Raw genomic sequence first — 136893 nt, 5'->3', positions numbered from 1 at the left:
CAGCGACCCATGAACTTGTCCATCTAGCTCCTCCATTTGGCCTTCTTGTTGACCCTCCCATTGATATCACTGACCTCCCCCCCCCCCACTGACGTCCTCATTATTCTCTTAACTCATTGAACCCTGGTTACTTCTCTGGCCAAACAATCACTCTACCACTGATGACTGCCTCCCCACATTGAATCCTCTGAGTGACCCTCCATTGAACCTCTGAGTGACCTGCCATTGAAAGCTCTCATGATCCCTATCCAATAGGGATCTACCCCTCTTAACCAAATGCCAACATTCGCCCTGATCTCTCACTGACCCTTCAGTAACATTTCCAGGAATTCTTGCTGATCCCCACTATACGGTAACCCCGCTGCTCTTTCCCCCACCTGCATTCCCTCCCTGCAGGTGGACAGCGTTCTGGAGTGGCTGCCCTTCTCCACCGGCCGCTGCCTCCGCGCCTACCGCCAGGGCCGCCAGCTCTGCGTGGACATGGGCTTTGACCTCTCATTGACCTACGACTGGGACAGTCTGGTACGTGTGACTCTGCCAGGGTCCTATGGACTCTACCTGTGCGGCCTCTGTGGCCCTAGCGGAGCGGGCGGCCCCGGTGCACCACTGCCCGACGCCTGGAAGGTGGCCGAGGTACCAGGTTGCGGTCCCACCTGCGGGTCCCTGTGCCCCGACCCGTGCCCGGTGGCTGCGCGCACCAGCTTCGCTGGGGACGCACACTGTGGGCTGGTGGCAGCAGCAGCAGGTCCCCTGGGGCTGTGCTTTGAAGCGCTGGACCCGCAGCCGTTCCTCCACGACTGCCTGGACGACGTGTGCCGCCACCGTGGCTTCCGCCGCGCCGTCTGCCGTGCCCTGGCCGCCTACGCCGTCGCCTGCCAGGCCCTGAACGTGAGCCTGCGGCCCTGGAGGACACCTGACTTCTGTCGTGAGTGTGCGCGGCTTGGCGAGGGTAGAGGGTGAAGCTCGGAAGACCTCCAACTTGGGCCATGAGTGGATGGGCCGGACGGGACCAAGTGGAGAAGGTCGGGCCTCAGTAGAAGGATTGAGGTGGGGAAGGGCTGGCCCTGGAGAAGGGTTAGGGCCAGGTTTGAAGCGGCCAGACACCAACCAGCGGGGAGAGCGAGGGGCAGCAGTTTGATTAACAAGGTCTTTCTGTTTTTTGTGCCTCTTTTCTCTCTCCCGTTCCTCTCTGTGCCTCACTTTCTCTACCCTGCGTTCCCCTTTCCCCTTCTCTCTTCCTCGCTCTATTCCCCCACTTGCCCCGCATGTTACTGTTCCTCGCTGTCTCTCCCCGCATCCTCCGCCTCTGCCGCCCCGTCAATCCTCCACCCCCACTGTCCGTCCGTCGCTCCCTCTCCCCTGTGTCTCCCCATCTCTTCCCGATCTCTGCGCCCCCGCGGCCCACCAGCGCTGCGCTGCCCGCGGCACTCTCACTACGAGCTGTGCGGCCAGTGCTGCCCAGCGACATGCGCAGGCGGCGAGAGATGCTCAGGTGGCGGCCGCTGCTGCGAGGGCTGCGCGTGCGACGCCGGCTTCGTGCTCAGCGGCGCCGCCTGCGTCCCCGCGGCCCAGTGCGGCTGCCCGCGCGCCGGCCGCTACCAACCGCTGGGCGCGGTCTGGTACCCCGGGCCCCGCTGCGCGCGCCGCTGTCGCTGCGATTCCGACGGCACCGTGACGTGCGCGCCTCGGCCGTGCGGGCGCGGGCGCGTGTGCGGCCTGCGTTGGGGCGTGCGCCTCTGCCTGCCCGACGGCCGCGCCAGCTGCGCACTCGCCGGGCCCGCGCACCTGCTGGCCTTCGGTGGTCGCGCGTTCCTGCTGCCCGCGCCCTCGGCCTCCTGGAGCTGCCTGGACGTGCTGGCCCACACCGTGCGCCCAGGTGCCTGGCCCTTTAGCTTGGACGTGGCCCGCGATGGAGCCGGACCGCCCAGTGTGCGGCTTAGTCTCGCGGGACTTCAGCTGCAGCTAGACCGTGCTGATGTCAGCATCATCACAGTCAGCATCCGCTGGACCCTCCCTCCCCGCCCATCCTCCCCGAAGTGCCTCAGTTTCCGCATATGTAAAATGGGCCTGCCCCCAGAGTTTCAAAGATGGTGCCTGTACGTGACAAGGTAGAAGCCTTGCCTGGAACACGGTAGTGGTTCAATAAAGAGTATCTGTTAGTATTTGAAGAGCCCTGGTGGCACAGTGGAGCCCTGTGGCGCAGTGGTTAAGCGTTCAGCTGCTAACCAAAAGGTCGGCAGTTCGAATCTACCAGCCGCTCTGTGAAAACCCTATGAGGCAGTTCTGCCCTGTCCTACAGGGTCACTATGAGTCGGAATCCACTCGATGGCAATGGGTTTGGTTTTTTGGTGGCGCAGTGCGAACCAAAAGGGCTCCTTCTAGCAAGATGTGGGAGTCAGCTTCCTTAAAGACTTACAGCCTTGGAAACTCTGTGGGGGCAGTTCTACTTTGTCCCATAGGGTCGCTACGAGTCAAAATCAACTCTAGGCCTGTGGGTTTATTAGTATTTGTAAGGGGCTGGAGGTGCAGTAGTTAAACACTAGGCTGCTAATGGAAAGGTTGGCAGTTGGAGCCCACCAGCAGCTCCAGGGGAGGATGTGGCAGTCTGTTCCTGTGAAGGTTTACAGCCTTGGAAACCCTATGGGGCAGTTCTAGTCTGTCCTTAGGATTGCTATGAGTCGGAATCGACTGGATAGTTGATAGATGTCTCTCTGTGGCCAGCAGCAGGGTGATCCCTGGAAGATTCCACAGTGAGCTCACATTTTTTCCCGGGGAAACAGATAATAAGTAAATAAATAAGTAAAAGGTGGTACCTGAGATGGTGGGTATAAGAACTCTGGGGAAAAATAAAACAGGGAAGAGACACAGGGTCTACAGGGGAGGAGGTTTATGATTTTAAATAAGGTAGGTGGGGAAGACGCTGCTGAGAAGTGACATTTGAGTCACGGCCTGAAGAAGGTAGGGGAGGGGCCCGTTCGGACCTCTGGGGAGGAGCAGACCAGACAGAGGGAACAGTAAATGCAGAGGCCCAGGCCCTGGGGCCCTGCCTCATGTGTTGGAGGAACAGCCCAGAAGCCAGTGTGGCTGGAGCTGAGTGAGCAGATGAGTGAGGGGTTGAGACGGAGGAGATGCCGAGGTCAGAGAGGTTATAGGGCCAGGTCACTGGTACTCCCGGGGATGGGAGCTGGTGAAGACTCAGGCATCTAGAGCAATATTAGGGAAGGCAGGAGTGTGGTGAGTTTCAGCAGGCCAGAGTAGAGAGAGTTTCAAGAAGGGACGAGGTCAGCACTCACAGGAAAAGAAGGCCAGGGAAGGGGCCCTGGAAGTAATCTATGTGGGAATCATCAGAGCTAATAATTGTTGTTGTTAGGTGCTATCCAGCCAATTCTGGCTTATAGCAACCCTATGGGACAGAGTAGAACTACCCCATAGGGCTTCCAAGGAGCGGCTGGTGGATTTGAACTGCTGACCTTTTGGTTAGCAGCTGTAGCTCTTAACCACTGTACCACCAGGGCTCTGAGCTAATAATAGCAAATGATTAGCAAAAGATTATTTCATGCTTAGGCTATGCTAGACACTGGTCTGAGCCCTTCACATGCATCGTCCCATTTAATCCTCACAGCAACTGTATCAGTCAGCTAATGCTGCATAACAACCTCAAAACCTTAACGGCTTACCCCCACCGGCTTTCTCACTCGTGCATCTGTGATTTGACTGGAGTTCGGCTGGTCTTGGCCGAGGCCGTGAAGTACTTACCATATGCCCAGCACTGTGCTCAGCACTTTTTAATTTTCTTATTCGTCTAATAGCCCAACAACCCTACGAAGTAGGTACTCGTATCCTCCCATTTTACAAGCAGAGAAACCGAAGCTCAGAGAGGCCAAGGCTCTCACCCAGGTCTACACATCGCATTTGTGGCACAGCTGGGAGGGTTGCCCAGGCGGATGGGAGGTGTGGGAGCAGACACGAGCTCCTCAGCCCCATTACCTGTCCCTTTGCTCCCCTGCGGGTGGATGGTGAGCGCTGTTGGCTGCCCTGGGTGCCACCTGGGGGCTCAGCGTGGGCCACACTGGAGGGCCGCCACACGGTGGTGCACACGACCTATGGGCTGCGTGTCATGTACGACTGGGGCAGCCAGGTGCACTTAACGGTGCCATCCGCCTTCCGCGGCTGGCTGGCCGGCCTCTGTGGGCCCTTTGGTGGCGACACTGGCCCTCTCGACCTGCCCCTGGATACCAGACCCTGGTCTCAGGGTCCATTCGTTCCCCGCTGCCCACTGCCCCCACCTGACCATGGCTTTCACGTCAGCTGTCCTCCACGACAGGCCCAGGTCTTCAGGGCCCCTGAGCTGTGTGGGCTCCTGCAGGCACCGGATGGCCCCTTTGGCCGCTGCCTGGGCCGCATCAGCCACAAGCCCTTCCTGAGGATATGCCTGCAGGACGTTTGCCATGCCCATGGCCGGCGCCTTGGCCTCTGTGGTGCCCTCACAGCCTATACTGCGGCCTGCCAGGAGGCTGGGATTCCTGTGACACCCTGGAGGGGCCCCAGGCTTTGCCGTGAGTGCCGGGACTGGGACTGGGACGCATCCAGGGTGGGTGGTGGGCCGGCAGGAGGAACTCCCTCCCCTGATGGAGATCAGGGAGGAATTCCTGGCACAGGTGGAATTTGCCTGAGTGTGTGGAAATGCCACCCAAGGGAACAGGAACTACCGTGGCAGAGGTGGAGATGGGAAATTATCCTTGGGAAGCTAGCCTACCTGCGGGTGGAAGGCAATGAGGCTGGAAAGGGAAGTCTGAGTCCTAAGCGCTCACCTCTGCCACCTGCCTGCAGCCCTTACCTGCCCACCCCGACACCACTACAGCATCTGTGCACGGACCTGTGATGGCGGCTGTGCCCTGCCCCTCAGCCCTGCCCACTGTTCCTCACGATGCCACGAGGGCTGTGAGTGTGACCCCGGCTTCACTTTTGACGGCACAGACTGTGTGTCCCAGGACCATTGCGGCTGCTTCCACAACAGACGCTACGTCCCTGTGAGATGGGCCCCCAGGCCTAGGGTGGGATGGCGTCTCCCATACCTTGTCTGAAGATGTTCCCTGAGCCACACTGTGGTCGTTAGGTGCTGTAAAGGCAGTTCCGACTCATAGCGACCCTGAGTACAACAGGACAAAACTCTGCCTGGTCCTGCGCTATCCTCACAATCGTTGTTACGCTTGAGCTCATTGTTGCAGCCACTGTGTGAGTCTATCTCATCAAAGGACTTCCTCTTTTTTGATGACCCTCTGCTTTACCAAGCATGATGGCCTTCTCTGGGGACTGGTCCCTTCTAATAACATGTCCAGAATATGTGAGATGAAGTCTTGCCATCCTTGCTTCCAAAGAGCATTCCGGCTATACTTCTTCCAAGATAGACTTGTTCGTTCTTCTGGCAGTCCATGGTATATTCAGTATTCTTCACCAATGCAGTAATTCAAAAATATCAATTCTTCTTCAGTCTTCCTTATTCATCGTCCAGCTTTTGCATGCATATCAGGCGATTGAAAATACCATGGCTTGGGTCAAGCACACCTTAGTTCTCAAGGTGACCTCTTTGCTTTTTCACCCTTTAAAGAGGTCTTTTACAGCAGATTTGCCCAATCAGCATTTTTGGTTATAGCTGACAGAAAATGATACCAACTATCTTAAATACAAAAGGGGATCTATCCACTTCTATTTCCTAAAAGTTGAGGCCTTCAGGCATGGCTGGATTCAGGGACTCAAATGGTGTCACCAGGTCTTAGTTTCTTGCCACCTTTCACCCCCGCCTTTTTCTTTGTTAGCTTCTGCATTAGGTAGGCTGTAGATCCAAATGCTAATGAGTCTCAAAATTACAGTGGCTTAAACTCGACAGAAGTTTATTTCTCTCCCATGAACAGTCCAGGTATAACTAGTTTGGTTCCTCCAGGTCAAGGACACAGACTTCTGGCCAGTGGCTCTGCTTTCCCTGTGATGTTGCCCTGATAGACGCCCTACCACATCTATATTCAAGCAAAATGAAAGGAAAAGAGAGAGTACAAGCGGTCAGACTCCCTCCCTTTCAGGGGACAACCCAAAAGCAGCACACTTCTGCTCACTTCCCATTAGCTAGAACTTTATGGAAGGACCTGACCTAGCTGTAAGGGAGGCTGGGACATGTATCCTTAGCAGGGGGGGCCGTGTGTGCAGCTAAAAAATTCTGATTCTAGGAAATAAATGGAGAATGGCTATTTAGAGACAACCATAGCCTCTCTCTCAAGCCACTTCTCTCGGGGGCAGAGATGGCTCCCTCCTGCTTCAAGTTTACGACCTAAAGCTAAGCAGTCCCCAAGCAAACACCTCCTTCTCGTTAGCTCCAGCGGAAGCCCCAGGATAAGTCGCTGGTTCAGCCTAGGTGATTTGCCTATCCCTAAACCGATCAGCCACCACCCACCTGTCGGTGTGTCGTACTGCGGTGACTTGCATGTTACCGTGATGCTGGAAGCTGTGCCACCAGTATTTCAAATATCAGCAAGGTCACCCATGGTGGACAGGTTTCAGCCACGCTTCCAGACTAAGACAGACAGGAAGAAGGGCCCAGTGATCTACTTCGGAAAATTAGCCAAAGGAAGCCTATGGCTCGCAGCAGAACGTTGTCTGACTGCTGGCTTTGGACGCATCGTCAGGTGGCAGGAGTGATCAATCACTAGAGGAGGACGTCACGTTTGCCCAGGTAGACAGCCAACGCGGGCACGGGAGACACACTGTGAGACGGCCTGGCACATTAGCCGCAACAACGGACGCAAACGTGCTGGCGATTGTGAGGACGATGCAGGACAGAGCAACGTTGTGTTCTGTTGTACATAAGGTCACCATGAGTTGGAATTAACTTGATGACAAACCAATCACACAGGCTGGGGAATGGAGTACTCTGGCTTGTCTCTGGCCAGGCCTGGGGCATATGCCCAGAGCTTGAGCTACAGGATACGCCTGTCACCTGGGAAACTCCACAGACTGGGAGTGGGGCTAACTCCCCAAAGACAAACTGGGGGGCCCTTACCAGAAACACACGATGAGCCATGGGCAGGCAGAAATAGTGATCTCTCCCAGGTTCTGTAGTGTCTTGGGTCCACGGGGAGATAGAGACCCCAAGCTGATTGCTGTAGTTGTCTTGGAGCTAGGGGCTGCTTGATAAGAAAAACATAGATATTTAAAGCCCAGAGTGAGCCTGGGGATGGAGAAATGCACACCAGGAGAGACAAGGCAGGTTAGCAGATACATCTGCCATTATGTGTCCGCTCCAGGTCAGGGCTGGCAATGCTGGGCACATCAGAATCCTCAGAGAGCTTTCCGAGGGTTTCAAACATACCAATGAAAACCAGAGGGGTTGTTCTAGATTAAAAGAGACTAAAGAAACACAGCAGTCAAAAACAGTGCACAAAGCTTGATTGGATCCTGGTTTGAAATGATAGAAGGCATTTGGGGGACAGTTAGAGAAACTTATCAAACTTTATTTTTGCCCATTCTTAGCTGAAAAAATGATATACCTCAGTGGATTTCTGATTATTACATGTGAGGTTGAACATCTTTTCAAATGCCTAAGAAACGTTTGTATTTCCTCTTCTAGTGCCTGTTGGAATAGCCTTTTCCCATGGTTTTTGTACTGAGTTGTTAGGCTTTTTTATTTCTATGAACCCTTTACATGAGGGAAATCAGTCCTTTGTGATGTGTTACACATACGCTTTGTCATTTGTCTGTGGACGTTGTTCCTAACAGTGTTTTCCACCTGACTTTGAATCCGTCTCTCTGCAGGTTGGTGAGACACTAGTCCTGCCAGGTTGCCAGGAGTACTGTATGTGCCTGCCTGGCCAGGACCTCCAGTGCCAGCCGCTCTCCTGCCCACAGGGCACAAGCTGCATCCTGGATGTGGGTCTATGGCGCTGTGAGGCCAGGGAGGGTGCCATGTGTCGCCTAGTGCCCGGGGGCCTCTTCACCACCTTCAATGGCTTAAGTGGCCTTGTACCCACGCCTTTTATACCCTTTGCCTATGAGCTAGCCACCCTGGTGGGTGCCGGGTCCCACGATCCTAACTGGTTCCATGTCATTGCTGACTTCCTGCCCTGTCTTGGCTGCCCTGCCCCCTGGCCGCGGATGATCATCAGCTTCAAGGATGGCTGTGTGGCCATGGGACCCAACCAGGAAATATGGGTGAAGGGCTTCCCCAATCTCAGCTGAGGCCCATGTGTAACCTGGCACTGATCTCTGCGGCCTATTGGCCCCTCACTGTCCTTCCAGGGCCTTCTAACACTGCACTCTTCCCCCATGCTCCTCTGATCTCACATTGACCTCCATTTGCTAAGTCTCCTTGCCCTGATCCCCCATGCTCCTCTGATCTCACATTGACCTCCATTGGCTAAGTCTCCTTGCCCTGATCCCCCATGCTTCTCTGATCTCACAGTGACCTCCACTGGCTAAGTCCAGCCCAGAGGAGGAGTCTCCAGGTCAGGAAATTAGGGTGGGCTTCCTGAAGGAGGTGACAAAAGAGCTGAGACCTGAAGTTAGAAAGAGGAAGGGACCAGGGAGAAACATTGCCAGAAGAGAGGAGACTGTTGGGAGACTGTGGTGATAAATAATCAAATAATGAGTGCAAAATAGCCCACTAAATGTCTGTGGACTTAGGGCCAAGGACTCTGTTAGTGACTTAAGAAATCACAGGGCCCAGGAAGCAGGGGGCAGGGCACAGCACCAGCATTGCAGGGGCGAGGAGTGAGACTTGAGCAAGTAGAGACAACAGGTGTAGACAGCTCTTTTGACAAGTCATCCATGCAGAAAGGGGAGAATAAAAATCATCCAGGAAGAAGCAGGAAACCCTGGTGGGGGAGATGGTTAAGTGCTTGCTACAGCTGCTAATGAAAAGGTGGCAGTTTGAATCTACCAGGCACTCCTTGGAAACTCTATGGGGCAATTCTACTCTGTCCTATAGGTTTGCTATGAGTTGGAATCGACTCGACGGCAATGGGCTTGGTTTTTTGGTTTAGGAAGGAGAGGGCAAGGCATAGCTTAGAATTAATTTATTATTATCATGTTTGAGATGGGAGAGACTCAGGGATTTTTAGTGATGACAGAAGAGGTTGGAAATCCAGGAGAGAGGCAGGATAGAGGACATACGGTCCCCGAGGAACATGGAGGCAGACTAGCAGCATGGGCAGGCAAAATGGATAGTGCTTAAAAGAGGGAAAAAAAGTCTGAAATCCTATGTTGAGAAACAGAATCTAGTTGTGCGGTGCAGGGCTTACTACAGAAGTGGGAGGATGGGCCGGGAGAGAGGAGCTGGGGGATCTAGAACAGCCCGGCAGAGAAGCCAAGCCAGAGCCTTTGGCTCAAACCTGGTGCCTCAGGCTTCTTGTGTAGGCAAGTGACTTAACCTCTCTCCGGGCCTAGGTTTGCTTATCCACAAAAAGTGGCGAAGATTATCCGCCACAAAGGGGGGCTGTGAAGATTATACATGTAAAGTGCTATACACTAAGCGCTCAATACCTACAAGCTGTGATTGCTCTAGGAGCTACGTTCATATTTACCGGAAGAGGTAGTATACAAAGCAGCGTAGTTAAAAACACAGGTTCTGGGGCCAGACCCTCTGGGCTCAAAACCTGGCTCTGACATTTACCAGGTGTGTGAACCTGGGCAAGGTACATTACTTCTCTGGGCCTCAGTTTCCTAATCTGTAAAAGGCAAACAGTGCCATAGACTGACCTTGTCAGAGTGTTGTGAGAATTAAATAACAACTACTGTTTAAAATATTAAAATAACTTCAATCAAGAATAAAGCAAAATATTCATGTAAATTATGTAAAAATTTTACCACAAAAATTCTACAAAAAAATTGTGTAAAATAAACATGCGTAACACAATTTTTAAACACAATTAGGTGACAATATATTAAAATATCAATTACAGTGCATTGCATTTTATTTTACGACATTAACATACTATATCATAAACCAAAAAACCTGTTGCTGTTGCGATTCCGACTCACAGCGACCCTATAGGACGGAGCAGAGCTGTCCCACACGGCTTCCAAGGAGCAGCTGTTGGATTCGAACTGCCAACCTTTTGGTTAGCAGCTGTAGCTCTTAACCACTGTGCCAGCAGGGCCCCATATACTGTACTACACATTATAAAATAGTAGTACAATATTAAAACAGAATAGTAAGTGCTCATTAGACAATTATTAGATTATGAAAATACAGGTAAGAGAGTTGTGATAGGTTCCAGGGGCCTTTTTCCCCTACAGCTCCCTTTTAGAAATGTGTTTATTAAGGAAGTTTGCAACCCTCACGAAAGAAAATAGTGTTATGAAGCCCCGTGAACCCATCACCCAGCTCCAGTTTTATCGTGCCATTCTTGATCTCATCTTTTCCTCGCACTCTTTTTGTTTTGCTCCTAGTAGAGGATGTCAAAGCAAACCCCACACTTCATTCCTCTGGAAAAGACCTGGGTTGTATTTCCGATAGGGACACAGCCGGCGGGATTCCCGGGTTTCCCAGCCCCCGCGGCTCCCGGGCCGCCCCCACGCCCACCCCTGACCCGCCTCCCCTCTCCCCAGGTGAACGCGCGCCGAACGCGGCTCCCGGCCCAGGTGTCCAGGGGCGTGGTGGCGCGCTGGGCTGGGGGCTCGGGGGCGGTCATCGAGCAGTCCCCAGTGCTCCGAGTGCCGGTGGAGCTCAAGGGGGCCGCGGCCCTGTGGGTCTCGCCGGCGCCGCGAGGACGCCCCCGGACAGCCTGCGGCAACCACAGCGGAGCTGCGGCCGACGACCTGACGCTCCCCGGCGGGCGTCGGGCCACCAGCCTGGGCGACCTGCTCCGGGCCTGCGGGACTCGGAGCTTCGACGACCGGTGGGGCTCCCAGCTCCCGCCGCCCACCGGCAGGGGGCGCCACCACCCAGCTCCCGCGCCGCAAGCCGCCTTCGCCGGCCCGGCGCCACGCCTCTGCGTGTCTCCCCGCAGCGCCGACAGGCAATCCCGCCGGCCACGACCCGAGATTCCGCCACGTGACCCTGCCCTCCCGACTCAGACCTGGCCTGGGGGAGGAACGCCGGGAGCTTCCGAGACGGTTGTAATAAACGACTAATGACAAACGCGCGCGGGCCTGCCTTCTCCCTGCCCTGGGGACCGAACCTCCGGCTCCCCGCTCCTCTGGCACCCAGGCGTTAGGCCAGGACGCGCTCGCCCCTCCGACCCAGGACCTGAACGTCCACGCGCCCAACCCTTCCCCTCCCCTCCGGGAAACCGCAGGCGGCTCAAGGGCACCGACTTCCTGTGGGGCGGAGATTCCAGCGAGCCAACCAGAGGCTCCGCCCCGCCAGTGTGACGTACAGCATCGCTAGCCAATGGGGCACGACATCACCGGAAAGAGCTCCGCGGGAGGCGGGACTGGGGGGGGGGCGCACGGAGCGGAAACGTCTGCTCACGTGACCGCCCGCTTAGCCGGACCCCTGCGGCCGAGCCGACCTCGGGGCTGGGTGCCCCTGACGCCTGCGGCGCAGCGGGTCTCGCGGCTGGGTGCCCCTGACGCCTGCGGCCGAGCGGGCCTCGGGGCTGGGTGCCCCTGACCCCTGCGGCCAGGCCGACCTCGGGGCTGGGTGCCGTGGGCCGCTGCCCGCCCGCCGCCATGAGCAGGCCCAGCCGGCTGCAGAGGCAGGTGCTGAGCCTGTACCGCGAGCTGCTGCGCGCCGGGCGCGGGAAGCCGGGCGCCGAGGCGAGGGTGCGGGCCGAGTTCCGCCGGCACGCCGGCCTGCCGCGCTCCGACGTGCTGCGCATCGAGTACTTGTACCGCCGCGGACGGCGCCAGCTCCAGCTGCTGCGCTCGGGCCACGCCACGGCTATGGGCGCCTTCGTACGCCTGCGGGAGCCTGGCGGTGTGGGAGGCCCGGGGGGCCTGCCCGACGACGGGGACGGCCCGCGGAGTCCACTCGAAGGCGCGAGGGTACCGAAGACACCGCCCGGTGGACGGTGACCGGCGGAAGAGCCCACTCGATGGGGCCAGGGGGCGCGCCTGCCTGCGTGGGGAAGCTGGGGAGCCCTCCTGATGGAAGGTTAGAGGTCTCCAGAGCCTGGCTCACCGGTTAGTGGAATCAGAGAGCTCTTCCGGCGGCGTGAGGGGCTCAGAGAGTCCCGTGATGGACACCAAGAGATGCTTGCTGCGTGGTGACCTGTCGGACTCCCTGCAGGACGGTTTGGGGTGGGACGCCCGCTGGCTGGACCTCATCAAGCTGAGAGCTCCTTACCCAAAGGCATGGGGGGCAGGGATGCCTCCCTGATGGGCAAAGAGAGACCGAGATACCTCTCTTGATCCCTGAGAACATAACCACCCCTTAGTTTCTCAAAATGACTCACCTTTCCCATACTTTGAGAAGAGCAGACTTTTTGCTGAAAAGGAGTTTGGGTAAAGATACCCTGATGGACGATAAGAAGTCTGGAACCCCTCTTTAGAAAACCCCGCCCCCGTTAATTGTGACAAACCAGGACTGGTCAGGAAGGAGTTAGGGATCCCTCACCCCAGCTCACCAACTCAAGCCCCCTCAAGACCTCTATTGATGGTTCTGAGGGGTATCTCCAACCCGTGCACACACACACACCCAGGGCTGTTGAACAAAGGGAATAAAATTAAGGATGTGCTTACTGCCCTGTTGGTGGTCTCAAGGGTTTTGTGTGCTTGGGGATTTTTTCAGAGGCACCAGCACGTACCCATAAGTGGCCTTCTGGGAGAGGATGAGTATGGAGAGCTGTCTCTTCCCCCTCTAAAATCCTCTAGACTGGCCCACTGGTTGAAGCAGCAGAGTTCTCTGGCTTGGGCAGATCCAAGGAAGGGTTAAGTAGGGCCACACTGTGAGTGCTCATGAGAATTAAAGGAGCTGGGATCTGTGCTAAGTGCACCCCCGGAGCCCAGCCCAGGGCTCCTGCCTCTGTTCTTGAGTCTGCTTCTGCTCCACTTCTTGTCCCAATACCTTTAGCTCTTGGGAGGGAGATAAGCTTCGACACCTGAGGCTGGAGACAGGACTCTAGGAGTAAACCCTGGCAGTTCAGCCTGGTGTTGTCAAGATCTGGGGAAGGGGATTTCACAGTCCTGACCAGTCATGGCCCAGCCCAGAAGCTCATCACGTAGAATGTCTGAACAGAGCACCTGTACAGACACACGCACATCTCCTGAGCCCTTCCTGTACATGCCGCTCACTTCCTGTACATGCCGCTCACTTCCTGTACATGCCGCTCACTTCCTGTAGCAAGCACCTGTGCCAAGCCTCAGGGTCTTCACAGGCAGGACAGGCCAGAGTGCTGGGGAGTTACGTCTCTGAGATCAGCCCCCAACCAATGAGGGATGGAAGCTGTGATATAAATGCTACAGCTTCCTCACCCTGTGGGTGGGACAGCATCCCTAGTGTTCCTCAAGTCTCCTAGAGGACCCCGGTGGGTGGTGGTCCCTGGGTGCCAGGAGCCACAACCAGCTCATTAACTCACCCAGCACTGGCGTCCTCCCTTCCCTCTTTACCTTCCCCATTCCCTACCAGTCTTCTTAGGATCACCTCACAGATAAAAAAAACTACGTGTGCTTGAATCTTTCTCTCAGGGTTTGGAGGAACCCAAACCAAGACAGGCTGATTCACAGGTTCTGTGCTCAAAGCCAAGGGGTTTGTGGAGACAGGCAGGGGTGTGTGCTCAGGGAGGGGGCCATCCAGACACATCAGGGCCTTATCCTAGGTTCTGGGTACTTAAGCACCCAATAAGGAGTTCTGGTGGCACAGTGGTTAAAGCACTCAGCTGCTGACTGAAAGGTCGGTGGTTCTAACCCACCAGTCGCTCCTCGGGAGAAAGATGTGGCAGTCTGCTTCCATAAAGATTACAGTCTTGGAGACCCTAAGGGGCAGTTCTACTCTGCCTATAGGGTCACTGAGTCAGAATCAGCTTGACAGCAATGGATTTTTTTTTTCAAAGCCCCCGATATCCTCACACATCATTTGACTGTCACCATCTATTTCACGTGTCTGGGCTGTGTACTCAGGTTGGGGGGGGACCATTGACATAGCTGAGCACCAGGTAGGGTGTCCTGGCCAGTCGGGCGTGAGAGCAGCAGAGGCCCCCTGATATGGGCAAGGGCAACATGGCACCCACCAGGAGGAAGAAGAGGAGGAGGAGGAGGAGGAGGAAGGTCAAAGGCTGCCTGGGTGCAGGAGCAGCGGCTCTGCAAAGGGAAATGAGGTGTCAGATATATGGGTGTGCTACCCCCAGAACCCTTCCCCCACACCCCAAACCCACCTCCCAGGCATCTCACCCAGGATCCATCCCCAGCATCACATCCTGGGGACTGGGGGATGCTTGCCTCTTCTTGTCCTGAAGGTAGACAGCAGCCAGCAGCAGGATGAAAAGAAGTAACACTTACTGTGGATTTTCCCTGACTACTGCAGACCTGCAGGGCTGGGCTTATTTTTTTTCCTTTCCTAGGATTCCTTCTGTCACCAAATTGTGTTCCCCAAAAATATCTGTCAGCTGGGCTAGGCCATGATTCCCAGTATTGTGTGATGGTCCACCATTTTGTCATCTGATGGGATTTTCCTATGTGTTGTAAATCCTACCTTTATGATTTTAATGAGACAGGATTAGAAGCAGTTATGTTAATGAGGAAGGACTCAATCTACAAGATTAGGTTGTATCTTGAGTCAATCTCCTTTGAGATACAAAAGAGAGATGGAACAGAGAGATGGGGGACCTTATACCACCAAGAAAGGAGTGCTCGGAGCACAGCTCATCCTTTGGACCTGGGGTCCCTGCACTGAGAGGCTTCTAGACCAGGAGAAAATTGATGACAAGGACCTTCCCCCACAGCAAACAGAGAGAGAAAGCTTTTCCCCCTGCAGCTGGTGCCTTGAATTCGGACCTCTAGTCTCCTAAGCTGTGAAAGAATAAATTTCTTTTTGTTAGAGCCATCCACTTGTAGTATTTCTGTTATGGCAGCACTAGATGACCGAAGCACCCAGAATATCTTCAAATGGAGTCAGTGTTTTATTCATGCCTGCACTACATTCAATCCCCTTTTTCCTAGTAACAGTAGTTCAGTTGGAGAAGGGGGCAGTCAGGTTCAGCAAGGGCAGCTGACTCCATATCCCCGCTTCCATGATTGGACAGGTGGCCCAGATCTGGCCAATCAGAGCACTCCACCAACCTGGCCACTGTGGTTCAGAGTACAGCCCATGACCCAAGCTGGGCAAGTGGGAGTCAGCCCTGGGACTTTGGCTGTTGTCAAGGTGAGAGGCACTCTTCTGCCCCCAAGGTGGGTAAACCAGTGGGAAGTGAGTGCATAGCTGCTGAGGCAGTCTTTTTTTCTGAGAAGGACGCCATCCTTGGGGAAGTGTTACCGAGAGAGGGTGAGACTGAGCCCTAACAGTATTTGAGGTGCTGAACTTGAGGTACCTGGATTTCTCAGTTACATGAAAAAAATAACATCCCCTTTTTTGTGTAATTCAGTTTGGGTTGGTTTTCTGTCACTTGCCATTAAGATTTCTGAGTGATCTATCTGGCTAAGGACCAGCTCACCTGAGGCTTCCGGGTCAGGGAGCGTCTTCGGTGACTTGATAAGTGTTTCTGGTGGCTGAGGTCGAACGTGAGCATGTCCTGCCAGGAGAAGGAGGTTTAGGATTCCTTGGAGAGCCAGCAACAAAGAGGCAAGAGGTTGGAGAGGGCCTAGGATTGGGGGTGTCATAGGGATGAGATTTTGGGAAAGAGATCTTGGGAGAGGCAAAGGGGGCAGAGCCAAAGAAACAGAAGAGACATTATTTATTCAACAAATATTTAATGAGGGTCTGTTACACACCAGGCACTGTTCTAGAGCTGGGGACACAGAGCAGGTAGAAATAGACAAAGTCTTAGCCTCCATGGAGCTTATATTCTACAGGAGAGAGACCATAAATTAATGAGCAAATGTATAACGTCAAGATGTGGTCAGTGCTGTGAGGAAGAACAGTGAGACAAAGGAGTGGTGGTGTCTGGTGGCCAGGACAGGCCTCTAAAGAGGTGGCCTTGGAGCAGAGCCTGGAATGAAGTGAGGGGGTGAGCTGGGGATGCGCCAGGGGGCTTTGAGGTGGGAGAGAATTTGGAATGTTTGAAGAAGGGTCAGGAGGGTAGTGTGGCTGCAGCAGGGTCAGTGATGGGTAGAGTGGGAGGGAATGAGGCTGAGGATGTAGATGGAGACAGACGAGAGAGAGGAAAACAGACAGAGTGAGCTAGAGGGAAACAGAGACAAAGACAGACACGTGGAAGGAGGGAGAAAAACACTGAGACACAAAACAGAAAGAGACACCAAGAGACAGAGATAGAGGGAGACACACAGACATCAAGACCTCCTGGAAAGGGGAGGACCCTGCTAGGGGGCACACGGAGGTGTCCTGTGGGTGCCTCGTGGGGGGTGCTCCCCTGTTCTTACCTCAAGGTCTTGTCCTCTGCCCTGGGGGCCCCTGTGGCCACACAGCTCACAAGGGGCCCCTGGTGTCCAGGCTGCCTTTTGGCCCAAGGGCCCAAGGCCCCCCACGTCCCCTGCTGGGTCCCACTCCAGCTCTGCAGGGGTAGGGAGGCCACCGGGTGCCCAGGGCCCCCAAACCCCACCAGGTCCTTGCCCATCTGAGTCCCCTTCAGCCTCCAAGTCCTGGTCCAGCCTGTCTGCCTCCTCAAACACCTGGATCAGAGGACAGAGGTTATGGGGGTTGGGATTGGGGCCCAGGCCAGGGACCACCAAGGTGGGGCATACCAGCCTGTAGCTGACCAGCTTGGCCTGCAACCTCCACAGCCACCGGAATATGCTGTCTCGCTGGGCTCTGAGGGCCCTCAGGACCTGCTCCTGCGATGCCTGGGCCAGAAGCTCACCCTGCCGTGCCAGCCCCTCACTGAACGCCAGCAGCGCATCCACACTCTCAGCTGCCCCTCGTAGGTCTGCCTGCAAGGCCCGGGACACACGGTTGGAAGTCACCCCATACATACATTAGGGGGCCCAGAAACTTGGGATCTGGAGTAACACCCCCCATTTCTTGTACAAAGGCTTGGAACATGGAATAAGCCTGTATATCCCCCCTGCCCAAGGAGCTCACTCCCATCCCTGGGGCCTGCCCACCTGCAGCTGGACCATCCCACTCTGGGCTGATGCCAGATCCAGGTGCTGCTGCTGGAGGCCCAGCCCAAGGAAGCAGAGGCCCAGGCTGTCCTGCTCAGCCTCCAATACCTCGTGGCCAGAGATGAGGTGCTAGGGAACACAGGGGCCCAATCAGGGCCAGTGGTGACCAGGACCACCACCCCACTTCACCTCTGCAGCCTTGTTCCTTCTGGGTGATTTCTCTGCATCAGAGTCCATCTCTGGGTCGGCACCAGGCCTGGGTGGTTCTTACTGGGAATCCTTTCCAGTGGAGCCAGACTGGGGGACCTCTAGTTCAAGGTCTCCAGGTTTTCAAGGCTCCTAGAAGCTCGGATATGCTGGGGTTGAGGGTTTAGACAGGAGGAGCATGATGGGGCTGTCTGTACCAGGGCCAGTGTTGAGATGCTTCTCTCCCATTTGGTAAAATACTGAAATACTTCTGTACTTCTCGGTAAAGAACAATTTCCCTGAGCCCTTCAGTGTTCCTTTCTCCTGCCTTTTACAGAATCGCCCCCTCCTCCCTGAAGTGGAGGCTAGACCCTGGGGGACAAAGAGGAAGCGGGGGCTGGCACAAGAGGCTTCAGCTTACCTCACAGTGTCTGCCCCCGGCTGGCTCCTCATGGGAAGAGGCCGTTGGCAATCTGGGGGTGCTGGTGGTAGGCTCAGTGCCTCCCAGCCCACCCTGGAAGTTCTCAAGAGGGTCCAAAGAGTCCTGCCCCAGTTTCTGGGCCTGCTGTAGCCTGGGAGGTAGGAGGCATTTGACGGGGCCTCAGTGCTCCCGCTGTCCAGCCCGCCCCACCCTGCCCCATCCCTACCTCTCACATCCCCAGGTGATTACAGCCACACTTTCTACCCTCATGGGGTGCTTGCCCCTGCCCCCATCGTCCTGGGACCCAAGTTTCAAGAGCCCCAGCCCCCACCTGATTCCCTCCTCTTCAGATGCAGAGCAGAGGGTGCACCCAGCAGTGTCCGGTTCCCTAGGGGCTCCAGGGGGGTGATCAAGGGGCTCTGATGGGGTCCCAGGGTCTGGAGGTAGGGGCAGGGCCATAGCTGGGGGCCTGGGGACAGACAGTCAAGTGAGGGCCCCCAGTAAGAGCCTTTCCCTAGCCACAGGTGTTCCCCCAGACCTCCTCGTCGGAGCTTACCTAGGCCTGCAGCAGTAAGAGAAGCCCAGGTGCTGGTCTGGCTCCGCCCCATCCAAGTGGAACCTGGACCCAGGTAATTTGATGCCCAGCTCAGGTGACAGCAGCACCACTTAACTCCTTCCTCCCTAGGGTCAGCAACTGAACCTCCCAACCCCATCCCACTCTGCCATGGATTGAATTGTGTCCCCCCGCAAATATCCGTCAGCTTGACTTGGCCATGATTCCCAGTACTGCGTGATTAGCCACCATTTTGTCATCAGGTGGGATTTTCCTATGTGTTGTAAATCCTACCTCTATGCTGTAGATGGAAACCCTGGTGGTGTAGTGGCTAAGTGCTACAGCTGCTAACCAGGAGGTCAGCAGTTCGAACCTGCCAGGCGCTCCTTGGAAACTCTACGGGGCAGTTCTGAATCGACTCGACGGCAGTGGGTTTGGTTTTATGCTATGGATAAAATGAGGTTAGCGGCAGTTATGTTAATGAGGCAGGACTCAGTTTACAAGACTGGATTGTGTCTTGAACCAATCTCTTTTGAGATATAAAAAAGAGAAGCAAGCAGAGAGACGGGGGACCTAATACCAGAGCCAGAATAGCGTGTCCTTTGGACTTGGGGTGCCTGCACTGAGAAGCTCTTCCAAAAAAAAAAAAAAAAAAACTGTTCCAGTGGAGTCAGTTCTGACTCATAGTGACCCTATAGGACAGAGTAGAACTGCCCTATAGTTTCTAAGGAATGCCTAGTGGATTCGAACTGCCAACCTTTTGGTTAGCAGCTGTAGCACTCAACCACCATGCTGCCAGGGTTTCCTTGAGACGCTCCTAGTTCAGGAAATATTGATGATAGAGAGATGATGAGAGAGAATGCCTTCCCCTGGAGCTGACACCCTGCATTTGGACTATTAGCCTACTACACTGTGAGAAAATAAACTTTGTCTGTTAAAGCCATCCACTTGCGGAATTTCTGTTATAGCAGCACTAGACAGCCAAGAAAGCAGCACTAGATGACTGAGACACACACTGCATGCTACAAGTATTCTGGATATAATCCTCCAACACTCCCCCCCAGGACCCACCCCATCCATTTAAGATCCCAGATGCAGCACCCCTCAGGAACCCAAACATCTGGCTCCCACCCCAAAACTCTAAAACCGAAGGAAGATATTTTTGGTTTATTTAGAATAGGGTCTTTTTCTGTGGTTCCACAATGTTACTGGAGAAATAACCCAGGGAACCCCCTCTGTCCTAAGGTTCCAAGGCCACAGGTCACAGCTCTCCCGAAGTGGGCAGGAGCCCGGGAATCCCATCAGGTCCAGGTCACTTGCTGAGGAGGAGACTGGCGCGCAGCACGCGGGGCACGCGGCGGATGGTCAGCGAGATGCGGGTGCCGCGGGCCAGGTGGGCTCCAGGCCGAGCCGACGGGCAGGCGGTCGCGTTGGGCGGCAAGGAGGCGGCGTCGAGGGCGTCTACGCGGGTGGCTGCGATGCCGTGGAGGAGGCGGGTGTAGGCGGTGCCACGGAGCACCAGCAGGCTGCGAGGTTCCAGCAGCAGCGAGGTGGTGGGCCTGGGCGGGGGCCGCGGCTGCAGAGCGAGTGAGGGTCAGCAGGCCCCCAGAGGTGGGGAGCGGGGAAAGTCAGCAGGCTTCTGAGCCAGGGGCAAGCTTGTTTCTCCGGACGGGGCTTTTGGGGCCGGGGAGTGAAAATCAGCGAGTACTGGGCAGGGGCTGGGGAAAGGGGGCCGAGGGGGTCAGCAGTTCCTCCAAGGGGGTGGGAGCCAGGCTGCACATAGGTCCAAGGGTCACCCCTCCCAGGGGCTGCAGCTGTGATCTCCAAAGGGCTGGGTCTGGGGTAGGACCCAGGGATCAGTGGCCCCCAGGAAATTAGGTATAGCTGGGGCTGGGAGGGTGTGGCCAAAGTCAGGACCTTGGGGAACAAAGTGAGCCCCAGGGAACAGAGAGGTTCCGTGTGTTGGGGTGAGTTTCTGTGAACGCTAGGGAGTCAGAAATGCGTGGCCCAGAGAAAGAGGACCAGAAGCTGCTGTCATGGGCAACCCTAACAGAGGGCTGTCAGGATATCTGGGGGTGTCCTGCACCACAGATTGCATTATTGGAATGGCAGGGGGGATGTCAGTGTTTGGGTGCCCTGTGCAGTGGGCAGTGAGTCAAGGTATCTGGGAAGCTGCTGGAATACTCCATGAGCGAATGGCATTGGGGTACCTGAGAAGACTGAAGTGTCTGTCAGGGAACGGGGGAATTCCATGTGGGGAATATGTAGGCCTTGGCCTGTTGGAGCACTCTGTGGGCCTGTGGGGTCAGAGGATGTGTGGGGTGTTAGGGATAGCCAGTCAGCAGGTGGGGGCATTGGGGTGTCTGTGAATATTATGGTATCCAGGACGCCCTGCCAGTAGATAGGCCGGGGTATCCGGGAGAATGTGGGTGTACTCCATGAGGGGGTGGGAGGTATCTGAGGGGGCGTCAGAGGTACCCCTCGAGTAGGCAAATGGGGGCATCTTGGAGGATGTGGGATGTTGGGTGCCCACCAGTGGCTGTGGCAGTGCTCAGGACCCACCTGCTCGGGAGCACCATCGTCGTTTGGCTGCCGCGGCTCATAGAGATCCAGCATGGTGTGGGAGCCCAGGCTGATGGTGGTGATGGTCGGGTAGTACAGCGGCCCATCCTCATGAGGCTGGGGAGTGGGCACCAGGGCTAGCAGGGCAGGAGCCCATACCCCCCACCCTCTAGGATTATGGGGGGCTCCCAAGCTGAGGACAGGGAGATGAATGCCTGGTTGGCATGTGTGGCTACTTGATGAATGCAGAGGGTGGCTAAACAGGATGCCTGCCCCATGGTACGTCAGAGGTCTGGGGGGATGCCATGACTATGGGGGTTGGGGTGAGGGTGTGTAGTTACCATGATGCCCTCCCCAGGCAGATACTGGTTCACGAGGACATGGTTGGCTGGGAGGCCCCCAAAAAGGCTGAGGTCAGACACCTTGTCCACATAGCGCTGGAGCCATAGGGGCAGTCGCTCAGGGACCATCCCCCGGGGATGGGGGAGCCCACCTGGAGGGGAACAATGCAGTCCTGAGGGCACCAACCAAGGAGTGGTTGGCAGCACCCTGACCCCCTCAGGGAACCCTCGCCCTTTGGAGATCACCACCCAACCCTTAAAGGTTTCTGGACTTCTCCAGACCCCTGGACCCTCTGAGGTACGCCCAACTCATTAGGAAGTCCTTGACCCTCAGAACTTCCACAGACCTCTTAGAATCTTCCTGACCCCTTAGGATCCCTTGAACTCTTAGGGATATACAACATCTTGAGACAACCTGACCCCAGCCCCATGCCCCAGCTCACATCCTCAAATCGCCCATGCCCCAGCCAGGGCCACTTACCCCAGTTCTGTAACTTCCTCCCAGAGAGCTGGGTCCACTTTGGTTTTGGGGCATTGGAGACCTGGGAAGTGGGGAGAGTGGTTACTCCCTGATTGTTCCACCCAGGCCAACAGGGATGTCTTTACCTGGGGTTGGAAATGGGGTATCTCAGTGTCTGTAGGATCGTTCTCTGGGATAGCGTGTTCCAAGGATTTTGCCATTTGCCTTCTCCCCTGGAGAGGCCTCTGGCCCCAAAGTCTACCTGTGTCTACCAGGATTGAGGAAGGGCAGCAGGGCGGCACAATCACGGTCCGAATGTACTCAGGGGTGGGGGCTGGGCTGGGTTCTTTCAGCCCAGCAAATAGTCTGCACTCTGTAATTTCCTGATTCCTGGGCTACGTTAGCACAGTCTGAATTCTGGAACCTCCTTGTTCCCATTGTCTGAGGGAGAGAGTGTGCTAACCTGGGCTATCTCAGCACAGTGACGAGAGTACTTTGAAAGTCCTTCACTGTCAAGATCCCAAGAGTCTAGAATAGGCTATCTCAGTACAAGAAATCTATAATCTCATTCATTTCATGGATATGGGGCTGGACTGGGCTGCTTCAGCCCAGGGATTCTGAGATATGTAACTTCTTCAGTCCCAAGAACCCAAAGGTCTGGAATGGGCTATCTCAGTACAACAATCTGTGTTGTGTAGTCAACTTGTTCCTGGGGCTCAAGCTAGAATGGGATATCCCAGCATAGAGAAAATGTGTGTTCTGTAACCTCATTCCTAAGGATTTGAGGCTGCAAAAGGCCATCCCAATGCAGGGACTCTGAGCTTTGTAATTACTTTTTTCCCAGATCTTAAGAATATGGGCTGGGCTATCTGAGCATAGGTGGTTTGTGCTTGGGAACCTTACTCCTAAGACTCTGGGTCTATGATATCTCAGCACAGCAGAGAGTTTACTCTGTAACATTCTGATCCCTGGGCTAGCTCAGCACAGAAATCTGAACACCGTTAACTCCACATTCCCCAAATCTCAAGGGCCTGAACTGGGCTATCTTAGCTTATGTTTATAACCTTCTTTTCTTTAAAATAGCAGGAATGGGCTATCTCAGCACAGGGAGCATGAGCTCTGTAACTTCCTTGTTCCTGAGACTCTGGGGTTGCACTGGGCTATTCCAGTATGAGGAATATAATCTCGGTAACACCTTCATTGGGGGTCTAGACTGGGCTATCTCAGCACCAGAGCCTGGGCTCCATAATAACCACCTCCTTCTAAAGATCAGTTTGGTGTCCCTGGGCCTCCTGGTGAAGGCTCATTCTGACAGGTCCCAACAGGTCCTGAGGGAGGAACAGGGAAGGTGGGGGATGGATGCTGTGTGGCACCCTCCTTCCGGCCAGGTCTTCACTGCAGCTTTGGGGACTCTTACACAGGGGCTGGGATGGGGGTTGAGAAGGGATCTGGGAAGAGGGAAAAACAGACCAGGAGGGCATGGGGTCACCTGTCGAAGCAAATACTCCTCCTCTTCCTTGGAGATGAAGTCAGGGACGTAGTAGATTACAGGTGGTGCCTGGGATAGAGAGACCACCCCTGAAGGTGTGGCCCTTCAACCCACACCAGAGTCCTATCACTGCTGAGCAGCAGCCCCCTTGGGGGCAGAGCTTAGGATATCCCCATACAGGCTGGGGCCTGGAGTCTAGGGACCCATGCCCATTGAGGAGGAGGGGGCTGGACCATGAGGGTAAGAATTAATTTGGAGAGAGGGGCAGTCCCAGCCCACAAACCCAGGAGTCAGTCAGCCTGTCTATCCCCACCTCCCACCCCTGTCCCCTAGTCCCCACCTTCACCCTCTCCATCCCCCAATCTGACAACCTGCTCCACCCTGAATGGTTCCAGGGCCGGGACCCTGGCGTCCTGCTCCTCCATTGACACCAACTCCATGCACCCTGTCCTGTGGGAAAGAGAGGACACGCTGAAGTCCCCAGGCCTCCCACCCTCCAGCCATGAGCCAGCCTTTTGCCCCATCCAGGGCCAGGATCTCACCTCAGCCCTCTTGAGAACCGCACTTGGTCTCTAACACCTGAGTCCTCAGCATCTCAAAAGCCATACAACAAGCCCCAAGGCTGCATGCCCAGACATAATGAGCACCTGGAACAGTCCCCACACTCTCAGGCCTCTTGGAGAACGTCCTCCGACCCGCACGTAGAGAGAGTCTTTCTCAAGTGTTCTGCACATACATAGCCCCCAGGGCTGCACCCCAGAACGCCTTTAAGCACCTCAATTTGAGCCCTCATCCTAACTTCAGACCTGCAACCTTGAGCCCAGCTCTCTAGCAACGCTTAGGGCCCCCATGGAGCCCTCTCCAGCCTCAAGCCTCTTCGGATTCCCCATTCGGAGTCTCCCCGTGTTCTAAATCTGAGCCTCCTCGTATCCTTCCACTCTGAACCTCCGAGACTTCCTTCCCCTAGCGCCCCCCACACCCCAGCACCGCTGGACCTCTAGCCCTGAGTCTGACCGCTCTCAAACCCCCTTCCCTCCCTGAACCCTTCAGACCCCCCACTGAGTCCTCTAGGACCTCACACCCTGAGCCTCCACGAACTCCCACACTGAGCTATCCCGGATCCCCCCTCTCAGCCCTCTCGGACCCCCATCTCCTCCCCGGACCACCTCCCACACTGACCGTCCACCACTGCCCCCTCCAATTTCCAAATTCAACACGCTCCCCATCCCTTCCCAGCCACTTCCGCCCCACATTGCTGACGCGAGAATCCCCAGACCAATGGGAACTCCCAAAGCCCCTAAAGGGCCCGCCTCCCACCCAATCGGCACTCTCAGCCAGTGTTCGCCCGCCCCTCGCCTTCGTCTCGGGATAGGCTGCGCTCCCTGGCTCCTGAGCCATTGGGTGCCCCTTGGTCCGCCACAGCCAATCAGAGCTCCAGAAGCGAACCTGTCCGCGCTCCCGAGGGGATAGATGGGCGGAGCGGAGTGGCGGCCGCAGCGCTCGGGGGGCTGTCAGGACCTCCCGCAGGCTAGACCGTCCGATGCCCTTGACCCTGGGAGGCAGGGTTGAAGGAAGGACCTGCTCTCTCAGCCTCCCTCAGCGAGAGCACGGACGCAGGCCGTCACTTCCCACTGACCCGACACACAGATGCCATAGAAACGTCTTTATTGAAGGGGGCAGGGCTCATGCTGAGTTTGGGGGCATGCAGTGAAGGGGCTGTCGTGAGATCTCTTCGGTGGTCAAGGCCCCAGGCCCGCCCAGGACCCCCTGGGCCTTCAGGTTCTCCCTCATGCTGTTGGCCTGGCACAGGCGCTGTGGGGTCCTTTGGGGACTCAGATTTGGTGTCTTGCACCTGTGACCAGAAGGTAGATTGAAACGGGAGGCTCCAGAACTGGGATCCTCTCAGGGCCTTGGAGCCCTCCATGTATAGGAGATGGAGGTCTTAGGATTTGGGGTTCCCTTGGGGCTGGGGCTTTTGGAATTTGACTGTCTTGAGATCCATGGATTCCACATTGGAATCCTCATTTCCAGGGATGGGAATTCTGTTCGGGGTCTCCTGGGGCCTATGAAGAGGGATTGAGATGCCCTGGGAGGCTGGAATGCATATCCCCAGACTGCAGTCTCCTCCGCTCTAGGCACAAGGACCTCCATGATTGGGGTTTCCTGGGGGCTTAGGATTGGGTTTTTAAATTTGGGATTCCCTGGGGATTTGGAGATTTGATGATTCGGGGTACCTGGGAGTTAGGGTCGTGGGGTCTTATTGGGGCTGTAGGACTTGGGAGCACAGGGGAGTCTGGGATGTGTATTCTGGGGTTTGGGATACCCAGAGGCCCAGAATGGGGCCTCTAAATTTTGGAGTCCCCCAAAGGGGGAAGGTCATTACTTTAAAAATAGAGACTTTTCTGGGAGCCTGGCCAGCACAGAGGCTGTGGGCCATGTGGGGCGGGCTTCATACAAGGCACTGGGGGCTTCTTGAGGGGGCAGAGGATAGGAAGACTTGAGGGTCCTGTAATGAACACTTCCAGGACTGTTTTGGTTCTGTAAGTTGGGGGTGACAGTGGGCTGTTTAATATGGGTCTCTTCTTGAGGGGCAAGGACAGGGGTCTATTAATGGGTCTCTGATTAGGGATTGGACTGTGAAGGCTTCATGGTGACCATGGGGTTACAACATCTCAAGGGTGCTTATGGGAAATGGGGGATAGTGACATGAAGGTCATTACTCTGGAGGTGTGACCTGTGTTTATATCAAGGGGACCTGTGGAGTCTTTGTCCATGGGAGGATTTCTGATCCAGTGATGAGTGGCTAAGGAAAGCCCTGCTGTATGATATGGACAGGGTCACTGTCATTTGGGGTAGTATCTGTTAATCGGGGGGTCTGCCGTGAGGGGTAGGATGGGGACTAACCTGGAGGTGCTATACTCAGGGAATCTCTGGGTGACATGGGGGTCTGTATCTGGGGCATTATCAGAGGGAATCTGTTAGTAATGGGGCCTCAGTGATTGAGGGTTGGCTAATGGGGGTCTCTATTCTGGATGTTACTGGGGATCTCTATCTCAGGGTAGAGGGGACTCCTTGTCTCAGGAGATGCTAGAGGGGGCTATGTGTCTCTTTGTCAAGTATGAGGGCCTCTAAGACTGCATCTCCGCCCTCAGCATCCAGGGAAACCAGCAACAGAAGAGCAACCTAGAAAGGAGAACCAGATCATGACCTGATGCGGAGTGCAGGACCCTCTGGATCCACCACCCTCCAGCAAGGACTTGGAGTTTAGCTTTTTGGGATTCTGTCTTTACCTCCCTGGCTGGGCCTTCTCAGGCTTCCTCTACCTGCCCGTTACAAGTTGAAGTCACTGGAATTCAATGCGGGGCCCCACTCCATAAAGACTGCTCCTGGGGAAGCTTACCTAGCTACAAGTTTTTCTAACTTCTGTTTCCAGCCCCAACCTCTCTTCTGAGCTCCAGGCCACAGAGCCCAGCGACCTTGTGGATGCCACTTCCTAAACATCCCATGAAAGAGGACAGGGGTTGGCTACACACCTGGAGATGGAGTTCTCTGACGTGATGTCCTTTGGGGTACGGACTGTCGTGAAGGTACGTTTGGGCTGTGTCACTGGAGAGGAGGGTAGGGCAGATCCTTAGGTGAGGGGATGACAGAGGGAGCCCCATATCACCCCTTGGACCTGAAGTACCCTGCTGGCTCAGATGCATGGATCTTCCAGACTCACCCAGACCTGCTCAGATCCTGTGGTTCCAAGCCCCTCATAGATCCTGGGTTTGCAACACTCACCTGGATTGTTGTCATTCACACTCACTGAGACCCCACATCCCCAGTACAGATCCTACACCATGGACACCCCCCCATCCTTATTACCACTAAGTCATGTCCCCAGTACTTACCCAGACTCCTTGTCATTTATACCTACCATGTTCCCAGTGCTGACCTGCACCCCACTTCAGTAATACCAGCCCCTTATCCCAAATCCCTGCTCGGACCCCTTGTTATTAACAGCCACCTGTGTCCTCAGTGGAAACCCTGGTGGTGCAGTGGTTAAGAGCTACGGCTGTTAACCAAAATGTCGGCAGTTTGAATCCACCAGGCACTCCTTGGATACTCTGTGGCGCAGTTCTACTCCGTCCTGTAGGGTCGCTATGAGTCGGAATCGACTCAATGGCAACAGGTTTGGTTTCTGGTTTTGGTGTCCTTAATACCCACCCAGACTGCTTGCCATTAATACCCATCCATGTCCCCAATACCCACCTGAACCCTTTGTCACCTAATGCTTACCCACGTCCCCAGTCCCTACCTGGACCTCACATTCCCAATATCCATCTGGGTATTGTCAATACACACCCATGTCCCCAATACTCATTGACCTCACATCCGCAGTGCCTGCCCCATCAATACACACCCATGTCCCCAATACTCATTGACCTCACATCCCCAGTGCCTGCCCAAACCTTGTTAACACCTCCAAACCTGCAGCACATACTCCCTTTGGGACCATCTCATCATGTGCCTGGACTCTATGTCCACAACTACGTACTGGGGACTCTCACCAGCATACACCTGAGAACCCAGGACCCTGCCTCCCACCCTCAGACTTACACTCATCCCCATACCCCAGGTCCCAACTCACTTGTCACTTGATGCACTTTTTTGGCTCCAGCGCTGTCCCCAGGAGGGTCAGTGGATCCACCGATCCTGGGGAAACACAGGAGTGGGGGGTCAGATCCACAAGAGGTGGGGTCTATGAGGTGTGTGGTGGGATCCACACTGCCCTCAGGTCCAAGAGGAGGAGACCATCTGAGGGGGTCAGGGCTCTGAGAGGTGCCCTGGGTTGAGGACTGGAGTCTGGACTCACCTCTGAATGCGGGATGCTGGAGCAAAGACGCCATGCTTTGGGGGGCAGGTGAAGTACCGCACGCCGAAGACTGAGCCGTCATGCTTGCCTGTGGGCTGGTCTAGCTCGATGCCATACCAGTAACCTAGAGCAAGCCAGTGTCAGAATGCTTTGTGGCCCTGTCTGGCCCCCAGCCTAGAGTCCCACCCTCACCTGGGGCAAAGTCTGTCTTCCCGTAGAAGCGCACAATCCCCTGCTTCTGTCCCGCAACCAGGACTTGGTCCCCGACTTCAGCCTTGGCGCCCTCTCGCTGCTGCAGGCTGCCCAGAGACGGGGATGACGGCGACTTCTTCTTGCCTGGAGGGGGAGGGGGCAAGGGGTAGAAGTGGGGCCTCCAGACACCAGCCCTGGAGACCCCAGGCCGCCCGGAAAACTCCGAGGTAGAATCCTGTCCTGGCACCAATCAGGGGAATGCCAGAGCCTTCTCCAGAACTGCGGCATTTTGGGATCAAAGGGAAACTGAATCCCTGATGCCAGAAAACTCCATTCCCAGAACTGGGGGGAAGATTTAGGCATGGGAAACTGAGTCACAGAACCTAAAGAACCCCAAAAATCCTTTCTCAGAGCTGAGATTAGGGCCAAAAAAGAAACTGAGTCACAGAATTCAAGAACCCAGAAATTCTCCTTTTAAAATAAAGGAGGGTTTGGGTCTGAGGGTAAATCAAGTGACAAAGGCCAGGAAACCCACAGGCCTTTAGACCTGAGGGGAAATTAAGTCACAGAAGGCAGGAAACCCCTGGGTCCTTCTAAGAACTGAAGGAGCCAAAGGAGAAACTGAATCACGGAAGTCAGGAACTCAGAAATCCTCCTCTAAAGCTGTAGTTTGGGTCTGAGGAGAAATCAAGTCACAGAAGCTGGGGTGCCCACAAAATATCCTCAAGACTGGCTCTCCCCTGTCTAGGGCTCCACCCTCTGACCTTTGTGCTCCCTACGGCCTTTGCCAGTGACACGGGAGAAACCCATCCGGGGAGTCCTGGGCGTGGAGGTGACGGATGAGGGGGGTGCATCCACTGCCTTGGAGATCTTGGACACGGAGGCAAAGAGACCTGGGGGAGACAGAGCCTGGGCTGGGAGTTGTCCAAGCCTCTGCCCTCTGCCCCACCACCATCTCCCAGCCAACCCCCATTACCTGGTCAGCAGCATTGGAACTGCTGAGGGGACCCCGCCATCCTCACCCACACCCCTCGGGCCCCAGCTGGGACTGACCCTGCTTGGGGGGGCAAATGAAGTACCGGACACCCCCGACACTGCCGTCATTCTTGCCCTCAGGTTCATCCAGCTCCACGCCCACCCACTGGCCACTGGCGAACTCCGTGGTCCCACAGAACCGCAGCGTACCCGTCTGGGGAGACAAGGGAGGATATGGCTGGGGAGGGCGTCGGGGAGGTCAGAGTGGACCACCGGCACAGAGGCAGCATGGTACGTAGATGAGGGAGCCCTGGGTTCAAATCTCAGCTTGAACATCACCATTTATTGGCTATATAACTTAACCTTTCTCCTCAATTTCCTCACTGTGAAATGGGAAGAGAAATAGCACCTGCCTTACGAAACTGTTACAGAGCTGCCCTGCCTATAGGGTCACTATGAGTCAGAATCAACTCGACGGCAACGGGTTTGGTTTTGGCTTGTCTCATACAGTGAGTAGCTACTAGCTACATGTGACCATTTAAGTTTAATTAAAATTAAATTGAAAATCCATTTTCCCAGTCACACCTGCCACATTTAAAGTGCTCCAACATTTTAACTTATTTAAATCTCACACAACCCCATGAGTTGGGGACTATTATTAAGCCCACTTTACAGATGAGAAGACTGACATCCAGAGAAATGGAATCACCCACCCCAGGCCCAGTAGCAAAGCTGGGGTTTGCCTGAGCCAATCCCTGAGCCCGAGCCCGAGCCCCTAACCACTGTGCTGTGCTGTTCCTCTAGAGGGCAGTGATTGTGATTACGTCTCTTCGGCAAACGGTGTCCACTCTCAGGGCCTGTTACCGTCTTCTGGGCTGTGAAATGGGGAGTGTTGCCTGGTTCCTCCTTTCAGAATTATCACAGGGATTTGATTTTATCATGTGTGGGAAGCTTTCGAGATGGGGCTGACACATACAAAGCTCTTCACTGGGAAGCAAAATCCTAATTCCTTTCGGTGGCCTGCAGGCCTGGTGTGATCCAGCTCCTGCTGCTCTCCAGCCCTCCACACTGGATAACCTCCCTCCAGTCACACTGCCCCTTTCCACCTTTGAGCCTTAGTATCTGCTGTTTACGCTGTCCCCATATCTTTGCAGGGTGAGCTGCTTCCTGTCTCAGCCTTGAAATCACCTCCTCAGAGAGGCCCTCCTAGACCATCACAGCTGAAACCACCTCTGCCCTCAGCCAGAGACAGTTTACTTAATCCAGTCATTTAACAAACTGCACAATCCTGATTGCCACCAGAAATTATCTTAAACATGGGTTTACTTTATTGACTGGTCAGAATCGACTTGATGGCATGGGGGTTGAGCCCTGGTGGTGCAGAGGTTAAGAGCTCAGCTCCTAACCAAAAGGTCAGCAGTTTGAATCCATCAGCTGCTCCTTGGAAACCCTATGAGGCAGTTCTACTCTGTTCTATGGGGTCACTATGAGTCGGGATCAAATCGACGGCAACAGGTTTGGTTTTTATCTTTCATTACAAATGGTGCTGTATGAGAGCAGGGCTGGGATGGATATAGCACTTTATTGCCAGAGGTGGGCTGGGCCCAGCAGAGCCTGAGGATGCCTGGTAAATGAATGAAAGCTGGAATGCCTAAATGAGGAAGATTGCTCTGACCTCTAGGCCTTTCCACCTGAGACCCTTTTCTTCGTTTCTTCCCCTGGTTCACACCTCCTCAACTTCAAGTTGGGTGGGGTGCTCTATTCCAGCCTGCCCCATCACTCTGACCTATACTTCCCAAAGTTGGGAGTGCAGAGGTAGCCACCACAATGCCTCCCCCATCACAGCCCTGACCCTCTGCCCTGTGCTTCTCCATCACAGCCCTGTGCCTCCTTCATCACAGCCCTGACCATCTAGCCTGTGCCTCCCCCACTGTGTAGACGGACCACTCAGCCCAGGGTGGGGCACAGAGGAGCTGCTCACGGAAGAATGCTGGATGAAATGGTGGACTGTGTCAATGATTGGGAGGGAGGGCAGACAAAGGGGAGCCTACACTCTGCCCAGGGCCCCGCTCTGAGGGATGAGGGGGCCGAGTCCTGCCCTTCCCCCACCCTATCCCCAGCCCCTGACCTTCTGGCCATCGAGCAGCACACGGTCTCCCAGGCGCAGGCCCAGTGCACTGAGCATGAGATTGCCTGGGACGTTGTCATAGTTGGGCAGCGTAACCTTGGGGAGGGCACAAGACAGTGGCACAGCCTCCTCCAGCAGTGTCCGCAGCTCCTTGGCCACCAGCGCCGCTTCTGCCTTGTCCAGAGACATGTCCATAGGGTCCGGGACCACCTCCGCTGGCACCTGTCCCTTTCGGTTCTGAGGGCCAATGGGGAGAGAGGGGGCAGAGACTGAGCAACACAGGCTGTGCCTCCAGGGAGGCCACGCCCCCAGAGACCTGGGCTCTGGGGTGAAGCGGGGGTGAGACTAGTCTGACTTGGGCCAACATGGGAAGAAGAAGGGACAGGGCATCAAGGTGCAGACCACATCCTCAGGGAAGCCCACCCGAGGGCCCAGGCTGGGGATGTGTGTCAAGGAACTGGGGTGGGACGGGAATGAAGCCAGTGGGGAATGGGGGATACATCTAGGTGCTGTAGGTCATGCCCTCAAGGGACCATGCCTCCAGGCCCCAAGCCCAGAATGGTGCCTTGTGGGGGATGAGCACTGAGAATGGCCTAGTGTGGTAGAGGGTCAGGGGTCAAACTGGGCCAATGGATAATGAAGTCAGGCAGGGCCTCTGGGACGAGGCCATGTGCCCCCAAGATATCCATGCCTGGATGCAAGGTGATTAGTATTGGGGATACCAAACTTGGTAATAGAGGGATTGGGGGTCAAAGATCATATTGAGGGCTTATGGGGGACCAAACCCTCTCGTTCACAGAAGGCAACTCTACTTACCTCATGATCTCTAAATGCTATCTACAAGGCTACAGGTCTGCCAGGATTGAAAGAAAAGATACTCCTTGCTGGGTGAACCTGGGCAACTCCCTTAATCGCTCTGCCTCAGTTTGCCCATTGTGAAACAGGGCTCATAACGGGCTTCATCGGATTCATAATGAGCACCATGTGAGCTCCAGGTAATATTTGTTGAATGTACACACGATTTCTATGTTTTGGGAACCTTGAGAAAAGCACATGGTTCTGACCTCCCCATCCTCTGTAGAGATCTGCTGGCGGGGAGGCGGGGAGGCGGGGGTAGCGGGGCTGGGCCAGGGGGGCAGTACCCGAAGCGCTGGGTTGGCACCATGCTCCAGCAGACACTTGGCGGCACCCAGGCACAGGTTGGAGGCAGCGATGTGCAGAGCTGAGCCGTGGTTGAAGTCACTGCATGTGGAGTTCACCACTAGGAGTGGGCGACAGGAGGGTTCCGCTGAGCGCCCCTGGGACCCCGGCCCCTTGCAGTCATCTCTTAACCCACAGCCCCAGTGCCTCCCGCATCCCCTGAGGCACAGCCCTGCCCCCACCTCAGAGCCCCGCCTCTCACTTCTCGGCCCCGCCGCTCACCGGGTCTTGCCAGTCCCTCCAGCCTCCCAGTCAGTTTCCTCGGGTCCTGGTGCCCTTTCCCCTTCCAGCCAGACTTCAGTTCTGCCCACCACTAGGAGCCACGCCTCCCCACAGCCGGGTTGCTCTTCCCGCCCTTCCCCCTCCCGTGGGCCCGCCCCCTCCCAGCCAGGCTCCCCGCCCTACCGCGGGGCTTGGCACCCTTGAGCAGCACGCGCACAAGGTCCGGTACATCGAAATAGGCCGCGTAGTGAAGCGCGTTCATGTTGGTCCAGCGGCTGCGCAGGGTCACGTCGGCCCCCAGCGCCAGCAGCTGCTGCGATAGGCGCACAGCCGCCGCGGGGTCCCCTGCACGACAGCCCAGGTCAACTTGGGACCCCTCCTCCAGAGCGAGGGCCCAGGGCACGGGAACAATCCTTAGCCTCAGGGGCAGCACTTTGGGGTCTTAGGCTCAGGTTTCTGAACGGGAGTCTTAGGACCTGGGTTCTGGTGGTTTTAAGGGTGTCAGGTCTGAGGACCTGGGGTGTGGGAGCTTGGGCCCTCACCGACTCCGTGCGCCCCAGCCTTGCAGGCATAATGGAGCAGGGTCATGTCGGTCAGCCCATCACGGTCATTCACGTGGCATCCTCGACGCAGAATCTGGAAGTACCAGGGGGCATAAGGTTACCCAAACGTGGGGGGCCCCTCCCCACTCCCCCTGGCTTTCCCAGTGCTCTTACCTCATTGCCGATTAAGTCAATCTTGTGCTGGACTTGGGGCACCCACTGGCGCACAATGCCGAACAGCTCAGGGATGGTGGTCTGGGGGTCAAACAGAATCTCCTGGCATGCCGGGTCATTGGGGTCGAAGAAGGTGAAGGCTGGGGTGATGAGAATCCAAAGTCACCCCAGGCAAACTGCCCATCCCGAGGCAAGGGAGCTCCAGTCTTTGCTTCTAAGACCTTCTAATGCAGTGATTAAGAGCTATGGCTGCTAACCAAAAGGTTGGCAGTTCAACTCCACCAGCTGTTCCTTGGAAATCCCGTGGGGCTGTTCTACTCTGTCTTATAGTGTTGCTATGAGCTGGAGTCACTGACGGCAATGGTGGCATATGGGCCATCGTCAACCCACAGACATTTTCTGTGTGGCCAGCATAACGTTTAAAAATCAAGAGATGTCACATAAAAATCTGGATCCCCAGTGTGTCCTGAAAAATTGGAAGATGACGCAATTCCCATACAGCAGCAAGCCCCACCTGCTGAAACAGTGTGCTGAGCAGCACAGTACTCCCGAGCCTGGATGCCCAAGGGGGCCACTACTGCCCTAGCCCACTGCTGCTGTCAAGAGTGTGGGCACATTTTTTCCCAATATCCAGAGTAAAAACGAAAACGCCAGAATCCCTGGCTTGCGAGAAAGATCTCCCAATTCTCAAACACTGTGCAGTCTACATGTCTCCATGGGCAAGATGCAAGCTGTGGCCAGCCGGAGGGACACCCATCTCCCTGCACTAGACTGGGGGCTTAGGAGCAGTGGTGAGTGCTGCCCTCTGTGGCAACATGAGCATCCAGCAGAGCCTGGCACGGAGCAGGAACTCAGTGCCTGCTGAATGAATGAGTACATTGATAACTGGATCACACATAGCCCAGGGAAGTGCCATACAGAAGGTGTGTCCAGGAATCAGTCCAACGTTCTCCTTTTAAAACCCAAGTCACGTCATGGCCTTCCTTGGCTCAGAGCCCTCCTCTGGCTTCTGCTGCACGAGTAGAAAGCAAAGTCCTTACTGTGTCTCACAAGGCCCTGCACAGTCTGCCCCCATCACTGCCCTGCCCTCTGCCCCCACTCACTCCTCTCCAGCCACAACGGCCACCTCTGTCCCTCCAATGCGCCAGGCAAATTCCTGCCTCAGGGCCTTTGCACTTGCTGACCCCCACCACCCCTGCACCCTTCTCCTCCCCACCCCATTAGGAAGGCTTCCTCCACAGGCTTTGCAGGCCTGTGCTCAAATGCCATGTCCTCAGAGGCCTCCCCGACCTCCCTGTATAAATCAGCACCCCTGTCCTTCTCCGTCTCCTGCCCTATTGCTGAATCACAGCACACAGCTCTAGTTAACACAGCTTGTTTACTTCTCGCCCGCCTGGTCCCTTTCTCTCTTTCTCCCTTTTTTTTCCCCTTCTCACTGTCCCCTCACTAGAATGTGAACACCATGAGTCTCTTCTGCCTTGTTTACTGCCTTAGCCCCAACGCCCAGCATGGTACCTGGCACACAGGAGGTGCTCAGTCATTCTCTACCGAGTTAACGTACAAACACACGGTTCCCTCAAGGAACCCACCTTAGCCCTCTCTGTGTCTTAACCCACATTTCCAGACTCCTTTACACTGTGACTCAACCCTCCTTGTTCTGCAAACAGGGTTCCTTGGGGGCTGCAGCCTAGACCCTCTTCCCACTGGGCCACAGTTTCCAAAGGAGATTTTCTAGTTTCCTGGGGTGGATCCCCCACCCTGAGCCCCCCAAATAGCTTTCTTATTCTTTCATCAGACTGAAGGCAACCTGTAGTCTCCCTAAGCCGCCTCTAGTGGGTGACATGCCCTCAGTGGCCATTCTCTCTGCCCCATCCTGGCAGGTGCCTTCTCTCTGAACCTGGTGCCTAGTTTCTGAACCTCACAGTTGCTGGGGACTCTCAGCCAAGGTCTTCTAAAACTTCCTCCTATATCCAACTCTGGCGGAGTTCCAGCCCTCTTTACTCAGTGGCCCTGGCAGTGCAGTGGTTAGAGAGCTTGGCTGCTAACCAAAAGGTCAGCAATTTGAGCCCACCAGCCGCTCCACAGGAGAAAGATGTGGCGGTCTGCTTCCATAAAAATTACAGCCTTGGAAACCCTATGGAGCAGTTGTACTCTGTCCTATAAGGTCGCTATGAGTCAGAACAGACTCGACGGCAGGGGGTTTGAGTTTTTTTCCGTTTGCTCAGTAGCCAGAGGGAGTTTTTAAAACTATAAATCAGACACACCACTCCTGTTTTTAAACCTCCGCCCCCCCCTGTTGTCCCCTCTTCACAGGAGACATCCAAAGTCCTCACCATGGCGTTTAAGGTCCTTCCAGGTTTGACCCTTACCAACCTCTCACCTTAACTCTCATCACTCCCTGGCTGCAGCCCCGTGGCCTTCTTTCTGTTCCAAGCTCAAGCCAATCCCAGGGCATTTGCGCTTGCTGCTCTGTGCCTGGAATCCTTTCTCTGGCTCTGCCACGCTGATTGTCCTTCATGCTTTGTCTCAGCTTAAATGCCACCTCTTCTGAAAGCCCTGCTGTCTTAGTTACCTAGTGCTGCTATAACAGAAATACCACAAGCGGATGCCTTCAACCATCAGAAGTTTATTCTCTCACAGTCTAGTAGGCTAGAAGTCCAAATTCAGGGTGCCAGCTCCAGGGGAAAGCTTTGGGGGAAGGTCCTTGTTATCAATCGTCTCGTGGTCTAGGAGCTTCTAGGCACAGGGACCCCGGGTCCAAAGGACATCCTATACTTCCAGTGCTGCCTTCTTGGTGGTATGAGGTGCCCCTGTCTCTCTGCTTCTCTCTTTTCCGTCTCAAAAGAGACTGACTTAAGACACAACCTAACCTTGTAGATTGAGTCCTGCCACATTAACATAACTGTCCCTAATCCTGCCTCATTAACATCATAGAGGTAGGATTTACAACACACAGGAAAATCCCATCGGATGACAAAATGGTGGACCATCACACAATCCTGGGAATCATGGCCTAGCCAAGTTGACACACACGTTTTGGGGGACACAGTTCAATCCATGACACCTGCCCTGACCATTCCCTCTCAAGTAGCTGCCCACCAGCCATCATCTATTACCTCTCCATCTTTTCTTTCACAGTTCTCATTCCTGTCCAAATGTATCTGGTTTACCTGTTCACCTGTTCATCGTTGGTCTCTCCTCCTCTCCTGAGAGCAGGGAACATGCCTGGATTGCTCACGAATAAATTCCCATCGCCCGGCATAAGGCTTGCCACAAAGTGGCACTTGATAAATACTGCTTGGTGCGTGATTAGACAGTTTTGGTTTCCCCAAGGGGCAACCCTCTTAGCTCCACACCCTCCTACTTCAGGGCCTTTGCTCCTGTGGTCCCCCTCCAAGGCCCCCTTTGCCCCACCTTTTCCCTGGTTAACCCCCAATTCGCCTTTGGGTCTCCCTCGAATGCTACCTCCTTAGGGAAACGTCTCAAAGAGCTCTTGCAGCATCCTGTTCTTGGTAAATACGATCTTCGTCATGTCTTACAATGACATATTTATATTTTTATACTTATTTGTTTGTTACTGAGGCCTGTGAGTTCTCTTAGGGTAAAAACCGGGTCTGTCTTGCTTGGTGCTGTGCTCCCAGCTCCTCCCAGCTCCTAGCATAGAGCTGGGATCATGGCAGGCTTTTAACAAACGTTTGTTGAATAACTAAATGATCGAATGATGTGTCATGAATCAAAAATTAGTATTATTCCAATTCCATGCTCCAATGGGTGAATTAATGAAGGGGGCTCACCCTCAAATCCCCCAGAGCCCCTCCACCATTACCACCAGCAGAGCTCAGCCCACCCTCCCTGGCCACCCAAGGCTCCAGGCCAGATTCCAGGGTGTGGAGAGTGGTTACCGTAGTCCTTGGGGAGCGGGGCAGGCGCAGAGGGGTGCACCACAGGCTTCTGCCGGCGCTCCTGGGTGGGGCTGGGGGCCTCCGGGACGGTCTCCTCCTCCTCCTCTTCCTCCTCCTCCCCCCGGGGCGGCGGGGCCATAGGGGCAGGATCTGTCTTAGTCATGGTCTTGAGTGGCCCCTGGGGGGCGAGTGTAGAGCTGGGGGCGGCCTTTCAAGCAAATCCTAGAAGCAGACAGCGGCTAGAAAGGGCCCTCCCCAGGCTCCGGGATCTGAGCTCCCAGGGCCCCGGCTGGCCTCTGCCCCTCAGCTCTGGTTCTTGGTCCACCATAAGGGACTCCTGTTCTCCATCAGGGGGCCCTGGTATGTGGGCCCAGCCCCCCATTCTTCTCCAGCCATCAGGTCCCTCAGTCTCCGCCGCCCCCTCCCCTGGTTTGTTTATCTCGGGATGCAGGATGCTTCGCCCCTCCCCTTCTCCCCAGGTCCCCTTCTTCCCATCTTACCTCTGGGGGGCTGGGGCTGGAGACCAAAGCCGAGACTGGGGAGTCCGCGGAAGTAATGGGGTTCAGGGGACGTGACGGGGGAAGAGAGGGAGACAGAGAGAAGGGGACGAGGCCCAGACGCCGACGGGAGATAGGGGTGGAGAGGGAGGGGCGCCGAGGGCGCATGCGCCGCATTACCCCCAACCGGGAGCGGGGGAGGAGATTCTGGGAGTCTGCTCGCAGGGATGAAGGGGCAGGAGGTGGTGACAGGAAGGAAAGAGACAGACACGGAGGGACAGGGAGAGGAAGGACAGATGGCCACGGAGAAGGATGGGAGACACGGACACAGGAGATGAAGCAGAGACAAGGGTGAAAAGAGAGGGATTGAGAAGCGGGCCGGGTCTTTTTGCCCATCCCCCTTGTGACAGAGCTTTCCTCCAGGCCTGAAAACCAGACAAGCTGGGGCAGGGGTCTAGGTGTGTGGTGATGGTGACCCCACCCTCCGTGCTTGCCCTACATAAGGGGTGTCTCAGAAGGGTGATTTTGTAGATCATCCTATGCTCATACGGCATTTACTAGGCCCAGAGAACTTAAGGCACTTGCCCAAGGACACACAGCAAGTAAGTGGTAGAGCTAAGACTTGAAGCCCAGGCAGTCTGGCAGCAGTCTCTTACTAACCATGTTACATGGCTTTAGGGGTATCTAGGGAACAGATCTGCCGATGGATCCCTCCAGCCCTCTCCAAACCTGTTCTCCTCCAGAAGCCCTTCTGGAAACAGCCCAGGGCCCTGGCCCCCCAGCTCCATTGTCCTGGCTTGGCAATTACACCTGGGCTGGGCTGTCTGTGGCATGTGCTCTGTTCTGCCTGTCATCACCCCAGCCTGAACAGGGCTGGGTGGCTTTGTCTTCTCCCCTTCATCCTTCTGACGGGCAGGCCCAGAATCTGATCCTCCAGCCCACCCTGGGCCCTCATCCTGGTCCATTCCCCAGCCTCTCCCCCATAGACTACTTCAACAGCCTCCTCCCTGTTCTGACTTCCCCCATGGTCTGTCCTCTACATGCAGCCACAGGGACCTATTAATGCCATCTGATCAGGGACCTCCTGGGCTCAGAGGCTTCCAGTTGCTGCACCTCCCTCCAGGTAAAAGCCAATGTTCTCACCTATAAGGTCTTATGTGCACTTGCCCCTTCACCTCTCCAATCTCCTGATCTCACCTCCTACCACCCTCCCCCTCACCTTTCACCCCAGCCATATTGGCCCCCATGCCCTTCCTCACCCAGGACCCCTGCACACCGCTCCTTAACCTGAAATGCTCTTCCCCCAGATACCTGCACGGCTCCCTCTTTTAGGATTTTACTTATTGGTGCCTTTTCAGCAAGACTGTCTCTGCTCTCCCTATCCATAATTGCACGCCATCCCCCATACACACACCCTTCCCTGCTCTAATTTCCTCCACAGCAATACTGCCCCCCTTGATTGGACACCCTGGATACTGGGGTCTTCCAGGGGCTGTTTGTTCTGCCTGGGACGCCTGGCCTACATGCTTTCCAGGCCAGCTGCTCATCCGGTCTCTGCTCAGAGGATGAGAACCCCCCGCCCCAGGTCCTCTCAATCACATATTCATTCAATCTGAAAGTATCTTGCTTATTAGTTTACTGATTCATCTTCTACTCTACCAGAGGACAGGGATTTCTGTCAGCTGTGTTCCCTGCTGTATCCCAGCTGGGCACTGGGCTTGGCAGAGGCTGGGTGGGGCTCTTCAGAGTCAGGTACAACTCCCCCAGACAGCCCCTGTTCTGCTCTGAGGTTGTCTTACTGAGTGCAAAGATCCAAGCTGGGGGTAGTCGGGGCCTGGTGCCCAGAGGCTGATGGAGGCCTTGGGCCCAGGTTGGCCCTGAAGCCCAAGGGGTCCCTGGGAGGGGGATGAGAGCCAGGCCCTTGAGAGAGGTCAGCTTCTGGCCATGGGTGGTGGGATTGGGCGGGGCACATGTGTGGTGAACCTTCATCTGTCTTCTGTCATCTGTCCTGCAGCATTGTCTGTTCGGGTCCTCACGTACCAGAGGGGCCGAGTGTCCAGGAACTCAGGCTTTGCGTCCATGTGGGAGGGGCAAGGCTTTGGGCAAGGACCACAGAGACGTCAGGCCCTCTGCAGATGACGGTGAGGGTTCGGGATTCCTCAGGCCCAAGGAGTTGAGCCATCCCAAGCAAGGATGTGGGAGAGATGGAACACGGGGGTGGGAGAGGAAGAGGCAGACATCACGACGAACAAGGAGGCCGAGGTGGGGAGGTATTAGAAAACAAAGAGAGATATGCGGAGTCAAGGAAGCAGATGTGAGAGACAGACAGACATTCATGGGAGGGAAAGAGGTATGGGGAAGCGAGGAGAGAGATGTGGGGGACAGAAACATGGGAAGACAGATGTAGGGGACAGAGAGATGTGGGGGCCAGAAAGACAATGCTGAATGTGGGGCAGAGGAGACTGAGAGACAGGGATGAATGTGTGGGAGACAGGGATCCAATGGGGGGGAGAAGGCAGAAAGAGACACTGTCAGTCCAGGAGACTGGCGGGCTCCATAAGTCCCAGGCCTGAGTCTGAGCTCTGTACCTGCTCTGCCCTATGTCCCCCCTGTGTCCCAGGATAGCTCAGGCCACAGTCTCAAACTTCAAAGTCCCTAGGGGCAGCCACCCTGCAGCTCCAGCTGACTGCTGTTGTTGTTGTTGTTAGGTGCCATCAAGTCAGTTCCCACTCATAGTGACCCTATAGGACAGAGTAGAACTGCCGCATAGGGTTTCCAGGGAGCGGCTGGTGGATTCAAATTGCCAACTTTTTGGTTAGCAGCCAGGCTCTTAACCACTGCACCACCAGGGCTCCAGCTGACTGCTACTACCCAGGAATATAAACCCGGTCTTGCCAGGTCTGCTTAGCCTTCAGGAAACACCAGAAATTGCTTGAGAGCATTTTTAAGGCCAAACACACCTGTGGGCCATGTCCAGCCCCATCGCTGTTAGCCTGAGACACCTTGTGTGTAGAAGTGCTACAGGGGCTCCCTTCTGACTGCCCCACCCCGCAGGGCCCTCAGAGCCACGCCTAGGCCGAGGACCTCATGCTTGGCCCTGGAGATTTAAGCAGGGAAAAGGCCTAATCAAAGCTTCATTTTTAAAGAAACAACCCCCCCCCCCAAAAAAAAAAAAACAGTAAAATAGGGAGGCAAAGGGCCTTAGGTAGGGCCCGGGAGACGGTGGTGCAGTAATTGCAAACTCAGGCCCTGCAGGGGCCAGGCCGGGAGCATAAACCCACAAACAGGAGCCGAGATGGGAACCTCGGAGGTGAACAGGACAGCACAGGCTTTGTCATGGATTGAATTGTGTCCCCCCAATGTATGTGTCAACTTGGTTAGGCCATGATTCCCAGTATTGTGTGACTGTCCTCCATTTTGTCATTTGCTGAGATTTTCCTGTGTGTTGTAAATCCTATCACTACGATGTTAATAAGATGGATTATGGGTAGTTGTATTGATTAGATAGTGTCTTAAGCCAATCTCTTTTGAGATATAAAAGAATTGAGCAGAGAGACAGGGGACCTCATACCACCAAGAAAGCAGCGCTGGGAGCACCCTTTGGACCTGAGGTTCCTGTGCTGAGCTCCCAGACCAAGCCAAGACTGATGATAACAAGGACCTTCCTCCAGAGCCTTCCCCTGGAGCTGGCTCCCTGAATTCAGACTTCTAGGCTACTGGACTGTGGGAGAATAAACTTTTGTTTGTTAAAACCATCCACTGTGGTATTTCTGTTGTATCAGCACTGGATGACCAAGACAGGCCTCCTCTGGGGCCAGACATCTGGGTTTGAATCCAGGCTCTGCCACTTACTAGCTGCCTGACTTTGGGCAAGTTACTGGACCTCTTTGTGCCTCAATTTCTTCATCTTGACAGTGGGGACCATAACAGTATGGAGGTCACAGTGAATTTCCAATACCAAACACTGGCAGACAATACCAAACACTGATAGCTGTTGAGTGGATTCTGACTCCTCTAGCAGAACTGCCCCGAGGGTTTCCGAGGCTGTAAATCTTTAAGGAAGCAGGCTGTCACATCTTTCTCAGGTGGAGCAGCTGGTTGGCACTGCCGACCTTTCCGGCAGGCAATAAGGGCTCCTTAAGTATTGTTATTAATAAATGCAGCAGCCACGGCTCAGCTCCCACCAACTGCTGCTTGACATTGTCAGACTAAATTTTTTTCCCAGAAAAGCCAAAAATTTGGAAATATGATGAAATGTTCTGAGTTTTCTATTAAACCCCGGATTAAAAGAAGACACACAGTGTGTGGGCCGGGCGAGCGGCTGGTGGGGTTGCCGGGCGGGTGGCCGGTCAGTCGCGCAGCGGGCCTGGCGGGCCCCGGAGTCCAGGCTCTGCAGGCGCCGCTGCAGCCTCCGCACCCGCCGCCGCAGCGCTCCCAGCGCCGCGCCCAGCCCCACCCCGGCTGCGGGCGGAAGGGCCGGGGGAGCAGGTGCGCGGTGGCCGGGGCCTCGGAGAGCCCTGGTGCAGGTCCCGGCACCACCAGGTGTACAGGCCAGGGGCGGAGACGGCGGGGTCTCGGAGCAAGGGGCACGGGCTCCTGCGGAGGCGGGGAGACCGGCTTCTCGGTGCTTCGGGACTGCTCGGCCTCTGGAAGTCGAGGCGAGGGTGGGGGCTGGAAGCATCAGGGCCAGACTCCAAGGGGGCCTTTCCTCAGGTAAGGCCACACCTTAGGGAGGGAAACGCTGAGTCTGACTCTAGGAGGGTCCCCCCGCCCCAGATGCGAGGGCTGGGGATCAGACTCCACGGGTTATTTACCGGGTGGCAAGTCTGGGAGAGTGGCCCCTCGGAAGTGGGAACCCCCAGCTGTCACCGTGGTGGGAGGGGCGCGGGAGAAGATGGAGGGCGCCGCGTCCTGTCGCAGGTAGAGAAAACCCTTTAGCGTCACTGGTACCCGGCCGGCGCCAAGCGCTCGATACACAGGTGCTGGTGGCCGCTGGGCGCCCAGCGTTCGCGGCCCGTGTGCCCCAGCCAGGCCTGCAGCCGGAGGCCATCCTTCAGCCGGAACCTGCAGGAGCGAGAAAGGTCACTGGGTCAGCGCTCTCAGGTCCAGCCCCACCCCTCCCTGAGAACACCACACCGGGAGTTCCCTGGGCTCCAAGCCTGGAGTTCCCTGGGCCAGGAACTGGCCATGCCTGCCACCCAAGCGTTCTCACTTGACACCTACATCCCGTTCCTCGGCTCCCCTTTAAAACACTCATTATCAATCCACCTCTCCCACCTCCACTGCCGCTTCTCCCCCCTCCCCCCACCCCACCCCATCCAGCCTGTAGGCTTTTGCTGCAGGCTCCTTCCTGGTCTCCCTATCACCTCCTCCCATCCCCCACAGCCTATCTGTTCCCCTACAGGAGCCGGAGGGCACAGTTAACAAAGTCAGACAAATCTAGATTGTGGAGATACTACAATGCAGCGCAGTCAATTACTTAATATGGCCCTTCTAGCCATAGTCTTCATGATGCCCACACAGTGATTGGGTTGTTATTGTTAGGTGCTGCCAAGTCGGTTCCCGCTCATAGCGACCCTATGCACAACAGAACGAAGCACTGCCTGGTCCTGAGCCATCCTTACAATCGTTGTTTTGCTTGAGCTCGTTGCAGCCACTGTGTCAAACCACCTCGTTGAGGGTCTTCCTCTTTTCGGCTGACCCTGTACTCTGCCAAGCACGATGTCCTTCTCCAGGGACTGATCCCTCCTGACAACATGTCCAACGTATGTAAGATGCAGTCTCGCCATCCTTGCTTCTAAGGAGCATTCTGGTTGTACTTCTTCTAAGACAGATTTGTTTGTTCTTTTGGCAGTCCATGGTATATTCAATATTCTTCACCAACACCACAATTCAAAGGCATCAATTCTTCTTTGGTCTTCCCACCTTATTTGCATAGGGATTGGGTGGGACCATGCAAATAAGGTGTGTGTAACCCTAACAAATTGTGGTGGTTGGTGTTGTGTGTCAGCTTGGCTAGGACATGATTCTCAGTATTGTGTGGCTCTCTTCCATTTTGTTATCTGATGTAATTATCCTACATTTTACTGTTGTAAGGAACCCTGGTGGCACAGTAGTTAAAGTAATAGGCTGCTTACTGAAAGGTCAGTGGTTTGAAACCACCAGCGGCTCCAGGGAGAAAGATGTGGCACCCTGCTTCCGTAGAGATTTACAGCCTTGGAAACCCTATGGGGCCACTATGGGTTGGAATCAACTCAAGGGTAGTGGGTTGGGTGGTTGGTTATGTGTTGTAAATCCTCACCTCTATATGTTAATGAGTCAGGACTAATGTGGGGTATGTCTTGAGTCACAGCCTTGCAGGAGGGCGTGACTCAAGTCCCATCCTTACTCAAGTTATGCCCTTCCCTGGAGTATGGCTTGCACACAGTGTATACATGTGGGTGCTCTGGGAGGGCTTCTCTCTGCATTTGGATCCTGCATCTGGCTTGTCATTGTCTGACCTACGGCTCTTGTGACTTGAGCCAGTGGCGTGCCATCGGACCTGCCGATTCTGGGATTTGCCAGCTTCCGCAGCCCTTTGGGCCAGCAGCCTATCATCTGACCTGATTCACCAGCTTCCACAGCCTTGTGAGCCAGCAGCCTGTCATCTGGCCTGATTCACCAGTTTCCACAGCTTTGTGAGCCAGCAGCCTGTCATCTGACCTGATTCACCAGCTTCCGCAGCCTTGTGAGCCAGCAGCCTGTCATCTGACCTGATTCACCAGCTTCCGCAGCCTTGTGAGCCAGCAGCCTGTCATCTGACCTGATTCACCAGCTTCCGCAGCCTTGTGAGCCAGCAGCCTGTCATCTGACCTGATTCACCAGCTTCCGCAGCCTTGTGAGCCAGCAGCCTGTCATCTGACCTGATTCACCAGCTTCCGCAGCCTTGTGAGCCAGCAGCCTGTCATCTGACCTGATTCACCAGCTTCCGCAGCCTTGTGAGCCAGCAGCCTGTCATCTGACCTGATTCACCAGCTTCTGCAGCCTTGTGAGCCAGCAGCCTGTCATCTGACCTGATTCACCAGCTTCCGCAGCCTTGTGAGCCAGCAGCCTGTCATCTGGCCTGCCAACTTGGGTTGGTCGGCCCCTGTGGCCACGTGAGTCAGGAGAAGCCTATGCCTGACTTATGGATTTGGGACTTGCCAACCTCTGCAACCATGTGAGCCATTTCCTTGATACAGTTTGTGAGTTCTGTGAGACAGCAAATTAAAGACGGGAGGGAGATTACTGATGGGAGGAGTAGTTGATGTTAGAGATGATGGAGTGGGAAAGCAGTTTGGAAAAGTTGGACATTTGGGACGTCTTTAACCTTTGCCTCATAGGAAATAGTTTTGTGCTGATCCTTATATTCATTTAGTTCATGTCTGAATGGTGGGTTATGCTACAATGGCACAGACTCACAGGAATATGTGGTTTTGGGAAAAAGGGAATAAATGGGAGAATAAGAAACCTTTGTTTTCTGGATGGGATGAACACCCATGGATTTGAAGCAGCTCTTACACTGCAATTAGTTACCCAAGACAAAAGCTATTCATGGGAATTAGGAATGGTGGATGTAACTCCTGAGGACTTGGCTGGCTGCGTGCATATGGAAATACAGAGTGATAAGGAAAGGGTGAGACTTGCAATTCCTTGGTTTCTGTTATCAATAATGGCTGCAAGGGCAGGGAAAAACAATGTAGGGGTTTTAGCACTAAACCAAGCCAGATCCGGTCCAGTTGGTGTGAAGACCACTAGCCTCAGGGCCAATATGGAAAAGAAAAATCATGTTGGAGCAACAGGGTGAGTCCTATGACTGTTGGTCACCAGGAAGGTAGTCTGGGAGAGGAATAGGCAAAACGAAGAAACTATTTAAACCAGGCGGCACAGTGTAAAGGAGTTGCTTCAATATGTAGATCAGAATCATATGGATTGGGAGAGTGACTTCTAAGGGGCAGTATCTTTAGTTTGAATGCTGCAGAATGGAAGAGTGTGTTTGACTTGATGCAAGACCCATCAGTCACTATGGAACAGTCACAAATGGTGAGACAAGATCCAATTACACGAGCAGACTAGCCCAGAGGGGACGGCCAGCCTGGTATACTGGATAAAATTTGTAGTGAGATTTGTTTACCCTGAAAAGGGAAACTGCCCCCTCCCCCTCTAAATACCCAGTGGAACACTCCAGAGGAAGCAGCTGACATGCGATGGGAGCCATGCTGGAATGGCTTCATGGTGATCAGGATATTCATCCTAATGAGTATGCTTCTTACGCAATTCACGGCAGATATGGCAATAAAGGGGGCCCCTTCTACTGGGCACCCATGTAACCTTGCTACTGCAAAATGAAGCAACAATCCAAGAAGCCTTGTTGCATCTGTTGGCACAGTTTCCCCACGTGGACCTTACAGATGCAAGAAACATAAAGATGATTCATAGGGGAATGGGAAGAGGCAATGGGGAAAGAACTTACCCCAGCAGGACAGAGATTTTTAGATGGTTACTAACAAACGGGGTTGTCTCAGTCATCTAGTGCTGCTAAAACAGAAATACCACAAGTGGATAACTTTAACAAGAAGAAATTAATTTTCTCACAGCCTAGTGGGCTAGAAGTCCAAATTCAGGGCATCAGCTCCAGAGGAAGGCATTCTCTCTCTGTTGGCTCTGGAGGAAGGTCCTTCTCATCAATCTTCCCCTGGATTAGGAGCTTCTCCATGCAGGAACCCTGGGTTCAAAGGACGCGCTCTGCTCCTGGTGCTGCTTTCTTGGTGGTATGAAGTTCCTCTGTCTCTCTGTTCACCTCTCTTTTTAATATCTCAAAAGAAATTGGCTGAAGACACAATCCCATCGTGTAGTTTGAGTCCTGCCTCATCGACACAACTGCCGCCCCCGCCCCCATTGACATCATACAGGTAGGATCTACAACACATGGGAAAACCACATCAGATGACAAAATCGTGGACCATCACATAGCAGTGGGAATCATGGCCTAGCCAAATTGATACACATATTTATGGGGAACACAGTTCAGTCCATGACGGGTGAATATAGCAGACATTGACGGAGTTGAGACAAAGATTCTAGTGCAGCACTATAGGAGGCTGGGTGAACAAATGTAAATTCGTGCCGGTCCCCCAATGTTAAAGAGGCCTAAACAAGTCCGTTCTAATCACCCCAGTCAGGAGGAATTTAATGACGGGAATTCCCACCTGGGATCATTTGAAACAGAGGCTCAGTTAGTTGATCAAGATAAGGATTGATGAGGGGGCCAAGGCCTTCTGGTCCAGCCCCCAGCAGTGTGCATGCAAAGTGGCCTGGGGGTGGGGAAGAGACCTTCCTGGGCTCCTGGACACAAGAACCCAATGCACTGTAATCCCAAAACCTGTCAATAAAATCTTGAAGGGGCCGAAGGTTAGAATGGGGGTGGGGGGTATGGGGATGCAACAGTTGATGGGACTAGGGTGAACGTTTGGATGAGAACTGGAAGATTTAAACAGATCTTGTATAAAGCAGTTTCATCTCTCTTACCTGAATGCATTATTGGTATGGATATTATATCTAATTGGGGAACACTTTCTGTACCTAATATTGTAAAACTGAAGGGGTATAAGTCTGTCCTTAGGCCAGTATTGATATGACTTGCTAAATGGGAACCATTAGAATTGCCCAAGCCCACTCAGGTTGTTAATGTTATAAACAGTATAGGATACCCGGTGGACAAGAGGAGATTACTGCTTTGACTAAAAACGTGCTAAGGCTGGAGTGCTGGTGCCAACAAATTCTCCGTATGACAGCCCTATATGGCTGATGAAGAAGTCGGAGGGTGCGCGGAGGCTGACGGTAGACTATAGAGGCCTAAATAGCGTCACCTGTTGCTTCAGCTGTTCCAGGCATGGTATCAATTATGCAGAAAATGTAACAGGCTAGGGGAGACTGGTGATTAATTTTGCAAATGACTTTTTCTCAATCCCAATCTCAGAAAAGAGTCAGCCACAGTTTGCTTTCATGTGGGAAGGACCCCAATTTACTGCACCGTAGAGTGGTTAAGTGCTATGGCTGCTAACCAAAAGGTCAGCAGTTCAAATCTGCCAGGCGCTCCTTGGAAACTCTATGGGGCAGTTCTACCCTGCCCTATAGGGTCGCTATGAGTCAGAATCAACTCGATGGCAGCAGGTTTGGTTTTTTTTTTTGGTTTATTGCCAGGGGGTTATTTGAATTTGCAGGCTTACTGTCAAAGTTTGGTTAGAGAAGACTTGGACTTGGTGTAGATCTCAAGCGTAATGATACATTACATTGACAATATTATGTTAACATCAAACACCAAAGAACAGGCTAGGGCTGATTTGAATACGGTGGTGGCCTACATGACTAGCAGAAGCTGGTTAATAAATCCAGTAAAAATCTAGGTCCCTGCCCAAAATGTGAAATTCTTGGGAATAACTTGGGCAGGAGCCACCCATGACATTCTGCAGGCAACCAATAAGAAATTTCTGTCACTATCTACACCTAAGACTAAGCAAGAGGCCCAACATTTGGTTTCTCTATTTCGATTTTGAAGAACGCATATTCCTTATCTGGGAATACTGCTGCCTCTTGTCCATAAAACTACCCGAAGAAAACGGCATTCAAATGGGGGCCAGAGCAACAGCAGGCTATGTCTGAATTAAAGAAAGTGGTTTCACTCTCCCTTTAGGCCCTTATGATCCACATTCAGGCATGATTTTAGAGGTGTCTGCACACTTGCTCATGCCGACGAACTTACGGCAAAAACCTGAGAACACCACCCTATGGCGACCATTGTTATTCTGGACTAGAAAGCTTCCAGTTGCTACAGTATGATACACACCATTTGAAAGGCAATTACTCACCTGCTATTGGGTGTTGACTGAGACTGCCTCCGTGACAGACAAAATCATGAGACCTGAAATATCCACCATGTCTTGGGTGATAGCAGAGAAACACTCTAATAAGGAAGGCAGTGCCCAAAATAGTCCCATAATAAAATAGAAATGGTTTGTACCAGAACTGGGGGAATGCAGGGAGGCACCCACTGTATCCATGAGCACGTAACCTCTTTTCCCATAGATCCTACCCTGGAACCATCTGAGAAGCTGACAGAGCCCATTACTACATGGACAGTGCCCTATGAACAACTTTCTGCTGATCAGCAGATGGCATTCCGGGATACATGGACACCATTTGACGTTGACAGCTGCCACATTAAGACCAGCAGATGGAAAGAACCTAATTGAAGAAGGTCAGATCAGTTCAATCCGCTAAAGTGCGTGCTGTCTTCCCGGCCCTGAGGGAAGAACTGGGCAATGGTGAGTGCCCACATGTTTGGATTTTTACCAATTCATGGGCAGTGGCCAACAGCCTGGCTATACAGTCGGGCAAATGGGTGATGGAAAATTGGACTATTAAGGGGACACCCATGTGGGGCATGGACCTATGGAAGGCACTCCGGGAATTCAGAGGGTGGATTAGCATAGGATACACTGATGCCCATCAGAAAAAAACCCCTTTCCTGGATCAGAAGGCAACTGGAATCAGCAAGAGGGCTTGTTTGTATGCTCACTTGAGGTGGCCAGTTGGGTTCATGAAATGAGTGGACATAGGGGTGCTACAGCAATGCAGAAATGGGTTGGAACAAGATTACATCTCTTTTGCACCCTCTGAGGCACAAAATGCCAACAAGGACTGCTCTGTCTGCCATTAAGAAAACAGAGGTTGCAGATGGCTATGGGGCAGATACCCCAGGGGGAAGGCCCCACACATAGCTGGCAAGTTGATTATACTGGACCGATGACGCCAGTGGCACCAGGTCACTACAAATGGGTCCTCACAGGAATAGATACTCACTCTGGACTAGGCTTTGCATATCCCGTAACAGATGCAAACACCAAAAACATCATTAAGGAATTGGATCAAAAGATTATACCAATTTGGACCAGGAACACACTTTACAGCACACAGGGTGCAGCAGTGGGCCAAGAAACATATTAAATGGACATCCTTTGTTGCGTACCACCCTCAGAGTAATGGTTTCACAGAACATCGGAATGGGCAATTGAAACATTTGTTATCTAAAAAGGTGGAGATAAAGGCACGAAGGGCTGGCTCATATGCCTTCATGAGTGTATACTCACACTCAGCATGAGGGTGGCCCTGGGAGAATCAACAGTGGACAGATTCCTATGCTCCTCTGGGCAATGTAGCAGAGTGTGGGGGGCGGGGAGGATGCTGATACCCCCGTACGGTTCTTCCCTACATCATCTAAAATTGTTTTCTTGCCAGATGCTACGGTCCAAGGACAAGGGATGCAGGCACAGGTGCCAGAAGCAGGTATGTTCCCTAAGTAAGAGACTATACATCTGAACGTGTACACCGGAATTCCCAAGGGCCTGATGGGTGGATGTTACCTCCCCCCGCCATCTGGCGAAATTGGGGTTGCCAGTGAATGCTGCTGTATTGCCTAGTGGTTGAGATAACCCACTAGTGTACCCAACGTGAATGGTAGTGGACTGAGGGGGAAGCACTTGCTAGACTGGTCTTGCTACCAGCAGTCTGGACTAGCACAGCAGCTGAATCTGATGTCCCTTCCCAAGGTGGAAAAGTTTGGATAAAAATAAATGACAAATGGAAGGACACAGAAATAATACCTGAAGGTAAAGGAATGAACAAATGGGTTATGCAGCAGGAGAAATATAACATTATGCTGATACTCTGAGGGAGACTCGGAGCAAGGGCATAATCTCTCAGTTAAATTTTTATCAGAGGCCAGAGAGGGTGAGGAGAGGATGACTTTGGAGACGCCGACTGGATCAGATGGACCCCCAGAGCAGATCTGAATGGCTGGTACCTGAGTAACCTCACCCTGAGGACTCTGCCCTACTGAAGGACTAATTGTTAATGACTGTTTTACCCGGTAAAATGATTGGGAGGGGGAAGTTAATCCTTCAAGTATGAAAGGGCCAATGGGTAGAAGAGCCATGGGATGGTTTGTGGTGCAGTGAATTGTTTATTATGGCCCTTGCACCCATAGGCTTGTGACTCCCACACAATGGTTAGTTGGGACCATGCATATAAGATGTATGGAACCCTAATGAATTGTGGTGGTTAGTGTCGTGTGTGAGCTTGGCTAGGCCATGATTCCCAATATTGTGTGGTTTTCCTCCATTTTGGAATCTAATTATCCTCCACTTTACGTGTTATAAATCCTAACCTCGATATGTTAATTAGGCAGGATTAATGCGGGCTGTCTTGAATCACAGCCTTGCAGGAGGGTGTGACTCAAGTCCCACCCTTACTCAAGTTATGCCGTTCCCTGGATTGTGGCCTGCATCCAGTGTATACATGTGGGTGCTCTGGTGGGGTCTGTTCTCTCTGCATCTGGATCCTGTGTCTGGCTCGTCATTGTCTGACCTTTGGTTCTTGGGACTTGAGTCAGTGGCCTGCCATCTGACCTGCCAATTCTGGGATTTCCCAGCTTCCACAGGCCCATGAGCCAGCAGCCTATCGTCTGACCTGATTCACCAGCTTCCACAGCTTTGTGAGCCAGCAGCCTGCTGTCTGCTGGGACCATATAAGTCACGAGAAGCCTATGCCTGACTTGCCAGCCTCCATAACGATATGAGCTATTTCCTTGACACAGTTCTTGAGTTCTGTGAGACGCTGCAGTGAATTACAGAATCCAAAGACAGGAGGGAGATTACTGATGGGAGGAGCAGTAGTTGACGTTAGAGGTGATGGAGTGGGCAAGCAGTTTGGAAAAGCTGGACATTTGGGATAGCTTTAACCTCCGTTTCACAGGGACCAGCTTCGTGCTGACCTTACAGAAGAAGTTATTCATTTAACAGTCAAGTGAAAAAGTTTCTTCCACAAGCACATAACATGAGGTTGGGCAGCACTGTAGACTGAGAGAGATGTAAGGACCCAATGCAGGTTTCCAATAAACCGTTCTATAAAAGGCATTTTTAATACAACCTGGAAAAACTGAACATGGACTACGTATTAGATGATATATAGAATTAATTTTGCTAGGTGTGATAACTGTAATAGTTTACGTGTCTAAAGAGTAGCTCTGGTGGTACAATGATGGGGTGCTTGGCTGCTAACCAAAAGGTCGGCTACTGGAACCCACCAGCGGCTCCACGGGAGAAAAGACATGTTGACCTGCTCCCGTAAGGATTACAGACTGTAAAACCCTATGGGTCATTTACATAAAAAGACAAGAAAAGACAAATGTATAAAGACCAAAGTTTACTAGTGGTCACCAGGGATGGCAGGGAGAGGGCAGGGATGGGGGTATTGCTTACGGGGTACTGAGTTTTGGTTTATCGGTGATGGAAAATCACATTGATTACGGGTAGGGTTGCACAGCCAATTATTTTAACTGCTGTCAGTAAGTTGTACACCTGTAAAAAGTTGAACTGACCAAAGCTGTGTGATGAGACATATTCATGACGACGACCAAGAAAAAAAAGAGTAGCTGCTGGGGCTGCTTGTGTACAACCAAACAACTCATGGGATTTGGGTCCTTGGTTTGGAGGTTTAGGTCATGGTTTCATGGAACATGCCCGCTAACTGACCTAATAACATGTTCAGTGCTTCTGTTCTACCTCCTGGTTCGTTGCATAGTGCCTGGGGTCTGAAAAGCTTGGAAGCAGCCATCCAAGGCACAATAATTGGTCCCTATTCACCTGGAGCAACACAGAAAGAAGAAGTGTCAGCAACAGGGCAAGGAGATGTCATGTGTAGCTAACTGCTCCGAGAACAACTGCCTCCTCTGCCATGAGACCAGAAGAACTGGATGGTACCTGGCTACCATTACTGCGCATTTTGATTAAAGACTCTATAAGGGAATCCTGATCAAAAGGGTGAAAACACAGAGCAGAATTTCAAATTCTCATGGACTCCAGACTTTCTGGATTCATGTAGGCTGGGTGAACCCCTGAAAACACTGCCCTGAGATAATTCTTAAACCTAAAACCAAAATATCCCCTGAAGTCTTCTTAAAACCAAACAATAGTTTAACTAGTAAAAAATGGTCTGCCTTGAGCAATATGCTCTTTTAACAACTATCTGTATGGGATCAAATTGATAACAGCAACTCAAAAGATCAGATAGGAACCTTAGGGGGCAGTGAGTTTATGTTAAAAGGAGGGTGAGAATGTTTGCAGAACTCGAAGAATGTGATCAATGTCACTGGATGTACATGTAGAAATTGTTGAATTGGTGTATGTTTGCTGTGTATATTCTCAACAACAAAATTAAAACAAAAAAAAATGCATAGGTAAACTGGCTAGTCCAGTGTGCTAGACACATATATGTTCAACAAAGCATAGCTATTGTGGAAAAAAAACAAAAAACAACCCTATGGGGCAGTTCTACTCTGTCACGTGGGGTCAGCATGAGTCAGAATCGGCTCCACGGACCTAACAACAACAACAACAACAACAAATGCTTTTAAAATAGTCATCTGTACAGAGACATTCTGAAACATTTGTGGGCAAAAGATGTGATGGCTGTGATTTACTTTAAAATACTGGAAGACAAAAAAATCAGTAAAGGAGTGGGTGGGTTGGAGGGGACGGCAATGAAACAAGACTGGCAAAATGTTGGTAACTGGTCGGGCCGAGCCATGGGCACATGAGAATCTGTTATACTTTTCTATCTTTGTCGTATGATTCAAAACATCTATTACAAAGTTTTTTTTTTTTAATTCACTAAACGAAAGCTTTTCCAGTGGGGAGGGATGGAGATTAATCTGATCAAGCACCCCTCTCAAGGTGCCCCCAAAACAAAACAAAACCTGCTGCAGTCAATTGACTCACAGCCCCCATAGGGTTTCCAAGGAGCAGCTGGTGACCTTTTGGTTAGCAACCAAGCTCTTAACCGCTGCACCACCAGGGTTCCAAAGGTGTCCAACTGCTCCTAATTGTGTCCTGGTGCCCCTTGTCCCCAGTGTCTGTTCTTGCCCTTTTACAGCGTAATACAATTCTCTGTTTACAGCCAAGCTCAAGGCTGCCCACAATAAAGACCTCATTTCCCAGCCTCATTTGCAGCCAGGAGTGGCCATGTGATTAAATTCTGGCTAGTCTGTCCTGCGGCAGCTTCCAGAAACTCTCAGACAACAAGCGTTTGTTGTTTTCAACTGCTAAACTGTGGACTATTTTGGTAGGCAGTGTCAGGTAACTAGTCAGTCATCTGTGTCCCATTCCACAGTATCCCGCTCCATTATTTCCTTAGTTTTCTTAACACTGAACAACTTTAAACATTAATCAAAGGTATCTAAAAGAGAAACTTTACCCAATGGAAAGTAGGAAACCAATATCAATTTCACGAACAGAAGTTAGCTACAGAAACAAAAGGGAATGTTATCAAATGCTGTCTAGCTACCTTTGCCTACGGAGAGCTGCGAGCCTAACGCCTGCTCTCTGTCAAAGAAGGAGAGAGATGAGTGGAAAAATTGGCCACTGAAAACCCTACGGACCACAGTTCTAGTCTCGACACCCATGGCAGTTGCCATGAGTTGGAGTCAACTTGACCACAGCTGGATGGAGTGTTGGAGAGTGGGGGACAGTACCACGTACAGGAAGCAGAGGAAGTCAACTCGGGCACGCCCACACAAAAGGAGACCCCGCAGCTATACCACAGAGTGCAGGGGCATGTTATGAACTGAAGTGCTGATGTCAGGCTCATGTGAAGAAAACAAGGTCCCCAACAGAGCGTCTTCTTTCAGTAACTGTGGTAGGCTGAATAATGGACCACCACTTGTCTCAGTGTGTCACACTGTGGTGGCTTGTGTGTTGCTGTGATGCGGGAAGCTATGCCACTGGTATTTCAAATACCAGCAGGGTCACCCATGGTGGGCAGGTTTCAGTGGAGCTTCCAGACTAAGACAGACGAAGAAGGACCTGGCAGTCTACTTCTGAAAAAACTGACCAGAGAAAACCTTACATAGAGGGTTAGCATAAATGAAGAAGACCCTGAACAAGACGGATCAACACAGTGGCTGTGGCAACAGGCTCAAGCGTAGCCACTGTGAGGATGGTGCGGGACCGGGCAGTGTTCTGTTCTGTTGTACATGGGTCACTATTAGTCCGAACTGACTCGACAGCACCTAACAACAATTATTCCTGGAACCTGTTAGTACCTTATATGAGAAAAGATGTGATTAAATTAAGATTTTGAGATAATCCTGGATTATCTGGGTGGGCCCTAAATGCAATCACAAGTATCCTTAATGTGGGAAGCAGAGGGAGATATTACCCCAGGCAGAACAGGCTAAGGCAATGTGACCGCCGAGGCCGAGGCTGGAGTGGTGTGGCCACACACAAGGAAAGCCTGCAGACAACCAGAAGCTGGAAGAGGAAAGAAACCGATTCTCCCCTAGAGCCTTCAAGGGAGTGTGGCCCTGCTAACACCTTGACTGCTGCACAGTGAAACGGAGTTAGACTTCTGGCCCGCAGAAACGTCAGAGTAAAATTCCGTTGTTTTAAGACATGGAGCCTGTTACTGCAGCTACAGGAAACGGATACAGTAATAAAGGGGGAAATAACATATATTCAGATTTGCTTGTCTTTGCGTAAAGAAACACTGGGAAGTGCACGGAAGGAGACTAGCTAAAGAGGCTGCCAGCCATGACCCAGAGAAGAGCTGTGGTACCCAAAGAGCAGAACCCCAAGGCGCAGGGCCAAGGAGCCTGGCCGCTGCAGTCCCTTCAACTCCTGTCTGGAATCCAAATGCTCTCATCAGCCCTGTTCTCTCTGGACCCACACAGGAGACCCCTTACAGCAGCACGTCCCCCCTCCCCTGTTCTCTCTGGACCCACACAGGAGACCCCTTACAGCAGCACGTCCCCCCTCCCCTGTTCTCCCTGGACCCACACAGGAGACCCCTTACAGCAGCACGTCCCCCCTCCCCTGTTCTCTCTGGACCCACACAGGAGACCCCTTACAGCAGCACTTCCCCTCCTCCCAGCCTGCCAAGACTGCCAGAGGACTCTTTGATTGGCCATAACGGGCCCTGCTAAAAGGCTATCTTTTCCAGTCCCTTCTGCAGCTGAATGGGGCCATGTCACTAAGTTCTGGCCAATGAATGCTTGAGCGCAATGTGGGACATCTGGGGTGGTACCCTAAAGTGGGTGGGGGTTCTCCCATGGAATCAGAACAGCCCAAAGGGCAAAGGAGGGAAGTGAATATCACAAAAACCTCTCGCCAATTTGGTCTCGTTCTTATTCCCTTTTGTTCCTCTGGATGAGGACCTTTATGATTGGAATGTCCCTCTTTGGGAGCCCCTGGTGGTGCAAATGGTTAACATGCTCAGCTGCTAACTGAAAGGCTGGTGGTTTGAGTCCACCCAGAGGTACCTCAGAAGAAAGACCTCGTGATCCACTTCCAAAAAAATCAGCCATTGAAAAACCCTACAGAGCGCAGTCCTACTCTGACACACATAGGGCTGCCCTGAGTCAGAATGGATTCAACTGGCTTAGTTTTGATTTATCTCTCTTTGAAAAGCTACCTTAGGTTGACAGCTAGTTTTCCCCTTTATGTAGAATATGTTAGTTTCGCTAGTCATCTTATTTAGACCACGGAGCGGCATACACTGCTAGAAGTTCTTTTTTTCTTTCTTACTAACAGAACCCAAAATATCTTGAGTGGTTAAACGCCCAACTAAAAGGTCACATTTCCCAACATCCTTTGTAGCTGGGGGTGACCAGTAAGTCACTGGGTGGGGTTTCTGGGAAGGCTTTGTAAAGGGGGCTGCCTGGGTCAGGAGGTGAGCACCTTTTGCTCTTTCCTCTTTCCCTCCGTCCTGCTTGGAACGGAGCTACGACTAGGGTGCTGGCAGCCATTTGGACGGAAGCCGCGTGCTAAGGATGGCGGAAAAGAAAGGTCGGAGGACCCTCATCCTTGATGATTGTGGAGCTGCCGCACCAGTGCTGGTCTGCCAACCCCTGTATTTGTTCCTATGAGAGAAAGATAAACCCTGTGGTAGAATGTATTATTTTTCAAAATATTCACTGCCCCTCCCACGTGAAGATTATACATCCCCACCTGACTGACACGAGGTTTACCATACACTTGCTTTGGCCAAAGGAACGTGAGTGAAAGTGACATGGGCCACTTCTGATTATAAAATTTATCAGGAGCCACTGGGTGAGTCCCTCATCTTCTTTTTACCCTCCCACAAGACAGCCATATCCCAAGTAAGGGTGGCTCCAAAGTGACAATTAAGACAGTGTACAGCAGAGCCACAAACGACTTCTAAGGGGCATGGTGTGAGAGGAAACAAACCTTTGTTGAGGTAACCCACTGAGATTTGGGCACGGTTTGTTACTGCAGCCTAACTTAACCATGCTGACTCCTATGGACCTCCTAACTTATTTAAGCCACTATTATGGATTGAATTGTCACCCCCAAATTTGTGTTCGAATCCTAACCCCTAGACCTATAGATATAATCACTTTCCATAACGCAATCTAACGTGACATAATCAACTCTTATCAGTTGAGGTGATACCAGTGCAGGGTGGATCCTAAACCTAATCTCTTTTCAGTTATATAAAAAGTGGCATAGACACAGACACATGCACACACAGGGAAGACGGATGCCATGCGAGGATTCCCAAGGCACCAAGGAATGCCCTGAGCTACCAACAAGGAAGGAATCGACACAGCTGAGACACTGACTGTGACTTTTAGCCTCCAGAAGTGTGAGCAAGTGTCTGTTCCTTAAAGCTATCCATGTGTGGTATTTATGTTACAGCAGCACTAGGAAACTGAGCCACTTTTATTTCAGGATTTTGCTGCTGGCAGCAGATTCAACTCCTAATTAATAACTACCCTCCCCCAGCCCGTTACTGGAGATGACCATCATTTGGTCCCAAAAGGACCTAAAACAGAGCTAATGAATGTTAGCTGCCGGGCAGCCACTCCCCTTAATATGTTCTACCTTGTCTCCTACCCAATCTCTCCTGACTCTCCTTTGGGAGATTCCCCTCACCCAACTCCTAGCTAAGTGGGTTCTGCAAGATTGACTCACGGATGGGCCCTGAGGTGGAAATGGGCCTGGCCTGTGTGAGGAGTGGCCTGGTGGACAGTATGGCTGGACCTCATAGACAGGGATGGGTGGGCAGCCGATGGGGCCATGGAGGGACGGCATCAGGGCCCAGAGTAGGAAGGGGCTTGTGGGTCAAGACCGAGAGTCTGGATTCCATTCTAGTCACTAGGACGCCATTGTAAATTTAAGCAGTGAAGATATGAACCAGTTTAGGTTTTACACAGTCATCCAGCTGCTGTGTACGGCTGTCATCTTTCTCCTGGAATTGTGTGTATAGCACTCAGAACGGGGCTGGGCACACAGGAAGTGCCAAGTAAGGTATTATTGTCATTGCTGTCAGGGAGGCAAAAGTGGAAGCTGGTAGAGCAGTAAGCAGCTATCACGGTGTCTCAATAAGAGATGGTGACAGCCTGGACCGTGGTGGTGACTGTAGAGATGGTCAACTGGGAATGCGCTTTTCTTCTTATTTTCTAATAGCATAGTCAGGATTTTACTATTTGCATTTATAGTTGTATTGCCAAGGTGTTGTGGATTTTGTTGTGGTGGTTGCAGGATGGGAGTATGCCTTGAAGGTAGAGTCATAGGATGGGTTAATGGACTAGATGGGGGCCACAGTGCTTAAGAAAAGAAAGGATCACTGACAACTCCCAGGTTGAGTACTCAGTTCTGTAGTGTTCAACCCTCATCTGTCAGAGCAACAACCACATCTTTCATGGTCCTCTGTGCCCAGCGGGGGCCTACTTACTCCAGGAGACGCTCAAGGAGTTGGCGAATTAATGAATGGTCTCAGAGTGACAGACAGTAAACATGCTAAAGCCGGAACCTGTGTAAGGTGGAAACCTCTCAGTGACGGAGAACGCAAATATTTTCCATTGAAACGAGTGACAGAAAAATGGTAAGGGGGTGGGGGTCTGGGGACCATGGCTTTAGAAGACATCTAGGTCAATTGGCATAACAAAGTTTCTTAAGAAAATGCTCTGTATCTCATTTTGGTGAGTGGTGTCTGGGGTTTTAAAAGCTAGTGAGCTGCCATATGAGATACATCAATTGGTCCCAACCCACCTGGAGTAAAAGAGAATGAAGAACACCAAAGACACAAGGAAAATATGAGCCCAAGAGACAGAAAGGGCCACATAAACCAGAGACTCCATCACCCTGAGACCAGAACTAGATGGTGCCCAGCTACCACCAATGATCACCCTGACAGGGAACACAACAGTCTCTGATGGAGCAGGAGAAACATAGGGTTCAAAATTCAAATTCTAGTAAAAAGACCAGACTTAACGGTCTGACTGAGACTGGAGGAGCCCTGGAAGACATGTACCCCGGGCTCTCTGTTAGTAGAGAACTGAAACCATTCTCGAAGCCAACTTCGCAGACAAAGATTAGACTGAACTATAAGATATAAAATGATACCAGTGAGGAGCATGCTTCTTAGCTCAGACATGTAAGACTATGTGGGCAGCTTCTGTCCGGAGGCGAGATGGGAAGGCAAAAAGGGCCAGGAGCTGGCTGAATGGACACGGGAAATCCAGGGTGGAAAGGAGTGTACTGTCACATTATAGGGACAGCAACTAGGGTCACATAACAATGTGTATATAAATTTTTGTATGAGAAGCTAACTTGAACTATAAACTTTACTTAAAGCATAATTAAAAAAAAAAAAAAGTGGTGAGACTGCACCCTGTCAAAAGCGGAAAACTTGCGAGACCCAGAAAAACAAGGCAGTCCTGCTGAGTTCTGGCTCTCACAGGTTTCACTGTATTTAAAAAAGCAAGTCTAGACACACTGATCCAGGCTTAAGGTCTCCCCTGTACTCCTGCCCTTTACCGGAGTCCCTGAAAGGACAGCTGGGACATGGACTGCTGAGTTTCCTGGGCAGCCCATCTGAAACGAATTCACCCAACAAGGATTTACCAACCACCCACTATGTGTCAGGCACTGTCCTAGATGCTGAGACCAAAAGGGAACGAGACAAACGAAAGTTCCTGCCTTCACGGAGCTAACGTTCTAATTGGGGGGGGGGGTGTCTGAATAACACATGAGAATCTGCACAAAGTCAGTTCTTAAGAGGCAGAGACGGAGTCCTGGTGGTACGGTGGTTAAGCACTCAGCTGCTAACAGAAAGGTCAGCTGTTCAAACCCACAAGCCACTCTGTAGGAAAAAAGATGTGGCAGTCCACTTCCTTAAAGATTACAGCCTTGGAATCCCTACAGGGCAATTCTATCCTGTCCTACAGGATTGCGATGCGTCAAAATTGACTTGACAGCAATGGGTTCTTTGGTTTGGATAATCACTTCATTTGCATAGTCTACAGTCACTTCATTTGCATAATATATTGGCCAATCACATACCAACCACAGGGCAGGCTGCAGCCCAGGACCAGAGAAAAACTATCAAACCAGAAGTTGTTCACAGCCTACCCAGGAAATGTAACAAACCCTCTGGAGTAGAGAACTAGGGCAAATATAACCCTTCTGGGCTTAGGGAGAAAAATCTCTCAAGCAATTTTTCCAAAGAACCAAGGCAAAAGGCCACATAAAGGAACTCATTTCACCATAAGGGGAGACAATAAATGAATACATCAAACGTGTTAATATGCCAGATAGTAGAAAGAGTTAAGGGGAAAAATAAAGCAAGAGATAAAAAAAAAAAAATTTTTTTTTTTTTTTTTTGATAGGGAGAATATGTGTGCAAATGGGGGAGGGTTACAATTTTGTAGCCTTCAACTAATAGGTTCTTGTCAAGCGGACTAGCGAATTGAAGTCAGCCAGACACAGGGTTAAAAAACAGAAAGGTTTATTCACAGTTCGCAATCTGGGAGGCAGGCAGGGTCTCATGACCTAAGGCTGCCAGCTCCCTGCACTAGGGCAGACTTGCTCCTTTTATAGGAAGTGACATACGTATGCATGAACAGTGAGGAGAGGGTCTTCAGTCTTGTGATGTGCCTGCAGTCCACATAACTTTTATGAATGAGTTTTTGCACACAGCTCTAAAAATATTGCGCACAGCCCTAAAAATAATGGTGACGGCTCGCTACTGCCACCCTAGAAAGGTCGTATAGGAGGTAGATTCAGAGTTAGTGTGCCTGTGCCTCCGCCTCCTGCCAGGAGAAGAGAAGAAACCTGTGGAATGAACCAATCATGGTGAGTGCTGTATGAGTTGTTAACGAAAACGTAGCAAGAGCAGACTCTTCTGAAAAACAACTATTATGGGATGGGTAATAACCCTTAATAACCCTTTCATGACTGTCTGCTTCATTCCCTCCTCTAATACGTCTCCCTTTAATGTAAAAGGGAAATAGGGGCAGAGGTCATTCTTCTCTAATTTCTTGAAGCTGAACAGGGGTGTTGGTCTTGGTCTATAGGGCCCTCACAGAATTGACTCAGTTTTATTTGGAGGGATACATCAAAAGCCTTGTTGGAACATCATTTGTAAATGGAATTTTTAAATCCTAGAAGGCACAAATCTAACAAGCAGCTTGAATATACAGGGACCAAAGAACAATAAGAGAAGTGCAACCAGGGGACCTAACAAGGGAAGAAACCAAGTGAGTGAGGGAAGTGTACTTTTTACAGCCTGCCATATAGCCTGGGCATTTGATTCCTGGTTAAAATTATGGAGCCACAAACCCTGATCATGTATCTTTTTCACATTGATCTCAACCTGGCCAGAGGAATTTACGTATGTGCAGCAAGAGGTGTTTGCTACTGCACACATTCCTCCTTGTTCTGCCAACAGGCAGTCCAGGGCAATCTGGTGGTCCAAGACCACTTTGGCCAGGGAGTCTAAGGATTTTTGTTGGGTCTCTACTGCCTGGTTTGTGGACCATGCTATGGTCTCAATGGTCTGGGTTAAATTTTTTTAAGTAGCCTCGTGATAGGTGAATACTTGCTAGGGGTGAGTGAGCATTCCTATGGCGGCTCCAATTCCTGCCAGAATCAGTGTTATAGCCCGTTTGTGTTGGGTACCGTTTCAAGGAACAAGGATCTGTAGAAGTCTGGGTTGGTGTTAAGAAGCGTAAGGTACATTCTCCCCCATGAATCACAGGATCTAGACACTCAAGGACCCACCCATCAGAACGATACTTAGGTAGGAACTGCTAGGTGGTGGGGAGTAACCGCACACCCAGGCATATCCTTGCGGGGCACAGAGAGAGTCGTTCAAAAGCATAGTGGTCAGATTATTTCGGGCCTCCCTTAGCCACCTGTTCTCAGAAAGATTTTGTCCCAACAGGCCAAAATAGCCCGGGCCGGGGGAAAAAGGGGGTGTGTAGGCCCGACAATCCCACTGGAATGAATTACAGGACTGTTTTGCCTTTTCTCCTTGGACGGAGGTGTTGAAGTCGAGCGCCCAGCTCTCCTCCTCCCAAACACTCACTAGACAAACTCCCTTGCCCTTTCATACCTTGCTCATGGAACATACCTGAACAGTGCTGTTGGCATTTTTTAAGGAGATTTCACAATCCTGGAGGCGGGAGACATTCCAATTATCCATTAAAGTTAAGTTTTCTATCTGGGCCTGGGCCCTGATGTAGGTCTTGTTTAGTGCCCCTTTAAGCCAGATGTTGAAAGACATGCCTGCTGGGTAGGTCTTGTTGAGAATTCCTGTACAGTTAAAGCCAACTGTAGGGGATTTAGCGAAAGGGAGGAGCAAGGGGTCTCTGGGGGGAAAGCTGGTACGGTTGACAGTGGGGGGTGGCACCTGTGAGTAGTTACTCACAGGGAGAATTTGGAGGTTCCCTGATGTTTCTGTGGGAGGGGAAAAACATATCCAACATAAATGAAGTGGCTGGTCTTCACTGATGGCTTTTGAAACTTGGTAAAATTAATTATTTTCCCAGCTTTCGGAGCCCTGTGCCCAAGGGGATAGTATAGAGAGACCCAGGAGGAATGTAAGAAGGGGTTTCATCTTAAGAGTTTTCTAAACATAAAAGCAATTCTTGAGAATTAAACCTTTAACACCAAAGGAAGTAAGTGTACCCAAAAACGGGCAGCTGATAAGCAAAGGCCACAGTATTAGGCAAAGAGCTACAGCAAATGCGATTCCTAAAACGTCCACTACATTCATTATTAGCAGAAAGTTTTACTTATCAGATCTGAGCCTTCAGACCAACAGCTTGAGTCCTTCCCGTGGATCTACTGTCCAGTCAGGCTCCGCGATCTTGTTGTCTGGTTCTCTGGTACCAAGGCTTGTTGGGGCAGCTGTTGGTTTTACTCGGGAAGAGCAGACCCATGGTTTTGTTCCTTCAAGCTTCAGAGAAAAATTTATGGTTAGTAACACCAAATAGGGTCCCTCCCATGTCAACTGGAGGTCTCAATCCTCCTTCCAATGTTTTAACAAGACCCAGTCAACCTAGCAGGAAGAGGTCTAAGGGCCCATCAGGTGGGTCCAAAAGCCTCCAAGCCACATAGTCTTTTATTTCAGTGAATGAGGCTTGAATTTATGAGACAAAAGTCCTAATCTGACCTTTAGGATCTACTTCACTGTTAGGAAACTGAGCACAATCTATTCGGAAGGGTCTCCCATACATCCTTTCATAGGGGCTTAAACTAAGCCTGCTTCTGGAGGCTGGAAACCCTGGTGGCGGCTGCTAACCAAAAGGTCGGCAGTTTCAATCCGCCAGGTGCTGCTCCCTGGAAACGCTACAGGGCAGTTCTACTCTGTCCTATAGGGTCACTATGAGTCAGAATTGACTCGACGGCGGTGGGTTTGGTTTTGGTTTGGTCTGGGGGCTATCCAAATCCTCAAGAGAGCCAGTGGTAGGGCCTTTATTCATTTTAGTCCAGTTTCTTGACATATTTTTGCTATAGTTCTTCAGATTATGATTCATTTTTTCTACCTTTTCAGAAGACTGTGATCTCCAGGCAGCACATAGTCTCCAAGTAACGTTGAGTGCTTTTGATACCTGTTGAATTACTTCAGAGACAACAGCTGGCCCATTGTCTGATGAAGAACGATAAGCATGCTGAACCCTAGAACAATTTGTTCTAACAGAACCTTTGATACTTCAAAAGCTTTTTCCATCCAAGTTGGAAATGCCTCTACCTAACTGGAAAAAGTGTCTATAAATACTAGGGAGTACCTAGTTTCCAGGTACCTTAGGCATAGTTGTAAAATCTACTTGCCAATCTTCAGCTGGACCCTCTCCTGTAAACTGGACACCAGGGGATGGAACAGGCCATTTTTAGGGTTATTTTGGATGCGAGTGTGGCATTGTCTTTGAATTCTTTTTATGATCCGAAGGAGCTTTTTCCCTGCAAAGTGCCTCTTAATCCATCTGGCGGTGGCCTCCTGTCCCCAACGGGTGGCTTTGTGTAAGGCCCTCAAAATGTGCCATGCTGTGAGTCGTGTTAAGTCGGTAATTCCCGTAGGGTCTTTTATACCACTCATGTGACTGACTGGTTGGGGTCTAGTGAAAATCCCCATTCCTGTATTAACTCATAATCCTGCTCTGTGTATGTTGAATTAAAGTATTCCTGAGGACACAGAATGATCAGGCCCTCTACTGACGGGGGTTCTTCAGTCTGGGACGTCCTTCTAGCTGCTTGTTTTGCTGAGAAGTCAGCCAGAGCATTACCCCTCACCTCAGGAGTGTTTTCCTTTTGGTGTCCCTTACAGTGAACTACTGCTACCTGTTGAGGCATCTGAATGGCTTTCATCAGTGCCAAAATCTGTTCCTCATGTTTTATCTCTTTATTTGCTAACGTTAAAAGTCCTCTTTCTTTTCGTATTGCAACATGTGCGTGGATTATCCTAAAGGCATAACAGGAATTGGTCTAGATTGTCAGGGTCTTACCTTCTACCAAGGTTAGGGCTTGGGTTAAAGCAACAAGTTCAGACTTTTGGGCGGAAGTCCCTACAGGCAGTGGTTTGGCTTTGACAACCTGTGGGGATTCGACGAAAACAAGAACATATCCAGCCTTCCTCTTTCCTTCTTCTACGAAGCTATTCCCATCAACATACCATTAAAGACCTTCCTCGCAAGAGTGTCTCAAAGGTCTGGTCTGCTGGAGCACGTTTCTTCTATCGTCTGCAAACAGTCACGTATTAGAGGAGGATTTTCAGGGATTGGCAATGCTGTGGCTGGGTTTAACTGGGTTCCAGTGACCAGAATTACAGCTGGGTTGTCTAGTAGGATGGCTTGGTATTTACCCTATCGCCTGTGGTCAGCCATAGCCCTCCTTTTTGTTCCAGAAGGCCAATCATGGTTTGAGAGCTATGCACGGTCAGAGGCTGGCCTAGAGATAGTTTTTCAGCCTCTAGAATTAATTCACAGGCAGCTGTTACTGCCCCCTTAGGCAGGAAGGCCATCTCTGTGTGGGCAAATCCAATTGCTTGGAGAAGTATCCTACGGGTCTCTGGTGAGGCCCCAGGCCCTGGGTAAGGACACCCAGGGCCACCCCTTTGCGTTCATGGGTGTAAAGATACAAAGGCTTTTCCAAGTCAGGGAGTCCTTTAATAACGCAGCCTTTATTTCCTCAAAGGCCTGTTGACACCTAGGAGACCAAATGAATGGATCTTCATCCCGCTCTTATGTAGCTTTGTAAAGGGGTGTTGTTATCAGTCCAAAGTTTCAGATCCATATCCTACAAAACCCAGCCATGCCCAAAAACTCTCTGAGCTCCTGTCTGTTTGATGGTTCTTGAGTGGCATAAATGGCCTCCTTGCATGTGGGTGACAGGGTTCGAGTTCCTTGTGATATGAGGAATCCCAAATATTGGACCTATAGCCGGGTATCTGGGTTTCTTCCTTCAACACTTTATATCCCAGCTTAATGGTATTGTGGTCGGAAGCCTTATGTCCTTTACTGGCAATGAGAAGAACGTCAGCATACTGGAGCAGGATGCCCTGCTCTAATTTGAGGCCCTGGTGATCCCGACTGAGCGCTTCCCCAAAGATGGCTGGGCTGTTTTTAAATCCCTGGGGAATTACAGTCCGAGTTAATTGGGACTTGTGTCTCATGATGTAGTCTTCCCACTCAAAGGCGAACAGTGCCTGGGATTCTTGGGCAATGAGGATGTGGAAAAATGCATCCTTTAAGTCAAGCATGGGGAAGTAGTTACAGTCTCCAGGTATTACAGCTAGCAAGGTATAGGGGTTTGGGACAACTGGATGGATATCACTTGTGATTTCGTTGATAGCTCTCAGGTCCTGTACCATCCTGTATTCCCTGTCGGGTTTCTCTTCCGGCAGGATGGGTGTGTTGTATTTCGCCTGGCATGGTTGAAGCAGTCCTATTTTCAAGAATCGGGTTACCAGTTTCTGAAGTCCCTCTTGAACCTCTCTTCTCATGGGATACTGCTTTAGATTGGGAGTTCTAACCCCTTCCTTTAATTTGATTACCACCAGGACTGCAGATACTGCTCTCCTAGGCTCTACACTAGCCCAAACAATGGGGTCTACTGCTTGCTGGACGTGCTCTGGTATGTGGGAGGGGTCTTCTATCCCCTGAGGCAGGAAAACTGCTCGTAACTGCCAGCCCTCCTCAGCTGCAGTCTGGATTTGGATAACTGGGTTTTTAGTCCCATGAAAGGAGATACTGGCCCCTAATTTGGAGAGCAAATCTTGTCCTAATAAGGGGGTTGTGCATTCTGGTAGGTACAGGAATTAATGAGTGAGACTGGAGCTCCCGGTCGTACATATAGCCGGCTTTAAAAAGTTCTCATAATTTACTTTTCCTGACACACCGACAACTGGAGTCCTTTTGGTGCTCAAGGGTAAGGTAAGGGGATCACTTAAAACCGAGTGGGTAACCCCTATGTCTAAAAGGAATTGTATTGGCCTTCCCTCTATTACCGAGGGCTCTTCAGGGGGATATGGTGACAGTCTCTCCCATTTTGAGCCAGTCTTTGGGAAGTCCCCGGCCCCATCATGGTTGGGGATCACTCACCATGTTTTGCCGGCTAGCCGTGTTCGGGGCATTCATTTTTCCAGTGTCCCTCTTTATGACAGCAGGCACACTGGTCCCTTTTCAGGGGGCCAAAGTTCTGCTGGTGGGTTTTTTTCCATTCTCTTGATTCCAATTGATGTGGTGAGGGGAAAAGTTTGCCAGTCAAGACTGCAGCCAGCACGGTAACGTATTGTCTTGCTCGGTGAAGTCTCCCACTGCTCTTGTTCCTGGTCCCTATTGTTAAAATTTTTAAAGCTATTTCAACTAATTGAGAGATAAGCATACCTGGTCCTCCATCCAATTTCTGGAGTTTTTTGTGGAGATCTATAGAGCTTTGTCCTCTGAAGATGATATTAACCATTCGTTGATTCTCAGTAGTTTCAGGATCCATGCCAGTGTATCTCTGGAAGGCCTGGAAAATTCTGTCGAGAAACTCAAAGGAGTTTTCTTTAGGTTCCTGAATTACTTCATAAATTTTTGAGAGGTTTTTCTGTTTCTGTACCCTCGTTTTAAGGCCTTCTAGTAAGCACTTTCTATAATTTTTTTTTTAGTAAGCACTGTCTATCATACCTCAGACTACTCATGCCCTCCTTTGAACCGTAATCCCACTCTGGGTCAACTCCAGGGACTGTGTTATCGGCTGGCAGTATGTCAGGATTTTGGGGGTCTTCATTGTGTTCATTCTCAGCAAACCATCTAGCCTTTTCCAAAATTATTCTCCTCTCTTCCGAAGAGAGAAGAACTGCCAACCAGGGGCTGGCAGTCTGCCGAGGTGGGCTGATGGGCACTAACGGTGACGAAAACACATTGTGCATCTTTTGAGGATCCTGATGGTATTTTGGGAAATTATTTTTCCACTTAAACAAATCTGAAGTGGTGAAGGGGACCTAATTCTTCCACCCGCTCCTGTTCTGGCCAGTGCCTCTCTCTCTTTTTTTTTAAGAGAAGGAATTTAATATGGGCAACTAGTTAAAACAAAATGAAACAAAACAAAAAACAAGCCCATTTCCGCTGAGTTGATTCTGACTCACAGACCCTATAGCACAGAATAGAACTGCCCCATAGGGCTTCTAAGGCTGTCATCTTTATGAAAACAGACTACCACATCTTTCTTCCCTGGAGCAGCTGGTGGGTTCAAGCTACCAACCTTTTGGTGAGCACCCAAGCACTTTAACCACTGTGCAACCAGGGCTCCTCAGGCAACTAGTCAGAGAGGGGTTAACCAGCTGCCGTAGAGTTGATTCCAACTCTTTTTGTTTGTTTTTTAATTTTTATTGTACTTTAAGTGAAAGTTTACAAATCAAGTCAGTCTCTCACACAAAAACTCATATACACCTTGCTACATGCTCCCAATTGCTCTCCCCGCAATGAGACAGCCCACTCCCTTCCCCCACTCTCTCTTTCCGTGTCCATTTCGCCAGCTTCTAACCCCCTCTGCCCTCTCACCTCCCCTCCAGGGAGGAGATGCCAACACAGTCTCAAGTGTCTACCTGATCCAAGAAGCTCCCGGTGCCTCTCTTAAAGGGAACTGGCCCACTTCTGGATCACCCTCCTTGTCAGTACTCCGGCTAGTTGAGGAAATGGACTGTCCCTGGTCAAATGTAGCACCATTGTGGGTGTGAGGTTGGAGACAATTCCTGTTTCTGGGGTCCCAGGATCGGGGGAGGCCACCCCTGAGGCCCCGGGGCCAGGGTTGGCGGGAACCACTTGGGGAATCTGAGGGTAAACAGGATTATATGGGGGTGGAAGCCCCAGCACGACATCAGACTCTTCTGCCTCGAGAACTTGTTTGACTTCTGATTAACCTGAGCCTTTAATTTCCACTGCTGTAGTAATCCCTGCTTATGACAGAGTCATGAACATTTGAACACAGGGTGCCTCATCCCACTTATGGGTCTTCTTACAAAACCAACCTAACTGCAAAATGCTGTTATAACGCAAACTTCCCTCGGCTGCCCACTTCTCCTGGTCTTCTAAGTTATACTGAGGCCTAGACAGAGGAACCTCAAAAGCTTCCTTCTAGTGTCACCAGTTCTTAAAAAATACCAATGAGTCAAGGTCCACTCTAAGGGGGATGATTTAGGGACAGACTGACCAGTGCCCGTCTTGTTTATGGATCTTATCCCTTCTAATTAGTCAGCCAAGAGAAGGATGTGTTTGAGAGGCCCTGGCTATACAGAGGCGCAAAACTCAGTTACCCTGATAATCTCAGGTGGCGAAATTCAAGTACCACACCTTCCAGAGCCAATATTTGCAAGGAGTGTATCTTGCTCCAACTAAGTTGATATCTTAGGTGAGACTCAGTATCTAAAATTAGAATGTTTCAGTACACTCCTCAGAAGAAAGAGAAAACCATCCTGCACCCAGAGGGTCCTGGATTTGAGCCAGTTGAGTCTCCCTAGCTAGCACACCAGACAAACGGCGGTGGCGGGGGCGGCGGGGGAGGGGGATGCAGGACACAAAACAATATTCCTCATCCAGATCCCGACCAAAAACATGCAGGGGTCGAGACAAAAGACCCAATGGAGGCCTGAGCTCTCATGTGGTGAGGACTCAGCCCCAGGACAAAACGACAGTCTCCCCAAGTGTCCTCCGGGTGTGGGGGTCAAGGGCTGTGCCCTCATGCAGGTGGGGACTCAGCCCCAGGACACAGGGAGAACACCACAAGGCCTAATAACACCCGTTACTGAGGACACAATCCACCACTTAGTAGCTACTCCAAAATGAAACTTAAAAATAGGTATCTGTTTCACAGTGCTGTCGGAATGTTTCTGTTCTCCAACAGGGGACTCATGGGTTGTCCAGTCCGGGGTTGGTGCCGCCCAGAAAGTCCTCCCCGCCCAGTGAAGGGTGGAGGGTGCCCTTCGGAGGAGGTTTCAGGACCTAACTTACGCTGAGCTGGAGTCTCCACTGAGTCCCATCTGGGGTGCCATATGAAGCTGTCAACTAATAGATTCTTGTCAAGCAGACCAGCGAACTGAAGTCAGCCAGGCACAGGGCTGGAAGAACAGAAGGGTTTATTCACAGTTTGCGAACTGGGAGGCAGGCATGGTCTCGTGACCCAAGGCTGCCAGCTCCCTGAACCAGGACAGATCTGCTCCTTTTATAGGGAGTGACATACATATGCATGAACAGTGAGAGGAGGACCTTCAGTCTTGTGATGCGCACAATCCGCATAACTTTAGTGAATGGGTTTTTGTATGCAGCTCTAAAAATACTGCACACAGCCCTAAAAAAAAAATGGCGACGGCTCACTACTGCCACCCCCGGGAAGGTGATACAGGAGGTAGATTGGGAGTTAGTGTGCCTACACCTCTGCCTCCTGCTAGCAGAAGAGAAGAAACCTGGGGAATCAACCAATCATGGTGAAGTGCTGTAAAAGTTGTAAGAAAAATGCAGCGAAAGTAGACTTTTCTGAAAAACAACTATTATGAGATGGTTAATAACCCTTAATAACCCTTTCATGACTGCCCACTTCAATTTCACATAGAGTGGTTGTCAATGGTCACAGAAGGCCTCGCTGAGGTGATAGAAAAGTAAGAACTTTTCATGCAGAGGGAACAGCATACGCAAATGCCCTGGGGCAGTGACGTGCCTGCCATTCTAGGGAATGGTTGGGGCACAGTGAGGGGCAGAAGAGGGGAGAAGATGAGGTCACACCGGTATTGGGGAACCTGCTCCTGCAGGGCTTTGTGGGCCTGCTTTCTGCCTGTTCCAGCCTTATCTTTTTGTCTTTTATGGAGTGAGGTGGGAGCTGTGGAAGGGTTCTGAGATAAGGAGGGTCCTCACCTGACTCAGGTGTTAACACAGGTCCCCTGGCTGCCTGTGGGGAACAGGCTGTGGAAAGCAGGGAGACCAGTGAGGAGGCTACTAAAATAGCCCAGTTACGAGGTGCTAATGACCAAAACCAAGGTTGGGGCAGAGGAGGGGGTTAGAAATGGTCAAATTTTGGGTTGATTTTAAAGGTAGAGCCAACACGATTTCCTTATGGACTGAATGAGAAAAATGTGCCCTAGCCCAAACAGCCTTAGACCACAAATATAAACCCACAGTCCCACAAAGTCAGCTTTATTTACCACGGCGATGAGGGAGACTGCACACAAGACTGCACACCAAACAAAGGAAACGAGAGAGTCATTGGCTTTGAGAGCAGGGTGACGCATAAATGAAGCGGTATCTGAACAGACTTGGAGTAAAGCAGGATTGTGTGTGAAGGGACCAACGTCAGGTCTGGATTGAGAAGGGGGCCCAGGGCCCTGTCTCCCTGGGGGCAGTAAAGGCAGATGTGGACTACTGTGTCCAGAAACCCCCTATCTGAAGCTCTGAACCTAGACTGTAAATAGAGACTGCTTCTCTTTGTCTAAGTGACTTAGACCCTCCAGGTAAAAGTGAGATGTTTTATTTTTACGGATATAATTTCAAACAGCAAAGTTTGTAATAGTCCATGATTTTAGAGAACAAAATTTCTCAGCGAGTAATACAGCAGTGGAGCCCTGGTGGTGCAGTGGTTAAGACCTCAGCTGCTAACCAAAAGGTTGGCAGTTTGAATTCACCAGCCGCTCCTTGGAGACCCTATGGGGCAGTTCTACTTTGTCCTACAGGGTCGCTATGAGTTGGAATGGACTTGATGACAACAGCTTTAGTTTCTGGTTTTGGAATAAAGCAGTAGTCACTCAGAGAAAGGGAGCTGTGTCATTTACAGAGGCAGCATGTCCCTGGAAGAAATATTTTTTCCTATTAATTTCGTCACTGGCTTTTTCCGTGTCTGTTATTCCAACCCAATAAATGGGAGGGCAATTTTTTTTTTTTAATAGCCCATGCTAATTTTTCATCCTTAAGTGTTTCAAGTCCTCTTGACATTCAGCAAGCAAGGTTGTGGCATCTGCTTATCGCAAGTTGTTAGGAAGTCTTTCTCCAATCCTGATGCCCCATTCTTCTTGGACCCACGATCAACACCCATGGAAGCAGCAGTCAAGAAATCAAATGACGCACTGCATTGGGCAAATCTGCTGCAAAAGACCTCTTTAAAGTGTTAAAAAGCAAAGATGTCACCTTGAAGACTAAGGTGTGCCTGATCCATGCCATGGTGTTTTCAATCGCCTCACACACATGCGAAAGTTGGACAATGAATAAGGAAGACCAAGGAAGAACTGACACCTCTGGATCACGGTGCTGGTGAAGAATATTGCATATACCACGAATCGCCAAAAGAACGAACAAATCTGCCTTGGAAGAAATACAGCCAGAATGCTTCTTAGATGCAAGGATGGCTAGACTACCTCTCACATACTTTGGACATGTTATCAGGAGGGATCAGTCCCTGGAGAACGACAACCTGCTTGGTAAATTAGAGGGCCATCGAAAAACTAGAAGACCCTCAATGAGATGGACTGACATAGTGAGTGCAACAGCGGGCTCAAACCTAATGATTGTGAGGATGGCTCAGGACTGGGCAGTGTTTCATTCTGTTGTACATCGGGTCCCTATGAGTCGAAACCCACTCGAGGGCACCTAACAACAACACACTAACTTTTATTTTCTCAAACGTGAGAAAAGACAAACGTTAAGATGACTCTAGTCTGCGTGGCTGAAAGGATGGAATAAGCTATTAACTGCGATAGGGAAAGCTATGGAAGGGTTTTGGGGAGACAAGGTCAGGAGCTCAGTTTTAAGTGTGAGACACTTCGAACTCATCGCGATGGCGAGTGGACAGTTCCATAGAAGAGCCTGGACGAACCTCTCATTTCCCTACATGCCTTACCGCCCTTTGCCTTCGCTCGCTCCATTCACTACCTAGTTTATCGTCTACTCCTGCTTATCCCGCATCTGCACCTCGGCACGTGCGGTCCTCGCCGCCGGGAACAGCGTCTCTCCACCTTGCTAAGCCCTACTCCCGGATGACACTCTCGAGGGGGACCCGGTGGCCCGCCTCGTCCCCGCAAGGCCCGCCCCGCGCTGGCGCTCACCCGCGGAAGCTCGCATGGCTCGCGGCCCCGGAGCAGTTCGGAGCCCGGCAGCACCGGGGCGGGGCGATGCAGCGCCGCGGCGTTTAGCCGGCTCGGCAGCCCGGAACCCGCCCGCCCGCGCGCCTCTCGCCTGCCTCACGTGACGGCCCGCGCGTCCTGTCAGCGCAGGAGCAGGGAAGGCGACGCCTGCGTGCTACGCGCCCCGACGCGTCGCCACGGCTACGCCCTCGTCGCGTCGCGAACGGGGAAAACCACGCACGTCTCCGTAAAGCCGGCTTCCGGTGTCGTCACGGCGTTTCTGAGCTTGCGCCAACCGAGTGGCTTGGCCGCCAATCTCTTCCGGCTCCACCCTGCGCCTACTTCCGGTGGCTGACAAAGGCACGGTTAGTCAACCTGGGTGGCCGTGAAAGGCGAGGTGAGGCGGTCATAGCCTTACCTCGTAAAGTGAAACATGTATGGCCAGTGAATGAGACAAACGCAGACTGGATGAAAAGCACCAGCACGTTCGATCAGAGCAACAAGTAGGCTCGAACTCAGGTCCTTCCTATCAAAGGCGGTACCCTTAGCTGAGGCTCCCCCGCGCTGGGGACTCCGCCCCGCCTCCTAGCCCTCATTGGTCACAAGTGCCGCCCGGCAGCCCTGCGATTGGCCAGACCGGCGGCCCGCCGCGTCCAATAGGCGGCGGCGCCGGATTTCCCGCGCCCTTCGCCGTTCGAGTGGGTCTTGCCGGCAGTGGCGGTTGATGCGCGTAACGGTCGCCCGACCCCGCTGCGACGATGGCGGCCTTGGGCCCCGGAGGCTACGCGCGGAACGACGCGGTCGAGAAACTGTCGTCTGTCACCGCGGGGGTTCCGGCGAGGAGAGGCCAGCCCTCCCCGCCCCCCGCCCCACCGCTCTGCCTCCGGCGGCGGACACGACTCACGGCGGCGCCGGAGGACACGGTGCAGAGCCGGGTGAGAAACTACTTGCCCTACCCATCCCGGTTGCCGGCTTCCCTGGGCCGCCCCTGGTCCCGCCCTCAGCCGTTGGGCCCCGCCCACCAGCCCGGGCTCTTCCCCTCCGGCTGCTCCCTGGCCCCGCCCTCCCTAAGCCCCGCCTCCCCAGGCAAGGCCCCGCCCGCCTTGCTGTCTCCTCCCCCCGGGTCCTGCCCATCATTCCTAGCCCCACCTCTCAGCCCCTGATCCCACCCCCAGCCCTTGGGACGTTGTTGGCTTCCTGCCTGGTGCCGCCTCGCGTGCCTTCTGGGTTCTGACAATGGCCTCCTAGAGTAGGCTTCCCCAGCATCCCTTAAGCTCACTCAATCACCTTTAGACGTTTCCTCTTGCACTTTTGTGGGCCCCGCCCCGCTGAGTCTTCGGGGCCTCTAACAGGGTTCAGGGAACGCTGGTGGCACAGTGGTTCAGGGTCAGGCTGCTAACCAAAAGGTCAGCAGTTCGAATCCACCAGGCGCTCCTTAGAAACCCTATGGGGCCGTTCTTTTCTGTCCTACAGCGTCGCTAGGAGTCGGAATTGACTCAACGGCAACTGGTTTTTTGCCATGGTTCAGAGTCCCTGGGTGGTGCAACCTGATAATTGCCCGGCTGCTGACCAGAAGGTCAGAGGTTGGAGGTTAAGCCAGGGGGATAGCCTTCTGGAATATCGGGCATTGAAAACGCTGTGGAGCACAGTTCTGTCCTGACACAGTGAGGCTCTCATGAATCAGAATCCACTCCGGGGCGAGAAATGGTCCTTTTTTTTTTTTTAAAGTAGGATTCAGCCAGAATCCTACCAATCCTGATTCTTTCTCAGCTCCGTTCAGCCTTCTCTCACTCCCTGCTTCTTCCTTCCTTTTCTTTACCAAGGTGGGATTCTTATTCCATATTGCCGCTCAAAACTATGAGGAAAATGTGAGTAATATTTGTAAAACCTCAGCAGTACTGGCTCCAGAGGGAGGGAGTACAGCAAAGTGGTTCCTTAAGTCGGATAGTTAAGTAGGAGTTCCTTTAGTGTGGCATCAGTTTTTAAAATTATCTTCCAACTCCTCTAGCTACAAAGTGTTTTTGTAAAATGGTGGTAATAAAAACCGTACCTTGGTGTGGTAGGGAGAGGAAGTGAAATGAGGACTGTGACCTGCTTAGCACCGTGCATGACATCGGATAAAGGGTGGATCAAAACAACACGCAACAGTTGCTGTGCGGTCAGTTCCAACTCACGGAGACCCCATTTGTTTCAGAGTAGAACTGTGCTCCGTAGTGTGTCTGTGACCTTTCAGCGGCAGATTGCCAGGCCTTTCTTCCAAGGCGCCTCTGGGTGGGTTGGAACTTCCAACCTTCGGTTAATAGTTGAGCACTTAACTGCTTGTGCCCCCAGGGACTTGGTGGTAGCCGTTGGTGAGTCTCATTCCTTCTCAGTGGCTTCCTGCTGCACTCTGAATGTATCCCCTATTCCTGCCTGCAAAGCCAGGGCAAGTGGCCCCCTGCACACCTCTCTGGTTGCAGCTTCCCTGGCCTCCCTCACCAAGGTCCAGCCACACTGCCAGTCTTCTTTCTGCCTCCCTGAGGCTCCACGCTCTTTTCTGACTCGTAGCCTTTGTGTTTGGTCCGTCCTCTGCCTGGGCTTTTTGCTGCAGCATACCTGGCTGCCTCCTTCTCATTCCTCAAGTGTCAGCCTGTGGAGCTGTACTGTCTGGGTTTGTGTCCTCACCTCGCCACTCCCAGGTGTGGGACCCTGGGCCTCAGTGTTCTCATCTGTAAAATGGAGGTGATAATACTACCTTCTTCCTTGGATTGTTGTGGGGGCTTAAGTCTTTCATCCATATGAAAGTAGTTAGGTACTTATTCCATCCATATGAAAGTAGTTAGGTACTTATTCCATCCATATGAAAGTAGTTAGGTACTTATTCCATCCATATGAAAGTAGTTAGGTACTTATTCCATCCATATGAAAGTATTAGGTACTACCCTGAGAGGCCTTCCTGAACCCCAGTCTGAGCAGACACCCCCCTTAATCTCTCATCCTTCACCCTGCTCTTCATAGCCCTTAGCTTATCAGTTCCTGGAAGTGCCTTGAGAGCGCCTAAGCTGCATGTGACTGTAGGGGAGCAGCAGCAACGACTTCCGAGAGGCGGGCTAGCAGAGCGGGTGAGAGTGCAAGCCCTGGACTCGGACGCCTGGGCTGAGGATCTAATCCTGCGCTTTCTGTCAAGTTAGGAACTTTTCTGCGCCTCCATTCCTGCATTTGTAACATGGGGATGATAAGATGACTGCACTCTCTCAGGGCATTTGCAGGGATTAAAAGAGCTGTTCCATCTTAAGCACTTAGAACAGAGCCCGGCACATTGCAGGTACTGTTATTGTCAGCTTCTACCGTTACGTCCTTGTGTGTGTTGGGTAACAGATGCCGTTTATCTTTCTTGTTTGGCAGCACAGAATCCCTCTGGTTTGTAAAAGATTTAGTCCAAAATGACAGTCCGTCCAGTAATGCTGACTGACAGAGAAAACCATGAGAGTGCTGTTGCCCGGCTGAATGGGTGACTGGGCTGAAGTTACTCACTGGGCCTCTGTTTCAGATGGGGATGGTCTAATGATAGTGACTGGATCACAGGATTATTATGTTTGTTGAATTAATACAGTTATGGTATTCGAGCAGTGTCTGACTGCTGGTAAGTGCTCAGTATATGCTAGCTATTGTTATCCTAGGAGCCCTGGAAGCTCAGTGGTTGAGAGCTTGGCTGTAACCAAAAGGTCAGCAGTTCAAATCCACCAGCCACTCCTTGGAAGTCCTATGGGGCAGTTCTACTCTGTCCTGTAGGGCCACTATGAGTCAGAACCAACTTGACAGCAATGGGTTTTTTATTATCCAATGTTTGCCTTTCAGTTCTGAGGCCAAAGACTTAGTTGAAAATGTTTTGCCCTGTAGTAATTGTATCTGTTCAGAATGCGAAAACAGCTCAGTTCCTGAGTCCCTGCTCTGTATCAGTTGTCTAGTCCGCCGTTACGGGGAGTGGCCCACTTAACTTACTTTGCTTAGAGAGTTTTACAATTTGAAATATGGTGTTCACTGGCCTTTTGTTGAACTTCTGGACTGTCAGTTTGATGAGGAAACAGACACTACCCACTTAAGCTCTCTGCTGTGTCTCCCCTACAGCACCCAAAGTGTTAACTGTGGAGCTGTACTGTCTGGGTTTGTGTCCTCACCTCGCCACTCCCAGGTGTGGGACCCTGGGCCTCAGTGTTCTCATCTGTAAAATGGAGGTGATAATACTACCTTCTTCCTTGGATTGTTGTGGGGGCTTAAGTCTTTCATCCATATGAAAGTAGTTAGGTACTTATTCCAAGGTCAGCTTCTCAGTGAGGCCTTCCCCCGGCCCCTGCACTTCTGATCTCCTTTCGTGCTTTATTTTCCCTATTACCCTGTTGTCATCTGACATTTATTTTGTATATCGGTTTTATGCACGTCCTACGTCTTTCATTCTGCCCTGTCAGAGTGTGAGCTCCGGAGGGCAGGGGTTTTTGTCTGTCTACTTCTACTCCCTGCCCTTCACACAGCACTGCCTACCTGTCAAAGGAAAGTGGAGAACAAGCAGTCACTGCTGGAGACGTGACTGCAGAAGCTCCGTGAGCCTGAGTTGAGTGCAACAGGGACTGAACGGGTGGCTGAGGCAGCTGTGCCACGTGGGACCTCCTGGGAACAGGTGCTTCTGACTTGGGCCTTTTCTCTGCAGGTGTCGCTGGAGAAGGTGCTCGGCATCACAGCCCAGAACAGCAGCGGCCTAACCTGCGACCCCAGCACAGGCCATGTGGCCTACCTGGCAGGGTGAGCAAGCAGGTGGCTTCAGCCTCTAATCACTGCTGGGGAATTTGGAGCCTTTCTAGTCTGGCCTGGGGAGTCATGGGTGACTCTGTCTGGGCATCGTCTCCCCGGTCTGTAGAATGTGGAGAATGCAGCCTACTTCTGAGGGCTGTGGAGAGGATCCTACGGGCCCGTCTGTGTCTAGAACAGCACCTGGCCTGGAGCGAGGGCTGCGGAAGCCTTAATTGTGACTGCAGGTGGAGGTCACAGTGATTCTGGGAGAGACAGGTGGCTTAGGCCAAGCGGTGGTATCAGGCAGCCTGGATCCGTGGCCTGGCCCCACCATGTACGCTCTGCCTCTCTCTGGAGCCTCTGCTTCTAGACCGTAAGGCGAAACTAGTGATGCCCTGCCCCTGGTGGCTGAGGGGAGGGAAGGAGAGCCTGCAGCTGTTTACTCCACAAATTCCTGCTCTAGGTGCTGAAGGGACCCCCTGCTGGGGAGGGCAGGGCAGGCCCGTAGTAACTCCCAACAAACAGTGTCTGCGACTGGGTTTTGGGAAGCAGTCCAGGGAGAGGACAGGACGTGGGCTCTTGAATCCGGTGTAGATTCACATCTTGCTCTGCCCCTGACCTGCTGGGTGACCCTGGGCAAAGGCCTTTCTCCCTCACTGACCTTCAGTTTCTTCACCTATAAAATGGACTAGAGACCCGAGCTCACCTGGCAGCTGGGAAGATTTAAAAACATAAGGCCTTTGTTAGCCCAGAGCCTGTAGACTGGAAAGCACAGAGGAAGTACTGGTTTCTGTTTAAGAACACGTTAGTAGTAAAATGTTCAGCGCTCTAGGATTCTCAGCATAAACACCCAGAGAAAGAGGCCAGAGAGGATCCTCTGCTCAGGGGAAGCTTTGTCTGCGTGTGGGCTCTTCTGCTGGGACTGGAATCGTCCCTGGACTTCAGCGTGTCCCCCAGTTCGGACACATTTTCCTCCCTCTTAACAGCTGTGTGGTGGTGATTTTGGACCCCAAGGAGAACAAGCAGCAGCACATCTTCAATACTGCCAGGTAGGCTGGGGCCTGGGCATGGGGGGGCCAGGGTCCTGGCACATTCTCCCTCCCCCACATATTCTGGAGGGGCTCAGGGGTGGGTGACTCGCTCATTCACTCACTGTCAGCTCAGCCACCTTCACCAGTGCATGCTATGTGCCATGCCTCTTCAGTTGTCAGGGGCACAGCAGTGAACAGGGGAGACAAGAATGTCTGTTGTGACAAATGGTGGCCCGGGGGGGAGAGCACTGTAAACCAGCAGGCAGGTTACTGGTACACCATGATAAGTGCTGTGGAGGGAGTGATGGGGGGAGAGCACTGTAAACCAGCAGGCAGATTACTGGTACACCATGATAAGTGCTGTGGAGGGAGTGATGGGGAGAAGAGCACTGTAAACCAGCAGGCAGATTACTGGTGCACCATGATAAGTGCTGTGGAGGGAGTGATGGTAGGGGGGAGAGCACTGTAAACCAGCAGGCAGATTACTGGTGCACCGTGATAAGTGCTGTGGAGGGAGTGATGGGGGGGAGAGCACTGTAAACCAGCAGGCAGGTTACTGGTGCACCATGATAAGTGCTGTAGAGGGAGTGATGGGGGGAGAGCACTGTAAACCAGCAGACAGATTACTGGTGCACCATGATAAGTGCTGTGGAGGGAGTGATGGGGGGAGAGCACTGTAAACCAGCAGGCAGGTTACTGGTGCACCGTGATAAGTGCTGTGGAGGGAGTGACGGGGGAGAGAGCACTGTAAACCAGCAGGCAGATTACTGGTGCACCATGATAAGTGCTGTGGAGGGAGTGATGGGGGGGAGAGCACTGTAAACCAGCAGGCAGGTTACTGGTGCACCATGATAAGTGCTGTGGAGGGAGTGACGGGGGAGAGAGCACTGTAAACCAGCAGGCAGGTTACTGGTGCACCATGATAAGTGCTGTGGAGGGAGTGATGGGGGGGAGAGCACTGTAAACCAGCAGGCAGATTACTGGTGCACCATGATAAGTGCTGTGGAGGGAGTGATGGCCTGGGCCAGGGCGGGGGCCCTATCAGAGGGCTCAGGGGAGGCCTCCTTAGGGGGAGACATGAGGGAACTGAGGGGGTGACCCATCTGAAGGTGTAGGGAGAGCATTCCAGGCAGGGTGAACAGCAGGGGCAGAGGTCCTGTGGTGGTTAAGAATTTGGGGTGGTTTGAGCAGTAACCAAGGACCTGTGTTCCTAGAATGGGGGAGCAGGTAAGGGGGACAGGGGGCCGGAGCAGGAAAAGCCAGGCCGTTCTTGGCTCTTAGGGGTAGGGGAGGAGGTTGGCTATCACACTGAGTGCAAAGAGAACCACTGGGGGCTCTGCCAGGCCAGGGGTGTGCTTTCTTCCCCCCCGCAGCGCCCTGGCACACTCCATCTCACCTGCTTGACCGCTCCACACTGTCTAGGCCTGCCGGAGGTGCTGCTTCCCCACCCGTGACACTCAGTCTGTCTCCCTTCCACAGCGTGAGCTCAGAGGGCAGGGGCTTTTTCGAAGCTCAATTCTGTGACCCCAGTGCTTCGAGCATCGTTCAGCACATTGATGGCACTTCCTGTTTCCTGAATGAATGAATGGATGGATGCGATTTGGGTTTTCCCTCTGATAAGAGTAGAGGCCAAAAGAACAGCAAGGAGGCAGGAGGGGAGGTGTAAGGTCGGTGGGGCTAGGCCCACCTCCCTCTGCCTTTGCTAGAGGATTAGGGGACAACTGTGGAGGCAGGCTTCATTGAGCAAACCCCGAACCCCTCATTGAGTCTCCTGGCACCATTAGTTTATTGGGGGAGGCCCTTGGCCCTCAGTGGGCCGTGGCTGGTGGCCAGGGCATCCGCCTTGGGGTTGATCGATTTACCGTGTCGTCCTGGGGGTATGGTCCCAGTAGGTTTCTGACCATTCTGACCTTTGGGAGGCACTTCATCTCCCTCCTTGGCATAACTCCGGCTCAGCCCCTGTGGCCACTGCTGTCCAGGTGGACAGAGAAGTGGTGGACTTTCTTCTTCCCTCGTGGTTACTAAGATATGGCAGGTGGGGCCCAGATTCCCTCTTGGGGGAGGGGGGCTTCTCAGACCCATGGCACCTGACCGTGTTCCAGCACTGGTGTGAAAGCAGAGCTGGATTCTGGTCCTGTCCCAAGCGTTTAGTAGCTGTGTGATCTCAGGCAAGAGACTTCTCCTTTCTGAGCCTCTCTGGAAACGTAACAGCCATCTCCCGTGGTGAGAGCATCCTTATGGCAACACCTGCAGACCTGACACCCACAGACTCGAGGTCTGGCCAACGCAGTGTGGTTGAAAGACTGGAGTTAGGTGATGTTTAAAGTTTTTTACACAAAAATCCAGTCGTCCCCCTTGTTTTTGGAAACCTGAGAGGTTCTGGCCCCCAGGACTGTACTCCCCTGTGACAGCTATGGGCCAGAGCCTGGTGGTGTCTGTCAGAGCCCCTCTTATCCATGTTGCCTCCCTGACCCCTCTAGGAAGGGGGGTGGATAACCCTGACTTGGAGCGGATGGCATGGAGGTGGCCATCCCCAGGGGCCAACACGTCTGCCTTAGGAGGTGGGCGGCCAGCGTGGGGCTTTTCACCAGGCTGCATGTCAGAGTCGCCTGACCCCCAGACCCACCCCCAGAAAAGGCCGAGTCAGTGGGTCTGGGGTGAGGCCTGGGCATTGACTTTTTTTGGAATAACTTTAGACTTAGAATAGTACGTTTTGCCCAACTTGGCTTTATCACGTTTGTTTGATCGTGCTCTGGCTATACCTGTATGACCTTTTACCACGTTTGTTTCATCGTGCTCTGGCTATACCTGTATGAACTTTTTCGTGAACCATCTGAGAATATGTTACAGACCTAAAGCCCCTTTGCCTGTAAATACTTTCATCACCACCGTACATCAAGCAAAAGCAGTCATGTAGCCCACCACACCTGTACAGCGCACACCACTATCCCAGGTAAACCCGGGGCTCTGTCAGGAAGGAAGGAGGCCGAGTGGACACCGGGCAGGCAGCTCACCCCGCCTGCTGCTGTGAAGAGCTAGTGGAAGCCGCCGGGGCCTTGACATGCTGATGAGTGTTCTGTGAGGTTGTCAGAGACTGCTCAGAGGTGGTTACGTAGTTATCTGGACACTGATTTCTTCAGATGAGGGAGACTATGAAGGAACTAAGGTCAAAACAGGATTAAAGGAGAGGAGAGAGGAAAACGCCTCACAGCCTGGGGATGGTGAATATTGCTGCCAAAAGTGTGCAGGCCCGCAAAGAGCCAGTGCAGCCGCTCAGTCCCTGTGCAGCCTAGCTGGGGTGTCGGGGAGAAGCGTTGTGGTCTGCAGAGTTTCCCGAGCACCTTGACCGTTCAGCAGTGGAGCAGGTGTGACAGGCCGTCTCCGGGGATGGCTGCCGTGTCCTTTCAGCAGCACACCCCCTAGTTCAGCCCCACCTGTACGGTTGCCTGCACCTGAGTCCCCGAGAACTCCTGAGGTTTCTTAGGGAATGCAGTCCTGCACAGGGAGAGGGAAGGAGGGTTCCCAGACCATGTCCACTTGTCTGGATGTGGGGTTTTTGGGAGAAGGGGACCTTTCCTCTTCCCCATTTCCCTTCTGGTGGCAGTGAATGCAGGCGGAGATGCACTGTGCGCTGTACACAGGCAGTACCGGCTCTGTGGGGGCCCCTCAAGCTCACCTTCTGCTGACCTTTTCCGCGACCTGGGGGTGAGGGTGGGCAGAGTGCTATGACCATAGCCAGGCTGGGGTCTGGCTGCCCACCTTCAGCAGACCCAGTGACCCACCCCTTTCCTTGCCCCCAGGAAGTCCCTGAGTGCTCTGGCCTTCTCACCTGACGGGAAGTACATAGTGACAGGAGAGGTGAGTCCCCAATCCTGATAGACTGTGGGGAGGGGTCTTGGGAGGATTTCTTCTGCTCCTAGCCAGTCTGGGGAGTCCCTGAAACAGCCCATTCCTCAGCTGGAGAAGCCCTGGGGCAGATGGAGGAGGTGGCTGTCAGGTGTCTTCTGGCAACTTTAACCCCAGGAGCCTCTCTGGCCCTGCCTGGCGCAGAGCCCAGCAACAGTAACCGCCTTGCTTTCCCAGAATGGACACAGGCCCGCTGTGCGCATCTGGGATGTGGATGAGAAGAGCCAGGTGGCGGAGATGCTGGGCCACAAGTACGGCGTGGCCTGCGTGGCCTTCTCACCCAACATGAAGCACATCGTGTCCATGGGCTACCAGCATGACATGGTGCTCAATGTCTGGGACTGGAAGGTGAGAGCCACCTGGTGGCTTGGCAGCCGGTTGCCAGAGGACCCTGTGTTCTGGGCCCTGGAGAACTAAATGGGATAATTTGGTAAAGCGCTCACTCATTCATCAAACGTTTGTGAGCACCTGCTCCATGTGATCCCTGTGCTGGGCGCTTAGCATGGGGCACTTTACAAGCTCTCAGCTAGTGGAATTGTTATAATTTTTTCTTACTGACCAGCTGTGTACTTGGGCCAGTGACCCTGTCTTCATCTGTAAGGTGGATCTGATAGTAACATCTGCCCCGCCGGGTTGTGAGGCATCAGTAAGTTTAAGGTGCACTTCAAGGCTGGACTTGGGAACAGCCGGACAGGGGTGTGACTGGGAGTAGGCAGAGTGGGATCGTGACGTGGCTCTACCTAGAACTTACTATGTGACCTTGGGTGCGTGACTTGCCCCCTCTGAGCCTGGCCAGTTAGGGGAGAACCCCCCGAGTAGGACTATTGAGGGGACTCCCTGGGTGACCATGTGCAGGGCTGCATGCTGTGAGGGCCCAGAGTAAGAGCAAGTGTGGCTGCTGGGGGTGGTGTCATCCTGCCTTCTGTCTGTGCTGTCCCCACACCATGGTGGCCCTTGGGGAGAGCTCTGGAACACCCTCTCATGTGGGCATTCTCCGAGTCTCAGTCTCTTCCTCTGGAGGTCAGGCGTAATGAGAGTTCCTCACATGCGGCCCGCCCCCTGGCGAGCCTGAGGAAAGCAGGCTTGGAGCTGGGGAAGCAGGGATGCCCAGAGCTGAGGGCAAAGGCATGAATTATTGGGTGGGGTGGGTGCCGGCATGAGCCTCTCTGCACTGATTCTTGCAGAAAGACATCGTGGTGGCCTCCAACAAGGTGTCATGCAGGGTCATCGCCCTCTCCTTCTCAGAAGACAGCAGCTACTTTGTCACTGTTGGGAACCGGCACGTGAGGTTCTGGTTTTTGGAAGTCTCCACTGAAGCAAAGGTGAGTTTCTGTCCCTGACGCCTGGGCCAGGCCTTGGGAGTAACCGGGGTGCTCAGGGGTGTGGCTTCTCCTGGGCCGCCTCTCTAGGTGCTAACCCACAGCCCCTGCCAGGACCCCTAACCCAGGGGCCAGGGCTCGTTCCTGGCCACTGCTTCCGGCTCCTCTCCCCACAAGTGTTTGTTCTGGTTTTTCTTTCTTTCTCCACCCAGAGGGGTTTCTTCGTTTTTCTATTTTGCTGTGTTGTGTCCTCTGATCACAACAGACCTATGTGTGGCTCTGTTGGGAGTCAAAGCCACGTGGGCAGCGTCTCACTGTGCCCTGCTGTATCTCCAGGTGACAGGGACGGTGCCCCTGGTAGGGCGCTCGGGCATCCTCGGTGAGCTGCACAACAACGTCTTCTGTGGTGTGGCCTGCGGCCGGGGCCGGATGGCAGGCAATACCTTCTGCGTGTCCTACTCGGGCCTCCTCTGCCAGTTCAACGAGAAGAGGGTCCTGGAAAAGTGGATCAACCTGAAGGTACCATCAGCAGGGAGACTCCCCATGATGCACCTCCAGGGATGCTCAGGAGTGCCCCTACTTGGTAGTTGACCACACAATCTCTGGGTTGATTTCTTATTCTGCTTATGTGACTCTGGGGACATGACTCCCCCTCTCTGAACCTTGTAAAATAAGAAAGCTGCCGCCTATCTCCCAGGGTTGATAAGGTTGATAAGGGTTGAGAATAAAATACATAAAACAGTTATTCTAGTGCTTGGAACCCTATAATGGGGTCAAGGTTACAATTGGTTCCCCAACATGGTTTGATCCAGTTTGCTTTTCTCTTCTTCGCTGAGCACTCTTGGCTGGTGGGAAGGCTGCTTTTTTTTTTTTTATTTAAATCTCAGTTACCATTGATTTAATAATTTTTTAATCAAAAAAGGCTACACAAAATTCATAGAATTTTAAATTAGAGAATGATTTACCAACATATAATCAAACTACTCTTCTTCGGTTTCTGAGGGTTTGAGTCCAAGCTGTCCTCCCCATCCAAGCCTGGATGCCTGTTTGGCTGTCTGCAGCAGAGTTGTGTTTTATGCTCTTTTTCCCGGCATGCCCTTGTGACTTACCTCCGGAGGTCACCTTTGGGGTTGATGGTGTGGTGTTGGGCATGTGGAAGAATTCTGAGTTTAATCTGTCTTCCCTTGTTGGCTAAACTGTTCGTTTGATTTTTTTTTTTCTCATTTGAATTCTCTTGCTAGAACTTAGTGTTTACGCAAGTCAGAAGCTTTCAAAAGACAGATGTTTAGTGCCTCAAACAACTTGTGAGTTAAGCCCCGTTAGACTTGGAAGAGCCCCTCTAATCTGTATGGAGAAGTCTGGCACTTGCCGCCCTCCCATCTGTATGTCTCAGAGGGCAGGGAGTCTTTCCTGAATGTCCTTTTGACTGTGCTGTGAAGTATAATCTTTCTGAAGTTGTTTTTAAGCGGTAGGGAATAAAATTTCAGCTATAATTCAGTACTGTTACTGCAAGTGACCTGTGTGAGATAGCAGTCTGCTGAACAGATGTTGCCACACACAGCACTGACAGGACTCGCAGGTGGCACCGACGGTACCCTGCAGGCAGCACCCACGGTCCTCTGCAGGCAGCACCCACGGTACCCTGCAGGCGGCACCCACGGTACCCTGCAGGTGGCACCCACGGTCCTTTGCAGGCGGCACCCACGGTACCCTGCAGGCGGCACCCACGGTACCCTGCAGGTGGCACCCACGGTCCTTTGCAGGCGGCACCCACGGTCCTCTGCAGGCAGCACTGACAGTACTCACGCCAATGACAACTCTGTCCCCCTCTCGTCTCTGCTGGCACGTCTCCCTCAGTAGTGACAATAGACATTATATCCCAATTTCGGAAATCTTAAAACACGCTAAAACAGGCTTCTTAGACACAGGAACTGTAAGGCTTCTCTCCAGGCCCAAGGCTTCCCCATCAGTGCCCACATCCCTGGGCCAGGCCACAGGAAGCCCCCAGTTCACTTGGTCCCTTTTGCCCCTACAGGTCTCCCTGTCTTCCTGCCTCTGCGTCAGCCAAGAACTCATCTTCTGCGGCTGCACAGATGGGGTAGTCCGCATCTTCCAGGCCCATAGCCTGCACTACCTCACCAACCTGCCCAAGCCTCACTACCTCGGGGTGGACGTGGCGCAGGGCCTGGAGCCCAGGTACTGCCCAGCAGGGAGGAGGGAGGGTCCAACCAGAGCCTGCTCGCTGACTTCCGTCCATGCGTCCGTATTTGCCTACCCATCTGCCTATCCTGCAAATATGAGTGACTGTTTTAGGCCCTGGGCATTGCAGTGGTGGGCAAAGCAAACAAGGCAAGCACCAGGATGAGACGAGGGGCTGGTGGGGGGCGTGAGCAAGCAAAGGGATGTTGTTAGGTGCCATCAAGTCGATTCTGACTCGTAGTGACCCCATGTGACAGAGTAGAACGGTCAATAGGGTTTTCTCGGCTGTAATCTTTATGGGAGCATTGCCATATCTTTCTCCTACACAGCCGCTAGGTGGGTTCCACCCTCTATCCCTTCAGTTAGCTGCTAAGCACTTAGCCATTGCACTACCAAGGCTCTTTAAACAAAGGGATAAATAAAATTTCAGATAGTGATAAGTGCTTTGAAGAAGAAAAACTCAGATCAAGCACAAATAAATAATGGAATGTATGCATCCATGTGGCAAAAAAAAAAAACGTATTAAATAGCTATTAAGTAGAGCCTTGGTGGTGTCGGCAGTTCAAATCTACCAGCTGCTCCTTGGAAACCCTGTGGGGCAGTTCTACTCTGCCCTGTAGGGTTGCTATGAGTCGGAATTGACTTGATGGCAACGGTAACAAGTTTGGTTTGGTTTTGGTTAAGTGCCAGCTCTGAGCTAGCAGCAGGATACGGCTATAACGAGGCAGCAAAATCTCTGCCCCGATAAGGCCTACAGGCTAGTGAGAGCTCAGTGATAAACAAGTACACAAATAGTCATAAATGCTGTGGTGAAAGAAAGCAGGAGTCAGGAGGAAAGGGCCTGGAAGTTGGAGCTGTGTTGATGGGAAGCCTCTTCGGTGAGGAGGAGCCAGCTGTGTGGAGAGCTGGGTCTCAGGCAGAGGGGACAACACACTGAGCTTGGCGTGTTGCAGGAACAGCCAGGGCTGTGTGGCCAGAGCCCTATGTGCTGGGAGAAGAAGGTAGGAGATAAAGTTTGGGCATTCACGGAGGTCAACAAAAGGAGCTTGTAGGTCAATGATCAGGCCTTGTGTGTTAGATTCTCTGGCTGCCGTGTTGAGAGGAGGTGGAATGGCTGGGCTGTGGCATATCTTCCCCTTTGTTCTAAGTCTGTTTTATTGGGGGGAAGGAGGCTATGTAACCAGGGGGTGCTGGGTGCCGGGAGGTCACCTCTTAATAAATTGCTAGATACTGGCTCCTGGGTCTCTTTTCCAAGAGAGACCCTAGAGTGGCCAACTGAGTGGCCGTGAAGGAAAGAGAGGGTGGGTAAGCAACCACAGAAGGTAGAATGTTGCAACAGCCTGGCTGTCTAGCTCTGCCATCTTGTGCTGTGTGCTGTGTGCTGTGCAGCCTAAGGCAAGTCACTGCACATCCCAGTACTTCAGTTTTTTTCATCTGTAAAATGCAGCACCTACCTCTTGTGGTAGTTATGAGAACTCCATGCAGCTAAAGCTCTCAGCCTGGCACACAGTAAGTGCTCAGGAGATTGTAGCCTTTGTACAGGAGGCTGTAGGCCAGAAGACGGCCGTCTAGGCCCGTGCACAGGATATTTGATCCTGCGTTGGTGGGGCCAGTGAGAGACAAGGCCTGAGGCGCATGCTTATTAGCCTTCTGTGCTCAGAGAGAGAAAGGGAACTTGGCTTGGTGGGATGAGGTGGGAGAGATGTTAACAGGAGTCAAAAACTCAGATGCCGTCTGGTGCCAGACGGAAGCTTCCAATTGGCCACCTCTGTATCAGGAGCCAAAGGAAGAAGGAAGAAGGAGAAGTAGAGTGGGAGTGGGAGAGATGAGTGGCTACAAGTATCATGAGGGGTGGCATTGCCAGGCAGGAGGCAGCTGAGGGCCTCAGACATGGCTGTCACTACTCTCAGGGCCATCGATGGTGATTGATGACCCTTGCGGCCTTGTTAGCTTCCTCTTCCGCAGGAAGGCTGAAGCAATATATCCAGACACGGTGGCGCTGACCTTTGACCCCACCCACCAGTGGCTGTCCTGTGTGTATAAAGACCACAGCATCTACATCTGGGATGTCCAGGACATCAACAAAGTGAGCAAGATATGGTCAGAGCTATTCCATAGCTCCTACGTCTGGAATGTGGAGGTGAGCCCCTCTCTCCTTCCCTCTGCCCCTGCTCAGCCCCCGTTTGGATGCTTAGCTGGGGGAAGCTTCTGCAGAATTTGGGGAACCCATTCAGCCATTCTTTCAAGAGATACTTATTGAATCCTGCTACGTTTGAGGCTCTGTTTTAGGTGCTGGAGACATAGCTGGGAAGAAAACACAAAAAGTCCCACCCCATGGAGCTGACATTCTGGTGGTAGAGTCAGACAGTAAACTCGTGAACATCAACATACAACACGCCAAGTAGCGATAGTTCTCTGGAGAAAAATAAAAGTAGGGGAAAAGAGAATCTAGAAGGGAACGTGGTCAGGGAAGGTCTCTCTGAGGAAGTGACATCCGAGCAGAGAGCTGTAGGAAGGGATGGAGGAGGCACGTGACAACTGGGAAGGACAGCAGGAGCAGAGGCCCTGTGGCCAGAGCGTGCATTCCTCAGAGAGCTTGTAGAGTAGGGCCATTGGTGAATTTTATTGCCTTTTTAAAATGATTAAGAATGAATTATCTTTTTCATTTTTTAAAAGCTGTTTTTAGTACTCCTGCATATAAGACAGCTGATGGAGGAAGAATAATGTTCTCCTTATTTCTTTCTGCTGAAATTTTCTGCTACTGGGAGTGTTTGCCCAGAGAAATTCTGTTTTCCTTGGTGCAGCGCAGGGCCATGAGAAGTAGCTTTGTCCTTCTGACTAAGCGCCGTCTCAGCCCTGTGACCCCGCTTTAGTCCATCTGCCTTTGAGCGTCTGACATTTTTGTTCACAGCACTTCTCTTAACAAGAATGTTTTTAAATAACTTTACTTATTCATGAGTATGTTCTCCTTATAAAAAGGTGACATATTACAGATAAGGCTGAAAGCCTAGTTTGATTGTCTCTTCATCCCTTCCCCGCCAATCCTACAATCCTACTCCCTCTAATGCTCACCACTGTTTTCAGTTTATTATGTCTTGTTTTAGTCATTTCTGTGTGCTTACCTGTGCAAAGAAAACATGCTTCAGGTTTGTTTTTCTTAAATAAAACAAGAGTTCTAGAAAACCAAACAAAAACAATCACAGGTTATCAGTTTCTATTATCAGCTGTTGACGCTCAATGAGTAGATCCGTTTATTTATTGGAGATTGTAATATGGTGATGTTCTAGTTCTAGAATTTCTTTTTATGTTAATGGGACTTCTTATATGAAGAGACACTTTCCCTCCTCTGCCATCTGGTCACCTAGTGGTACAGTTCATATAGGAAAGGCAGGGGTAAATGCTTGGTTCTCTTCCTTTATTTACTAGTTTTCAAGACAATGAATTGGTTTTCTAGCCTCCAAAAATAACTAGTTTTTTTTAACTTAGTATTATAATAAACTCATATATTTAAATATATTTGAAATGTTTTAATCCATTGCAATAATTAGCATTGTTGTAGCCCTTTGATCCTTTGAGAATCCTAGTTTTCAGGGACACAGGGGATGATGGAATTAGAATATGCCCAGTTGCTCATTTGCTTTTCCCCTCATTACACATACAGCAGTCTAAGAATGAAAATAATTACTCAGTTCTGAAAAACAGAGTCATTTTTTTCATCTGTTTTCTTCAGTTTTTTAACATCATGCTTTATCTACGTGGTCTGAGCACGTAGCCCTTATATACGTATTTTTTCCCTTGGATTCTTTTTTTGGGAGGGGTGTGGGTTTACTTCCATGTTTTCTGTTATGGTAAAACATCCCTAACAAGATGAACCGTTTTAAAGCATGCAGTTCAGTGGCCTGTAGTACACTGACAGCGTTGTGCCACCATCACCGCTGTTTTGTTCCAGAACGTCTTCACCACTTCACACTTTCCCAAGGTGACTGCACCATCTTACATTCCCACCAGCAGCGAATGAGGGGGCCAAATTCTCACATTCTGACCAACACTCGTTATTTTCCGTTTCAAAATTATAGCGATCCTCATGGTTATGGAGTAGAACCTCATTGTGGTTTTGATTTGCATCTCCCTGATAACTGATGGAAACCCTGGTGGCGTAGCGGTTAAGTGCTACAGCTGCTAACCAAAGGATCGGCAGTTCGAATCTGCCAGGCGCTCCTTGGAAACTCTATGGGGCAGTTCTTCTCTGTCCTATAGGGTCGCTATGAGTTGGAATCGACTCGATGGCACCGGGTTTGGTTTTTTTTTTGATAACTGATGGCGTTGAGCAGCTTTTCGTTTGCATTTTGGCCATCTTTGTGATTGTGTATGGAGCGCTGGTGGTGCAGCGGTGAAGAGCTCAGCTGCTCACCAAAAGGTTGGCAGTTGAGATCCAGCAGCTGCTCCTTGGTAACCCTATGGGGCAGTTCCTCTCTGTCCTAGAGGATCACTATGAGTTGGAACTGACCCGATGACAATGGGTTTTTGGTTTGGTAGTTGCGTATCTTTGGGGAAATGCCTATTCAAGTTCTTTCTCCGTGTATTCTGGGTAGTAGACCCTTATCGTACATATGACTTGCAAATATTTGTTCCTTGTTTCTTGACAGTGTACATTCATGCAAAGAAATCTAATTTTGATGAAGTGCAATTTATCTTTTTTTGTTGTTGTTGTTACTTACGCCTTTGACGTCATATACAAGAAACCATTGCCAAATCCAAAATCATGAAGATTTACACCTACGTTTTCTAAGAGTTTTGTGGTTTTAGCTCTTGAATTTAGGTCTTTGATCCATTTTGAATTAATTTTTGTATATGGTGTGAGGTAAGGCTCCAGCTTCGTTCTTTGCGTGTGGATATCCAGTCAACTCAGCATCATTTGCTGAAGAGACTATTTTTTCTCCTTGTTGAAAATCAAGTGACCACAATTAAAAAAAAAAAAAAAATTATTTTATTTTATTTATTTATTTTTTAATTACATGGGTTTAATTCTGGATTGTCAATATTCCATTGATCAATATGTCCATCCTTATGCCGGTACCACACTATTCTAATAGTGTAGTAAGTTGTGAAAGTGGGAAGTGTGAGCCCTCCAACTTTGTTCTTTTCAATATTGTTTTGGCTATTTGGGGTTCCTTGCAATTCCATATGAATTTTAGGATCAGTTTTTCCATTTCTGCAAAAAAGGCTTCTGGGATTTTGATAGGGATTGCATTAAATTTGTAGATTGCTTTGGTGAATATTGCCATCTTAACGATATTAATTTTTCTGGTTCATGAAATCAGAACTTGTTTCCATTTATTTGTTGTTACGTTGTTGTTAGGTGCCGTCGAGTCAGTTCCGACTCATAGCGACCCTATGCACAACAGAACGAAACACTGCCTGGTCCTGAGCCATCCTTACAATTGTTGTTAGGCTGGAGCTCATTGTTGTAGCCACTGTGTCGATCCACCTCGTTGAGGGTCTTCCTCTTTTCCACTGACGCTGTACTCTGCCAAGCATGATGTCCTTTCAGCAGTGTTTTCTAGTTTTCAGTGTACAGATCGTTCACCTTCTTGGTTAAATTTGTTCCTAGGTATTTTATTATTTGGATGGTAGCGTAAATGGAATTTTCTTAATTTCCTTTTCAGATTGTTTATTGCTAGTGTATAGAAATAAGACTGATTTTTGTGTGTTGATCTTATATCCTGCAACTATGCTGAACTCATTTGTTAGCTGTAATAGTTTTTTTGGTGTTTCAGTCCACATTCTTTGGGGTTTCTATATGCAAAATTGTGTCTGTGAATAAAGATAGCTTTAGTTTTTACTTTCCAACTTGGAGGCCTTTAACTTCCTTTTTTGTCTAATTGCTGCAGCTAGAACCTCCAGTACAGTATTTAGTAGAGCTGGCAAAAGAGCACATCCTTGTCTACTTCCTGATCTTAGAGTATAGCTTTCAATTTTCTCGCTGTTGAGTATGTTGTTGGCTGAAGGATTTTCATAATGGCCTTGATTATGTTGAAGAAGTTCCCTTCTATTTCTAATTTACTGACTGTTTTTATGCTGTAAGTGTGTTTGGATTTGGATCATGTGGGGTTTTTTTTTCCCCCTTTGTGGTATTACATTGATTGTTTTTCTTGTGTTGAACCACCCTTGCATTCCTGGAATAAAGCTCATTCGGTCTTGATATATGATCCCTTTAAAAGTACTGCTGTCTTCTGTTTTCTAGTATTTGATGAGGATTTTTGCATCTGTATTTTTAAAAGTCCGAGCTGCACTGAAGGCATTAGCAAAAAACAAGGCTCCAGAAATTGACGGAATACCAGTTGAGATGTTTCAACAAATGGATGCAACACTGGAAGTTCTCACTCATCTATGCCAAGAAATTTGGAAGACAGCTACCTGGCCAACCAACTGGAAGAGATCCATATTTATGCCTATTCCCAAGAAAGGTGATCCAACTGAATGTGGAAATTATTGAAAAATATCATTAATACCATAATCAAGTAAAATTTTGCTGAAGGTTATTCAAAAGCAGCTGCAGCAGTACATCGACAAGGAACTGCCAGAAATTCAAGCCGGATTCAGATGAGGATATGGAACCAGGGATATCATTGCTCATGTCAGGTGGATCCTGGCTGAAAGCAGAAAATACCAGAAGGATGTTTACCTGTGTTTTATTGACTATGCAAAGGCATTGGACTATGTGATCACAACAAATTATGGATAACATTGTGAAGAATGGGAATTCCAGAACACTTAATTGTGCTCATGAGGAACTTGTACATAGATCAAGAGGCAGTTGTTTGGACAGAACAAGGGGATACTACCAGATTTAAAGTCAGGAAAGGTGTGTGTCAGGGTAGAATCCTTTCACCCTACCTATTCAATCTCTATGCTGAGCAAATAATCCAAGAAGCTGGACTATATGAAGAAGAACAGGGTACAAGGATTGGAGGAAGACTCATTAACAACCTGCATTATGCAGATGACACAACCTTGCTTGCTGAAAGCAAAGAGGACTTGAAGCACTTACTGATGAAGATCAAAGACCACAGCCTTCAGTATGGATTACACCTCAACATAAAGAAAACAAAAATCCTCACAACTGGACCAATAAGCAACATGATAAATGGAGAAAAGATTGAAGCTGTCAGAGATTTCATTTTACTTGGATCCACAGTCGATGCCCACGGAAGCCGCAGTCAAGAAATCAAATGACACATTGCATTGAACGAATCTGCTGCAAAAGACCTCTTTAAAGTGTTGAAAATCAAAGATGACACCTTGAAGACTAAGGTGCGCCTGACCCAAGCCATGGTGTTTTCAATTGCATCATATGCATGGGAAAGCTGGATGATGAATAATGAAGACTGAAGAAGAATTGATTCATTTGAATTATGGTATTGGGGAAGAATATTAAATATACCATGGACTGCCAAAAGAATGAACAAATCTGTCTTGGAAGAAGTACAGCCAGAATGCTCATTAAAAGTAAAGATGGCAAGACTACACCTCACATGCTTTGGACATGTTATCAGGAGGGATTAGTCCCTGGAGAAGGACATCATTCTTGGTAAAGTAGAGGGCCAGCAAAAACAAGAAGACCCTCGAGGAGATGGATTGACAAAGTGGCTGCAACAATGGGCTCAAGCATGGGAACGATTGTGAAGATGGCACAGGACGGGGCAGTGTTTCATTGTCTTGTATGTGGGGTCGCTATGAGTCCAAACCAACTTGACAGCACCTACCAGCAACAATTTATAAGGGGTATTGGTCTGTAATTTTCTTTTCTTGTGTAGCCTTTGTCTGAGTTTAGTATTTAGGGTAATGCTGGCCTCATAAAATGAGTAGAGGAATTGTTCCTGCCTCTATTTTTAAAAATTTGAGATGAATTGGTGTCAACTGTTCATTAAATGTTTGGTATAATGCCCCAGTGAGACCGTCTGGTCCTGGGCTCTTCTTAGTTGGGAGGTTTTTGATTACTAATTCAGTCTCTTTATTTGATATAGTTCTATTCAGTATTTCTACTTCTTCTTTAGTCAGTTTTAGTAGTTTGTGTTTTTCAAGGAATTTGTACACTTCTTGTTGTGTACTCTTGCTGATAGTATTCTCTTATAATCTTTTTTATTTCTGTGAAGTCTGTAGTAATGTTCCCCCCTTTCATTTCAATTTTAGTAATTTGAGCCTTCTCCCTTTTTTTAGTCTAGCTAAAGGTTTGTGAATTTTGGCTTAGTTGATTCTATTGCTTTTCTTTTCTCTATTTTATTTATCTGTGCTCTAATTTTTATAACATCCTTCCTTCTCATAGCTTTGGGTTTAATTAGCTCTTCTTTTTCTAGTTCCTTAAGGTGTGAAGTTATTGATTAGATGTATTTCCCTTTTAATTATTTACAGCTATGAATTTTTCTCTGAACACTGTTTTCACTGCATCCCATAAGTTTTGATATGTTGCATATTCATTTATAACCTAGCATTTTCTAATTTCCTTTGTGATTTATTCTTTGACCGATTGGTTGTTTAAGAATGCGTTGTTTAATTTCCACACATTTGTGTATTTTCCAGTTTTCTTTCTATTATTGATTTCCAGTTTCATTCTGTTGTGGTTGGAGAAGATCCCTTGTGTAATTTCAATCTTCGTAAATTTATAGAGACTTACTTTGTGGCCTAACATACGGTGATTCCAGAGAATGTTCCATGCGCACTTGAGAAGGAAGTATGTTCTCCTGTTGTCGGGTGGAGTGTTTCATATACGTCTGTTAGTTCTAGTTGGTTTAATGTATTGTGCACCTCTTCTCTTTCCTTATTGATCTGTCTAGTTGTTCTATCCATTATTGAAAATGGATATTGAAGGCTGCAGCTCTTATTGTAGAATCCTCTGCTTCTTCCTTTGATTCTTTCAGTGTTTGCTTTATATATTTTGGATCTCTGTTGTTGATGTATAGTGTTTATAATTGTTATATCTTCTTGATGAATTCACCCTTTTTATCATTATATGTCCTTTTTTCTCTGCTCTGGCAGTTTTTGACTCAAAGTCTATTTTGTTTGATATTAGCCTAGCCACCCCAGAGCTCCCTTTTGGTTACTATTTGCATGGGATGTCTTTTTCTATCCTTCCACCTGTTTGTTTCCATGGATCTAAAGTGAATCTCTTATAGACAGCATATAGTTGGATGATGTTTATATTTATCTATTCTACCATTCTCTGATTTTCAATTGGAAACTTTAATACATTTACTTTACAAGTAATTATTGATAATAAAGGACGTACTTTCACTGTTCGTTTCTGTGTGTCTTATACCTTTTTTGTCCCTCATCTCCTTCATTACTGCTTTCTTTTGTGTGGTTTTTTGTTTTTTTTTTTTTTGGCAATGAACTGTTTTATTCCTTTTATTTCCTTTTCTGAATATTTTTTAGGTATTTTCTCTATGGTTACCATGGAGACTACATTTAACATCCTGAATTTGTAACAGTCTAGTTTGAATTGATACCAACTTAACTGCAATAACACACAAAAACTCTGGTCCTACATGGCTCCACTTCCCCCTTTATGTTGTTTTCATCAAAAATTACACCTTTATAAATTGTGTCTCCAATAACAAGGATTTGTAATTAATTTTTATGCTTTGTCTTAAATCATGTAAGAAATAAAAAGTTTTTTTATTTCCTTTTTATGTGTTTCCTCCTGGCCTCCACTGTTTTTGATGAGGAGTTACAAACCAAAAGTGTAGTAATGCTGGCTTTTATATTCGCCCTTTATATAGCTACCTTCGCCGGAGAGCTTAATTTCTTCATAGTCACTTTCTAGTGTCATTTCATTTCCACCTGGCCTCCATTGTTTCTGATGAGAAATCAGCTGTTGTTGAGGATTTTTTTGTACGTGATGAGTTCTCTCTTGCTGCTTGCTTGTCTTTGTCTTTCAGTGATTTGGTTATAAGACGCCTTGGTGTGGATGTCTTTGAGTTTATCCTACTTGAAGTTCGTTAAGTTTCCTGAATGTGTAGATTCATGTCTTTCATCAAATTTGGGAAGTTTTCATCCATTATTTCTTCAGCTATTCTTTTTGCCCATTTCTTTCCCTCTCCTCCTGGGAAGATAATGCGTGTGTTGCTCTGCTTGATGATGCCCCAGGGGTCCCTTTGTCTCTGTTTACTTTTCTTCATTTTTTTCCTGCTCCTCAGGCTGGATAATTTCAGTTGTCCTCTCTTCAGGTTCACTGATTCCCTTTTTCTGCTTGCCCAAATCTGCTGCTGAACTGCTCCAGTGAATTTTTTCATTTTTAGTTATTATATGCTTCAGCTGCAGAATGCGTTTGGTTTCTTTGTATAATTTCTATTTCTCTGTTAGTGTTCTCTGTCTGGTGAGACATTGTTCTCCTGGTTCGCTTTAGTTCTTTGTCCACAGTTCCCTTTAGCTCTTGCAGCACATTGAAGACAGTGGGTGTAAAGTCTTTGTCTACAATGTCCAATACTTGAGATCTTTGGTATACTCTTTTTGCTATTATTTCTGCTGCTTCTTGCTCATGGTATCTTGTTTTCTTTTGTGCTTAGTGATTTTTGACTGAGCTTCCTATTTTCTTTGGAAATTCATCTGTGGGGATGTTTTAAGGCCCTTTGCTATGATGGGGCATGGATAATATATGGTAGCATTTTGTGTTCTTTTTTTGTTTACTTTTAACATAGAAAATATCACACTATGCCTGTTTATGTGCAGTTTACTCTTTTTCACCCAAATGCAACGGTGTGTCAGAAAGCTGTCATTGAGGTGGTTGTAATGGGTCACTCTTTGCCTTGTTCTCTGAGAACCATAGGTGTATCCTGAGTTTGAAGATCAGAGAGCTTGTCTGCCATCAGGATCTTTTCTCACTTGTTCTTCAGACAACACCATTCGCTTCTGGAACACGGATAGCAGCCCTGACTCTCACTGGCAGAAAAACATCTTCAGTAATGTGAGTGGCTTCATTGTGAACTATCTGTTAGGAGGAACAAAGACCTACCTTAAACCAGGCTGTGGGGGCAGGCAGTCTTGTGGGGCCGAGGTGACGGACCTCAGCAGGGCAGGAACCAAGAACCACAGTGGGTCCCTTCTCTCTCCCTCTTATCTCTCTCTCCCTCCTGCTTTCTGAGGAAGCATGGCTATCTGCCAGCCAACTCCTGCCCTCCAGACAGCCTGACGCTTTCCATTGAGAAGTGCACTCCAAGTCTTGAGTTGGAATTCCTGGGGAGGCCATCTGCTGGGCCAACAGGCAGGCACCTCCCCTGTCTAGGTAGCTGCCACACAGTGGGACCTGGGGTAGGGTGTTGGCGGACCCTGAAGAAAGCCATGATGGGGACCGGGGGGAAACAGTTTGCTGAAGAAGTGGTTGGTATCTCTAGGGCAGCTAGGGAGCTTCTCTGGGCAGCTGAGACCTGATCACTCATTCATTTGTACAGATTCTTATGAAGGTCCATGCCAGTTGCTGTGAGAATCAGCAGAACCTAACTGGGGAGACAGCAGTTACTAAGACAGACCCTTCTCCCGCCTTTGTGGCCCCCACACCTTTTGGTGGGAGGAAGACAGTGAACTGATAACTCTCTTGCATATGTAACAGAGTCATGTAATCCTGTCTGGGGCATCAGGGGCATCTTCCTGCAGGAAGAGAGGTCTGAGCTGAGAGATGGAGGATTGGGAGGAGTCAAGAGGGGAGGTGAGAGTATTCCAGGCCCAGGAAAGGCCCTGAGGTGGGAAAGAGCTCAGTGAGTCAGAAGACTTGAAAGAAGTCCATGCAGCTGAAACAGAAAAGGCTCTGAACACGGGCTGTGTAGCAGGTGCTCCTTTCCTGTCCTCTCACCCTGCAGCCAACACTACTGTCTTCTCTTCTGCACCTGCGATACATGTGTTTTATTTGGCTGTTCACAATGGATGAACCAAATAAGAGGTAGAAGTTTGGTTTTCATAAAAGCAGTCTGGAGGTAATTAGTCCAGGCTGTTTTGGCAGCTACCGGAAGCCCTTAGAGACCAAAGAGCCTTCCAGCTCTCTGTTTTGCCATTTTGAGGGTATGGCCCTTGTCCTTATGATCCAAAATGGCTGCTGGAGCTCCAGCCATCACATCTGAGCTGGAGGCAGTGAGACAGAAAAGGAAGCAGAAGGATGCGCACTTGGTTTACATCTCATTGGCCAGAATTTATTTGCCCAGCCTCATCTAGCTGTAAGGGGGCCAGGTAACATAGTTGTAGTTCTGAGTGGTACAGCTCCCTGCTCAAAGTTGGAGTGGTTACTAATGAAGAGGAGGGACTGGCTATCGGAAAGGTATGCAGTTGAGAGGTTTTTCAGAGCTCCTTGTAGCGCTGACCTCAGCCCCCTCCTTCCTGCAGACCCTCCTGAAGGTGGTATATGTGGAGAATGACACCCAGCACCTACAGGACACGTCACACTTCCCAGACCGGGGGAGTGAAAACGGGACGCCCATGGATGTGAAAGCCGGGGTACGCGTCATGCAGGTCAGTCCTGATGGCCAGCACCTGGCTTCAGGCGACCGAAGTGGAAATCTGAGGCAAGTGGGCCCTGGCAGATGTCTAGCGTGCACCGCCCAGCTTGGGCTCGGGTGCTCAGGACGGCGGGGAGGAGCCCTGGCCTTGGCACCTCCGGCTGCCCATCAGGAACAGGGGTTGTGAGCAACAGTCTAGGAAGCAGCCACCTTGGGAACTTCAGCTGAGAAGGGGCTTCCAGAAGGGCAGAGATCAGGGTGGCTGCCGGGACCTCAGCAGCTGGGTATGTAGACCCCAGACTGTGTCACAGAGTGGACAGGCAAACCTACATGACTCTAAGGCGGGTGACACAGTGAACTGTCAGAGAGGATGCCGGCTGGAGCGTGGGGAGCCCCTTGGCCCATCAGGGCCCAGGGGGGCGGGGCATTTGAGGGCTCAGGCTCGTTTCCCCCTGCAGGGGTTTTTCAAGATGTTAACAGCCCTATACATGCTGGAGATGTGCGCCCTGTCACAGAACCAGGTTTAGGATGACAAAGGACAGCTGTGACCACCTGAGTGTTGGAGGCTGTTGAGGGCGGGAGGGACTGGGGGAACCTGGGGAGTACGTGCCTGTAAGGGGCAGCCACCACACAGCACCAGGAGCACAGGCTCCGTAACAGCAGAAAGGGCAGGTTTTCCCTGTGAAATCCAGTGATTTTAAGTGCTGGCAACTATCTTGGTATCAGTCACTGCGTGATAGAAACCGAAGGTGTCAGGCCACCCGCGTGCCGGGGCTGTGCCGTGGACGAGACTGTGTGGGCGTAGCAGTCTGCCCCAGACCAGGCGCTGACCTGAGCGCTGTGCTGTCCACTGACTCAGTCCCCGACGACACTGTGGTATCATCTCTGTTACCACCTCCATCTGTAGATGGTTGAGGAAGTGAGAGAGGTCGAGTGGCTGGCTAAGGTCACAGAGGTGGAGAGTGGAAGAGCAGGGATTAACATCTTATGTCAGTCCTGGTTGACCTGTTGACTGACTTCATTTGGCGAGAATGATGAAAGTCTAGATTTGAGAATTTGCGAATGACAGACCAGAGTCACATGTTCCCACCCATAGGTCCTACCTCAAGTGTGACCTCTGACCCCACTCCCGTCCCCAAGGACTACCTCTGATACAGCCTCCCCAACCCGTCCCCCAGACGACTGTGCTAAGTCCCTGGTGACGGAGCTTCCCTGGGGCTGTGTTCTGGCCCATGGAACCCAGGGGCTGGGTGCCCGCCAAGGTGCTGCCAGGCTCAGCACTGCCCCCTGGGAATGGCAGGTTTCTGGATGAGAAGGTGTGATTGGGCACCTTGGAGCCTTCACATCACCTACCTGACGGCTTAAGGGGGAGCCCCGGGGCCGGCCGTGGGGCTCTGGGCGGGGTACAGCAGGCAGTGTCTTATCTCCCAGGATCCACGAGCTGCACTTCATGGACGAGCTGCTCAAGGTGGAGGCCCATGATGCGGAGGTGCTGTGCCTGGAGTACTCCAAGCCTGAGACAGGTGAGCCTGGGGGGCGGGGCAGGGAGGGGCTCCCCACACAGAGGGGTAGTTGGTGTCTGCCAGGCCTGTGGGTGACAGCCGGGAGCCCTGTGTCCAGTAAGGGCCTGGGACGAGGCCTGTGGGTGACAGCCAGGAGTCCTGTGTCCAATAAGGGCCTGGGACGAGAGTGCCCTGGGCTCCAGAAAGCAGGACACTTGTAGGCAGGACTTGGCCTGACTTGTTCATGGCCGGCCTCCAGCAGCCTTACAGTGCCCGAGCTGAAGAAGTGAATGTGGGACGAGTGAATATATGAATGAGCACATCTTCTACAGATGTATTTAATGAAAGGTATCATTTTGAAAAAGTCCGAAGCCTACAGAGAAGTTGCAAGAATATTACAATGAACACTCGGTACCCTTCTCGCAGATTCCTCAAGCTTTTTTCATTGAAACCTTGTCTGACCCTGTGACTGTTACGTAGGGGTTGATCTGCTTTCCCTCCCTACTGCACTCTGTGTATGTGAGTGTGTGTGTCTGCGTGTCTGTGTCTACACACACACGTAGGTATCATGAAATAACAGCAAAAACGTTACTATTTCTTTTTTTTTGCTAAATTGTTTTAAGTTGCAAGTGTGGTGCCTCTTCACCCCCAAATACTTGAGTGAGCGTTTCCTGGGAACGAGGACACCCATTAACTTCCTGACTTTGGGAAATTACACTTTGATGTGACACTGCCGTCTTCGTCCTGTGGCCCATGTCCCAGTTTTACTTGTTGTCCCCATGCTGTTCTCATGGCACCTGTTTTTCCACTCAGTTCAGAGTTTCGTTGTCATGGCTCTTTAGTCGCCTTTTTTCTGGAACACTTCTGCAGCCTTAGTTTACCTTCATGACTGCGGCTGTCGCTCAGTTTGGGTTTGTCTTCGTTGTGATTCCACGCAGACGACACCTGAATGTGACGAGCTGCAGTTGTGCCCTGGAGAAGGAGATTGTGAACAGCCATCTCTTCCCACCTCCTTTTCCCTTCTGTCGTCCTCACTCATCGAATTTTCTTTAAATCTCTCTTTGCTCAGTCCACCTTGGCTGACCTCCTCCCTCTCGAGATTTTGTGTTGGGCCTCAGACGTACCAGGTGACAGGGTGCGTACTGTCTGAGGGGCCACCAGGGAAGGCCCAACAGTGGAAAGAAACAGGCCAGTGGGTTCCATAGGGCCTGGACAGTGTCTGAACTAGGGCTATGTGGGCAGTGCTTGGAGCGAGGGGCAGTGGTTTCGGAAAGACTGAGAGGCCGACAGGGCTTCCCGTGGTTTGCCCAGGAGTACTCAGCAGGAAGGAGTGCTGGACTTGGTTAGAAACGTCAGCTGTGGGTGTGATCTGTGTCTGTGCCAAGATTCAGCTCCCAGAACTGGTGGCATGGGATGTGAGATACCCAGGCTTGGGGGCTCCAGGGAACCCCACACAGAGGAGGGGGAGTGGCCTTGTTAGGTTTGGGACAAATTGACTACAGCTGGGGAACCGAAGCCCCCTTCTCCAAAGACCGGAGAGCTCGGGCACACCGCCGGGCTTGGAGGCCAGGCATCTAAGCACACTTCTCTAGACCCGTCCTCTCCACTGGCAGGGCTGACCTTGCTGGCCTCAGCCAGTCGGGACCGGCTGATCCATGTGCTGAACGTGGAGAAGAACTACAACCTGGAGCAGACCCTGGACGACCACTCCTCCTCCATCACAGCCATCAAGTTTGCCGGTGAGCCCCTCCCTGCCCACACCTCATTAGGTGGGCTCCTCTGGGTACAGGGACGCACACATGCCCTCTAGCTTCAACAAAAACGGAGGAGCAATCTCTGGATCCAGGCGCAACCGGATCCAAAGGTTGAATTTTTGAAAAACCCGCACTCTCTCAGCCCTGCCTTGTTGTGGTGGGTAGGGTCTTGGTTGCAGCTGTGCCGCTGGAAAGAGAGCCCCCTCTTTTTGTCAGCTTTGCCAGAAATTGGGAATGGACTTCTAGTCCTGGCTTGAAGTACCTGTTCTCCCTAGACGTCGTCATCGTGCAGGGCTTTGGGGTGTTCCCTGGGGCCAGGTCTAGCTCAGTGCCTCCTGCCCCCACCTGCCCCCTCCCTGATCCAGGAGGGCTGGCATGAGGAAGGTGCTGACCCACAGAGGAAACCAGGTGCTGACACTGTGAGGAGGTGGGGTGGGCGCTGGTGACCACTGCAGAAAAGCAGGTGATGGCAAGGGTTGAGGGGGAGCTGATTCTGGGTGCCCATGAACTGGACATGGATTCTTCCCAGCGGTTTTCCCCTTCCTCAGCCCCATTTTACAGCCTAGGAAACTCAGGCTCAGAGAGGTAAAACTGCTTGCCCAGAGTCACACAGCCAGTGGGCACAGAGCCCAGGAGCTGGCCTAAGGCTGTCCTTCCCCAAAGCCCAGCCTCAACCAGGAGATGGGGGCGGGGATTCCTATGAGACTGGAAAGAGTCCGTAGGGACGGACGGAGTCCCTGACCTGAGGGGATTCTGAGGGGAGGGGAGGCCAGGTGGGCTCTGTGGGCTTTAAGTGATTAAAACCCCAAAATGTGTTCACAATAATATTCGAGAAGAATGTCTTCGTGGGATGAATGTGTCCGTTGACGCTCTCCAAGTTCTTGGGTGTGAAGAGTGTTTTGTGTCTGGTCTTGTGAGTGAGAGAATGCATCCGTCTCCCCTGGTCTTCCCCACTTCTGCCCTCCCTCTCCAGCTAAGATGGCAGGAGCTGGCAGAGCAATTCACAGTGCTTAAAACGTTTTTATGAAGGCTTAACAAAAACTGGCCAGCAAAAACTTCCCAGACAACCTTAAAACTGTTTAACCTACCCCACTGCGTGGGGTATAGGTGGTCAATCAGTAAATCTAGCAGTTTGGTGGGTGAATGGATCCAGGGTAGCTGGCAGGGCTCAGAAGTCGGGCCCAAGGTCACCTTCTGAAGAGCAGCGTGCAGGGCCCCTTCCTTAGAGCCCCAGGCCAGCCTGAGAAGACGCAGATCCTAAACTCAGCTCCTGTGAGCGCTGCTGGGGCCGGTGTGCTCACCCTCGGGCTATGCTCAAAATATCGATCAGTTAGTATAAACTGGGCAGTGGTCAATTAGAACCTGCCTGAGCAGCCCTGCTAAAGAAGAATTCAGTCTTTTAACCCATTTCTGTGAAATACATATCCAAACAAGTGAGTACAACATCTGTGTATGGTTTACGGAATGAGACCGTGAATACCCACAAGCTTCAGAGTCAATAGGCCTGAACTAGGACAGTCACACCCCTGGTTTATAGCCAGCAACTGTTCTGATTGGTCGTAGTCTGAATATAGTTAAACACTTGGGATTTCTCTATCCCCCAGGTTAAGAAGGAGAACCTTAGTGGAGCGTGCAGGCCCTCCCTGGGACCTCCCGGGTCATGCTCCCTCCTCTCCAACCCCTGCTCGCTCCCATGAGTGATTCTGTTTTGCATAAACCTCTGTCAGCAGGTGGCTCCTGTTTGAGTAACATCTAATTCCGATTTGTCAGGCCTGGACTCTCAAATGTCCTGCTATCTCTTTTGTCTTTTCATCCTCACCACTACTCTGTGAGGTGTTTGTGCTGCTATTGTTCTTATTCTATGAAGAAGTAAAAATAATAGAAGCAAGAACGCTAATAGTGCGTACCTGTGGTGGCCGCTGACTGAGGGTGGCACACAGTACCTCTGTCAGGGAGGGGCTGTCACCAGCACCCGGGCACAGGCTGACCCCGAGGGTCGGGAAGCCCTGGTTCGGAGCCCTGTTTAACAGCTTCAGCTCTGGCACCAGAGTAGGCGTGGGTTCAGTCCTACCCTGTGTTGACTCGCGGTGCGCTGTGGGGCCTGGACTGTGTCCCTGAGAACCTCTGTTCACATCTGCACAACGGGGCAGGCAGTGAGCGTCAGGAAGATGGGGATGTGTGGCCCCGCCTGGGGCCGAGGTGTGTGTGGGTGTTCTGCTTGTGCCTGATGCCACAGGCCTCCTGACACTGCCTGGCTGCCTTGCTCCCTGCTTCAGTTCTCCTTCTGCTCTGCCGCCCGCCCTAGTCGCCCTTCCAGACCCCATGCTGCAGGTGTTGACCCCGCTGTGCCTTTGTTTTCTTCATGGCCTTGCTCCACAGAAGCCTGCATCACCCACGGCTCCTGTCTTACAGAGCCCCACCTGGCCCAGGCCCAGCACCAGGCTCACCCAGGCCTCCTGACCCCAGTAGACGTGGCTGCTGGTCCTTATAGCCCCACCTGGCCCAGGCCCAGCACCAGTCTCACACAGGCCTCCTGACCCCAGTAGACATGGCTGCTGGTCCTTACAGCCCCACCTGGCCCCGGGTCCAGCACCAGGCTCACCCAGCCTGCCTGACCCCAGTAGACGTGGCTGCTGGTCCTTACAGCCCCACCTGGCCCCGGGTCCAGCACCAGGCTCACCCAGGCCTCCTGACCCCAGTAGACGTGGCTGCTGGTCCTTACAGCCCCACCTGGCCCAGGCCCAGCACCAGGCTCACCCAGGCCTCCTGACCCCCGTAGACGTGGCTGCTGGTCCTTACAGCCCCACCTGGCCCCGGGTCCAGCACCAGGCTCACCCAGCCTGCCTGACCCCAGTAGACGTGGCTGTTGGCCCTTACAGCCCCACCTGGCCCCGGGTCCAGCACCAGGCTCACCCAGGCCTCCTGACCCCAGTAGACGTGGCTGCTGGTCCTTACAGCTCCACCTGGTCCCGGGTCCAGCACCAGGCTCACCCAGGCCTCCTGACCCCAGTAGACGTGGCTGTTGGTCCTTACAGCCCCACCTGGCCCCGGGTCCAGCACCAGGCTCACCCAGCCTGCCTGACCCCCGTAGACGTGGCTGCTGGTCCTTACAGCCCCACCTGGCCCCGGGTCCAGCACCAGGCTCACCCAGGCCTCCTGACCCCAGTAGACGTGGCTGCTGGTCCTTACAGCCCCACCTGGCCCCGGGTCCAGCACCAGGCTCACCCAGCCTGCCTGACCCCAGTAGACGTGGCTGCTGGTCCTTACAGCCCCACCTGGCCCCGGGTCCAGCACCAGGCTCACCCAGGCCTCCTGACCCCAGTAGACGTGGCTGTTGGTCCTTACAGCGCCACCTGGCCCCGGGTCCAGCACCAGGCTCACCCAGGCCTCCTGACCCCAGTAGACGTGGCTGTTGGTCCTTACAGCCCCACCTGGCCCAGGCCCAGCACCAGGCTCACCCAGGCCTCCTGACCCCCGTAGACGTGGCTGCTGGTCCTTACAGCCCCACCTGGCCCTGGGTCCAGCACCAGGCTCACCCAGGCCTCCTGACCCCAGTAGACGTGGCTGTTGGTCCTTACAGCCCCACCTGGCCCCGGGTCCAGCACCAGGCTCACCCAGGCTTCCTGACCCCAGTAGACGTGGCTGCTGGTCCTTACAGCCCCACCTGGCCCCGGGTCCAGCACCAGGCTCACCCAGCCTACCTGACCCCAGTAGACGTGGCTGCTGGTCCTTACAGCCCCACCTGGCCCCGGGTCCAGCACCAGGCTCACCCAGCCTACCTGACCCCAGTAGACGTGGCTGCTGGTCCTTACAGCCCCACCTGGCCCCGGGTCCAGCACCAGGCTCACCCAGCCTGCCTGACCCCAGTAGACGTGGCTGCTGGTCCTTACAGTGGAGCTCCCTAGCCAGGACCAGTGGCCCCAGCCAGGCCCAGCAGCGGACCTGACACACTTGCCCCTCCTCCTGCCCCAGGCAACAGAGACATCCAGATGATCAGCTGTGGGGCTGACAAGAGCATCTACTTTCGCAGCGCCCAGCGGGTAGGGTGGGGTGGCCTCCTGGTGGGCTGAGGTAGGGGGCTTGTCAGGAGTGTCCTCTGAAGGTCCCACCTGCCCTATCAGGCCTCAGATGGACTACACTTTGTCCGAACCCACCACGTGGCAGAGAAGACCACTTTGTATGACATGGACATTGACATCACCCAGAAGTACGTGGCCGTAGCCTGCCAGGACCGGAATGTGAGGTGAGGAGCTGACCTGGCCCCTAGCTGGCCCGGCCTGGCCTGGTCTCTGAGTGGGACCTAGCTGGGCCTGTCTTCTTCTGGGCTGGACAGGGTGGAGGAACCCCGTTGGGTGTTTCTTAGGAGCTGGGCTTTCCAGGCCTAGCCTCCAGGTCAGCGTAGGGCTTACATCCGGCTCTCCTGGGAACCATCTTCTCCCAGATGTGGCTGCTCCCGTGAAGGTCGCAGCCTTGGAAGGCCGGTGGGCAGCTCTGCTCTGTCCTACAGGGCTGCTAAGAGTTGGAATCGACTTGACAGCAGTGGGTTTCTGGGTTTTGTGCAGTCAGCTGACCCCGTCCAGGGATCAAGCAGGGAGAGCAGACATCTGTGCAGAAACAAGAAAGCTGTGGAGGAGCGAGGAGGGAGGGAGGGAGGGAGGGAGAGGGCAGAGCCGTGCAGAGAGCTGCTCCACCTCCTTCATTTGCTCATTCAGACTGAGCACCGGCACTGAGCTTGCAGTGTGGGGAGGACGGACATTAACTCGACAGGCACCCACATCCCTATCCTCCATACCTCAGCCTGAGCTGGGGTTTCAGTCCTGACAGTGCTTCAGCCCAGGCACCAGGTGGGGAAAGAGGTGGCAAGGGTGTCCGGGGAGAGGAGGGCATCAGGTTAGGCTGGCACCAGAGGGTGAGGGCGGGGGTAGTGAGGGCCCCATTGGCCACGTCATGCCCTTGCCTCTCCAGAGTCTACAACACTGTGAACGGGAAGCAGAAGAAGTGCTACAAGGGCTCGCAGGGTGATGAAGGGTCCCTGCTGAAGGTGAGGAGCAGGCCCAGGTGAAAGCCACACAGACACCACCACACAGCCCATCTGCCTGCTGCCCTGACGGCCACCTGAGGCCTTTGCCCCCTGAGTACCTCCCCCACGCCCAGGCCGTTGGAGGGAGCGGAGGGACAGACCGTCTTGGCACTTGGTGCAGGATCACACACCAGCCAGCACCCACCCAGGCCTGCCTCACCCAGGAGGCTTGGGAGCAGGCTGGGCGTGGGGGTGGGCAGCCCTGACCACTTTCCCTTTATTTCCTGAGCCCTTCTCCAAGCAGGGATGATAAGTGGTTTCCATCTTAAGTGGCAGCAGGGTGTGATGGGAAGGGTTGGAGAGGTCTGGGATCGCCTCCTGGCTTGCCCCTACCAGACAAGGTGACCCAGGATAAGGCAGGAAGTTCGGAGCCTCTGCATTGGGGGTGGTTATGAGCTCAGACTCCAGGCAGACCCTCGGACTGACCGGCCTGCTTCATCGTCTGTAAAGGCAGTAGAATAGCCCTTGTCACAGGCTGGTTCTGTGGAAGAAGGAAGCTCCTGCTGGCACGGGCTTGGCACTGGGCCTGGCTGCCACTACCACGGTTGCTGCTGTGGTGGTTAACGTCTTCACCTGTAAAACGGGAGCAGAAGCTCTGGCCCCACTAGGGGGTGTGCCATGAGGGTGACCCGGGCAATTCCACGCCTCAGGCATCCAGCACCAGGGGGTGTGGGCACTGGCCCAGGCCTCGAGATGGGGAAGAAGCGGCCATGCCAAGGGTCACGCAGGTCCTCTTCCCGGCAGGTCCATGTGGACCCCTCAGGCACCTTCCTGGCCACAAGCTGCTCTGACAAAAGCATCTCAGTGATGGACTTTTACTCCGGCGAGTGTGTCGCCAAGATGTTTGGCCATTCAGGTGGGTGTGCCCGCCCTCCCCACCCACACACAGCTGCTGATGCAGAAGGCGACAGCAGCTCTTCGCTCTGCTTGCAGAAATCGTCACTGGCATGAAGTTCACCTACGACTGCCGCCACCTGATCACAGTGTCCGGAGACAGGTAGGAAAGCCCTGCCAGGCTGTCCTGGCTGGGCCTCTCCCTGGCAGTGGGTGGGACCTGTACCGGGTGGAGAGGTGGGGTGTCGGCCACCAGAGACAGTGTGCTCATAGCTTCCCGTGGACAGAGCACCTCGGGAAGGGTGTCACACCCAGCCCTGACTTCAGATCCCAGATCTGCTCCTTATGGCCTTAGCTGGGTCCTTTCCCCTCTGAGCCTCAGTTTGCTCCTCTATAAAAGAGTGATGACACCATCTACCTTGAAAACGGTAGGGTGAGAACCGGATGAGATAATATATATCAATGCCTTAGCACATGGCTGGCGGCCTTTTGTCTTTCCCTTCAGTTTACCACAACCCTTCCCTGTAATCCCCCTCTAGGGTCCCAGGGCCTCCAGAGAGGCCCTACTTTGCCAGGATGCCCTGCGCCCAGGCCCGGGGTGTAGCCTGCACGATCGGGAGCCCTATACTAAGCTGATGGAGTGTGTACTTGGGAAGGGGCTGGGGAACGAGGCCTTGGCTGTGGTGACCCGGGTGGCTTCCGTGTCCACTGTCCCTCCCTCTTCTGCACCTCTCTTTGGTCTCTGTAGCTGTGTGTTCATCTGGCACCTGGGTCCGGAGATCACCAGCTGCATGAAGCAGCACTTGTTGGAGATAGACCACCGGGAGCAGCAGCAGCAGCAGCAGAACATGAAGGATGGGAACTGGAGCAGCCAGCCCAGGTCTGGTGGCCACCTGACCAGCCCCCATCTGACCATTCACAGAGGGGCGCCTCCCTGCCCTGGGCCCTGTGCGGGTGATGCTGGGGACATAGCTATGGCCAAGTCAGCCCCCGGCTCTGCCATTTTCACACTGACAGCCCAGTGGGGGAAACACATTGAATATGAAGTTACGGTAATATTTAGCCTAAGGGTTTTGAAGTGGAAAAGTGCTTGGGGAGCCTCTGAGCACTGTGATGGGGAAAGCCCGGGGGACTGCGGGGACAGGAGGCCCTGAGCCAGCTGGGGTGGGGAGGGCAGGAAAGGCTGCTGGAGAGGAGGGCACACCAGGTGGAGGTGTCCTTGTTCACAGGGGGAAGAGTTTTTGGTTTCATAGATTACTTACTCTTTGAAGAAAGTGTTTCCTTCACTTGTTTCTTTGAGTTTTCTAAACAATTTTTTTAAGTCTTTATGCCAGAAATCCAATTTTATTTGGAGCGAATTCATATTCTAGTTTTGATTTGGGATTTGGATTTGGGAGGCTTACTGAGTGGGAGGTTTTTGGTTTTCCCTCTCTCCTGCCTCTGGGTCTGTCCCACTCTGTCTTGTGGTTTTGCTGTTCCCTGCATGAAGGCTCCGAGGGCCCCATGAGGACCAGGCCTTGACATGGGCCTCTGTCCTGCAGTGGTATTGGAGGCGTCACAGACCAGGCACCAAGGGAGCGGGAAGCTCCCTTCAGCCCCTAGTGTGAAGCACATATCCCATTCCACTCTGGGTCTATGAGCAGGGCCCTGGCTCCAGTCCCCACCCCTGTCAAGCATGCTACAGTGTCCTGTATGCAGAGGGGCCGAAATCTCATTGCTCCCACCTGCTTCCTGGGTTGGAACCCTGCTTTGCCTTGTATCCCTTTGCTGTGGTTCTTGGAGGGTGTGTCTTATTTTTTGAGCCCAGCCTTTGTTAGATCTCATTTACTGTGGCAATGTTTCTACTGGAGAGGGTGTGGCTGGTGAGACCGCCCAGAGCCATTTTGACTATAAGCCAACAGTATGTTCACGTGGAGCTTAGCACAGGGCCCAGTCCTAGGCAACCAGCCCTCCGCCGTACACGCACACGTACCTATATTTCTCTTACTGTCCTCATCTTTGGCTGTAGGCAGGAGGCCTGTGCGTCCATGCCCAGTGAGGCTCGTTCCATAAGCCCTGGAGAGCAGACAGAGGACGAGCTGGAGGAAGAGTGCGAACCTGAGGAGATGCTGAAGACGCCATCCAAAGAGAGCTTGGACCCAGGTTAGGAGAGAGGTCCATCCACAGGGGCCCTGTTTTGAGCCTTGTTGGGGTAGGGCTCAGTGCTGGGCTTTGCCCACTAGAACACCTCTTTCTTAATAGCTCTAGCAAAGTCACGTGTTTGGTGTGAATTGTGTGCCCATTTCTGAACCAAGCACTCTGACTGGCCAGGCCTGAGTCATGTCACTTCTGAAGGAAGTGGCTCTAGTCAGCCCCACTCGAACCGCCTGACCAAAACTGGGGGAGCGGGAGTAAGGGAGTGTCCCAGGGAAAAACAGGGCTCTGTGATCCACAAGACAGAACAGAATCTGTTGTTCAGGCAGAAGGGAGAGTAGTAGCTCCACAACTTTATACGTGGCTGGTCTCTACATGTAAAAATGGCGCGCCGGCAGCCAGGGCTGGGCTACCCAATAAGCAAGGTCCACGTGGGCTTACTGGTGCTTACTGATCCATAGTGCACAATCTCGCATGGGCTTACCAAAGATGTGGTGAAACTCAAGTGAAATTATGCGCTACAGATGAGCAAGTAAGCACAAGTAAGTCTGTACTTAGTTTGCTTACTGGTTCATCTGCCCTGGAGGCAGTGGCGTCCAGCCTCCACCGCCAGCTTGACAAGGGGGAAGGAAAATCAAGATCAGCATCCAAGGCTGACTGCAATGAGGCGGAGGTCAGACATAGCTCCTCTCTCCCCATGCTGACACCAGCTGTCCCTCCCACGGCATCCTCTACTCTGCCGGGTTTGATAATTTCTTGCAGTGGCCACACAGAACTCACAGGCAGTACTCACGATTATGGGGTTTATTAGAGAAGTAACAGTTTACAGTTCAGGATCCGGAACAACTCAGGGTACAGTTCTTTGGTCAGGGCAGCTTCTCGGCCATGCCACAAGCAGCTCTTTCTCTGGCCCTCAGCCTCTCAGCCCCTCGTCCTGGCCTTTGCCCTGTTTGGGCAAGTGTTATAAAGCTCTTCAGCTCTGCCAATTAGTGCCCAGGGGCACCTCACTCCACCAGTGCCTTGGCCCAAAAGCACTCAGCTCTCTCACTCCATAGGTTGGCAAGCCTAACTCCGTAGAAAAGTGCCCGGAGGCACCCCACTCCTCCAGGAAGCCTGCCTGAAGGCACGCTCTCTCTTACTCCGTGGGTCAGCACACCCACTGTAACTGTCTTGCTCTGTGGGCTGGGAAGCCCACTGCACTGTCTGGTGCTGGTTTCCTGCTTCTGCTATGGCTGTTTTTCTGCCACTGCTTCTTGCTGTCTTGCACTGTCTCTGATGTCATAGCTCTCTCCGTCTCCCAGGTCTAGGAGGTTCTCAGCACAGGGATCCCGGGTCCAAATGATGCACTGTGCTCCCATCTCTTCTTCTTGGTGGTTGTGAGGTCCCCCAGTGAGCCTCTGGGATGGCTCATTGTAAGCCTAGCAGGATGATAAAACTGACCAATCCCCTCATTAGGGTTCTATACACCTTATTTTCATGGCCTTACCCCTACAAGAGTGCCATGCATCTTATTTGTATTATTAGCAAGCTCTCCAATCCTGTTGGTGGGTCATAAGCTCCTCATTTGCATAGCCCCACCCATTCATTTGGTGGGAGTTACAAGACCATGGTGAGAAAGGCCATGTAAAAGCGATCCATCACACCACACTCTCAGTGTCTGCCCCTCGTGGCTGCAAGATGGCTGCCTAATTCCAAGCGTCAGAGACATGGCTGGAGAGACATTTCCTCCTGAGAATCTCATTTAGGGAAACCACTTTCCCAGAAGCCCCTGGCAGGCTTCCTGTAGGTCCCCCTGCCAGGACTGCTTTAGCTCTGAGAGACTGGGAACAGGGATGAGCTCCAGTAGCTTTTCAGACAGGTGGTGGGCTCTGCCAGCGAGGGTAAGATAGGAAGCGACATGAGAACCCATCCTGATTTTCCTTGTCCCCACCCTTGTACCCAACCCCAGTGTTCTCTCTGGTGGACAAAGCATAGGTATCTTTTAACCAGGAGCATAGTATAGTTTTTTTTTTTTAAGCCATTTCTCCCTAGCAGGCACTTCAGGTCTTTTCCTTATTTGACACTGTTGTGAATGAGGCTGTACTGACTGGCCTAGGCCACCTCCTTGGGTCTGTGTGAGGGTGTCTCCAGGATAGGGGTTGAGGAGTAGAGCTGCTGGGTTGTGGGGTTTGGACATTCTCAGTTTTAGAAGAGAACCCCAAAGAGCTGTCCAGATCCAGTTATTGCCCCGGTGCATTGTCCCACTGGTCCCCGCACTTCTGCTGACATGTGGTATTACTCAGCATTTTAATGGTGGTCAGCCTTAGAAGGCAAACACTGTATCCCATTGTTTAACCTGCATTTACCTGACAGTCAGTGAGGTGCCTGTTGGAGAACTACCTCTTGCCCATTGGCTATTCGGGTGTTTGTCCTCTTTTCATGGGTTTCATGTGTCTCCCCAGATCCTCGATGCCTGCTGACCAATGGCAAGCTGCCACTCTGGGCAAAACGGCTGGTGAGTGGGGTGCCCTCCCCGTGGAGCCTCTTCCCCTTCCCCATCTTTCCTGTCCCCAAAGAACCCCCATCATCCTTCCAGCCCCAGCTCTGACAGCACTTCCTTCTCCTGCTGAGCCAGCCATTGTTCCAGCCTCTGGAGATACAGCAGGGAGCAAACGGACAAACGCTGCTGCCTTTGTAGGCTCACCTTCTGGTGTGGGAGGTGGACAGCACCATGTTAAATATGTAGATCCTGCAGTGTGCTGAGAGCTGATAAGTGCTGGGGAGGAAAAAAGAGTTGAGAAAGAAAATACGGAGTGTAACAGCCTCCCTGGGAAGATACCTGGGCAGAGAGTCGAAGCCAGCGAGGCACACAGATACTGGGGAAGAGCGTTCCAGCCAGGGAGAACAGTCTCAGGGGCAAAGACTGTGAGGAGGACTGTGCTCAGCACAGTCACAGAGGAGCAGGAAGCTGGGTGCCTCAGTGGGGGTGAACGAGGGCAGAGGGGAAGAAGGGCTAAAGGAGGGCATGGCAGCCATGATTGGGGGTTGTGTGAGCTGTGGCGAGTTTCCCCCCACTCCTCGTGGTCCTCCACTTTTCTCTGTGGCACTGAGTAAGATGGAGCCAGGGAGGACTCTGAGCCGAGGAGGGCCATGATCTCACTCAGCCGTTAACAGGTCCCTGTGGCTGCATGTGGGGACAGACTGTGAGGGGCAAGGTGGCAGCAGAAGATGGTGGAGGCTGGGCCAGGGTGGAAGGTGGTGGAGAAGTGGCCGGATTTGGGGTGTGTTAGAAGCCGGGGCTGACAGAATTGCTGATGAAATGCTGTGTGGACTATAAGGGACAGAATAAGAGAAAGGAAAGATAACCCAAGGTTTGGGACCTGAACAACCAGAGAGGAACTGAGGTGGGGAGGCGCTAGGAGGACAGGCTGTTACACATTAGTGTGGAAATGTCTGTCAGACACCCAGGCAGGGATGTGGCCCACTTGCACAGCAATCCTGAAGTACGAGGGAAAGGCCTGGGCTGTATAGAAATCTGGAATTTGTTTCTAAATGATGTTTAAAGCCAAGAGACCGAATGAGGTCTGTGCGGCGTCCCTGGCCCTTGTTGGCTTTGGTGAGGACCTGGCTGGCTGCTGACTGTCCCGTTACCCCTAGCTAGGAGATGACGACGTGGCAGATGGTTCAGCCTTCCATGCCAAGCGCAGCTACCAGCCACACGGCCGCTGGGCAGAACGGGCTGACCAGGAGCCCCTCAAGACCATCCTGGATGCCCGGGACCTGGATTGCTACTTCACCCCCATGAAGCCTGAGAGCCTGGAGGACTCTGTCCTGGACACAGTTGAGCCACAGAGCCTGGTGGACCTGCTCAGCGAGGTACGTACTGCCCAGCCCCACCTGGGCTGCAGCCCCTGCACAAACATCTTCACGGGACTCCAGGCCTCGGTGCTCTCGTTTTGAAAATAGGGCTGACTTCCCACCTCAGGGAATCAGGGAGGACTGCGTGAGCCCCAGACCTGGAACACAGCAAGGCTTCCCAGCGCAGACAGGGCTCTGGAAAGCAGAAACCCCGAGCTTGGGCCCTAGAGCAGGCTGGCGCCTGAATTAGAGCCCCGGCCCTACGCCTTCCTGGCTATGTGACCTGGAACAAGAAGCTTGCTTGCCCCACAGGGCTCTGATGGGGATCCGGTGCTAAGACCAGGGCCTGGGCCCTTAGAGGTGCCCAAGCAGTATTAGCTTTTCCTATACCGTTTTCCAAACGACATTCTTTTTTATTCTGTTACATATGTTTTGTTTTTTATTTCCATATAATATACACACAGTAGTGTATACAGATCTTACGTACACAGTTCAGTGAATTGTCAGCTGTGTCTACAGCTCTGTATCTACCACCCAGGTCAAAATGTGGACCCGCTTCCCTGTGTGCCCCGCCCAGTCAGTAACCCCAGCACCCCCTCTCTCACCGTGGATTGGTTGGCCTCTTCTGGAACTTCGTATAGACCTTTGGAGGGCTGGGCCTCTTATGTTTTTGGAGCCACACCTATCGCTCTCTGTAAGGGGAGCACAGAACGGGCCCTGGCCCACAGTGAGTGTAACTGTCCTTGGCGTGATGCCTCATGGCTCATGAGGGTCCCAGTTGCCATGCCACCTCAGAGTGGCCGTGTTCTCTTTACCTTGCAGTCAGAGTGTCCCCAGGAGAACAGCTGTGGGCACCCTTCCTTCCTGCCCCTGCAGAGGGGGTCTGAGGCCAGTGAGCTTGTCACCTACTCCCTGGAAGCAGCAGTGACAGTCTCAGGCACAGACAGGTGGGTGTTCTTTGCACCAAGGGGGCCTTGGTTGGAGACGGGAAGCCTCAGCTGCTAGGCACATTCTGAAGAACTGCCCCCTGCTCCTGGTGGGCGTGGGGACTGCTGACGGAGAGGCTGAGGCCTGCCGAGGCGGAGGTCCAGCCCTTGGCTCAGCTGCAGCCTCAGTTTCTCTCCTTGCAGGTAGAGGTGCAGGGGCCCCTGGGGAAGGGGTGTTTAGAGGAGGTGGAGAGTCCCAGGGGGAGCAGAGTACAGAAGCCTGGGGGTTCTGAGTTGTTTCCTAGCCAGTGTAAGCTGGGGTTCCCTCATCTCTCTCCCGTTGCCCTGCAGCAAGTACCGCGTTGGGGAGGAGGACGGGGGGCGTGCAGACCAGCAAGACGACTCCTACCTCAGGATCTCCTCCACTGGCTCCAAGGCCCAGAGCCCACCTGAAGGTGTGCAAGGGCAGGCAGGGCCCTGGGGTGGTCTGCTTGCTCAGCCAGGCCCCAGTCTGAGCACCGCGGGCCACCTGGACACGGCTGACAGCCTCCTACAGCAGAAAACAGACAGCCCCTGCCATTACCTGGGACTCTGCCACCTCCTCACTGTGTAACCTCACTGGTCCATAAAAATGGGGACTGTATTACCATCCCCCTACTTTAAACGGGGAAACCAAGGCCCAGAGCAGCTGACTCACTCGCCCAGTAAGGGCTCCTGACCCCCATGCTCTGCTCCTCCAGACTCAGAGGAGTCAGAGGCAGACTTGGAGTGCAGCTTTGCCACCATCCACTCTTCCCCGCCACGGCCTGATCCAGACCCTCGGTTTGACGCGACGGTGTCCCACACACCAGGTAAGCAGGGGTTGGACACGCAGAGCTGGGCTTCGCTCGGGGGTGGTCAGAACACGTAACCACTGGCCCACATCAGCCTGCACTTGGCCCTCGCCGAGGCTGTGTCTTCACCTGGAATGTGGGCCTTTCCTTCTGAGCCTGGCGGCAACAAGGTGTGTGACAGGTGAGTCCAGCCTCCTCCACAGGCGAGGGGTGTTGTCCTCGACCAACAGTGTTGGCAGCTTCTCTCTTCCGCCCCCTCACCTCCCCCAGGATGCCCCGGGCCTGCAGAAGAAGAGCAGGCCCTGCCCGAGGGGCCAGGCCTCACCAGCAGCTCTCTGCCCCAGACCCCCGAGCAGGAGAAGTTCCTCCGTCACCACTTCGAGACGCTCGCCGACACCCAGCCTGAGGGTAGGGCATGCCTAGTGCTGGACTCAGGGTGGGCGGCTCTGGGGTACCCTCAGTGGGCTCAGAGGGCATACCTGATGCTGAATGCAGGGTGGGCGGCTCTGGGGCACCCGCAGCGGGCTCAGAGTTATAACCGCTGTCAAGGGCTGAGCTGCACAGACCCCCTCCATCTGCTCCTGAGGTCTATGTTGTCTGTTGATGGGGGCTTCTGGGAGCCTACCTGCTGGTCTGTGAGCCTGCAGGCGCCCAGGGCAAGTTGAATAGAGGGATCCTGAGGGTCCCTTCGTCTTTTCCTAGAGCTTTTCCACAGGTCCCTGAGAGACGTGACAGCCTCCGAGGCTGAGGACTTCTTCCTCAATCCCCGGCTCAGCATCTCAGCCCAGTTCCTCTCACGCCTCCGGAAGAAACCCAGGTGGGGTGAGGGAACCCTTACCACACCGCCAGCTCTATATCCCCCCAGGGAGGGCTGTGTCCCCTCAGACCCCCCAGGGCAGGGCTGTGTCCCCTCAGATCCCCCAGGGCAGGGCTCTGTCCCCTCAGACCCCCCAGGGACAGGGCTGTATCCCCTCAGATTCCGCAGGGACGGGGCTGTGTCCCCTCAGACACTTCAAGGGGTGGTGCTCTGTCCCCTCAGACCCCCCAGGGCAGGGCTATGTCCCCTCAGATCCCCCCAGGGGCAGCACTGTATCCCTTCAGGCCCCCCAGGGCAGGGCCGTGTCCCCTCAGGCCCCCCAGGGCAGGGCCGTGTCCCCTCAGGCCCCCCAGGGCAGGGCCGTGTCCCCTCAGGCCCCCCAGGGCAGGGCCGTGTCCCCTCAGGACCCCCAGGGCAGGGCCGTGTCCCCTTAGGACCCCCAGGGCAGGGCCGTGTCCCCTCAGATCCCCCCAAGGGCAGCACTGTGTCCCCGCAGACCCCCCAGGGCAGGGCTGTGTCCCCTCAGGACCCCCAGGGCAGGCTGAGTGTCCCTCTCCCACTTGGTTTTCTCCCCACAGGTTCACCCACACTTTCCCTCCCCAGCTGCCCCTGCACCTCATGAAGTCCTCAGAGGTCAATCCCATGGACCAGGGGGGAAGCCAGCCCAGAGCAGAGCTGAGAGCAGGTACTGGCTACGCCTCCCCAGACCAGACCAATGTGAGTATCGGGGCTCCCTGCCTCAGGACACAGGGCTGGTTGCCGGGAGGCCCTGTCCTCATATCAGGGCTGTGCTTTCAGGTCCTCTCTGGCGGGGAGGCTGATGAGCTCCTTGAGACCGTGGAAGCCTGGCACCCCTTGAGTGAGTCCTCATCCCCAACAGCCCTGGGTTCCCCAGCAGTGGCTCTGGGTACCCACCTGAGCTGTGAGTGAGGGTGGGTGGCCACCCCGGCGTGGGGCCCTGTCCACCAGTGCCACAGCTGGGTGTGAGTGAGCTGTCTGCTTCCTTTACAGCCCCCTGCCTCTCAGGCCTGGTGCCCTGTGTCCCCTCATCAGTGCTGCCCACAGACAGGAGGCCCCCGCTGCCTGCATCCATACCCACCCCAGGCCTGGCTCAGGGCGTCCGCGTTCCCTCCACCTGTTCCTACATGGAAGCCACAGCCAGCTCCCGTGCCAAGATGTCACACAGCACCTCCCTCAGGGACCGTGTTGGCCCTGTCCCGGCTGAGCTGGCCAGGCCCCTCTGCAGGCCCTCCTCCATGGGGGAGCTGGCCTCCCTGGGCCAGGAGCTCCAAGCCGTCACCACCACGGTAGCTCCCAGCTCTGGCAGTGAGGGCCGGGAGCCTGCCCTGGCCTCCCGAGGCAACCATGAGGCCCGTGCCAACCTGAGACTGACCTTGTCAAGCATCTGTGACAGCTTCCTGCTGCCCCCATCCCCACTGGAGGCACCCACCACACGTGCCTGGTCCCAGGAGCCTGTGGCCACCCAGCCCTGTGCTACAGTCACAGCAGCCAGGCTCCTGGCCCCCAGCCCTGTGAACACAAGTGCCCTAAGGCTTCCCGACCCCTCCTTTCTCCCAAGGCTCCCTGCCCCTCAGCCCCTCAACCCTTCCACCCACCCTGGTAGCTCCCAGCTTCCAGAGACCAAGCCAGGAATCTCTGGAAGCACTGCCTTCCTCCTGGAGCCCACCGCTGGTGAGTGCCACCCTTGGAATGAGGGACTGTCCTCTACACTCATCTCGTGTGCCCGCTGGCCCAGTTGTAAGCGTGGGCACTTGTCCTGGCCACAGGGGCCATGCCATCACTCACCGGCTCAGGCACTCAAATAGCTAATGAACACTTTGTGCATGCTGGGCTCCGTTCTAGGCCCTGGAGACATGGGACGTGGTGGTAAACAAGACCACAGACCACAGGGAATTGGTATCTTTAGTTGGGGGAGACATGGGGACAGCATTCCTAAGGAAAGCACAGAGTGCGTCCATCACTGTGGGGCACGCCAAGGAGAGGAAAACAGCAGAGAAAGGGGGTGGGGGGGGCGGTGGTGGCCATTTTAAACAGGACAATGAGAAAAGGCCTCAGGGAGAAAGTTGCATTGGAGCAGAGACCTCCCAAGGCGCCTCAGGGCGGGGGGCCTTGGGGACTGAGTGAGGGCGTTCCAGGCACAGGACATCCAGGCCAGGGGTGTGAGTCAGCCCAGCCACCCGATCTCTTCAGACCCTCTCTATCCCCAGATGCGCCCAGTCTGGTCCAGAGCAACCCTGGACACTGGGAGGAACCCGGGCTGCCAGCTGGGGTCCTGCCCCCAGCTCCTCTTGAGCTGAGCGGTGTGGAGACCATCGTGCACAGGCTGCAGACTGCCTTCCAAGAAGCCCTTGACCTTTACCTTGTGGTAAGCCAAGCCCCAAAATTGGGGAAAGGGGTGAGGGGCTGCTGGGACCACCTGGCCTGGGTGGCCCCTGATGAGGCTGGCACTTCTCACAGCTGGTTTCCAGTGGTCAGGTCAGCGCCGAGCAGCAGCAGACACGGACTGAGCTGGCCTCCACCTTCCTCTGGATCCACAGCCAGCTGGAGGCCCACTGGCTGGGAGGGACAGAGATGGCCCCAGCCCAGGCCCTGCCCAGCCCAGGTCCACCTTCCCCACCTACACTCTGCCCCCTGGCTAGCCCAGATTTGCGGGCCCTGCTGGAACACTACTCGGAGCTGCTGGTGCAGGCCGTGCGCAGGAAGGTAGAGGGGGACTGAGGCCAGCAGCCCCTCCACGGCATTCCTGTTGCTTCTGGAGAATGTATCTTAAGCAAATAAACTGACAGCTTGGAGGCATAGTTCCTGGAACGTGTCTGGCCCATCCACAAAGCCCCCTTCAGGTGGATGCAGGGTGGGTGGAGGGTGACGCTCAAGTGGACAGTGTAGGGGATTCATGTTTGCCCCAGTGCCACGCCCATGTCCCCGGACTCCAGCACTGGGGAGCGTGCAGTGACAACAATCCCAGGGCCTGGCCTCCCACACCCCTTATCCCTGGCCCACTGAGAGCATCCTGGAGGGTCACTTGTGGTCCTTGCCCCTACTAGTACCCAAGAGCCTACAAGGACTACTGTAATCACATGTGCCACACCTTGCCCACCAGTACATGTGTTACCACATCACTGGCTCACGGTCACAGCGTCAGGGCCATGCTGGATTCTACATGGTCTAGGTTGTTGCTGTCCTTATCTGCAGGAGGGTAAACAGGAAAGACAAACAGACTTACCCCTGGACTATCCCAGCAGCCTGCACCAGACCACCCAGCAGCTAGGCCAGTGACACCCCCAGCAGAACAGTGCCCAGCACCATGAGCTCCCAGCACTGGCCCCAGCTCTCCCAGGCACAGTGTTGTATGTACTAAGGATATTCATAACCACAAAAGCCCCCACTATCCTGAGTCCCTGTAAAACAGAAGGCCATATGGCCTTCTAAAGCACAGCCCCACCATGCGGTTTGCTGTTACCTAAACTCCCATGTGCTTGCAAGTTCCCCCGTTCTGCCTGGTGATCGTGGTCCACCAGAAACAGGTTCAAAGAAATGCAGTTTCTTGCCCCAGGTCGCATAGGGCTGAGACTTGAACCTAAGTTTGCCTGGTGGCAGACCCTCCAACATAGGACCCCACCCTCTGCTGCCCCCACAAACGTGATGCACGTCACGACCAATCACACAGCTCTTTAAAGATTCTGCTGGCCCCCGGATGTCTGCCACTGTTCTACAGGCTAGGAATACAGTAGGGAACAGGACGGGCAAAGTGTGCTCATGGCATTTGCCTTCTAGAAGCAAAACAAACATGGGAAATAAAACTATATTTGACCTTCACATTTAAGGCCTGTTGATTTTCAACAAGGGTTGCAAGACCATCCACTGGGGAAAGAATAGTCTGTCTCTTCAACAGATAATGCTTGGGCAACTGGATAGCCACACATAAAGAATGAAGTTGGACCGCTACCTCACACCATGTTAAAATGGACTAATGACCTAAATATAAGTACTGAAATGTTAGAACTCTCAGAAGAAAACATAGACATAAATCTTCATGATCTTGGATTTGATAGTGGATTCTTAGATACGATTCCAGTAGCACAAGCAACAGAAAAAAAAGATAAATGGGACTTAATCAAAATTAAAAAACTTGTGCATCAAAGAACACTAAGAAAATGAAAAGGCAACCTACAAGATGAAAGGAATTAAAGCAGATACATGTATACCAATGTTTACTGCAGCATTACAACAGTTTACAAGTGGACACAACTCAAGTGTCCATTGACAGATCGATGGATAAACAAAATGCGGTATATGCATACAGTGGAATATTACCCATAAAGATCAACGAAATTCTCATGTATCCCACAAGGTAGGTGAACCTTGAAGACATTATGCTAAGTGAAAAACCAGACACAAAGCGAGACATGAAATATCTAGAAAAGGCAAACTCATGGACACGATAGATGAGCGGGTACTACGGGCCAGGAGGACGAGCGGATGTTGAGTTCTTGCTTAAGAGGTACAGAGTGGCTGTTCGGGGTGTGAAAAGGTTTTGGCAATAGTGATGGTTGCCCAACACTGAACATAATCAATGCCACTGAATTGTACACTTAACACTCGTTAAAGGTGATTAATGGTTACCAGGGGTGGGGGACAGGAAGGGCAAGAATCATTGCATAGGAAGCACCGAGTTTCTCTTGATGGTGGTGGACTCTGGCAATGGATGTTGGTAACAGCCGCACAACATGATTAACAGGTAACCGATGTCACTACACTGTACATGTGAAAAAGGTTCAGAAATGGTTAAAATGGTAAATTATGTATTTTAACCAATTATATATATATTTATATATTTTACCACACATACAAAAAGTACAGATACATGCTTCACTGTGGACTCTCCGACGTGCTAACGTGGCATGTTGTATGACCCTGTTTATATGAAATATTCAGGGCAGACAAATGTGGGGTGGGGTGGGGTGGGGTGGGGCCCACTACTTGGGGTGATGAAAGTGTTTTACAACTAGACGGAGGTAGCGGTTGCACAATACGGTGAGTGCAGTAAATCCCACTGAATTGTTCCCTTTAAGATGATAAGTTTTGTTATGTGAATTTCACTTCAATAAAATTAGAAAAAAAAATATGGAAGCTCCACCCTGGGGGAAAAAAACAAAGTATCTGCATAGTTGCGGGTGGACCTGTTGAAGGGTCAGGGAAGGCCTTTGTGAGAAGGCCACATTTAAACTGGGACTTGATAAGACACAAGGGCTGCGTGGCCATCTCAAGGAAGGGTCCACCCCGACAGAACGGCCAGTGCAAAGGCCCTGTGGGGGAACGGAAGCACGGTTATGTGGAAGGAACTGAAACAAAGCCAGGATGGCAGGGATGGAGTGAGTGAGGGGAGAAGGTGAGAGGGTGGGAAGAGTAGTGGGGACCACAATGGGCAGAATCAGCATTGCTGCTTCATGACATTTAAGTCCAAGGAACAGTCACAACACTTTTTATAAATAAAATTAAGTCTCTTGGTGTTTGGGAAGATGTCCAATATTATTTCTCAAGGCTCGTTCTCCCTGCCTCAGGAAGCCTGGATAGTCCAAGACTTACGGAGGGCTGGACCTCTGCTAGGCGGCTTCTGGCCCAAGCCCCTCCTCCCCCACCACCAAATAAAGGCTGAAGACCTCACTCTTCCTGCCCCTGCCTAGCTTGGCCTCAGTCGCCTTGTCCAAGAACTGCCAAGGCAAGAGGTGATGTCCAGTCCCCTGGATACCCAGGAGACCACCTTGGGCCTCTGTCCTGTAAAGCCTTTATCTCTGCAAACACCTGGCCTACCGGGGCCAAAGCCCCTGTAAGTAAGGACATTTATTATTGATTATGCCATCACGGGCCCAACCTCTTCCTCTCCTGCTCCATCATCCTCTGAGTCTGTTTGTCCTCCATCTTAGCACCTCATAGTTGTAACATGGCTGTTGTAGCACCTAGCAGTCTACTCTCAACCAACCAGGAGCAAAGGCCGGAAGCAGGGCAGCCGCCACGGGGTAGGGGTGCAGATCCTTCTCAGAGGTTTCCAAGAGGAGGTCTCCTGGGTCACGGCCCTCTTCTTCAGATCAGACTTGGGCGAAAGGAATGGAGATTGATTTGTTTTACTTGGACTAACCACCCCTCCCCGCCACCTGGACACGTTGCTATGGAAACAAAATCGGGGTCTTCTCAGCAAGAAAGAAGGGTGGACTGGTAGGTAGAGAGGAGCCAGCTTGTCTTCCACTTCAAGCTCTTCAGCCCCAGAAGGACCGGACTTCCCCCTCTTTGGAAAAACCAGTTAAGAAGCTACTGCTGGTACAGGAATATGGGTGGGGAGGGATGCACGTGCACACGAGGTGTGTAAACCAGCAGGATCCCAGCAGGAAGAAGACAGGCTGCGCACACGGAATATTTCAAGGAGGGTTTGACAAAAGGGCCCTGTGCACAGGTATAGACAGAGAACAGGGAAACCGCAAGGACAAGCACGAGAAGAGAGCTGTGACCATCCCCTGCACACGAGGCATGAGGAGAGCAAGCAGGAACCCAGAAGAGCAAGCCCTGAGGAGAGGCCTGCCTGCAGGAAAGCTGTGACCTTAGAAGGAATCAGCCAGCCCCTGGCAACCCCACGGGAAGGGAGTTCGGGGAATCAACACCCTGACCTTACTCCCCTTCCACACTCCATCTCCTGTGGAGTTCCCATCGGAAGCCAGAGAGCTTGGAGCGCAGGCAACGCCGCCCACCAGCCTGGAGCCTGCTAGGGCACAGAGCGGGCGCGGCAGCATGGAGAGGGGACCTGATGTGTTTTCAGCAACGACACAGAAACCAGCTGCCCTAGGAGGACATACACTGGTCCTCCCAATCTGCAGGGAGTCCACTCGTCACCACAGCTCACCCCCCTGCATGTCACACCTACCCTGGGCCTCCAAAGCTCTGTGCTAGCCAACTAGAACACTAGAGCCCATTACTTCCTAAAATGAATCAGTGGGCCTGACCCTCAGGGAAAGCGAATAAATGAATATTCCTTCTACCACCAAACCTTAGTACAAACTTTTCCCTCTGCCTGGAACATGCTTCCCTTTCACCTAAAACCTCTTCTTCCTCACATCCAGGAAGCTGTCCCTGAAACCCTAGGCTGGATCAGGAACCTCTTCTGGGCCCCCGTAGCCCCTGTGCATCCTCACCACAGCCCATCCACTCTGCCCAGGTCCCCCGCCACAGCCCCATCCGCTCTGCCCAGGTCCCCCGCCACAGCCCCATCCGCTCTGCCCAGGTCCCCCGCCACAGCCCCATCCGCTCTGCCCAGGTCCCCCGCCACAGCCCCATCCGCTCTGCCCAGGTCCCCCGCCACAGCCCCATCCGCTCTGCCCAGGTCCCCCGCCACAGCCCCATCCGCTCTGCCCACGTCCCCCGCCACAGCCCCATCCGCTCTGCCCAGGTCCCCCGCCACAGCCCCATCCGCTCTGCCCACGTCCCCCGCCACAGCCCCATCCGCTCTGCCCAGGTCCCCCGCCGCGGCCCATCACTCCTGCCCAGGTTCCCTGCCACAGCCGTGACCCTTCAGAACTGTCACATGACTGGCATGTCCCCTATGGGCTGTTATGTGTTCACTTTCAGTGCTGAGCTTTGTTAAGTCACCTTCAAGTCAGCTCTGACTCATGGTGACCTTATGTGTAACAGAATGAAGCCGCCTGGTCCTGTGCCATCTTCATGATTGTCGGTGTCGTGGCTATTTGTGTCAATTGTTTCATTGAGTCTAGGCCTGGCCTATAGGTGGAGTTCAGAAAACTGTTGGCTGAATAAATGAAAGAAAATAACCACACAGGGAATATTCAAAATCTTTAATCTCTGATAAGGCCTAGACACTGACCATCAGTACAGAGCCTGGCCAGGGTGCTGGGGTAGGGTCTTGGGAGCCCCTGGGTATGTCAGGCGACCCCCTTTAGTTCCTGGACCATGGTACAGGTTGGCGGGGGGCAGTGTCCCAGGCAGTCAGCAGGGGTACAATATTAACAATCTAGTATTTTAATGCCCATCACACCTAAACAGCATTTCCAATGTAATGTCCACTCTGGGCATCTGAAGATCAGAGAAATGGAGTCCCCTACCTGAGGATGCAAAGCCTGGGCCTCACTTTGCCTGTGGACCTCATCGGACTCCCTCCAGAGTCTGGAACCCAGCAATCACAGTCACCCCCTCCCCTGCCTCCAGACAGCTGCTGAGATTTGAATACCCAGCAGGCTGCCCCATTAAACTTCCCAGGCCGTTGGAGGTCAGGTGGCGACTGATTTGCCTGGCAAAGACATTCAGGCCCTCCGCCCTGCTGGTGCCATGGGGAGAAACTTAGGCCCCCTGGGGTCTGTGTTCCTCTCCCCACCTCCAGGAGATGCCTGGGCCCCCTTCTTGCCCTTGCTTGACCCTCCATGGGAGGTCCTAGGGCATATCTGCCCCTGGAGGCTGGGGACTGTCCTCAGACACCTGTGCCAGGAGATGAACAGTGGGCCCCACCGCAGAGGTCAGTGGCTTCCCAGCTCGTCACAGGATTTGCATGGAGAGCAGGCTCCTCCAAGCTCTCCCTCCCTCCCCACCAGGGCTAGCTGTCCAGGGCTGAAGTCCAGCAGCAGGTGCCAGCACAAGCCCGTGTGTGCCTGGAGCCAGCTCACCCTTCCTGGAGGCAATGCCCCGTGCCTTCTTGGTCAGGAGTCGGCGTCCGCAGCCACCCAACTGGAGCCACCTGCCTGACCAGCTCCGGGGAGATGCTTATGTCCCAGGTGGGCCCCTCACTGGGCCTGGGGGTGAGGGCCTGGGTCCACGCAAAGCATCACGTTCTGGCTTCTCTCCCCAGACTGCAGCAGCCTGGGAAGACCACCAACACAGCAGTCATCCAGCCCTGGGGACCATTGGGGAGCGGTGAGTCTCTAAACAGACCACAAGACCCTGCTGTTTCAGCCCTGCTCACTTTCTGTCTCAGCTGAACTGACAGCCCTTTTCTCTTGGGGGCAGTTTGCATGCGCCTCTTGCCTCGGGGTCTTTCCAGGCACTCTTCCCTCTGCTGAGCGTCCTCCCTTTCCCAGGAGTGAGCACACAGTCAGGGCTCATCCCAAGCTCCACTTCCCTAGGGCGGTATCCACGGTCCCTGACTCGTATGCTGTCTTGCCCAGTGGGACAGAACAGGACTCAAGCCAACCAGTGGATGGTGACTGACTTTGTCAGCAGACCTGAATAGGTGACAGGAGTATGACAGGGGGCTCTCAGTGGAATGGATACTGCAGCTGTGCAGACACTGAAAGGCAAGCACCTGCTACAACACGGATGTGCTCAAAACCATTCCACTGTTTACTGAGAGTCAGTCACTGTTCCAGTGAGAGGCAGCCTCACTGCGAGTCGTAATCAATTAAATGACAACAGCTTTAGTGAAAACTAGAAAAATAAATAAAAACATTAGAAGAGAATACAGTTTATCAGAAAACGCTAAGTGCTACAAAGGCTATAAAGACCGGGTGGAGCAGTGGTTAAGAGCTCAGCTGCTAACCAAAAGGTCGGCAGTTAGAATCTACCAGCTGCTTCTTGGAAACCCCATGGAGGCAGTTCAATTCTGTCCTACAGGGTCACTATGAGTCAGAACCGACTTGACAGGGAAATCTTTCTGGTATGAAAAAATATAAAGCACGGTAAGGGCGAAGGGCGAAGGAGGTGGTGAGGGAAGGTCGTAGGGAGCGTGGCATTTGCACACTAACAGCAGTCTCTAGCCTTCCCAGACCCCCTTGGCCTGTGGAGTGATGGAGTGTGGGCAGGGTCGGGCCAGAGGAGCTAACTCTCACGTCCCCCCACAGCCCACACAGGGCACTGTACCTATAGCTCCCAAGGGCCCCAGGGCACTTGGCTGTCCGCTCTGCACCAAGGCTTTCCCACTGCAGCGCATGCTGACGCGCCACCTCAAGTGCCATAACCCGGCACGCCGCCACGTGTGCCACTACTGCGGCAAGGGCTTCCACGACGCCTTTGATCTCAAGCGCCATATGAGGACACACACAGGTGAGCTGTGACAGGGACAGGGAGGGGCAGCAAAGCATCAGGTGGGGCGGAATAAGATGAAGGGATGCACCTGGGGATGTGGAGTTTACAGTGTTTGTGTATGTGGGGCAGGGACAAGGCCAACAGGACACTTGGGACGTGGTATACCTCATACCCCCATGGGTGGGTGTACGGAAGCCCCAAGGCAGAGGCAGGGCTCAGCCTGGGGAGGGACATGAAATGCAGAGAAGCGCTGGCCACAGGCTTTACATCCCAGATTAGAGGGTACAAGGAAACACCTCCCTCCCCCACCACCAGGCAAAGGAACATCCTGGTGTGTGGGGGGGCTGGGGACACAGGTGTCTGGCTCATGTGTTCAGAGTAGTAGGTCATGGGCAGACTTGACCAGAAAGCACGGAGCAAAAGGATACCCGACGTACGAGAACAAGGTGGGCAGCTTTGAATTGGAGCCCACTGCCCTAATCATCCTGTCCCCATCCGTGCCCCGGGGGTCAGGGATCCGGCCGTTCCGCTGTGGATCATGTGGCAAAGCGTTTACGCAGCGCTGCTCACTGGAAGCACACCTCGCCAAGGTGCACGGGCAGCCGGCCAGCTACGCTTATCGTGAGCGCCGGGAGAAGCTGCACGTGTGCGAGGACTGCGGCTTCACCAGCTCTCGACCCGACGCCTACGCGCAGCACCGCGCCCTGCACCGCACGGCCTGAGACGTGCACCTGGTGTCCTCCGTTTGAGAGGCAAATAAACACAGGAAACGTACTCACAGACACCCGCTCGTTTATCACACACGGGGGCACGGAGGCTGAGGCGATCACTCAGTCCAGCGGTGCCCGCAGTGTGGGGCCGTGCACACGTAGTAGAGGCGCATGGCGTCCTGGAGGAAAGGGCTCACAGTTAGGAAGGTCCAGGCCCCCAGGAAGGTGGAGCATGGAACTCTCCATCCAGTAGTTCCTCCCACAAAAGATCAGACTACAGGGTTCTTTACACCAGTAAAGGTCAGCTCAGGAGGGCTCACTGGAAAGGCACTCCAGCCAATACTGGCACCCCCACCCAGGAGAAGGACAGGATTCCCTGCCTTGCCACTCACCTCGGCCCGTGCGCTGTGTGACTGGAAAAACACCGCCTCCTTGTGGCCGCACCTGGAGGAACAGCTTTACCACTCAGCACCTGTCGCACCCTTCCCTCCACCCTCCCTGGCCTCTGGTGAGGGCGAGCCCAGTCCCAGGGGGCGCTCACTTCTGGCACGGGTGGTCCTCGGTCCGCGGCAGTGTGGGGTCCTGGGACACGTCAGCGATGATCTGGGTCAGCTCGCTGCGGAAGGAGGGGGAATAGGCTCAGAGCGAACCCCCCCGGCCAAAACCCCTGGCGCTCCGCTCCCCCTTCGGCTCCGGTCCCGCCACTCACTCCACTTCATGCGTGATCTTGTTGACGTAGATGCAGCTGTTGTCGGCCTCCTGCTGGTAATCACAGTTCCGGCACTGCGGGACAGCGAGGGGGGCGGGAGGGAGGCGGTCACCGTCAGACGCCCGATGGAAGGGAGGTGGGGGCGGGCTCTCCCCAGAGGGAACGAGGGTCGCCTCGGGGGCGGGCGAGACGGGAGAGCCGGGTGCACGTGGAGGACACGTCGGGGCGGGGCCAGGCTGGGGAGCGGCGGGCAGGTGCGGGAAGTCGGGGGCCCCGAAAGCCGGCACTCACCGCGTAGAGGAGGATGCGGTTCTCCTTGTCCTCCTTGGGGTACAGCATGTTGTTACTGCGGAGAGGGGAGCTCAGAGGTCAGTCCTGAGGCCGTTCCTGCTGCCCCTCCGCACCCCCTTACCGGCCTCACCATTCCTGGCAGAACCGAATACCCACGAAGCCCGGCTCATACGTCCCGTCCGGCTCCATAGCGACGCGCCCGCCGCCCGCCAGGCCTTCTGCGCATGCTCCGCCGCGCTACAGGTCGCGGGAAGGCTCAGGCCGGGCTGCTTCGCAGAAGAGGGCGGAGCTTCTCACACAGGTTCGTAGCTGCTTTGTGCTTGGGCTCCCGCGTCGCTCGGGTTTGGTTAATTACTTGCTCAATATTTTGGAATCCTAGAGCAATTCCGGAAACCCTGGTGGCGTAGTGGTTAACTAGTTAACTGCTACGGCTGCTAAGGAAGAGGATGCAGTTCGAATCCCCCAGGCGCTCCTTGAAAACCCTATGGGGCAGTTCTGCTCTGTCCTGTAGCGTCACTATGATTGGAATCGACTCGACGGCAGCGGGTTAGAGTAATTCCTTCCATTCCCGGCCTCGCTTGCCTAGTTTGTAGAATAGTATGAATCTCATACAAGAACAGAGAATAGCCCGCAAGGCGCTGAGCCTAAATGGGGGAAGCCATAGCTCTTGGCTTGGCTGAAGGCCGGCGCACATGCGCGAGGCTGCCCTAGAGGGGCGGGGATAACTCTTGCCAGTCTTTGCTCTCGGCTTCAGGCTCCGCCCGCCCTGGTCGTTTCCAGGGCTGCTATTGGAGGAACTGGGACCCGTGGAAGACCTCGCAGGACCGGCTGGGCCCGCCCAGGGGGACGGCGGCGACTGGCTGGCTCTCTCTGCCGGAGAGCGTGGATTGGCCAGGCCCGGGAGCAGGGGGAGGGACTGGCGGTCCAGAAGCGGCGGCCGGAGGCTACGGGGCCGGCGTGAGGCGGCTGAGCTGGGCTGAGAGTCCCGGGAGGGCGCGACGAGATGGAGGTGACCGGGGTCTCAGCGCCCACGGTGACCGTTTTCATCAGCAGCACCCTCAACAGCTTTCGCTCTGAGAAGCGGTACAGTCGCAGCCTCACCATCGCTGAGCTCAAGGTGTGGCCGCGGGGGCGGGGCCCGGAGGAGGCGGGGCGTGTGGGTTTGAGGGGTGGGACAAAGAAGAGATGGGGACCCCAACGTGGGGAGGGGCCGGAGAGCGGAGGGGGCCGGGCCGGAGGCGTCCGAGGTTTCCGAGATGGGAATCGGGCTCCTGAAAGTAAGGGTGGGGCCAGGAAGATACCCGAGGTTGCTGAGAACCCGGGCAAGAGCCGAAGTGTCGGGACCCAGGATGGCCAGGACCGGGTGGAACGAACCTGAGGGGTGCGGGAGTAGGACCCAGAATTAGGCGATAGTTGTTGGTACAAGGGACGCAGCCTCAAGGCGGAGAGCAGAGCCACTCATCTAGACCCCTCCCCGCAGTGTAAACTGGAGCTGGTGGTGGGCAGCCCCGCATCATGCATGGAACTGGAGCTCTATGGAGCTGACGACAAATTCTACAGCAAGCTGGACCAGGAAGACGCACTCCTGGGGTCGTACCCTGTGGACGATGGCTGCCGCATCCACGTGAGGCTTCGCTACCTGGTCCCCCTCCTTGCCAGTTATTTATTTATTCAGTACATATTTGCTGTGCTCTGCACCGTGTGATATCCAAGATAGGCCCTGCCTTTCTGGAGCCCCAGTTCAGCATGGAGTGAGACAGACTCATCACCAAACAGTGACAGCCCACAGTGGTCTGGGCTGGGATGGGAAAAGCCCAGAGGAAGTGCCTGACCCCACCTGGGAGTATCAGGAAGGGCTTCCTGGAGGAGTGGGTGACCTGAGACCTGAAGGGTGACCTAGGAGAAGAGGTGGGGAGGACATGCCAGGCGGAGGAAGAGTGTGAGGTGGATTAGGTTGAGCATTGAGCCTGGACTTGTTGGGAAGAAGCTGGAATACACAGGACCTCTGTGTGTGTCAGCTCACAGCATCCTCCTTCCCCCCCTCCTCTCACTCAGTGTGCACTGGCCACACTGCTTCTCAGACGTCCCAGGCAGGCTCTGCCTTAGGGCCCATTTGTATCCCACATAGCTCACCCTTTCTTTCCAGTCTGTAGTTAAAATGGGGTTTTGTGAGTGAAGCGTGTCAATATAAAATTCAGCCTTTTGTCTTTTTTCTTCTTTGCTTTATTTGGTTTTTGTCCTTAAAAAAAAAAAAAAAAAACCACTGCCGTGAAGTCGATTCCAACTCATAGTGACCCTAAAGGACAGGGGAGAACTGGCCCATAGGGTTTCCAAGGAGCACCTGGTGGGTTCCAATTGCCCATCTTTTGGTTAGCAGCTGTGGCTCTCAAGCATTGCACCACCAGAGCTTCCAGAGATTTTTGATCTCAGCTCTTATCGACTGTTTACATACTCCACATTTTCCCTCTTGGGCAGCTTCGTTGTCTACCTTTTTCCTCCAGAGTGCCACGAGGACAGAAATGTTTCTTTGTCTTGTTTACTGTTGTATCTGTAGCACAGGAAACAACTTCAGCGGATCTTTTGTTGATATAAGTTGAATCCATAGATAAGACTGAAAAGATTCCCATTTTACAGAAAAGAGCCTCAGGATGGAATTCTGCAGACCAGCTGCAGCTGTAACTTGGACTTCAGCCTGCCTGACTCCAGAAGCCAGTGTGTACAAAGAACTGGTTCTTTCTCCTTTCATTTGTTTGATAACTATTGGGCTGCTAACCTAAAGGTCGGTAGTTCAAATCCACCAGCCGCTCCTTGGAAACTTTATGAGGCAGTTCTACTCTGCCGTGTAGGGTCGCTATGAGTCGGAATTGACTCGACAGCAACAGTTTTGTTTTTTTGTTGTTGTTTTTGGGCATCTGTGCTGTGCCAGTGTTATACCTGTGAGCCAAGTCTGAAAAGGTCCCAGTTTTAGCTGTGTTCAGCGTGTGGACTAGAAGTTAGCCAGGTAGTGACCACAGCGAACAAACGTGAAGGGTCAGTGGAGAGGAAGGCCAAGCAGGAGGAGGTCACAGAGCTGGGAGACCTCGTCCCCGTTGACCTTCCTCTCTTCGCCACAGGTCATTGACCACAGCGGTGCCCGCCTTGGGGAGTATGAGGACGTGTCCAGAGTGGAGAAATACAAGATATCACAGGAAGCCTATGACCAGAGACAAGGTGCAGAGTGCACGGGGATGGTAGGGCTGCTGGGGGCCAGAGGGAGGGTGCACAGGTGGATGTGGCTGTGTGGGGATAGATGGGCATTTTGGGGAGGTCAGTGGTATGGACGGTGGGGGCAAACGGGCATGGAAGGATGGGGGTAGGATGGGGTTGGGGACAGGAACAGATGGGTATGTGGGGGAAGAATCATGGGTGGACAGGGTACGGGGTGCAGATGTGGGCTGGGAGGTGTTAGGCGTTGTGGGGTGCGATAGGGGCACAGGAGAGCAGGGGGGCATTAGGAGGCCCGGGGCATGGGGCTTCAGGGTCAGACGGGGGCATGGGGGGGTATGGGTGGACAGAGTACGTGGAGCAGGCAGGGTGGTGTGGTGATGAGTGTAGGCATGTGAGGACAGGTCAGATGTGTACAGCGGAGAAGATGTGGAGGTTTCGGGGGCCAGATGAAGGTGGATGTGAGACGAAGGGACTTGGGAAGGTAGGGTCATGTGAAAGGCTGGAACTAGGTGGCACCCCTCCTCCCTTTAGTTTCTGGATTGCCGGGAGGCCCCAGGAGTCCGGGGGAGGGGCTGGGGCAGTGGTGGGAGCACCCTGGGGCTCAGGTGAGCTCTTTGACACCCAGAGCTGAAGAGTTTCTCTACAAATATCTGCCATGTGTGGATGGAGTGGTATCTCATTAGGCCAGAGGCCCCGACCCAGGGCCAGCGTCAGGCCCCAACCCAGGGCCGGCGTCTGACCCCTGCCCCCTGCCCTGCCTACAGACTCCGTTCGCTCCTTCCTGAAGCGCAGCAAGCTTGGCCGGTACAATGAAGAGGAGCGGGCACAGCAGGAGGCCGGGGCTGCCCAGCGCCTCGCCGAGGAGAGGACCCAGGCTGCCGCCATCACTGTGGGGAGCCGCTGTGAGGTGCGGGCATCCGGGCAGCCCTGTCGCCGGGGCACCGTCATGTATGTAGGTATGTGGCCCACGGAGTGCTAGGTCCCAAGCCTGAGAGGGACCCTGTTCGTTCATTCCACACAGACTCACTGAGGCCAAGTCTATGCCCTGCTCTGAAGTGGGCAGTGCTGGGGGCCAGCATTCATGGAGATCCCAATCCAGTTAACAGTGACAGCCTACAGTGTTCGGGGCAGGGAAATGGGAAGCATGGGCGGAGAGGGTGGGCTGTGATGGGGAAACACAAGCAGAGGGTTCCAGGCTGGGATGGGGGAGGCAGAGGCCAGAGTGATCAGAACTCTGGGAAGCACAGGGCATAGCAGTCAGAGCTGTGATGGGGAAACAGGCCGAGTGGTCCAGGCTGAGAAGAGGGAAGCCTAGTGGGGTGTGTGAGCTGAGAGGAAGTTTCAGACATATCTTTGAGAGTAATCCAGGAGGGCTTCCAAATGGAGGAATTACCTGAAGGAAAGGGAGAAGTGAGCCAGTGAAAAGGTAGAGAAGAGTGTTCCAGCCAGAAAGAATCGCAAGTACAAATGCTGTGAGACAGGAACAAGCTTGGGGTGTTTGAAGCAGAGGAAGGAGGCAGACTGGTGGGGAGAATGAGTGAGGGGAGAGAGGAGGCTCGGGACATGGGCAGGGCTGGACCATGAAGGGCGGTGGAGACAGTGGGGAACAGTGTGGGTTTTTTGTAATAAAGGCTTTTTTGAGATATGATTCACATACCAGATAATTTCCACATTTAACGTGTACGATTCATTGGTTTTTAATATATTTACAGAAATGTGTAACCGCAGTTGCAATTTTAGAACATTCTTATCACCCCAAAAAAAAACCCTTACGCATTAGCAGTCCCTTCCCACTGCCCGCAGCTGCCGTAGTGCTAGGCGACCGCTAATCTGCCTTCTGTCTCTGTGGATTTGCCTGTCTGGACGTTTCATATCAGTGGCTTCTTACTCAGTGTGGTGTTTTCTAGGTTCACGCATGTTGCATCCAGCACGTGTGTGAGTGCTCCGTTTCTTCTTACGGCTGAATAATATTCCATGGTGTAGTTAGACCACATTTTCTGTATCTGTTCTTCGGTTGATGAACACTTGGGCTGTTTCCACTTTGGGGCTGTTACGGATAATACTGCTCTGATTATTCATGTGTAAGTTTTTGTGTGGACATACGTTTTCATCTCTCTGTACCTGGAAGTGAAATTGCTGGGTAATACGGTAACTGCGTTTGACCTTTTGAAGAGCTGTCAGGCTGTGTTCTAGAGCAGCTGCGCCATTTTACATCCCCACCAGCACTGCAGGAGGTTCCAGTTTTTCACATCCTTGCCAACACTTACAGCCATCCTGTGGTTGTCAGAGGAGCCCTGGTCATGTGGTGGTTAAGCACTCAGCCGCTAACCTAAAGGTCGGTGGTTCAAGCCCACCCGCCACTCCGCGGGAGAAAGATGTGACGGTCTGCTTCCATAAAGGTTGCACCCTTGGAAGCCTAGGGTTCTGTCCTTGAGGGTCTCTTTGAGTCTACAAATTGGAATAGACTCCATGACAGCGGGTTTGCTGGTGCTTCATTGTGGTTTCGGCTTGCAATTCCCTCACGATAAATCCTGTTGAGCACCTTTTCACATGCTTATTGGCCGTTTGTGTATCTTCTTTGGAGAAATGTCTGTTGAGATCTTTTGTCTGTTTTAAATTAGATTGTCTTTTTATTGTTGATTTCTGAGAGATTTTTATATATTCTAGATTTATTTTTTATAGATAGAACTAATCTGTTGCTGTCGAGTTGATTCAGACTCATAGCAACCCTATAGGACAGAGTAGAACTGCCCATAGGGTTTCCAAGGAGTGGCTGGTGGACTCGAACTGTGGTCCTTTTGGTTAACAACTGAGCTGTTATCCACTGTGCCACCAGGGCTCCCTTATAGATACATGATTTGCAAATATTTTCTCCTGTTCTGTGGGTTGTCTTTCTTCTCTTGATAATGCTTGTTGAAGCCCATCAGTTTTTAAGTTTGATGAAGTCGAGTTTACCTTCTTTTTTTTTGTTGCTTATGTTTTTGGCGTTATATATAAGAAACCATTGCCTAATCCAAGGTCTTGAAGACTCCTGTGTTTTCTTCCAAGAGCTGTTTTTAGGTCTTTGATCCATCTTGAGTTGGCTTTTCTATGTAGTGTGAGGTTGGAGTCCAGCGTCATTCTCTTGCATGTGGCCATTCCATTGTTGCAGCATCGTTTACTGAAAAGACCTCTGTCACCATTTAGTTGTCTTGGCACCTTCGTCAAAAACCAGCTGAGCATAAACTGTGGATATTATGCCGAGTGGGATGGGCAGCCTTTGAAGAATTTGAAGCAAGGCAGTGGTGCCGTCTCCCTTAGATTTTACAAAGACCTGTCTGGCTGGGCTGTTGAGTGGGTAAGAAGGGGGCAGGGTGGAAGTAGGGAGAACAGTGAAGGTGCTGCTGTGTTAGTCCTGGCAGGAGATGGAGATGGCCCTGGGTGGTAGCAGTGGAGGAAGCAAGGAGCGGTTTCTGCCAAGACAGGCCGTACACTCAGCGGGCAGGCATGAACCTGGGGTGAGCTGGATCTGGAAGTTTCACTGGGATTTCTCCCCTGGGCAGGACTCACAGATTTCAAGCCTGGCTACTGGATTGGTGTCCGTTATGATGAGCCGCTTGGGAAAAACGATGGCAGGTAACAACCATTCCCACTCCGGCATCTTTGTGTCTCTGGGGGCATATATGTGGGTCTGTGTGTAAGTCCACATGTGTACTGCTGGGTGAGCCTATGCAGACTAGCATCTGGGAGTCAAAACCGTGATGATGCCTCCTCCATCATCCCCTGCAGCGTGAACGGGAAACGCTACTTCGAATGCCAGGCCAAGTACGGCGCCTTCGTCAAGCCGTCGGTTGTGGTGATGGGGGAATTCCCTGAGGAGGACTACGGCTTGGATGAGATGTGACACCGCAGGAAGGGTACCTCTCTGCTCCAGCTTCTGACTGGCACCGTCATTCCTCCTCCATGTGCATGTCAAGGGCCCTCTTTCCCTGATCCTATTTTTATTTTATTTTCCTTTGCTATTGGCTACTGAGACACGTGCATTAAATTCGTGGAAAACTTGGGGAGTGTTTGGAGGATTATGGGAGGAGTTGGGACCAGCTGGGTAAGTGAGGGCAAAATAGAGGGTTGGGCAGAGTAGCGGTTGGGCAGGGTAAGGCTTAATCTCTTAGCTAATAGCTGGAGGCCCATGAGATTGTTCTTTGTTCTTGTGTTAGTTAATATGATGTTCTGCTGCTGGGACAAAGAGGCCTAAAATAACAGTGGCTTAAACAAGATGAAAGTTTATTCTTCTTCCATGTAAAGTCTCACATAATCATCAGATGCTGATACAGTGACGCCTCAGTGTGAGGGACCAATCTCCATCTCCTTCATTTTGTTGCTGTCCCATCTTCTCCTAATTCCCAACTCATCTATTCCTGCCACCGGAGAAAGGAACGTACACAACTTAAAATTTGTTCCTATTTCATTGGTCAGAATTTGGTCACGTGTGGCTGCAAAGGAGGCTGGGAAATGTAGTCTTTATTCTGGATAGCCATGTGCCTAACCAAATATCAGTGAGTCCTTGACCCAAAGAAGCAGGGGAGAAGGGATATTTGGTGTCAACAGGCAGTTTTGCCACTGCCCCTGTGGGAGGATGACCTAAAAAATAATAATATTTTCAAGAAAAAAGAAATCAGAGGGGTTTAGAAGTAGCATGGAATCATTCCTCATAGCATCTAGAGAGACTGGCAAAAGGCATTCTGCCCTCAGGCTGTTCAGCGTGTGCAGCCCCCGCATTCTGGGTGCCTGGATGGCATCGCACATATGTCAGTATACACAGGACCCATCTTCCTCGGTAGCTCCTGGAAGGGGTTCCTGGCAGGATGACTATGTGGGGGGCGCTGCTTACGTGCTGCAATTACTTAATCGTGAATTCTGGAGAAGGGGGCCGTAGCAGCAGCCACAGCAGAAGAATCTGTTTAAACTGCCTGAGAGCTGAAAGGATCCTGGCGGGGACGGGGGAGCCGCTCACATCCATAGTCTGGTGCGCAGCATAACGTACATGGACACGTACTCACAGACAGGTGGCATACCGCAACACACAGACTAGCACTCAGATACACGAGAGATCACAGGTACAGAAACACAGCACACACAGGCTTACACACTACAGGGGAGCCACACACCCACACATACAGGAAACAGAGATTCATTTTAAACACTCATAAGGGATATATGTACGCGCCTACACACACACACACAGAGTAATTAGTAAAGTTGTCAACCTGCAGAAAAAGCCTGGTTACTTTAGAAAAGGACCCAAAACTTGGGCCCCGTGCCATGTCAGGGAATTGTCAGAGGGAGGAAGGATAGAGATGGAGGCGGTGTCTTCCCCCAACCTTCTAACTGGCACTTACCAATTTAAGTCCACCCAGAGTGCAGCAGAAATAGTTCAGTTTTGTAATTAGCACATGAATTCGCACTGAAGACCTAGGGCTGTAAGACTGGCCTCAAGGTGCACCTCCATATTCTGAGGCCAAAGGATAGGGGTACGAAGATGTGCGTGTGGCCCGTAGGCACACTGAACGCCCTAAATCACAGCTGTAGACTAAGTGTTGCAGAGTCGCTGTACATAAGGGTCTGCGAGACCACACTGGAAGATCTAAACAAACTCAGGATCTGTTTTAATGCCTCCAGCTGTCAGCCTGGAAGAAGCTGTCCTGTAAGAACATGGGGAGAATTTAAATTTTTGTC

General features: G+C 52.6%; 9 protein-coding genes and 1 long non-coding RNA gene across 22 annotated transcripts; 4 read left to right on the top strand and 6 right to left on the bottom strand.

Annotated features, from left to right (window-relative positions):
• Positions 1–11462: 11462 nt before the first annotated feature.
• On the top strand, positions 11463–12681 carry SDHAF1 (succinate dehydrogenase complex assembly factor 1). The gene has a single exon (XM_010601623.2). The coding sequence runs from the start codon at positions 11662–11664 to the stop codon at positions 12004–12006; it is 345 nt and encodes a 114-aa protein (XP_010599925.2). The 5' UTR covers positions 11463–11661; the 3' UTR covers positions 12007–12681.
• Positions 12682–13249: 568 nt separating this feature from the next.
• SYNE4 (spectrin repeat containing nuclear envelope family member 4) lies at positions 13250–18911 on the bottom strand. The gene is given in 8 exon segments (XM_064293517.1): positions 13250–14229; positions 14320–14378; positions 15579–15683; positions 16465–16713; positions 16786–16981; positions 17147–17274; positions 17753–17903; positions 18084–18911. Coding segments are annotated over 8 exon segments (1200 nt in total). The 5' UTR covers positions 18212–18911; the 3' UTR covers positions 13250–14045.
• A 546-nt stretch (positions 18912–19457) lies between these two features.
• Positions 19458–24402, bottom strand: ALKBH6 (alkB homolog 6). 8 transcript variants are annotated; one of them, XM_064293513.1, is made up of 8 exons: positions 24337–24348; positions 23700–23804; positions 23529–23607; positions 23158–23226; positions 21690–21750; positions 21209–21360; positions 20868–20984; positions 19458–19881 (listed from the first exon to the last, which is right to left on the bottom strand). In XM_064293513.1, exons 3-8 carry the CDS (start codon positions 23595–23597, stop codon positions 19618–19620), a joined length of 732 nt encoding a protein of 243 aa, XP_064149583.1. In that variant the 5' UTR covers positions 23598–23607; positions 23700–23804; positions 24337–24348; the 3' UTR covers positions 19458–19617. The 8 variants fall into 8 exon arrangements, with proteins under 8 accessions (XP_064149583.1, XP_064149580.1, XP_064149579.1 ...); XM_064293510.1 differs by lacking the exon at positions 23700–23804 and having other exon boundaries at positions 23158–23184; positions 24337–24402; XM_064293509.1 differs by lacking the exon at positions 23700–23804 and having other exon boundaries at positions 24337–24399.
• Positions 24403–24805: 403 nt separating this feature from the next.
• Positions 24806–38012, bottom strand: CLIP3 (CAP-Gly domain containing linker protein 3). 2 transcript variants are annotated; one of them, XM_064293507.1, is made up of 14 exons: positions 37851–38012; positions 37351–37528; positions 33449–33588; positions 33275–33368; positions 32916–33077; positions 32453–32571; positions 31311–31547; positions 29261–29396; positions 28972–29100; positions 28208–28351; positions 28016–28139; positions 27791–27855; positions 26691–26763; positions 24806–26340 (listed from the first exon to the last, which is right to left on the bottom strand). In XM_064293507.1, exons 2-14 carry the CDS (start codon positions 37511–37513, stop codon positions 26286–26288), a joined length of 1641 nt encoding a protein of 546 aa, XP_064149577.1. In that variant the 5' UTR covers positions 37514–37528; positions 37851–38012; the 3' UTR covers positions 24806–26285. The 2 variants fall into 2 exon arrangements, with proteins under 2 accessions (XP_064149577.1, XP_064149578.1); XM_064293508.1 differs by having other exon boundaries at positions 37351–37572; positions 37851–37948.
• Positions 38013–39642: 1630 nt separating this feature from the next.
• THAP8 (THAP domain containing 8) lies at positions 39643–44383 on the bottom strand. Its single transcript, XM_064293474.1, is given in 8 exon segments — positions 39643–39742; positions 39888–39945; positions 39948–40036; positions 42269–42341; positions 42344–42491; positions 42717–42782; positions 42785–42911; positions 44352–44383. Coding segments are annotated over 8 exon segments (693 nt in total).
• An 8537-nt stretch (positions 44384–52920) lies between these two features.
• Positions 52921–72883, bottom strand: LOC104847153 (uncharacterized). 4 transcript variants are annotated; one of them, XR_010323297.1, is made up of 4 exons: positions 72792–72883; positions 67111–69824; positions 62358–63185; positions 52921–61057 (listed from the first exon to the last, which is right to left on the bottom strand). It is a non-coding gene; the product is annotated as an uncharacterized LOC104847153 (long non-coding RNA). The 4 variants fall into 4 exon arrangements; XR_010323296.1 differs by lacking the exon at positions 72792–72883 and adding an exon at positions 66826–67059 and having other exon boundaries at positions 69718–72785; XR_010323294.1 differs by lacking the exon at positions 72792–72883 and having other exon boundaries at positions 67111–72785.
• Positions 72884–73115: 232 nt separating this feature from the next.
• On the top strand, positions 73116–121164 carry WDR62 (WD repeat domain 62). Of its 2 annotated transcripts, XM_010601620.3 has the most exons (32): positions 73116–73744; positions 77494–77585; positions 78560–78622; positions 82405–82462; positions 82688–82858; positions 83695–83832; positions 84166–84348; positions 85865–86025; positions 87979–88168; positions 96854–96991; positions 98398–98576; positions 99942–100033; positions 101626–101751; positions 105739–105806; positions 105888–106009; positions 106732–106807; positions 107591–107702; positions 107780–107843; positions 108429–108560; positions 109689–109822; positions 112255–112307; positions 113450–113668; positions 114473–114597; positions 114928–115031; positions 115317–115427; positions 115680–115817; positions 116112–116226; positions 116805–116943; positions 117025–117085; positions 117238–117918; positions 118455–118612; positions 118705–121164. In XM_010601620.3, exons 1-32 carry the CDS (start codon positions 73568–73570, stop codon positions 118963–118965), a joined length of 4641 nt encoding a protein of 1546 aa, XP_010599922.2. In that variant the 5' UTR covers positions 73116–73567; the 3' UTR covers positions 118966–121164. The 2 variants fall into 2 exon arrangements, 1 of the variants encoding a protein (XP_010599922.2); XR_002784300.2 differs by lacking the exons at positions 117238–117918; positions 118455–118612; positions 118705–121164 and having other exon boundaries at positions 73117–73744; positions 116830–116943.
• A 3622-nt stretch (positions 121165–124786) lies between these two features.
• On the top strand, positions 124787–126983 carry OVOL3 (ovo like zinc finger 3). The gene is made up of 4 exons (XM_010601619.3): positions 124787–125015; positions 125090–125154; positions 126078–126279; positions 126775–126983. The coding sequence occupies exons 1-4, from the start codon at positions 124922–124924 to the stop codon at positions 126981–126983; spliced, it is 570 nt and encodes a 189-aa protein (XP_010599921.1). The 5' UTR covers positions 124787–124921.
• Positions 126984–127036: 53 nt separating this feature from the next.
• On the bottom strand, positions 127037–128327 carry POLR2I (RNA polymerase II subunit I). Its single transcript, XM_003422303.4, has 6 exons — positions 128102–128327; positions 127972–128026; positions 127681–127754; positions 127513–127587; positions 127364–127415; positions 127037–127150 (listed from the first exon to the last, which is right to left on the bottom strand). The coding sequence occupies exons 1-6, from the start codon at positions 128158–128160 to the stop codon at positions 127088–127090; spliced, it is 378 nt and encodes a 125-aa protein (XP_003422351.1). The 5' UTR covers positions 128161–128327; the 3' UTR covers positions 127037–127087.
• A 246-nt stretch (positions 128328–128573) lies between these two features.
• TBCB (tubulin folding cofactor B) lies at positions 128574–135221 on the top strand. Its single transcript, XM_023541521.2, has 6 exons — positions 128574–129088; positions 129452–129595; positions 131085–131181; positions 131943–132134; positions 134721–134793; positions 134947–135221. The coding sequence occupies exons 1-6, from the start codon at positions 128975–128977 to the stop codon at positions 135059–135061; spliced, it is 735 nt and encodes a 244-aa protein (XP_023397289.1). The 5' UTR covers positions 128574–128974; the 3' UTR covers positions 135062–135221.
• The last annotated feature ends 1672 nt before the right edge of the window (positions 135222–136893 follow it).

This window comes from Loxodonta africana, chromosome 11 (genome assembly GCF_030014295.1).
Source record: "Loxodonta africana isolate mLoxAfr1 chromosome 11, mLoxAfr1.hap2, whole genome shotgun sequence".
NCBI lineage: Eukaryota > Metazoa > Chordata > Mammalia > Proboscidea > Elephantidae > Loxodonta > Loxodonta africana.
The sequence above is the reverse complement of the archived record's forward strand: the minus strand, read 5'-3'. Positions and strand labels throughout refer to the sequence as shown.

Excerpts from the sequence above, each read along its gene's own strand:
- SDHAF1 (XM_010601623.2), top strand. The coding sequence starts at position 11,662 with ATGAGCAGGCCCAGCCGGCTGCAGAGGCAGGTGCTGAGCCTGTACCGC.
- ALKBH6 (XM_064293509.1), bottom strand. The coding sequence starts at position 24,383 with ATGGGGAGCGTGTTGAATTTGGAAATTGGAGGGGGCAGTGGTGGACG. Across the intron at positions 23,227-23,528 it reads AACCATTCAGGGTGGAGCAG|GCACCACCTGTAATCTACTA; the intron begins GTTGTCAGATTG and ends TCTCTATCCCAG. Across the intron at positions 19,882-20,867 it reads ACGATGGTGCTCCCGAGCAG|CCGCGGCCCCCGCCCAGGCC; the intron begins GTGGGTCCTGAG and ends CTCGCTCTGCAG.
- CLIP3 (XM_064293507.1), bottom strand. The coding sequence starts at position 37,513 with ATGACTAAGACAGATCCTGCCCCTATGGCCCCGCCGCCCCGGGGGGAG. Across the intron at positions 26,764-27,790 it reads AAAAGTGCATCAAGTGACAA|TGACACAGCCCAAACGTACC; the intron begins GTGAGTTGGGAC and ends CCTCCTCTCCAG. Across the intron at positions 26,341-26,690 it reads TCAGAGAACTCCATCTCCAG|GTTGCTCTTCTGTTGCTGGT; the intron begins GTGTGTAGCCAA and ends TCTCCTTTCTAG.
- WDR62 (XM_010601620.3), top strand. The coding sequence starts at position 73,568 with ATGGCGGCCTTGGGCCCCGGAGGCTACGCGCGGAACGACGCGGTCGAG. Across the intron at positions 83,833-84,165 it reads AAGTCTCCACTGAAGCAAAG|GTGACAGGGACGGTGCCCCT; the intron begins GTGAGTTTCTGT and ends CTGTATCTCCAG. Across the intron at positions 106,808-107,590 it reads ATGAAGGGTCCCTGCTGAAG|GTCCATGTGGACCCCTCAGG; the intron begins GTGAGGAGCAGG and ends TCTTCCCGGCAG.
- OVOL3 (XM_010601619.3), top strand. The coding sequence starts at position 124,922 with ATGCCCCGTGCCTTCTTGGTCAGGAGTCGGCGTCCGCAGCCACCCAAC. Across the intron at positions 125,155-126,077 it reads CTGGGGACCATTGGGGAGCG|CCCACACAGGGCACTGTACC; the intron begins GTGAGTCTCTAA and ends GTCCCCCCACAG. Across the intron at positions 126,280-126,774 it reads CCATATGAGGACACACACAG|GGATCCGGCCGTTCCGCTGT; the intron begins GTGAGCTGTGAC and ends CCCGGGGGTCAG.
- POLR2I (XM_003422303.4), bottom strand. The coding sequence starts at position 128,160 with ATGGAGCCGGACGGGACGTATGAGCCGGGCTTCGTGGGTATTCGGTTC. Across the intron at positions 128,027-128,101 it reads ATTCGGTTCTGCCAGGAATG|TAACAACATGCTGTACCCCA; the intron begins GTGAGGCCGGTA and ends CCCTCTCCGCAG. Across the intron at positions 127,588-127,680 it reads AAGATCACGCATGAAGTGGA|CGAGCTGACCCAGATCATCG; the intron begins GTGAGTGGCGGG and ends CTCCTTCCGCAG.
- TBCB (XM_023541521.2), top strand. The coding sequence starts at position 128,975 with ATGGAGGTGACCGGGGTCTCAGCGCCCACGGTGACCGTTTTCATCAGC. Across the intron at positions 129,596-131,084 it reads ACGATGGCTGCCGCATCCAC|GTCATTGACCACAGCGGTGC; the intron begins GTGAGGCTTCGC and ends TCTTCGCCACAG. Across the intron at positions 131,182-131,942 it reads AGCCTATGACCAGAGACAAG|ACTCCGTTCGCTCCTTCCTG; the intron begins GTGCAGAGTGCA and ends CCCTGCCTACAG.